The following is a 102479-nucleotide window of genomic DNA, read 5'->3' as shown; positions in this document are numbered from 1 at the left end:
TGGGTTTCACCGAAGTGGTAAACGTCTGAGACCTGTATCACTTCGGGCTTTCCTCCCACATTAAGCTGACACGGCGCGATATAACTGGAATACTGTTAAAAGCGGCGTTAAAACCAACTCACTCACTCAATCTGCTATACACAAGTATTATATACAAAGTCAAGTTCAAGATAAAAAATACAAAATAGGTGGTGTTTTCAAGCGATGGTAATATCAGTTCCAGCGTAGTATGGAAAAATTAACTATGTTTTTGAGTTTGAACACAGATAGAAACGTAAAGTTCATGTAAAACAAGCGCCAAAACACCTAACACGATACATAGCTTTATATGCCGTGCTGCGTCTTTATTCAAATGCCCCCTCTATTTATGCTGACACGGATCGTGCAGAAAGGAATAATTATGAGCAATTAAAGTTAGGAATGACGGCAATATTAGTACGCTGGTGAATAATCCCGGGGTGTATCCGTCACGTGTCAGCGTCTGTGCAGGTGCCTCTTGTTAACGATGTATCATTGACATATTGACATATATTAAATATCTTTTTCGCCTCTATGTTTCATTGCGTAATCGATGTAGGGTTTATATCGTTTCTTACTGAAAGTTATTTTAGTGTGAAATATGATGATGATATGCAGTTCATTGAACCTGATTACACAAAAAATCCGGTATAAAAATTGGATATATGTTATTGGAAAATGTTGCTGGCCTGATATTCGACAAACGGTGTCAAAACTCAGCCATTGTCGATTTGCAATGTCTAAAACGGCATTGTTTTCACACTTGTTAAAAAATGTCATGGAGGAAAACAGTAAAGCAAAATGCACGTGCAAGTTATTGCATTCGTAACTCGAGGTAGTGGCTATAAAAAGGCAAGCATAAGCCAATAATTTGTCATTCAATTGTCAACATTTTTAAGTTCGAAAATGCCGAGACTCAACGCAGCCGATCGGAACATCGCCATAGGACGTATCGCAGAGGGAATTGCAGTCTTCTGTTGCACGCCACTTCAACTTCCACCACAGCACCATTTGCCGCCTTTGTGACCGATACACACAGTTCAATTCCACTGCCCACCGTCCGAGAACCGGCCCGCCAAGAGTTACCACCCTTGCACAGGATCGCTACATTCGACTGTTCCACCTACGTCATCGCAAAGCGACAGCTACGGATACTGTGGGACGCATCCCTGGTTTGAGGAGGATATCGCACCAGACTGTCAGGAACCATCTTCGCGAGGCTAGAATCCTTTTAAGAAGACCAATTTTGGTCCCAGTTTTACAACAGATCCATCGACAGCGATGCTTGCGTTGGTGCCCAATCTCATTAAAGTCAGATCTAAGTTCTCGCCGCCGCTAAACAAAGATCTGAGGACATCCCATTACGGGTCACGTCAGGCCGACCTTTCGCGAACTCTGACCGACCAATGGAATTACTGACAAGAAGTCGACATTAGCCAATCAGAAGGCAGCTTTCTCGTGCTTTACGGCACTAATTTCAAATTGGCGACTACGCTTCGAAACATATTTTGACAAATTCTCGCTTAGAAAATTGAAACCTGAACAAAAGAACATTCTCGAATGGCTAATATATGGTCTCGATTGTATAGATTCAGTCATTAAGCCCGTTAATATCTTTCGGAATACCCCGTTTTAAATTTTTCGAGGTCGTTCGGACGTGACCCCTAATGGGATGTCTTCAGATCTTTGTTTAGCGGTAGCGAGAACTATGATCTGATTTTAATGAGATTGGTTGGTGCCATACCTTACAGCCTTTAAATTTGAGGTGAGGTTTAGCGATGAATCACGATTTCTTCTTCACCATCGAGTTGGAAGACAACGTTATATTTCGGTTGGGGTAGTGTCATGGTGTGTGTGGTGGGGGGAAGGGGGGGGGGGGGGGGGGGTAGTCTACCTTCATAATGCAAACATCAACGTCTTGCCCTGGCCTTCGAGATCCCTAGATCTCAGCCCAATCGATCACCTCTGGGATAAACTCGATCGACGTGTACGTCAACCACAGACACTCCCACAACTGGCCAACGCGTTGCCAACAGAATGGCGCAGAATTCCGCAAGACAGAATTCGTACACTTATCCAGTCAGTGCCGAGGAGATGCAGAGCCGTGATCGCGGTCACACGAGATACTCAGTTCAGCGCTACCTTGTGGCCTTATGTGACATGACAATGAAAAGTTTTCAATGCCTTTGTACAACGACATCATGTGACTATCGAGCTCCAAAATGTCTTATTTGTATCTATGATATCAAATGAAATATATCGACTTTATTAGGTACAATAAATTTACTGAATAAATACCTGAGCGTTTCTTTTTTTTAAGCGTGTAATAGACCACAGATAGCATGTGCAGTCATTGATGCCCATATGTAGTCATTGATGTCCATGTAGTCATTGATGCCCATATGTAGTCATTGATGTCCATGTGTAGTCATCGATGTCCATATGTAGTCATTGATGTCCATATGTAGTTATTGATGTCCATATGTAGTCATTGATGTCCATATGTAGTCATTGATGTCCATATGCAGTCATTGATGTCCATGTGTAGTCATTGATGTCCATGTGTAGTCATTGATGCATGTAGTCATTGATGCCCATGTGTAGTCATTGATGCTCATATGTAGTCATTGATGCTCATATGTAGTCATTGATGCCCATATGTAGTCATCGATGCCCATATGTAGTCATTGATGCCCATATGTAGTCATTGATGCTCATATGTAGTCATTGATGCCCATGTATAGTCATTGATGTCCATATGTAGTCATTGATGTCCATGTGTAGTCATTGATGTCCATGTATAGTCATTGATGTTCATGTGTAGTCATTGATGCCCATATGTAGTCATTGATGTCCATGTAGTCATTGATGCCCATATGTAGTCATTGATGTCTATGTGTAGTCATCGATGTCCATATGTAGTCATTGATGTTCATATGTAGTCATTGATGCCCATATGTAGTCAGTGATGTCCATATGTAGTCATTGATGCCCATGTGTAGTCATTGATGTCCATGTATAGTCATTGATGTGCATATGTAGTCATTGATGCCCATATGTAGTCATTGATGCCCATATGTAGTCATTGATGTCCATGTGTAGTCATTGATGCCCATGTGTAGTCATTGATGCCCATGTGTAGTCATTGATGCCCATGTGTAGTCATTGATGCCCATATGTAGCCATTGATGCCCATATGTAGTCATTGACCTCCATGTGTAGTCATTGACCTCCATGTGTAGTCACTGATGTCCATGTGTAGTCATAATATATAATTGATAAAACTTAAGACCCCTATGAAGACATTTTCAGGGCCTGGGTCAGTGGATTGGTCCCGTACCCCCTTGCCCCCTACTGAAGATAGTGTAGGTGATCAGTCTTAATACACTTGTAACGGATTCTCTGTGTTAATTCTATAGTCTAAAACAATGTTATCAAGCAAGTAATAAAAAAATACATGTATAAGTGCAACCATGTGACCAATTGTACAATTCTCATATTATTTGATTTATTTGCGACATTAATGTACACATAAAACCATCTATATCCCACTTATGCCCAACAAATTGTTATACGTCATCGTGTGACTGTCACTGCTGTCACACAATATGCAATTGACACGTGCGTGTGAAATTAACACACTGCGTACCGTTCCCCGCAGCCCGACATCTCAAACAACGTGACAGTTAATTAATGATCACTCCAGGATTATCGGCGCCAAGGAAAGGTCCGGAGTAACGAAATTAGACAATACGTTATCTTCCTAATCCCGTCGGCTATTTGAAATGATTCCCAGATAGGCTCTTCAGGCTATATTCGTCTTTATCAAAGGGCTCGCAAAACCTTCACGCCATAAGCAACAACCTTGACACTTCCCGTGTCTGTTGTCAGCAGAAAGTGTTTTAAGATAAAGGGAAAGACGCCGTCGTCGTGTTAAAACAGATTGAATGACATCGTAACATAACTGTCACATCGATGTTTTATACATATAAAACTTGTAACCTTTTTCTTGATTTAATTTGTAATTCCTATGTTTGATTTGGGCATAAAAAACTTAAAAGACTACAGTGTCTGTCGGTTGGAGCCGAGCTGTTATGGCCCATAGCGTTGTTGTGTGGCTGTTAACTCCATATTTTTTTTGGAAATAAGCACTGAAGTTGGTTTCAAGAGAATGTGAATTTCACTGGCTGAATATGGGTCATCTCTCTCTCTCTCTCTCTCTCTCTCTCTCTCTCTCTCTCTCTCTCTCTCTCTCTCTCTCTCTCTCTCTCTCAAGTCAGTAGAATTTTTATTAGTTCTAGATAATCAAAGAAATTCACTGATTGTGTTTATCTTACTGGTTAGTTGTAAAACAATCTTTAAAAAACATATATTTTAGTTTACTTGACATATTTATTTCAATCTGCACCCAGACAAAAATAATTCCACATTGTATCAATCCGTTATTACCAACACATCGACCTATACACCACGTACTGAAAATTCGATCAAATATTGCGTGTTTTTGTGTCAACCGCTTAATCACACAACCACCGAAGGGTTCTCACTCGACATTCTCAAGTCAGTTCGCAATAAGGCAATGTCCAGCTAAGCAACTCCACCAGACTGTAGGCGGTGTCAAACCACCCGATCCAGGAAATATTACCTACTACTAGCACAGAGTTGTTAGCAAATATGACCTGTTACTAGTAGGTACAAAGACGGTCTCTACGTCTCTGGAGACTAACATTTACTGCTAGTACTAGCTAAAAGTAACAGTTAAATAGCATAACCATATTAGGATGTATGTTCACAGGGGCGCATTTCACGCCATATTGGAACATGCAGTGTCGAACACAGCATTCAGCAGATGGTAGGATGTCATCATTTTGTTGTTGTTTTTATCTCCGGTCTAGACAGGCTAGACTTAGATTTAGTATCTTCATACGGTATATATATTTTATACATCACCTAATTACAATTTTAACAACCAATAGATAGATCTATAGATATATCGTTACGGTTTTCATTCATACATGCCATTGTATGTGTATTTGTTTGATAGAACTACACATATTTATAAGAACTGATCGTTACAAAATATATTGGCAAACAAGGTTAAAGTTTGTCTTTGGAAAATTCGTCCCGACGTGGTCAGAAAGAGTTATCCCCCTTGGCCGGCATAGCGATCGGTTTTCGATCAAACATTTATCGGTTAGATCTTGCTTTTTGTTTATCTGTTCTTACTTGTTCGTTGGTCATAATGTTATCTAGTCTTTGTGCAAACATAATTTACAGTCTACAACCATTCACTATGATACTTTTTATTTTCAGATACTGAGATGGAGAACGTCAACGTGCCTGCTGACCCTGCACATGACGCATGTTTGTATCCTATGTCTGTAGGCCCAGAATGAGTGTAGGACTAACATAGATATATCAACGGGGAAGCATCAAATCTCATCTAGATTATTAGTGTTAATTAACTTGTTTTGCTGAAAGGTCTGTGTTCTGTCGCTCCATTGTGAGATAAGGCCCACGCTCTAATTCACTAGTCTACATGCCCTCTTTTTTGTTTGTTGTTGTTGTTATTGTTGTTATGATGAACACTGAGGGAATATGTAGACATATGAGGTTAATAAAGGATCATAAAGATTATTGTGCATCCGGCAAATTTATAGTAAACTATACATGTATCATTGATTACCTCCCTTTGCAACCAATATGTCAAGATATCAGTACCAATTTACTCATTTTTTTATTCCCAGGGTATCCAAGTGGGCTGTGTCCTGCCACATTCAGGACATTTGAGGTGCAACCCTTGTAGGAAATCAGGTATGTTGTATTCTACCCCTATACATGTTGGGAATTTATATTATTATACTAAGGCTAATTTACTGTTGTATAGATTTAGCACAAGCTAAGCACAGGTGCTGTGAACATTTATATTTATGCACCCCCATGATAAAGTCAGGGATAACAATAGAGGAATCATCATACATCAAATTAAATCATGGATGTCATGATATGAAAAACCACATTTGTAGTATTATCGGTACCTCATTATATCAGTCTTTCCTCACTGGATCATCAGCTGACACACTGTGATATTACTGAAACTCTGTTCTAAGTTGCATTAAGCCAACTCAACCATTCACTATGCAAACTCGCTCACCTGATTATGGCAATTGTGAAAGTATAACTTTCCCTCAGACCTTAGGCCATTTATTAAGTTATGAGGTGTGAGTTGGTATACTGTAATCAAACTACAGGCTATCATGAATACAGGAATATCCAATTTGAAGTCAAATGAGCTTATGTCATGGTGCATTATCTGTCATCTGTCCATAACTAACTTGTACACTTTCAAAACCTCCTCTGAATCTACAAGGCCTATGAAACTGAAATCTCAGCAATGATATTCTAAAACATGAGGCCATTTACAAAATATCACTTTTGCATATTACACAGCAAATTCAGATGTGGCATTATGAAACTTGATATGTGTTATGGGGTTTACATTGGTGTATTTTTTGCTTGATCTGGGAGGAACATCTTAGATATTTACCACTTGATGAGACCCACCTGCGTGGAAATGGTGCTCACAAACCAAGGAAAATAATCATGGTAATTATGGGATTTGAACCCATTGTCATAGATTTCTGGCATATGAAAGGGATGCAGCTTAGTCTCTGAAAATGTAAAATATTGATAGAAACATTTTATTTTCATTTTTGTTTAAAAGTAGACCCAGTGAGATGGGCTGGGCGGAAGGGAAAATAATATGGTTCAAGGACTGTGAGACAGACAGGGATGCAACTCTGCCCAGCAAATTGAGGTGGCTTCTTGGATGACTGTATTACCTGTGCCTTCTATGGCCTTAAACTTTCACATACCTTATGAAGTTTGTTTGTGTTTTCAATATCTTCTCTGAAAATCATATTTTCAATAAGCTGAGATTTTGTGTATTTGATCCCACTAACATGATGCCAGTACAACTTCAAGCTGTCTAGACATGGCAACCATATTGAACATATACTTTTCACCCTTTAGAAAGCCACTTCTGCATTTACCTTATGAAATTTGATATACAGTAATTATTTGGTAAACCCAACAACAGGGTCATATTTTGCAAGTTATTCTTATATTTGGAACTGCAACATTTTGTCTTCATGGGCTGCTGCAGCCATGATGAATTGTGTTCTTTGACTCATTTCATTACCAATTATTATCCCCCACAACATGTTTTGCGGGGGTATTAAAATGGACATGGTCAGTCCTTGCATTCATACTTCTGTGTAAGATTTTGAAAAAAACGTTTACTATTTTCTTCACCAATCATGGTACATGGATAGGCCTAGTGGTGACCTAGTGCCTGTTGATAGTTTTGGATTTTTGTAAAATGTATCTTTTTAGTTTCCATGGCAACAACTTTGACTGAAATATGAGGGTAGTGATCGTTCTTGGAACATACCTTAAAAATCTACAATATTTCTTCACCAAACTTGACACACAGATCGGTCTAGTGGTGAACTGGTGCCTTTTGATAGTTTAGGATTTTTAAAAAATTAATATTTTGAGATGCCACAACTTTGACTCATACTGAAAATGAGGGTAGTGCTCCTTTCTATGCAGATTAATTTTTTTTAACAATATTTCCTTAACAAGCATGGAACATAGATAGGTCTAGTGTTGAACTGGTGCCTTTTGGTAGTTTAGGACATTTTAAAAATTGATATTTTGAGATGCCACAACTTTGACTCATACTGAAAATGAGGGTAGTGCTTCTTTCTGGGCAGATTAAAAAAAACTTACAATATTTCCTTAACAAGGATGGCACATAGATAGGTCTATTGTTGAACTGGTGCCTTTTGATAATTTGGGATATTTAGTTTCCATAGCAAGTATTTAGTATTTAGGGGATAATGGTGAATTTGTCTTCTTGCATATACTGTCATCCTTTTAATTGGTCAAGATGCTGTGAGAAAGTCTGTTCTGTAGATAAATAGTTTTGTTTCTTTTGCTTATTTTCTATACCCTTGTATTGCCTTTTTGTTGTAATAATATATTCCGTGAAAAAGTACAGGGAAGCTACAGATGCAATTTTAACACCTATACCCAGGGTAGTTTGTTCAAACAGTATTTCTGTCAGTCATGTGAGGAGACAGCCAAAAGGTAATGAAGGGAAATTTATTACATCAGAGCTACAGATAAGCAGCGTATTTGTGTAAAATACCCCCCAAAATTATTTAAACCCAATTACTTTCCATTAACTTGTGTACAGAAATGCATGCATTTAATGAAAAACTCAAGTTATTAAAACAGCTCGCGTAAATACCCAACGAAGCTTTTTCAGCATGCATACAAAGGAGCTAATTGCTGAAACACAATTACAAGCTAATTTACTTTCTGAGTCAAACCTATGTATTTAGAACATTATTTCATTTTTTGAAATCTTAAAATGTTCACTAATTTTGGGAAAGACCCAAGAGAGTGATGAATACATGAGTGAAAAAATATTGGTTACCCAATGAAAAATGTAATAACCCAATTAAAATAGAAACCCTAAAGTAAAAACTGAATTGCTCAAAAAGTTATCTGGAGCTCCGTTACATGAGTCAGTTTAATGGCACCAATACAATGGGCACATCTGGCCTCCATTAGGTTGAATCTGGTAAACTGTGTCTGTGATTTTTTGGGGGTGACGACATTGCAGCCATATTGAATGTTATTTTGACCAGGTACTCATGTATCATAGTGTTATTCATTTAACAGGCTGTAATACTATATTGCAATCTCCAATGTGCTATGTTTCAGTGATCATATGTTCCATTTGGTCATGCCATCATCTTTCACCTTTTTGTGTCCTAATAATGGAATGTACCAGTCAGTGTAATAACCTTGTACTTGCAATGTTTCCTATGAATCTTTTGGGAAGTGAAGCTATGATTGGTTATATATGTATGTTATTATGCACTCCAACAATGGTATAAAATAGATCTACTGTTCTTTTCAGATTTCAGATTCAGATTATCATGCCATGGTCATACCCTTTGCATGCACCCTTGTAGCTAGATTACAGGTATACTAACACTGTTTGGATTGTTACGGACATGATCCAAGTAATTCAGTCTCAAAAACGTAGTCACAGAATTTGATTCTTAACATTCCCAAAGGGCAACTATATGGAATGTCAGTTTTGTGTGACCTGGCTGATTTGGTGACATTACACCCCAATTACATGGATAGTTGTTAGTGCTATCAACCTCTTGCCTGCCTGGACCAAGCACCATTAATTTAAGTGGTCATAAACAATTCACTCGTTTTTCCTCATTTGTCAATCATTATTAAATATTCATATCATTTGGTGTATCTGAACATTTGTTACTTATTTCTGCATAATCTTGTTAATCTATTTATGATGACCTTTACCAGTATTTAATTCCCTAAAAATAAATTCTGATCAGTTTCAGGCCCATTTAAACGGTTCGTAGTGAGGCATATTTTTGTTTATCCTAGATAACCTTAGCAATGTTGTCATGAAGAGGTTGATGGATGTTTATTACACTTTTTTAACCTTCATTTGCAAAGGTATTTTTGTAGCTTCCAATTCTGATTTGTTCAACTTTAAGAACTTTCTTCTCAGAAACCAAGGAAACTAAAACTTAATGACACCTGGCATGTGTAGCACCAAAATGGGACTCGGATTAAGTTATATGGTTGTCCCAGTGTTTTATTTTACAATTTGTTCATTCAGTTCTGTGGTGTCATGTGTTGTGTTTATTCTTATGAAGATTTTAATTCTTCGCATACCATGTTCACAGGTTTCACTGTCCAGTTACGAGAAGCCTGGTGTAAATAGCTTGTTTGGTCCAGTTGCACCCAACAAAGGTAACATTGATCGCCTCGAAACGTTAAAGAAACTGGTTGTAATATAGCATAGACTATTTTTCCAGATAAGACAAATATACAAAATAAAACAAAATACTTTTTGAATACAAACAACATGGCCTGCTTGTCTGATGTTTGTCATCCTGACACAACTATTAGCTCACCAAGGTGAGCTTATGCCATACTGTGGGGTCCGTCGTCCGTATGTCAACGATTTTTTCTAAAACCTTCTTCTTTTGACCACAAATTGACAATTAACGAAATTTGACTGGAAGCATCCCTAGGTGGTGAGGATTCAAAATTGTACAAATGGTGGGGCTGACCTCCCAAAGGGCTTGGTGGCAAGGCGGAATAGGAGTAATTTGGCTATATTGCTTTAAACGACTTCTTTATTGGAACTATTTGGTTGGAAGCATTCTCCAATGCTGGGGATTAAAAATTGTACAAATGGAGAGGGCTGACCCCCCAAAGGGCTGGGTGGCGGGGCCAAATATGAGTAATTTGGCTATATTGCTTTAAACGACTTCCTCTCTGGAACTAAGAGATAGATATCAACCATATTTGGTTGGAATCAATTCTCCAATGGTGGGGATTCAAATTGGAAAATTGGAGGGGCTGAAATTGCTTCTTGAAAAACAATTAAGAATGAAAATAAAAAAAGAGAAACTACACTCTCCAAGAAGCTGAAACTTAACTTTGTATAAATGATGATGATCACTTGTAGCTTACCGGTACACAAAGCGAAGGTTCAAATAAACTTATGTCATGGCTGTGTTCATCTATACTAATGGAAAAAAGTAACTGCTGTGTATTAAGTAGTGTAAATGTTATGTTATTGTAAATTACAACATAATATTTGGTCTTTTGTCTCATCAATGTTTTATCATAACAAATTCATTGACAAAATCCATTCCTGGTAATTGGAGATGGAGAGACATGCCCTAAAGAGGGGTGCAACTTGTAGGCGGGCACTATCCTGCTGCAACATGACATTACATCCCTGCATGTGCACAAAGGCAAGAACATGATCTCAAACGATGTCCTCATAACAATGATGAGTCGTGTTTTCCCATGAGTTGTGATGCCACCCCATACCATTTCAGTTCCACCCCAAAACTGATTATGATAAGTAATGCAGGAGTTGCTAAAACATTCTCCAGTATGCATGTAGACCTTTGCACGACCATCAGAGCTGTTCAGATGAAACCCTCACTCATTTGTGAACAGTGTACTGTCCCTGTTTTTCTTCTGAACCTCAGATGCTGTCTACACCAAGTGTGACTGATAGTCCTGTGTAAGCAAAATTAGGCATATTGCTGAATGTTGGGACCGGATGTTGTGCTCTCTCAACCGGTAATGTACAGTTCTGCCACTAATTCGTCTTAACCCAAGAATTGTCCGATTATTAATGTGGCAGATGATAGTTTTGATTCGATGAACATTAAAAATGTTTGGCAACTTCGTTTTGCGCATTTTGTGTTTGCAACATGTCATCAAGCCGTGACAGCATTTTTAATTACAGTTGAACAAAAAGAAAAAAGATTTTATAAGACCCAGAGAGCTAAACAATCATTGTTTGCTGTTTACATTATGAAATCGTGTGTAAATACCTTGCTCCCAACTAACATGCAAACACACAAATTATGTGCAGTCCATAAACATTTGCATGCAAATTGTGAATCACGACCTTAAAACTGAGGAGATGTCTTCATCAATATGCATATTGAAAGATGCATTATTTAATTTCAGATTAAACTTAGTTTTGTCCAATCTCATTAAAATCTGATCTTAGTTTTCGCTACCGCTAACCAAAGATCTGAGGACATCCCATTACGGGTCACGTAGGAACGACCTTTCGCGATCATGGACCGACCAATGAAATGACTGAAATTGACATTTGCCAATCAGAAGGTAGCTATCTCGAGCTTTACTGCACTAGTTTCAAACTGGCGACTACGCCTCAAAACATATTTTGACGTATTCTCGATTAAATAAATTTAAAACTGACCAAAACAACATTCTGGAATGACTTATAGGTGGCCTAAATTCTATGGATATAATCATAAAACCTGTAACTGTCGTTCGGAATACCCTCTGTTAAATATTTCGAGGATTCATGATTAGAAAACACATTTTGACTGTCACTTTCAGGATCTGGTAAGTGACGCTCTGATTGGTTCGATGAAAGGTCATGCTGACGTGACCCATAATGGGATGTCCTCAGATCATTTTTTAGCGGTAGCGAGAACTAAGATCTGATTTTAATGAGATTGAGTTTTGTTGGACTTTTTATTAAGAAAAGTTACCTTTTTCTGCTAGTATGTATGTCGTTAACGATTACACTTTCAACATCTCCTCTAGAGCGACAAAGCCTATGAAGCTGAAACTTGGCATGAATCATCCCAGCAATGATGTCAGAATTGTGATTTGATGTTAAGCGTGTCGCTATGTAACAGCAGCGTATAAAATTCCCGCAAGGGCAACTTTGCAAATATTCCTGTCCAGATAAAATGCTTCCCGTCCAGAATTTTCTACACTAATGAACATAAGTAACAAAATGGTGAACATAAGAAAAGTACTGTTGATTGTTAGTTCTCAGAAAATAACAATAAACTGATGGATTGTCAACTTAGTTACTTTAACTCATTGAAATTCATCAAATTCCAAGTCTGATTGACTGCCTCTATGGTGTACTGGTAGAGTGTCTGCTCGGAGAGCGGAAGGTCAGAAATTTGATCCCTTGAAGCATCATTCCAAAAGACGTTAAAAGATGGTACTTGTTGTTACCCTGTCTTGCTCTCGGTAGTAAGGGCTAAAAGAAGGAATGGTCCACTCGGAGTCAGTATACTGTGTATAAAATTTGTTTTGCAGGTTTTTGTTGAAGTATATATTTTTTCGAAATTCATGTCTAACTGTATCAGTTATTTCCCTCACAAAATGTTGGTTGTATTTTAAGAACCTTACACTTACATACTTTGAAAATAACAAAATCAGATCAAATTATCATCTGTTATCACATTTTCCTTCACACGAATATCCAGATACAAATTATGAGTCCGTGTCCAGAAGCCAGAAATCTTTTACCAAAAATAAATGCATATCAGTTTCTGGATGTGAATTACAAAAAGTACACAAATTATCATCAGATATTTTCATTTTTCTTCAAGAAAATATTTGTGGTAAAAACACCATCTTAATTTTGTATCCTGGACACATTTAACTGGCTTGAGAAAAATTCCTTGCCAGTTGAGATAACTGCAAATTATAACTTCCCATTAAGTTTTGAATTTAAGTGAGACAACATGATATTAAACTATAATATCTTTACAGGCATTTTAAATGGAACTTAACTTGATGTTGCCATGAACCTAAAATAAATGTATGCTATACCCACAAACGGTCAACTGTTTCCTGATTGGCTGATAATAGAATGGGAGGGGCTTGTTTTTCATTATATTGGGTTTAACAATGTCACTGATTTATGTAAATGTAAAAATAAGGTGTACTATGTGGATTTATTTATATTGAAGTTAAATCATAAGTTATTTTTCCATGAAAAATGTTCATTCAATGGTGATGACATCACTTATGTGAATATTTTCAACCTTTTCAGGGCAACTACCATGCTGTAATGAAACTTGATGGTATCAGTTTACACCAACGCTAAACTACATATACAGCTCCCAATACAGTGTGCTTTGAGAAGGGAGAGCATTTGTGCCCTGTACGTTTCTGGAAAGAAGAAGTGTTGAGAAGAAGAGTTCTGTGTTGAAGTCAGCATTGACATCTGGAGTAGTGAAAAGATCAGCAGGGAGTAGCATCAGTTCGCTACTGTGGGGAGGGACAGTGTTTCTCCCTATACTCGTGGACAGTACTGTACATCTAAACATATGATTCATATTATATATTGTTTCATAATGTGAGGTGTGTTTTTTTCATTCATAATATCAATTATCATATATGGTGATTTTAGCATCTTACAAATATACTGTGCATGGAATTTCTTCACTTAACCTGTTTTCAGCATTTTGAGGCAAAACTCTTTTCATGTGTTACATTTATGTTTATTGTTTCCTCAACAATAAAGAACTAGCAAAATGATGAATTTTGTTTGTAGTTGATTGATTATGACAAGGATAAACAGTATTATGTAGGCATGAATGTGGTCATGTATTCATCACCGAACGACATGTCAAATGGCTGATTGTGTTAATGTGCCCAATGGCATGGGTTTTGCTGATCTTGTCAGCCACTGATTTGCCTTGTCCACAATACATTTACCAGCGGCCTTGATACAGCTTACATTACAATCCTGGCAATCAATGCTACAGATTATGATGGTAAGTTAGACAGTCCCAAATTATGATGTCACCATATTATCTCAACAGAAACATGAATCGCGAGGTGCTTTGGTAATGGTTACTACCCAATATATATCCAACAGTGACATAAAGCTGCGTTATTCTTGAATCAGACGCTAATGTCGCTAAATATAAACAGAAACATGAATCACATGGTTCTAGGGTTAGGGTTTCTGCCCAATATATGTCCGACGGTGATGTTAAACTGGGTTATTCCTGATACAGACGCTGATGTTCTCGTATCTCATCAGAAACATGAATGATAAGGTTCTAGGGTTAGGGTTTCTACCTAATATATGTCCGGCACTGATGTAAAACTGGATTATTCCTGATACAGACGCTGATGTTCTCGTATCTCAACAGAAACACGAATGATAAGGTGCTAGGGTTGGAGTTTCCACCCAATATGTGTCCAACAGTGATGTAAAACTGGATTATTCTTGAATCAGCCGCAGATATCACGAAATCTCTACAGAAACAAGAATCATGAGGTTCAAGGGTTAGGGTTTCCACTCAATACATGTCCGACAGTGATGTAAAACTGGGTTATTCTTGATACAGACGCTGATGTTATGAAATCTCAACAAATATGAATCATGAGGTTCTAGGGTTAAGGTTTCTACCCAATATATGTCCGACAGTGATGTAAAACTGGATTATTCCTGATACAGACGCTGATGTTCTCGTATCTCAACAGAAACATGAGTGATAAGGTGCCAGGGTTAGGGTTTCTACTCAATATATGTCCGGCACTGATGTAAAACTGGATTATTCCTGATACAGACGCTGATGTTCTCGTATCTCAACAGAAACATGAATGATAAGGTGCTAGGGTTAGGGTTTTTACCTAATATATGTCCGACAGTGATGTAAAACTGGATTATTCCTGATACAGACGCTGATGTTCTCGTATCTCAACATAAACATGAATGATAAGGTGCTAGGGTTAGGGTTTCTACCCAATATATATGTCCGACAGTGATGTAAAACTGGGTTATTCTTGAATCAGATGCTGATGTTCTCGTATCTCATCAGAAACATGAATGATAAGGTGCTAGGGTTAGGGTTTCTACCTAATATATGTCTAATTGTGATGTAAAACTGGGTTATTCCCGATACAGACGCTGATGTTCTCGTATCTCAACAGAAACACGAATGATAAGGTGCTAGGGTTAGGGTTTCTACCCAATATATGTCCGACAGTGATGTAAAACTGGGTTATTCTTGAATCAGATGCTGATGTTCTCGTATCTCATCAGAAACATGAATGATAAGGTTCTAGGGTTAGGGTTTCTACTCAATATATGTCCGGCACTGATGTAAAACTGGATTATTCCTGATACAGACGCTGATGTTCTCGTATCTCAACAGAAACACGAATGATAAGGTGCTAGGGTTAGGATTTCTACCCAATATATGTCCGACAGTGATGTAAAACTGGGTTATTTCTGATACAGACGCTGATGTTCTCGTATCTCAACAGAAACACGAATGATAAGGTGCTAGGGTTAGGGTTTCTACCTAATATATGTCTAATTGTGATGTAAAACTGGGTTATTCCCGATACGGACGCTGATGTTCTCGTATCTTAACAGAAACATGAATGATAAGGTGCTAGGGTTAGGTTTTCTACTCAATATATGTCCGACAGTGATGTAAAACTGGGTTATTCCCGATACAGACGCTGATGTTATCGTATCTTAACAGAAACATGAATGATAAGGTGCTAGGGTTAGGGTTTCTACTCAATATATGTCTAATTGTGATGTTAAACTGGGTTATTTCTGATACAGACGCTGATGTTCTCGTATCTCAAAAGAAACATGAATGATAAGGTGCTAGGGTTAAGGTTTCTACTCAATATATGTCTAATTGTGATGTTAAATTGGGTTATTTCTGATACAGACGCTGATGTTCTCGTATCTCAACAGAAACATGAATGATAAGGTGCTAGGGTTAGGGTTTCTACCTAATATATGTCTAATTGTGATGTAAAACTGGGTTATTTCTGATACAGACGCTGATGTTCTCGTATCTCAAAAGAAACATGAATGATAAGGTGCTAGGGTTAAGGTTTCTACTCAATATATGTCTAATTGTGATGTTAAATTGGGTTATTTCTGATACAGACGCTGATGTTCTCGTATCTCAACAGAAACATGAATGATAAGGTGCTAGGGTTAGGATTTCTACTCAATATATGTCTAATTGTGATGTAAAACTGGATTATTCCTGATACAGACGCTGATGTTCTCGTATGTTAACAGAAACATGAATGATAAGGTGCTAGGGTTAGGGTTTCTACCTAATATATGTCTAATTGTGATGTAAAACTGGGTTATTTCTGATACAGACGCTGATGTTCTCGTATCTCAACAGAAACACGAATGATAAGGTGCTAGGGTTAGGGTTTCTACCCAATATATGTCCGACAGTGATGTAAAACTGGGTTATTTCTGATACAGACGCTGATGTTCTCGTATCTCAACAGAAACATGAATCACGAGGTGCTAGGGTTAGGGTTTCTACTCAATATATGTCCGAAAGTGATGTAAAACTGCGTTTTTCTGGAATCAGACGCAGATGTCACAAACTTTCAACAGAAACATGAATGATAAGGTGCTAGGGTTAAGGTTTCTACTCAATATATGTCCAACAGTGATGTAAAACTGCGTTATTCTTGAATCAGACGCAGATGTCACGAAATCTCAACAGAAACATGAATGATAAGGTGCTAGGGTTAGGGTTTCTACCTAATATATGTCTAATTTTGATGTAAAACTGGGTTATTCCTGATACAGACGCTGATGTTCTCGTATCTCAACAGAAACATGAATGATAAGGTGCTAGGGTTAGGGTTTCTACTCAATATATGTCCGACAGTGATGTAAAACTGGATTATTCCTGATACAGACGCTGATGTTCTCGTATCTCAACAGAAACACGAATGATAAGGTGCTAGGGTTAAGGTTTCTACCCAATATATGTCCGACAGTGATGTAAAACTGGGTTATTTCTGATACAGACGCTGATGTTCTCGTATCTCAACAGAAACACGAATGATAAGGTGCTAGGGTTAGGATTTCTACCTAATATATGTCTAATTGTGATGTAAAACTGGGTTATTCCTGATACAGACGCTGATGTTATCGTATCTCAACAGAAACATGAATAATAAGGTGCTAGGGTTAGGGTTTCTACCTAATATATGTCTAATTGTGATGTAAAACTGGGTTATTTCTGATACAGACGCTGATGTTCTCGTATCTCAACAGAAACATGAATGATAAGGTGCTAGGGTTAGGGTTTCTACCTAATATATGTCTAATTGTGATGTAAAACTGGGTTATTCCTGATACAGACGCTGATGTTCTCGTATCTTAACAGAAACATGAATGATAAGGTGCTAGAGTTAGGGTTTCTACTCAGTATATGTCCGACAGTGACATGAATGATAAGGTGCTAGGGTTAAGGTTTCTACTTAATATATGTCCGACAGTGATGTAAAACTGGGTTATTTCTGATACAGACGCTGATGTTATCGTATCTCAACAGAAACATGAATCGTGAGGTGCTTGGGTTTGGGCTTCTTCCCAATGTATGTCCGACAGTGATGTAAAACTGGATTATTCTTGAATCAGACGCAGCTGTTACGGAATCTCAAAAGAACAAGAATCGTAAGGTTGTAGGGTTAGTGTTCCTACCCAATATATATCTAATTGTGATATAAAACTGGGCCGAAAAGTGACAAGAAACTGCTTTATTAGTCACACAGACCCTACTTATTAATTTCTGCCTTTATGGTACTGCAATTTTGCTGAAGTAGAGTGAGAGAAACTTGGGTGCACAGGTGTCCCAATTGTCATGGTTGATGGAACTTGATGTACTGGTCATGGGTTCAAATCCAGAATATGATCCTTCGATTCAGCACCACAATACCTCATGTGGTTGCATAAATTTGTGTCTCACTTTCAAATCACACTGCCACATGTCCATCTGTTCAGCTTAAGGTCACTATTCTCCAAACCAGTGATCAGAATGGATCCTCACATAACCAATTGACACAACTCTGCAGTGTTGAAGCATTTTAGACCATTAGGCCATCTTTTCTCTCAAACAGCATAAAACATCCACACTATGGTGACAACAATCTCATTAAAATCAGACCTTAGTTCTTGCTACTGCCAAACAAAGATCTGAGGACATCCCAGTACGGGTCACGTCAGACCGACTTTGTGCGAACTTTGACCGACCAATAGAATGACCAATCAGAGGGCAGCTTTCTCGTGCTTTACGGCACTAATTTCAAATTGGCGACTACGCTTCGAAACATATTTGGACAAATTCTTGATAACAAATTTGAAAACTAAACAAAAGAACATTCTGGAATGGCTATTAGATGGTCTACATTGTATGGATTCAGTCGTTAAACCTGTAACTATCTTTCGGAATAGCCCGTGTTAAAGTTTTCGAGGTTGTATGATTAGAAATCACATTCTGACTGTCACTTTCATGATCTGGTAAGCGACGCTCTGATTGGTCGAATGAAAGGTCGTTCTGACGTGACTCCTAATGGGATTTCTTCAGGTCTTTGTTTAGTGGTAGCGAGAACTAAGGTCTGATTTTAGTGAGATTGTGGTGACGGAAACACAACTAGTATCACATGTATTCCAATACTTTATTCTATTCTATACAGAAATCCATTTTTTATACTATATATACATCAGTAGTGAAAACAAAAAACTTCTGAATATCATATTTGTGAAACTTATACTTAAAGATGGTGTCAGTTATCTTCAACTTGCTGAATATGAACTTTAACATTTGGTCATGACAATATTAGTGTTGGAATCAAGAGTGCAGCATCCAGTTCATGACATCACTTTAAAGCAGATATCTGAAACCACAAAAAACTGAATCAAAAATCTTATCTGGAGCTCTGTTAAAATACTGTAAAATTTGCATTTTATCTCAAATCTTAAATAAAATATTTCAAATATTTCAAATTCACACATTTCTCAGCCCATTTATACACTTTATTAACAACAATTAGTGAAAGCACACTTTCAAGATTTATTTTCTGGCATATTTCTCAACAATGGTGCCCCAAAACTGCTACCCTTTTGATAATTCCAACCCAATAAGTACATAGAAAGTTGCATGATCAAAAACATAAGAACAAATAGTTGAAGGCAAGTGTTTTAAGAAGCACATAGTGTTTCAAATAAAAAATATGACTAAACTTAATCAAATAGATTGCAAACATATGTCCTAAGTCTAGATGTATACAATGAACACTTCTCAAGAACATCTGTGCATCCTTACAACAGGACTAACTTGCATAATTTCAGAGCAGATTTGTTGATATGCTATTTCCGATGACCTAAAAATGCGTTTGTGGGGGAAGTATTTAAATGTATGGGACCCATGTATTTTACCTGAAGTTTAACCCAATCTGTGGTATTTCATGAAGGGTGTTTTAGCAAGGGATGACTGTATTTATGTTTATGTTGCAACATTACAAAAAGAACCAACATCAGATATTTCAAATCCTTATCTTGAACAAATATACAGTTTGGAATCCCAATACAATTCACATTTCTAGAACTGATCTGCCACTCTGATAAAGGGTACTTATATATTTTATTATGTGGCTGTTTTCTCAATATCATTTTCATTTTAACACTTAGATCAATTCATTACATTTAATACACTCCTGTGTCACCATTTACAGTGTTGATATTTTCCATTCATCACTCCAATTTACCGGTATATGCATAAAACCAAAAGGACTAAACGAAAATGCAGTAAATGTAGATAAGGGGGCACATGTGAAGTATGTGCAGTTAAAGAAACAGCAGTTAAAAAAATAATACTATGCCCCAAAGTACAATGTAATATAATTTAGCATGGACGACAAATTCAGTATGGTTGACATGGTGGCCATATTTAGAATCTAGATATTATCACTGTCATCTTGTTACAATAACAAGCAACTAACCAACATATATCAACATTGGTCTATGTTTTGTGTCGTTATATCCGCAGCCATGTTATTTTCGACCACCTTAAAAGGAAGATAAATTTGAAAGTGACCACTGAACATGATATGTCTTTACACACATGACCATTCTATTTTATGTTGTAATTTAAATTTCATGTCCATTATTCATGTGTTCAATCATTTTCAGATGACTTTTGGACCCCACAACCCCTCAATACCTGAAAAGTTCATGGTGAATCTCAAACCTGAACTGTGTTCAGATAACAGCAGTTACGTGGGTGATTTTTGACCTGCTGACAGATTATTGTTCAGATCAATATTTGCTTCAACTCAGACACCCACCTCAATGCAGTTATGTTTGCGATTTCAGACCTTCTTGATTTTGACTGATTTTGCTGACTTTTTGCCTAGTTTTACATTTAATGTATATTTTATAAAAATAAAAGTCCAAAAAAAGGAAACAGTGGATAAATAACACATAACAAGCCATGAGGAATTTATCATCCTTTAATTTTCAAACCCCTGATGAAATTTGGAAGTTTAATCTTACCCAAAATGTAAAAGAACAACTTACTTTTCCACATAAATTTTTTAACCAGATGTTATTCTTCCACCTTATTTGATTTGCAGATTTCCATGTCAGACAAAGATCAAGCGGTGTCATAGGATTCCTTTTCACTTGATCAGGAGGGATGCTGTTGTGTGCCAACTGAAATAAAAAATATGACGATGATAATCAATGCTACTCCATAGTCATAGTCATCGGGGCCTTGGTCTATAATTCAGGGTACGATTTCATTTTTTCTGTCTTACCACCTGCACCAGGTGCAACAAAGTGAACTAAGCAGGTTGCACCACCAAAATTTTCTGTTATTTTGAATTTTAAATAAATTCAAAGAAAAAAACCCTTGAGAATGTGCTCTAGAATTTATTTTGAGGTGAATCTGTACATGCCTTTTCATATCATGATATCGAGTAAACAACCTTAAACAGAAGTCTCAAAGTGTCTGTTGTGATTGTAACCTCATGAGTGACTGTTCTAGTGGTAATTGTGAAGAGTCCAGCATGTTCAATGCATTCAGACCACCTGTGTATTTCACTATTTTCATGAACTTTTGTTTCCTGGATTCGAAAAGACTTGCAGCCAGTTCTAAAAGAATTCAGTTTTCCACTTATGGTTGGAACTGTTACCTGCACTGGGTGCGACCTAACCTCACCTAATAGTTACCGACACCTGGGCCTACTTGCACAGAACAATGTTAGTTACAATCGATCTTAGGCGGCTACAATCAATTTTACAATCACCATACAATTGTCCTATTCCACTTGCACAAACCCATCTTAGTGTGATTGTAAGACGTCTCATCTAAGATTGAAATCTTCAACGGTGGAGGTACAAATATCTTAAACTTGACTCCTGTCTACAGTTGCCTGCGTATACAAGAAGTGGAACTGTTCACGACACAACACGTACCTCCCTCCATGGCACCTTGCACAGTTTCAAGAAAGGTGCCAATTATTTGAAGGAAACGATTACTAGAATGATGGCATATATTTTTGTTGGCATTAATAGTGTCATGATTTAGGAATTGTTATCTGTTTCAACTTGAGAAATACGAATAAATATATTATTTAGTGACACAATCATTATGAAAATTAAAATAAATAATACTAAAAATATTTCCTAATAACATAACATGGGGGAGCTTTTCGTAAAATCCTAAATATATCCTTCATGCTTTCATTTCGTTGCTGTGACAAAGGATGTTATGAGTACCTTTTCAAAACACAGGAAGACGCAGGATTTCAAGAATGCATGGGAAATAATAATAATGAATAATGTTTCGAGAAAGCAGTTGTTTAATATACATTCACTTGGTATTAATTATATTGATAATTATTTTAAGAAGGTGTAAATTTTACTTTTGCTATTTATGGGAAATTTTACACAAATTTCAAATGTCTCATCATGTGTATTTGCTTGTTTAATAAATACTTTTCTTTTCTTTTTAATTCAGATTTTAAAATCCCTCGTCCCCTGCCAACTCGATTTTAGATTTAAACATGTTTGACTTCATCTAATATTTATTTGTAGATTAATTTAATGATGAACTAAAGACAAAATAACTGACACCAATGGGACCGAAAAGAATAACACGGGGAGCTCAGCGATTCTACAACATTAATACACTGGGCAAGGTAGATTCTACGCTACATGCTTACACAAAGGGAAACCACTCTCATCTAGAGTATAAACTATGATTATCTGCCCTTGAGTTATCGAAAAGGTCACGGACGTTACTAATCGCTTACATAGAACTTCTTATCCTTCCCTTGATTAGTGAAAAGGTATGTTGTTTCCCACTTCTTTCAGCATTGAGTCGGATGGGTAGAGTACTTTTACTTTTAGCTATCGATTCGATAGTTAAGTGGTTCACCATTGCAATTAACGATATTTCTGACGTTAAATCTTAAATTAAAGTGTTGATTTGAATCATAAAGTTAACAAAATAACGAGGCAATATTTGAACATAAGGCAGAATATTTATGTGAATTACCGGTAGATGAGGTCCTGCACGCCATTTTGTCAAGTTTATTCAGGGACCACAACGATCTTAGCTACTTAAGACTGGTTTGGACCAATTGTAAGTTTCGCTTGTAGCTTACAATGATCATAGCCTACAATCCCTTTGATCAGTTGGACAGTGATTGTAGCCGAAGTCTAAGATCGTGATCTTAAGGATTTACAATAATTGAAGTGCTAAGATTGTTCTGTGCAAGTGGACCCAGCAATGTGTTTACCTGCACTGGTGGGGCTTGTATGTAGAGAAATCGATCCCTGTAATTGAATGTGATTATGGCTATTAATGTAGTGTTTAAGTAATAGTATAGACAAATACTACAATGACAATGACAGAATTTGCTGTGTATATTTCTTATTTATCAATAAGTCATTAAAGCCTTAATCATGTTAATGATATTCAACATAACCCTAAGATAATGACTGTTCTCTTCCTGTCAACATTAACAGATTTCTACATTCAACTGTTTATTACTCAAAATTGTGTATCTTGTGTAAGTTAATAGGCAATATAATCAGAAACCTATTATCAGGATGAGTTGGTTTTCAAACACAGAGATCCATGAAAAACGTTTGACAATGACCATCATACATAAGGGCAATGTGTTGAATTGGAACCCCTTTGATCACATGTGTCTAATGGTATGCTCTCTGATTGGGTGCTGCCTAACTTCCTTCTTTCTTACATGTCATTCACTGGATACGATAGATCATATTTGAAGATATTGATGAATTTCAAAACAATTGTCATACACACTGGTATACCATAATGACATTATAGATGGAAATAAATTCCTTCTACAGCAATTTAATATCATCTAACAGTTCTGGAATAGCTAAATATGCAAACAAATGAATCAACATGTTTTTACACTATAGATGACTTACGGTTCAATAACTTATATGTCTGAGAAGTGGAAGAAAACAACATTTTAAACATATCGGCCATGTTGGTCATACTCAAACTCAGATAAAAATTTTGAATACATTTCTGGTGACTTTATTCCTGGAACCACACAAAAAATGACAGCTTCATAACAATTGTAGGTTATTAAAGAAATGTAAAAATAAAGCATCAATGGATTCAAGGATTACATTAAGGTTAAAGTTCATAAATGTGCAAGTTATTGAAATACACACAACAGAACCTCGTGCAACATTGTCACCATATATTGAATTACATGAGCAGTCTGTGCCCCAAAATGATGGGTCAACTAGCCCACACAGGATTTTAGTGTTGTCATATTGACTATTATTAATTGGACTTACTACATCGAGCACAATATTACTAGACTTGCGTTTCAAATTTAGGGTCTTTTCAGGAAGAATTGCTCAAGCAAAACATGTTATGTGTTTACAGTATAAAGAATTAGTACATGCATTATAGTATACTTTAAAGTACCAGACAACAGGCTACCGCTTGCTACTTGAATTCCGAAATGAAAAGACGTTGATACTTCATTGTGTTCTGTAGTATACAGTGCAGAGTCTGGTGAGTCCAGTAAAGAGTCAGAATATAATATAGCAGTTGCCTTATTAGTCTATAGCAATTTGTTATCTGCAAATATATTAAAAAATATTGGACATTACTATCTAATTGGATTAGGAATTCCAGAGAGATTAGATAAGTACGTAAAACATAATTTTAACAGTATGATTAGAGAATCAAGATGATAATTTTAAGATTAGAAATTGAATTTGGCCCCAGTTTTAAGAGGCTTGGGTAAACCCTGTAGTGCATGGTCTAGTGCAAACATTTACAATGTAGGTCTAAACTAAACAGGGGGCCCTAGCACTTGACCTTACATCTTCCACAAACAGCCTGTCAGCTGAAAAGGAACATAGCAGTTTTCTTATAATGTTCAATTCTTCCAATTCAGGTGCAAAGAGTTTTAATATTTATGATATTAATAAAAAAACATATACTTTATGCTGACATCCCTAGCACCGGTTAAAATGATGGTGACTCGCTTGTATTACTTTTCCCATTTCTATTAGATTGGAGACACGTATTTCAGAATATGATGAGCAAACTTGACTCTCGTCAGGTAATATTATCAATACACCAGGTAGGCACCTTGCACAAACATAACTTGAGAAAGACAGAGACGAGTTCAACAGAAAATACCACAACAAGGTAGTGCACATTAGCTCTGTTGTGAGGAAGATACTGATTTTACAACTAAAGTGGACACTTTCTAGCACATTTTAGAAACATACATAACCTGAAGATACCGTATTAATTGTGTTACGACAAAGCATGTGCAGATAGTTGTGGGAACCTTGGTTTGTGTCTCTTACAAACTGATACAAACAGTCTGTATTCATAATAATCAATAAAAATAGCACATTATAATACTAGAGTATAAGATTATTTAAAAAATTGAACTGTATAACTTTGTTTGTTTGTTGTTTAATGCTGTACTAAGCAATATTCGTGCTTTGACAGCTGCCTGTAAATAATCAAATCTGGACCTGACAATCCAGTAATTGACATCGTGGGCATCAATCCATGCCAATGGGATACGATGACATGCATCAACATGGTCTCTGAGCCTGACCCCTCAATCACGTTAGTCGCCTCTTATGACAAGGATAGTCGCCTCTTAAAGCAAGCATGGTTTGCTGAAGACCAATTCTGACCCTGATCTTCACTGGTAAATGTGTATAACTAAACATGCTGAAGTAGTGCCCAAGATCATGTGGCACTTGCCACCAAGACAATAACAAGAACTACAGTAACAATATTCTCTCTATTTGGGTACAACACAAATTGTCTAAAACACTGAGAAATAGGCTTGTTTGCTCTTAGTCCTTATTAAAGTGTGCTGGTACTGTACAGACAAATCTTATTTTGGAATGTATCAGAAATAACAGGAAAATGACAAGGACAAATGCAGGCCAGTAGACAAAGTGAAATGAAAAATATACAATATATAATACACTGCCAAACAGATCACTATTTAAAAACAACACTATGTCATTTTTTGTATGTACAATGACATTATAATTGGGGATTCAATTATACTTACTAAAACAGGATGTTGCCAGCAGTGTTCACTACGGTTCATGATATGGTATTCTCAGTTCTGTCCATTGTTCATAGGCAGATGTAGTGTCTGCTACTGTCAACAAAAACATTCCAACATTACACCCTACACTAAATTGTATGAGTTAAATGGAGGTATATACATCAATAAAATGGTATTTTGTCTTCAGACATTCAGTTAGCAGAGGATTACAGTTAGTTAGATGCTGTAGGCCTAGTCATAATCTTAAAATATGACAACACAATTATTCAGGTATAAATGGATAAATTTGAGTTCGTTGACAGAAGTTGCAAAGAAACAATACAGATGTAGACTGACCAGTGTAATTAACTAACAGTTGGGGAATGTTGATCATGACTTGTTATAAAGTCTATCAATCAGCCTCTCTTCTATCAACAAACATTTAGGCCTACAAAACAAACACTTTCATCAGCACTTTGAGAATACCAGGGTCACGTGATGGTGTTTTGGAGCATTTTCAGTTGTTTGGGACTTCAGAGCTTGAATAAATTTCCTGCCTCCGATGCATACTGCTGAAATGTAAACAAAATACGACATATAATAGTATATATATGTAAGTACTAATTACTAGTAATTACTACCAGTTGGACTAGAAGAAACGAGCGATTCTGAAAAGGAACGTGACCCAATCGTCTTTGGATGCAAGTGATTCGCGTCAAAACATGGGCGCTTGATTACTAGGCAACAACTCCAATACAATATACGATAGGTGGTACTGTAGGACATACTGTTTCGGTAAAGCACTCTTTCTTTTAGAATAAACGGCATTTATGATGCGTGACCTTGCTTGTGCACGTCGACGTTGTTTCTAGGGACGCAAAGAATGCAAGGCTACCTGTAGAAAACACGCACGACATTACGTTCCCATTTGTGGCAATGGTAGGAATATTGAAGAGTATTTATTGTTATGAAAACACCCACGTTTGTTGTGCTCTATTTAGAGAAAAGACACAATTAACTAGTCTAAACTTGGCCTAGGTTGAGTGGAACAAATGACGTGACCTTACACAAAATGGCGGCGGATGATGATGCATGACGAGGTCATGTGAAAAGCTGGTGATGTAATTGTCAATGGTTACTGTATAATTTTCTTCATGATAATGTAGATTCTATTTGTAATTCCAGGTGACTGGGAACATACTGGAATGGTGGTTGAAAGGTTTGCATGGCGCATTTCACCATTACGAAGCTACTTCTACATCTAGAAAGCTAGCTGGTTACAGGCTGAAGTTGCTCTGCGGTAATCTATTTATTTTTCTGTTGAGACAGAGCCTGGCCTGCATACCGTCGACGTAGACTCGTTGACCAATGAAAATCATTTTAGACATGCTCCTTTGCCGTTAGCTAGTACTAGCAGTAAATGTTAGTCTCCAGAGACGTAGAGACCGTCTTTGTACCTACTAGTAGCAGGTCATAGTTGCTAACAACTCTGTGCTAGTAGTAGGTAATATTTCCTGGATCGGGTGGTCAAACACACCCCGCGCCCTTGCGTCTGGTCAGCCGGTCTCGCTGAAGGCGATGCATAGGTCAGACAAAACGAATATCGTTTGACGGGCGTGGCCTTTAAGTCAAGTAAACCGCAGTGTGTCGATGGAGACCGGCAATGACGGGCAAAGAGATGCTATATACGTATAAATGCGCTCTCTTAATAGCGTGCCAATGCTGAAAGGTACGATATCCAGTGAAAGGGTGCGTATGCGAATACATGTAGAAAGGCTAGAATCGAATTTGTTGGAAATACTTATTTTAAAACTTTTAAAGTAAAAACATACGTTTATTGAAGATATTTCTATATAGCTGATAATATAGGAATCTAAAATAACCGAAAGGGTCAAGTCATTTAAAGTATGTTATGTTATTTTCAATGTTATTTATAATTTTAAAAAAAACAATCTGCTCTTTCATATATAATAAATATATGATAAATATATAAAATAATTGTTTATACATTAGAAAACTGTTAGATAAAATGTGTTTCATAATTTGTTTGTGTAGTCATAGCATTACAGGTAAAGCCATTTTGGAATATCAATCAATCTTTATTCAAGCACTTAGAGGCCACGGGTCTAGAATACATATGACAGAGGTGTTGCACACAGTTTAAACTATTATTTACGAACTAGGTTCTATATAACAGTGCGTGGATTTGTGCATGACAAAGTTTTGCAGTATTAATTTAACTAGACTGTTTAACAAATGTCGGAATTTCACAATATTTGGATCATTAAACTAGTATACAGGATTATGTATATTTTTTTTTTTTGGTCACAGTGGAGTACAATGGACATACAAGTAAAAAATAATATTCATCATCTATATCTTGGCTATTACACATTTTGACCTTGGAGTTTTTGTTTCTCCTCCCTCCCCCCCCCCCCCCCCCCCCCCCCCCCCTCTCTCTCTCTCTCTCCCGATGCATAAATCATTGGATGAACATCGAAATCTTGCCAATGAATTACAGTATTTTGGAATTTGGAATATGAATATATGAAATCCTGATAATTTTTCGAATTGAAAGTATATAATATGTATTCCGATACATTGGCGTACATTGCTTCAGTCTTTTGCCTCTCGAATCTGTACCATTTATAAAGTTGTACTCTTAATTCGCGTGTTTGGCAGTACAATCGTCCGGTCAATGTGTATCTTTGTACGTTTCATGCAACTTGACACAATACACACACGATCTCCACTTAGCTGCTTTTTACTTCTGTCATTTGACGAAATAACAAATCCCACATAAATCCCAAGTATATATTTACTTACACACATAATATATAAATACCACGAATATGTGCGCTAGGTGTTTGAAAGTGCACTTACAAATATACTAATTGATTATGAGAATTGATCCGAGCGCTCGACTCTGCATGGAAGTTGAAATTATGGAGGGTACTGCATTCTGCTTAATGCTGTTGGCGTTTAATAATTCCGTTCTTTCTTATTTGAGGGAGCTTTCCGTTTGGTGTCGCAAATAACCTACATCGCTGGTTCTTTCTGCACCAACCGCCGAGAAGGCACTCCACAAGATTTTGTCAGCGGGCGGGCAGTCAATTTGTCGGAACAGCCTTGTGACGTCACGAACTTAGGGGTCAATCTTCTTCACAAAAAGATGGCGGACGTACGGTTGTGGGGTTATAAGATATACAGGATATGTGGAGCGTTAATATTGGTGCTACAGTTGTCATATGTTGGTAAGTAAAGGACTGGACAGTTGTTTTGATGTCTCTGTGCGTATTTTGTACTCGAATATCCCTGTAATCGCGAGAAAACACTGACTAAATGCGTGACCTGTATTCCTTCTCCGAATGTTTACGAAGTGGACGAGTGTGCCATGTCCATTTGATTCGAGACGTGGCCAACAGATTGCAAAGTATTTCCCCCCATTTTCTACAAACAGAATTTTCAATGATGTGTTGAAATGTGTGAGATCGGGTGTTGTCTAACCAGCCCGGGATATCCGACATGGTTTGTTTTGAGAAACACATGCGGCAAGGAAAGCAGTGACAAAATTGATCAATGAAAAGCATCAGCGCTCACAATTAAAAATCTAGGTTCTATTTGTTTTGATTTCGCAGAAGTTGTATAATTGGTTTGATTTATGGATTTGTATTCCGATAAACCGATGTTTTCGAGATATGAGCGACAATGCCCTTGTTTGTGACTAAATTGTGAGTCTTACAAAAACTTTTCGTCTTGGTGTAAACTTGGCCATTGTTGTAAACGAATCTAGGAAACCCAAGTTTGTTTTGCTGTATTTTTATGTCTAAAGAGAGAGAGAGCCTAAAACACGGGCCTTATATGATATGTTGTCTGGATTTTCCACTACTTTTTTATGGCATATGTTTGAGGATTTCAATAACATGACTAGAACTGTTTCTGGTCCCACTGAAGTCATATATACACTTTTGGAACACATTATTGAACAATATTGAAAAACGCTTGTTCTTATTGATACTATTTTTATAGCCCACAATTAATGGATGGCAATTTTGTTACAATTAATATAACAATGATGATTTCTTTGAATGGTTTTAGAAACAATAATGTATGATGAGTTATCAAAGTAGATACCGTGATTTTAATACTATTTATGTATGCTATTTGATAATCTTATTAGTTTATGTCCAGCATCTATCAATGTATGTGGCACCTCATGAGGGAAGTTTTAAAGTCATGAAAGTTATTCATAGGTTTAACTATTTGATGTAGAAAACTTGTGTGATTATTACATACATTTATGTTCATTATTTGTGTGATTACTACGGATTATGTCAAGTGAGTGTATTCTTCCCTGAAAAATGATCCTATTGTTAACTTGTTATTAACTGTTTTTACAGTTTTTTATTGTGCATCCACTCCTGTGTCAGTGATTGCCATTTTGTTATGTCATGGCGCAGTGTGTCAGTTTGCATATTGTGATAATGTGATATTTACACCTTGCAAATTACATGTCATAATCAAATTATTCTACTTGTTATTTGAACCTGTGCCAATTTCAACTGTTCCAGATCATGTTAATTGTGATTGTTAACCAACTGTGATCATTACATTTCATGACAGATTGACTTAGCTAATTTCACATCTGCGTCGTCAATTGCTCATATCCCATAGAGCATGTAAGTGGATCAGTAGATATCTATTGCAGTGACAGGTGCTTGTTATTGACGCTGATGTGACACATGTCATGTGTTGATAGACCTTATCTGTGATTTATTGGAATTCAGTCCGTTGAAAGAATTTGATCACATATTTTATGATTGTTAAGATATCGTATGTACATCTTGTAATATGGAAATACTTTTTTTATAAAAAGATAACATGATTGGGTATAATTATATTTTAAATTGTAAGCATAGTCCCATTCCAACATTATGTTTATATGCAAATGATGTGCAAATGTCATTGATGCATGACAATGTTAAGATCTACCAAATACTTGGAGTTGGAGTATCACATTCTATTCAGCATCATGCAAAATAGACTACATAAGATTCTATACTACTCAAAAGAAGTTAAGAACCACTTGATTCTTTCATGTTACAGAAATATGAAATCATAACATGACAGATTAACTACAGTAATATGAAATCATGACATGACAGATAAACTACAGTAATATGAAATCATGACATGACAGATTAACTACAGTAATATGAAATCATGACATGACAGATTAACTACAGTAATATGAAATCATGACATGACAAATTAATTACAGTAATATGAAATCATGACATGACAGATAAACTACAGTAACATGAAATCATGACATGACAGATTAACTACAGTAATACAAAATCATGACATGACAGATTAACTATAGTAATATGAAATCATGACATGACAGATAAACTACAGTAGTATGAAATCATGACATGTAGGACTGGGACGATACACCAACTGGGCGATCTGATAAGTATCACGATACCTTGCTCAAGATCCGATATGTATCATGATACTTGCATGTGCTCCTATCTGTGGTGCCTAAGACATCTTTTTCATAGACCAAATGGCCAAATACTCACAATTTACAGTTGGCAGTGTCACATATGGCACAATGGATGAAAATATTTACATTTTCACTACTCATTTTCACTAGTATTTAGTATTTGGTGTAACATTCATTAAATGGTACATTTAAGGTAAGAATCAATACTTTTTACATAGTATTGTAAATTGATCGATGCTTGTTTTGAGAAGTAAAAAATGCATCGGTGTATCATTCCACTACTAATAACATGACGGATTAACCACAGTATTACAAAATCATGACATGACAGATAAACTATAGTAATATAACAGAATTAGGTGGTTGGCACGACAGATTAACTATAGTAATATGAATGAATTGGATGGCCCTGAACTTGTTTTGAGTGGTATATATCACATGATTGTATTCCTGTCTCTTGATTGTTCTAAATGTACAGCACATGACGTTGGTTGTTTTTCTGTCTGTGAAACAGCTTAGACTTTGAGACAATTCCATTTGATGTCGTTCTTTTGATTTAGAGTTGTCAAAATTAGCACAGCCACCTGTTTTCTCTGCCAATTTAATGCCCCAATAGGTGTCAAGTCTAGGAAATCTTCTCCTTCAATTTGACATATGTCCTTAAAATGTTAAGGAAGTGTTAGAATTCATTGCCATTTTGAACATGTTGTATGTTGTGAGAGGTTTCCCTTATGAATCTAAGAGGGTTTTATTGACATGTATGAATCGTAGTGTGTGGTTTAAATAGAGAATCTGTCCGGACTGTCAGATACTGATACCTAGTGGTAAATTACAGATTATCTTACATGTCAATTTCCTATCACACCTGAGTGGTTTTATCTTACGATGTCACCAGCTGGTCACTGTTCTGTTTTCACGAACACCTGCTATCGCTTTGACTTACCTGCACGGTAAAACATGTTCTCAAGTGCACTGCAATAAGGTATAGATACTGTGTATATAAGACTGTGTATTCTTTGATAATCTTCCTGAGTAACATCCAGTGTGGCCCGTTATTGAATAAGTTTGTTTCATGTCTTGAGTTACCTGCAGTGTTAAAAATGCTCTCTTTTGCATTGCATTAATAGTTTTTAATTGAAGGAAATACTGAAAAAAGAGTTGCCATTCACACATAGTGTTGCACTATGATAGGGGTATGATATTCTTTCATTTCGTATTCATGATACACTTGATACTGAGATAATGTACCATGTGTACTGTGTGTGAAAGAGGCTATGGCGGCATATGTTTCCCATGATTTCGACACTATTACACACTTTCTCAAGTGACAAAATTTATAAGTAACTGAGATATTTTTCAAGAAAATGAATAACCTACTATTTTCAGGTCGACATGCAGGGTCTTCATTTTGAGCTAAACAGGAGCAAATATAACCCTCAGAGCAAGTTAACTTGGTGCCAAAGCTGGACTAACATATGGTCCCTGAAATTAAGTTGTATAAAACATGTATAAGGGAACCCTCAAGTATTAAGGTACCCTGAAGCCTATATTTCAGCCTAGACCTGAGAATGGGTCAAGTACAGGCAGATAAAGTTGAGAAGGGAATGGGGAGTGGACTGGAAAGGGGGTGTGACGCCATTCATTTGTATAGATGGTTTATAGGGCTGGGATGGGTGACTCGGGTACTTGTGTCAGATGGGTACTGATAAGGACCCAGGTACCCACAGGACTACCCGGACCCGTGGTAAGTCATGTGATATAGTTTTTTATGACAAAAATGATCTAGAATTATATGGTCACAGTACAAGTGACTAATGCTCGCATTTCTCTCTGACTGTGCACCCATTCCTTCTGACTTTACTATGTTGAATAAAGATAAAACTTTAGTCAACTTCAGTGTATGCATGACTAGATCATATTAGACGTGTATCTTAATACATTTTGTCCAGGGCTACGGTCAAACTATTCCCAGTCAGACATTTTGTACCTATCTCTTGAGACCTACAGTGGGTTCCTTGGTAGGGTCGGGTAATTGGGGGTGGGTGCCCGAGTAGTAAACATGGACTCGTCCCAGCCCAAATGGCTTACATATTTGACTTACAAAAACACTTTTGAAATTAGAAATAAATAGAATGACTTTTAATAATTTTTGTTTTTGCCAACTCCATGTATCAACTGGGTGCAGTTATAAAAGAACAAGAGATTTTATCACGGCTGTTTGTAAGAAATGGTACATACCGATATACAATAATATTTGTTCTAACCAAAAACATCAGTTATGTATTTGAATCGTGCCATGTTAAAGTGTTGTTTTTGTTTACATTAGTAGCAGTACTAATAATCTGGAATATTTTTTGGACCACCTACATTGAATTTTAGGCCTTAAATATACTTCCTAGGAACTGAAACTATCTAAAACCAAATGTGATGTTATGACATGAAAGTATTCATTCACAGGTAGATTCTTCTGGAGTTGGTATTGTAATGGTGTTACACATTTTTGCAGGGATTTTTCTGGAATTCCAAACTAAATCCCCTTGTTAGTCAATTTGGGAAAAAATAACCATTTGGTTCAAAATTTGTTTTTTTTTGCAAAATCATATTTTCTACAGTACAGAGATATTTTAACATTGGATTCATTGCAACAATAAAAGACTTCCTCGTTATGGTCAGTGAAATACATGTCATCTCTACCATGCCTACAAAGCCATAACATCAGTTATTGTAACTATTACATGAATAGAGGAAGTTTTAATCCAATTTGGGACTTTTTACTGACATTTGCTGTAGACTTAGGCCCAAATATCAGCCTTCAAACAGGTCTAGATAATCCATGAGTTGTTGCTTGAAGTTCAGTAATTTTCATCTGGCTGAGATTATGTTGGAATAGAGCTTGATGGCCTCACATGTCGAGGTAGATGGGTTTTTGTCTGACGTTGTATCAGGCCCTCAGCTTTAACTTCAGTTACACTAATCGTATCATGACAGGGGACTGGATACAGTTACACTAATCGTATCATGACAGGGGACTGGATACAGTTACACTAATCGTATCATGACGGGACGGGATACAGTTACACTAATCGTATCATGACGGGACGGGATACAGTTACACTAATCGTATCATGACAGGACTGGATACAGTTACACTAATCGTATCATGACAGGACTGGATACAGTTACACTAATCGTATCATGACAGGACTGGATACAGTTACACTAATCGTATCATGACAGGCGACTGGATACAGTTACACTAATCGTATCATGACAGGACTGGATACAGTTACACTAATCGTATCATGACGGGACGGGATACAGTTACACTAATCGTATCATGACGGGACGGGATACAGTTACACTAATCGTATCATGACGGGACGGGATACAGTTACACTAATCGTATCATGACAGGCGACTGGATACAGTTACACTAATCGTATCATGACAGGACTGGATACAGTTACACTAATCGTATCATGACGGGACGGGATACAGTTACACTAATCGTATCATGACAGGGGACTGGATACAGTTACACTAATCGTATCATGACAGGGGACTGGATACAGTTACACTAATCGTATCATGACGGGACTGGATACAGTTACACTAATCGTATCATGACAGGACTGGATACAGTTACACTAATCGTATCATGACAGGCGACTGGATACAGTTACACTAATCGTATCATGACAGGACTGGATACAGTTACACTAATCGTATCATGACGGGACGGGATACAGTTACACTAATCGTATCATGACGGGACGGGATACAGTTACACTAATCGTATCATGACGGGACGGGATACAGTTACACTAATCGTATCATGACAGGCGACTGGATACAGTTACACTAATCGTATCATGACAGGACTGGATACAGTTACACTAATCGTATCGTGACGGGACGGGATACAGTTACACTAATCGTATCATGACGGGACGGGATACAGTTACACTAATCGTATCATGACGGGACGGGATACAGTTACACTAATCGTATCATGACAGGCGACTGGATACAGTTACACTAATCGTATCATGACAGGCGACTGGATACAGTTACACTAATCGTATCATGACAGGCGACTGGATACAGTTACACTAATCGTATCATGACAGGCGACTGGATACAGTTACACTAATCGTATCATGACAGGGGACTGGATACAGTTACACTAATCGTATCATGACGGGACGGGATACAGTTACACTAATCGTATCATGACAGGGGACTGGATACAGTTACACTAATCGTATCATGACAGGCGACTGGATACAGTTACACTAATCGTATCATGACAGGCGACTGGATACAGTTACACTAATCGTATCATGACAGGCGACTGGATACAGTTACACTAATCGTATCATGACAGGCGACTGGATACAGTTACACTAATCGTATCATGACAGGGGACGGGATACAGTTACACTAATCGTATCATGACAGGGGACTGGATACAGTTACACTAATCGTATCATGACAGGCGACTGGATACAGTTACACTAATCGTATCATGACAGGGGACTGGATACAGTTACACTAATCGTATCATGACAGGGGACTGGATACAGTTACACTAATCGTATCATGACAGGCGACTGGATACAGTTACACTAATCGTATCATGACAGGCGACTGGATACAGTTACACTAATCGTATCATGACAGGGGACGGGATACAGTTACACTAATCGTATCATGACAGGGGACTGGATACAGTTACACTAATCGTATCATGACAGGCGACTGGATACAGTTACACTAATCGTATCATGACAGGGGACTGGATACAGTTACACTAATCGTATCATGACAGGGGACTGGATACAGTTACACTAATCGTATCATGACAGGCGACTGGATACAGTTACACTAATCGTATCATGACAGGCGACTGGATACAGTTACACTAATCGTATCATGACAGGGGACTGGATACAGTTACACTAATCGTATCATGACAGGGGACTGGATACAGTTACACTAATCGTATCATGACAGGCGACTGGATACAGTTACACTAATCGTATCATGACAGGCGACTGGATACAGTTACACTAATCGTATCATGACAGGGGACGGGATACAGTTACACTAATCGTATCATGACAGGGGACTGGATACAGTTACACTAATCGTATCATGACAGGCGACTGGATACAGTTACACTAATCGTATCATGACAGGGGACTGGATACAGTTACACTAATCGTATCATGACAGGGGACTGGATACAGTTACACTAATCGTATCATGACAGGCGACTGGATACAGTTACACTAATCGTATCATGACAGGGGACTGGATACAGTTACACTAATCGTATCATGACAGGCGACTGGATACAGTTACACTAATCGTATCATGACGGGACGGGATACAGTTACACTAATCGTATCATGACAGGGGACTGGATACAGTTACACTAATCGTATCATGACAGGCGACTGGATACAGTTACACTAATCGTATCATGACAGGGGACTGGATACAGTTACACTAATCGTATCATGACAGGGGACTGGATACAGTTACACTAATCGTATCATGACAGGGGACTGGATACAGTTACACTAATCGTATCATGACAGGGGACTGGATACAGTTACACTAATCGTATCATGACAGGCGACTGGATACAGTTACACTAATCGTATCATGACAGGGGACTGGATACAGTTACACTTATTGTATCATGACAGGCGACTGGATACAGTTACACTAATCGTATCAGGGGCGGTCGGGTAGCCTAGTGGTTAAAGCGTTCGCTTGTCACGCCGAAAACCCGGGTTCGATTCCCGACATGGGTACAATGTGTGAAGCCTATTTCTGGTGTCCCCCGCCGTGATATTGCTGGAATATTGCTAAAAGCGGCGTAAAACCAAACTCACTCACTCACTCACTAATCGTATCATGACAGGGGACTGGATACAGTTACACTAATCGTATCATGACAGGGGACAGGATACAGTTACACTAATCGTATCATGACAGGGGACAGGATACAGTTACACTAATCGTATCATGACAGACGACTGGATACAGTTACACTAATCGTATCATGACAGGGGACGGGATACAGTTACACTAATCGTATCATGACAGGGGACGGGATACAGTTACACTAATCATATCATGACAGACGACTGGATACAGTTACACTAATCGTATCATGACAGGCGACTGGATACAGTTACACTAATCGTATCATGACAGGGGACTGGATACAGTTACACTAATCGTATCATGACAGGGTACGGGATACAGTTACACTAATCGTATCATGACGGGACGGGATACAGTTACACTAATCGTATCATGACAGACGACTGGATACAGTTACACTAATCGTATCATGACGGGACTGGATACAGTTACACTAATCGTATCATGACAGGGGACGGGATACAGTTACACTAATCGTATCATGACAGGGGACGGGATACAGTTACACTAATCGTATCATGACAGGGGACGGGATACAGTTACACTAATCGTATCATGACAGGCGACTGGATACAGTTACACTAATCGTATCATGACAGGGGACGGGATACAGTTACACTAATCGTATCATGACAGGGGACTGGATACAGTAACACTAATCGTATCATGACAGGCGACTGGATATTGTCACAAGTCTGTTGATGTCAAGTTGAATATTACCTTTACCTTGTACCTGATAGGTTGTCATCATGGCTTCCTGTTATAATGTGGGGATTCCGGTTTAGAACAGGTATGACTGAATGAAGGAAAAGAATTAGTTTATTGAAGTGGCATACTTTGACTTTACAAGCATTGTTGTTGTGCAGAGGTAGAAACTCACATTTTTGGTTTACTAGTCCTGTTAATGGTAACATATATATAGCAAAACCCTTAAAAATGGCAAATTTCTACTAGTCCTTATGGTACCTTAACTATTGGGCAGTTTGGCATGGACTACAGTTCAGTGCCAATTTCTAACGCTGTTGTGAATACAGAGAAAAAAAATACACTAAGTTCACACACACCCCTTTAGTATGAGAAATACAATAACAGTAAAACAGGCAAAAGGACACTTAAAATAATTGTGTGTTCATTAAAACGAGTCAATATCATTAAAGAATTGAGATATCTGATCATTAGCATCTAAATGAATTGGGTGGTAAACTCAGTGACTTTGTTGATTGTATGACCTCGTTCCAGTGTGGTTCTTGAGAGCGTGAGTCATTGCTCATAATATCAATCATTGGATTGTCTGGTCCTGACATGGATATTTACAGACTGCTCTCATATGGCTGGAATATTGCTGTGCAAGGTTTATAAGACAAGGAAATGACAATGTTTGATATCACATGAAATTAAAGAATTTGGAATTTTATTATATTTATTGATACATTGATAAAAAATACAGATTGAAAACATGGCATATGAACTAACACGACTAACGCATGGAGTTAGAGAACAAGAGATTAAATTAAGGGAATGAGAGATGTTGTAATCCACGTGGTGTGTATTCATGGCCATTTCAGGAGGATGAAAATATATGTGACATTTGGTCTGCTATTGTTGGGGATGACAGTGATGGCCTCATTGAATCAGTGTCACGGTTTGAGTCATGTCACACTGATGGTGATGCAGGTTACACATCTCTGTCTGTGTGCTGTGAGTTGGGGAGACACATCTCTCGCCTGGTCAAAAGGTCAGCACCAGAATTTGAATTTTATCGGTGGATTTGGTGGCGTTATCTGAGGTCATGACATCACCAATTACGTGGGCAAATCGGAGGATGGTTTCAGTTTCTGTGCCGTGGTACATTTTTAATGCTTGGATGACTTTGATCAATGGTTTCAGTCCCATTTGGCAAACACTGAGGTGTTGAAATTAGATGTTAATTAAGGGTAGTCTTTAATGCATGTGATGAGTAAGAGAATGTGATCATGAGTGATAGAAGAAAGAATTAGTGGACTTGCATTGCCAACTATTCTTAGACTTGAAAGCTTTGATTGAGTCACCATGACAGCTGAACTATTTTTGGAATATTTTCAGATTTTTAGACACTGGTTTTACGTTTGAGTGAAGTTAAAGTATTTGTCTTCAGCATCAGTGGTATTTATTGTGAAAGATGTTTTTTTTATCGCTTTAAATGCAGCATAAGGTGGTGTTTCAGTGGCCCAGTGGTTAATGTGCTTGTTCATCAGATACAAGGGTTTTATGCTGTAGTCTGGTATAAATAAATGTTTTGTTGATATTTGATATTGGCTGCCATGTGATGCCAAGACAAAGTTAATGAAAACAGCAGAACTCCTATTTGTCCTTCCTTCCCTCTCTCTATCCCTCCTTGGGGGCAAGGGTAGCCTGTGCAGAGTTGCATCCCTTGGGCATGCTAGAAACTTAGAATTGTGGGTTCGAAACTCAGATTATCATTATGTTTCTTACTTTTGTCAGCAGAGTTAACTGACTTTTTAAGTCCAGTTTCAACCCTTGCTGAACTAGGCTGGAATTCCCCGGCTCGATCGTAGCGCCACCAGTGGTATTACTTACATTTGTTTCAAATGAAATGGCGGCGCCCAGTGAAGACGATCTGATCAATAATCAAGATATATATTGTGATAAAATGGGTCGTACATCGTGAAATGCATCAAATCACATGAGCACCTTGAAAAAAAAAAATGAACAGATTTGGAAAATATGTGTTGGCAACGAGTTGGCGGTGCACATGCTTTGCAAATCCTACAATCGACCGAAATCTGCACGAAAGTTTACGAACCGGTTTTCGATTTCGTTGCACAATCTTGATTGGACTATGCATAGACTTGTTAGTACAGCCAAAATGTATCTCCATAATACCAGCCTAGTTCGGCAAAGGTAGAAACTGGACTGTTAAAGTCAGTTAACTCTCTTGCTTTGGGAAGATGGCTGAATCATGAACCTGAAGCTGTAGAAGTACTGTATGCACTCAGATTTGATTGATATTTTGAGGGGGGAATTTAGAGTGTGATGATACTTTCTTCTCAAACCATGAGTTCCAGAAAGCAGTATATTTGGTTTCTGGCTTTGTCCTTTCCCTCCCATGCTCATGGGTTACACCAAAGTGGCCCAGTGGTTAAGACGCCGCAATTCACTGTGAATAGTTGCATCCCTTGGGTACACCAGACACCTTTGATCGTGGGTTGAAATGCTGGTTCGCTCGATCATGTTTTCTAAGTTGTCAGCATCATACCTGCACTCGTGGGTTTAATGTGTGATGATTCTCAGAAACCATGACTTTCAGAAAGCGGAATATTTGATGTGATGTGCAAAAACAATAAGAGAAAGAGAACCCTATTGTGACTTGTTCATGGCATGGAAATGGAATTATTATGTTTCAAATAATAAATCTTTTACCATGTTTACATCAGTTTGTGAAAAAAGATTTATCTTGTTTGAGCTTCATATTCTCAGAGACCACAAGCTAGTATCGATGTAGCATGTTTAATCAAGATAATGGGACTAAACAACAACAAAAAAATTGTCTTTCAAAGATACCAGTAAGATCAGGATGTGATTTTTAGTCATTTAAACTTCAAATTTTAAGTATGGTAAGTACCGCAATAAAAACCTGATAGTTTTTTGGTTTTGCTTTGATTTATTTGGGACACTGTTACTGCCAGTTTCTATGCTGCACTTAATATATTTCAGAAACCATTATCCTACATAGTGTGTGAGGTGTTTTTTTAGAAAGATATGATAAATGTGTGTACAGAGGTGCTGAATCAGCATATTGCTTACCTTCTGGCACTGTATTGTTAAAACGAATTGAAAATTGTGTACATTATGTATGTTTAATGCCACACTCTGGAAACCATCTTCGACCTGTATGACGGTGGTCTGAAAAGTTTGAGTCTGGACCGGGCAAACCATTAATTGACTTCACAATTGGGATACAATGACATGCATCAGCAGATTCAGTGAGACTGACAACCAAATCCTGTTAGTCTCTTACGAGAAACATGGGTTGCTGAAGCCCATCTCTAACCGGATCTAATTATGTAAGTAACAGGGATGCAAATAAGATATGGTTTACCAAATTTTGGCCTAAAATTAAATGTTGGTGCATAGAAAGATAATAATTTTCAACTTCCAGATTAGTACTGCTACTAACGAATGAAAAACATGTAAGTCACACCAGCACAGAAGTACGAGTGTGAAATGTTATTGAAAGATAATTGATTGTCTGGTTTTTTGTTCTAATAAAAAAGATTATTCCTATTATTCACTATTTCTGACAAACAGCTGTGGTAAAATCTGATGGGTTTTTGCATTTCACCTCATTATGAAACAGTGTGGGCACACAAAAATTGTTGTTCTAATTTACAAGTTTTTGGGGGGTTGGTCCTATAAACAAAGTAAAAAACAGTTTGAGGGGGTCCATAAATTCAAATACTACTGGAACAGACCTAAGTACCCCCTTGGTTTGAATGTTGTATGGTCTTTGAAGCTGAAACTTTGCATGGAGAATCTCATTATGATATTTCTAATAAGTGCTGACTGAATTTTTAACATGGCCTCTACGGCAGCCATATTGGAAATATGTTTGTTTTTTAATATCATGGTTATAAAACCAAAGGTTACATTTGCAAATACGAAATTTGATATGCAGGAGGTAGGTTGTATTCCAGATAAGATGTTACGATGTTGAGTGCTTTAATCATTTGTCATCATGGTCATACAACATGTACAATGTTCGCCATGACATTTCGCCATCTCTGAAACTACAGAGGCTATATATCTTCTGCAACTGCAGCAGTGTTGTAAGCATCGAAAATAAGAACTGCCCACAGAATTCCAATCTGAATTTAAACCTTTCAAACATGCAGGATAAGTATACAAATGTAAAAAATATTGAGATTTTACTAATTTTCATCAACTTCTTGGCCACTTATGACTGTATCATCATAAATGCTGTTATCAATCCCATATTATCTGATGTGTGCAATTATGTAAGTCCTATGTTGAGTTATGTAAAATATGGTATACCGTATTCAACGTAATAAGCGCCCAGGGCACTTTCAAAATTAGAAATAGGGGGCTCTTATAAGAATATTATTATGTTGAAAAAAAAAGAGTTGAAAGAAAAAATTTGTGGTTTATGATGACAGCCTGAAATGTTTATAGATGACAGATATATTTTTCCAGAATTTACTTGCCCATAATCAAGGGTGCATATAACACTCGAGTGCTTATTATACAGAAATAAATAAGTCTTGTGTACATTGATCAATTTGGTGCTTATTGAGATTGTTCACTTGCCAATATATTAGCAAATATCGCCATGTGCGCTTATTAGAGCAGGGTGCTTATTACGTAGAATATGGTATTTGTAATGTAGATTTCGTACCCTGCCATTTGCATGCTTTGGTGATGTTTTGTACAATGAAATATCTTGAATCTTGTATGATGTTATTCAATATGCAATAAAATAGATCTTTGTAAGGCAACGTAACATTAAGTTTGCATACATTTTACTTTGGTGCCCCTTATTGATTTAATTATATATTTTGAAACATAAAATAATCAGGTTAGTGCCTCGGCCCTATATTTATTCATTATCTGGCAACAAACAAGGTTTTGCCAGGCCTTATTTATACCTGCATGATTGACAAGCCAGGAGGAACACGTTTTGTCATTAGCAGGATGAAAACTTTACCATATTGTGTTGATGGCGGAAGATTTCTACTGTGCCCTGTGTATTTTCCCAGATTTTAACACCATGTGTATGCGAGATAATGGAAAGAAAACCTGTAAAGCTGTTGTACAAGATGGTGGGGAAATGTGGGGGATTGAAATGAACAACTGCAATAACAAACTGGTGAATGATGAGTTAGGCAGAGTGGTGAAATTGACAAGCAAATTAGAGGGGACATTATTCCCACACGGCCTTAATGATCAATTGCATTTTAATGAGCTTGTCAATACCTGACAGCCAAAAGTTGCTTGGTTTCTTGCTGATTATTTTGCATGTGAAATCAGGAGAAGTGAGGAGATATTATGCATGACGCAAGAAAGGTGAAATATTCAATGAGTTCCAGAAGATGCGCCGTAATTGGGAAGAAGTGCATTTGCCCAACGTCCATTACATCCTTTTGTCAAACTTGAGCTGAAATTTGTACGGTTTTATGGGCATAGAGAGCAAATTTAATATCTTGTATGATTTTGTATACAAAATAGAAAAAAATGACAGCTTGTTAAATAATTTTTGTTTTTATTAATTTACTGTTTACCATATTTTCTTTCGCAAATCCCTCAGGCATCAGAAGTAAAAACTAAATCTTCCCACTGTTTCCTCCAAACATTGAATTATTATGGAAATTACGACCTCGGCTATGTAGACAGCCTGGGAAGACAGTGTTTTGTGATGTTAGGTGACATGCAAAAGGAATTAATGTACTTGGGGAATTTAAGAAAGAAAGTCTGCATGCTTGATCAGAATATAAATTGGTCAGAGTGTCTTAAACAAGACTTAAATACTCACACTAAGTCAATTTAAAGGACCATGCTGTGTTTTATGAATTTGTATTGTGTTTTGCTATTTTAATCAGGCCAGGCTAGTTACAGATTCATGTCAGAGGATTGCCTAAGCCTGTTTAAATGCAAGCCATGCAAAGTGTCTTTGACAACTGTTTAGCCGGCTGATGCAATGCCTACTGCTATCAGTACAGTTGATTCTGGCCCAGGGGCTCCCAGCTTGGTATAGTGTCAGCTTGAGTTGCTGATCTGTATGACTGACAGGTTATTGTGAGTATGAGTGTGGTGGAATCAAGTCAATAAACACACCGAATTAAGCTGCGCGTCTTGCAGTCTGCACTGCCTACCGCTCAGCTGGTCCTAGCAGTGGACGCTATGAGGTGCTCAGAGCACGACTAGACGTGCTAGATTAACACCAGTGATTGTAGCATTATGGCTTGATACACATATACCATCTTGCGTGATTTCTTGAAGTATTGGGAGATATCGGGCTTGCTTCACTCTCAGCTTGCTAGACACTGCTTCTGGGATAGCTGAGAGATGGAGTGAGGCTTAAAGTAGCACACCCACTGGTGTGAGAAAGAAGGGCTTTATTGTATGGAGGTATTGGGCTGATTTTTATGGAGAATTTGCAAGCAGTTAGTGAGTTCAGTTTCTCTTATCATGCTTATTGTGATCTACATCAATGTTGCTGCATTACCTGCGAAGATCCGTGTATGAAGACAACAAAAGACGACTATGCTTGTCATAAAATTCTACTAACGGCATCGCGTGGTCAGGCTCTCTGACGTGGTAGATGCATGTCATGGTATCACTGGATTGTCTGGTCCAGACTCGATTATTTAAAGACCGCCATCATATAGCTGAAATATTGCCGAGTGAGGCGTTAAACAACAAACAAACAAACAATGTGACCTGCAATACTGTTCACTCATAAGCTCCCTCTTGCAGGGATAATCAGGTTTAAGGTTTAAGTGGCACTGTGGGCAAAGGTGCAGTAAGCTGACACTTTTTTTCAGTTTTTGATTTATGGATCCAAGTGTTTGGAGCCCAAAATAATGAACACAGCAATCATCAATAACATAAAATAAATAATTTGTATTTATTTTGTATTTCTCAGACCGCTCTATCTTTCAAGAATTGGAAAAGAGGATAATACTCCAAAAATTAATAAAAAACAGTAATTTAAATTACATTAGATCAAGTGCGTTGTATGTGGTCTCGGGCCACTTCAAACACCTTCGAAGAACATCGCTTCATAGTAAATATTTTGCACTTTATCCTGAATTGGTGTATAATTTTTCATGTTAACCGGATTGAGCCAAAACAAAATTATGCCAAAGAAAATATTAGCCACAAAAACAGAACCTAAAATCTCAAATGTTTGGCCGATTTGTTGGGAGATGTCTATGGTAATTTTTTGATACTGGTATTCCTTAGTCAGTCATAACATACATGTTCCAGGGAGGTGGTTGAAGTAAGCCCACCCTGAGACCAGCATGTGATTACAGTGGGGGTCGAGGAAGAAAGGGAGATGGGTGCTTTGGAAGGAAGAGGAAGATTTGAGGTGCATGGGTGTTTTAGAGTGGCTCCACTGTGATTACAGTGGGGATGGAGGAAGAGGGAGATTGGTGGTTTAGAAGGAAGAGGTGGATGTGAGATGCATGAGGGTTTTAGAGTGGCTCCACTGTGATTACAGTGGGGATGGAGGGAGATGGGTGGTTTAGAAGGAAGAGGTGGATGTGAGGTGCATGAGGGTTTTAGAGTGGCTCCACTGTGATTACAGTGGGGATGGAGGAAGAGGGAGATTGGTGGTTTAGAAGGAAGAGGTGGATGTGAGGTGCATGAGGGTTTTAGAGTGGCTCCACTGTGATTACAGTAGGGATTGAAGAAGAGGGAGATGGGTGGTTTAGAAGGAAGAGGTGGATGTGAGGTGCATGAGGGTTTTAGAATGGCTCCACTGATTACAGTGGGGATGGAAGAAGAGGGAGATGGGTGGTTTAGAAGGAAGAGGGAGATGGGTGGTTCAGGAGGAAGAGGGAGATTTGAGGTGCATGAGGGTTTTAGAGTCGCTCCACTTTGATTACAGTGGGAATGGAGGAAGAGGTAGATGGGTGGTTCAGAAGGAAGAGGGAGATTGGTGGTTAAGAAGGAAGAGGTGGATGTGAGGTGCATGGGGGTTTTAGAATGGCTCCTCTTGGGCTAGCATGTGATTACAGTGGGGAGGATGTTGATTGATCAGCTGGCTGGCTGTGGAAGGGACAATCATCAATCGTCATGGCTTCTTGATTAACAAGTCAAATAGGAAATGAATGTGAACAATTCGAAGATCTTTGACTTTGTCTTGTTTGGTTTGACATGCACAAAAATTTTGTAAAAATTTCTATGGCTTTGACCTTCGGTCATGATTGGATATGATGACCATGATAACTTACTGAAGGAGTTGTAGTCTGTGTTTCAAATTGGATGTAACTAGACAGAACCTCATCCTTGTGATCACTTTATACCAAAGTACCAAACCTGAATTCACCATGACATTCAACACATGTTCTCTGTAAACGTCATCTCTGAAAGGCTGAAAGTGGCTTAGGGTCAGGTGTCAGTTCACAAGTAAGTTCCTGGTGTGATCACCATTACGGTGCCGTAAACCTGTCATCAAGGATCACTAAAGGGGTCTTGTCATGTGCAGTCATGCCTCCCCTCACCATTACACTCCCACCACTGAATGGAGAACATTGAACTCACGTGGCAGCCTAACGTTATATCCGACGTCGATAAACACGCTGATGGCAACCACTGTTTTCAAGATGAACTATGACTCACCTGTGAAGAGGACTAACCTCCGGTCCTGTAAACTTAACTTAAGATGTAACCCATGTTGTCTTGACCATGCCAGGAGTGCAGTTCTTGTGATGTGACGTTATTCATGAATATCCTGAGGTCGTCAGTCCCTGAAGTTGCCAGTCTGTTGGTACCGAATGGTGTTACGATAACCCCAAACGCCTAGCACAAGCAGCAACGTTCAGCTTTCGGCATTTCAGTTTCACAAACCTGTTATTTTCAGATAGGCGTGCCATAAAGTTTACGAGGTTTGGCCATCAGCAAAGTTGCTTTTCACAGTTAAAACACTTCTACAATTCAACTTAAATTGACTCAGTCCCACGTGTATTGTGAATGTGTGCCGAATCAGTTTCTTACACATGGGATTTTATGCATGCAATGACCGGTTACACATGTAACTTCAGGGTCATCATGGGTAATCATGACAAAGTGTTTGTACATGTCATAATCATGCATGATTCTGAAAAAGCCACAGCGATTTTATTTTAGTGTGATATGTTATGGTGCACATGAATTTTTTCACCAATATATATTCGTATAATCGTACCCTGCCATGCCAAACACTTCTTTACACTGCTGTCAACATAAGGTCTGCACATGCTTTTGCATTCTTGTGTGATAAGACCTCCAGTACTTTTGCTCAGACTCTGGAAAATTCTTGTGTCCAGTTCCTATCAGTGTTCGGTGACAAGAACACCCTCCAATATCTGTGTATGTGCATTAAGTTTGAGATATGTATGGTCCTCAAACTAATCGTGACTTTTTGGGCTGTATCCTACATGTATAGTCATCGGAATATTGCAGGATCAGTATTTATGTATTGTTTTTTAAATCCTTTTTATTATTAATGACCAATTGACATAGTTCAGAATATAATTATTTGTGTTTAGTTTCTCATTTCTAAACTTGATTCTTTTTAAGATGTTTTAGTTTTCAATTCTTAACAGAAATTAAAAAACCTTCTACATACAATGTTGATTTGCTGCCTTTCCCCACTTTCTTTTGGTAGTATTTTTAACATGTATCATATGTATAGTGTGCTCACTGATTTCCCAGATGTCAGCAGAGTGAAGAAATTGATGAACGCTTTTGTAGTTGTCAACAACAAGGTTAAGTCACAAGGCTTGATGTAGATAATAGGAGCATGATAAATCGTGACCTTTATGTTTCCTCCCTAATATGTGATGTATAGCTCAGTGAAGGATTTCTGAGGATTTTCTTCATATACTGAGAGTGTTGGAATATAAGACCTTCAGCGAGGAACTTTAACATTTCTTCCTTTCCTGAGAGATAGATAATCCATTTTTTTCTGAAGGAGTTGTCATTATGAGGAGGAAACTTATAAACCATATGTTACCTGATCGCCTAAAAGGGAATTCAGCAAAGCCAAGGTACAATGATCATGGATTGCCAATGACATCAACAACTGTCAATGTACAAGGAAAAGCAATTATGAAACCCTGCCACCAAACATTTCAAGAAATCACAAACGACTTGAATTTCCCATCCGTGAACAGTAGAGGCTATGGGATTGCTCAGACCATATGTTCAACTCTTGACCAGACCTTCATCATGTCCATCAGCTCTTGACCAGACCTTCTTGTCCATTGGCTCTTGACCAGACCTTCATGTCCATCGGCTCTTGACCAGGACCTTCTTGTCCATTGATTCTTGACCAGACCTTCATGTCCATCAGCTCTTGACCAGGACCTTCTTGTCCATTGATTCTTGACCAGACCTTCATGTCCATTGGCTCTTGACCAGACCTTCATGTCCCTTGGCTCTTGACCAGACCTTCTTGTCCATTGATTCTTGACCAGGACCTTCATCATGTCCATTGGCTCTTGACCAGACCATCATTATGTCCCTTGGCTCTTGACCAGACCTTCATGTCCATTGGCTCTTGACCAGACCATCATCATGTCCATCAGCTCTTGACCAGTGGGTGTATAGCATTTCTTGTCCTTGTTGCCTGACTGTGAATTCAGGCAGTGTTCAAAAGCACTATGACTGTCATAGGTAGGTAGGTAGGTAGGTAGGTAGGTAGGTAGGTAGGTGGGTGTAACGTACAGGAATTATGATCATCTACACGCTACAGGGATTTACCTGGGTCTTTCTATGTGTGAGTCTTTGGGATGGCATGGATTGTCGCTCATCACATTAGTCACTGGATATGTCTTGTCCAGGATGCATGAGGCATGTATGAGGTTAGCCAGTTCTTGCAGGATTTATCAGAATCTTTACTTTATCTTATTCTGAATTTTAGCAGAGAGAAGTGTTGTAAAGTCAGTTTCAGTTTGAACAGACACTGCCTAATAGCTATAGTGTGAAATCCAGTTGGCAAGCTTACGAGAATTGAAATGTTCCTCTTGTGTAAAATAAATTGTATAATTGATCATCATGATCATTCTTTTATAATTAGGTGAATTCATGTTGAAAATTGACGTCCGCTAAATTGCCGATGTAAGTAGGTTATGACGTATTGATTCCTCCAGTGAGTTGTTGACACATTCAAGTGTTTAATCATGCGTTAGCTCAGGTCCATTGACTCCAGGTCAATCCTCTGACTGTTGTTCAACTCCAACTGCTTCCACAGATATCTCAGCAAGCCCCAGCTGGTTTGACATTCGACCCACAGTGACATTTATTTACGCCATTAGTCAATCAGTTGTGTGGGAATTGGGTTTGTCTAATGATTGTTGGGCTAATTTAAATGGGATCCTTCTTAAGTTAGTCCTGACAAATATGAGTTGTATGACTAAATCGTTACGCTCAACAAAGTCTCTATTGTTGCAATTTTCCTCAGTTTTTTCCAGAAGCAAAAAGTTTCAGACAGTTCGTGGTCTGTGAAATAATTTCAAAACCTCTTAGTGTCTTGAGTGCAGGGCGACCTGAAGCTGTTATCTCCAAAAATGGAATTTGTCATCTAAAACTGGCTTCACAGGCCATATTGCTTGGGACAAAATTGCACGACAATGCTTTGCAGACCATTGTGACATCAACGATTACCATGATGTCACAATCAAATGGCATCACTTATCTCTCTGCCACTGAAGCTGGTTAGCTGTTCTATTTGAACTCAATACACTGATTATTTAAGAATTGACTTCAATATATTTTGCGGTTGTGCGGGTATAAAAGTTTAAATCAATGTGGTCACTTCTGGAAATTTATTGAAAGTGTACACATTGTTCTGTTACCTTTATACTTCCATAAACTATAAAATAGACTGAAGTCAATACTTATGAATTAATAAGTCAACAATAATAACTTCACAGACTGCTCTTTAAGTATTAACACAAAAAATTATCGACGACACAAAATCAGTGACATCATTCAGTGCAATAATGCGACGCAAGCCCCACCCATTCCATTATCAGCCAATCAAGAAACAGTAGTCTGGTAGTGGGCATGGTGTAATTGTTGGGAGTTGGTTGGGGATGTTATGGAAATAATAACCAAAAAGTGTTGCTTGGTTAGTTAGCCTATCAAATAAATGCCTTGGAACACTTGAAATTCATTATCACTGTTTACAAACCAAAAACGTTGAAAGAATGATTTGAGATGATAATAGAGTCTCACCCTCATGTCTTCTAAGCTCAAATATGTCAAGACACATTGACGAAGGAAAAATATTCTGGGCAAGCCTTAGATATTTATAACTTTATCAACAAATCTTCATAAACTTGATCTTGGAAGACATAAGTGTGAGATTCTTTATACAAGACGCATCAGCAACAGGTTGATATGTGGGTGTTCATCAAAGATACATCATTGTTTCTGGATAACTGAAACAGTGTCGTAGGTTCATGAATATAAACAAATGGCACACAGACTCATAAATAAATATGATTGGTCCCAGGCAATGAAGCAAGCTGGTATGGGTGGTCTTTGTTCTTGGGACGTGAAAAACTACGTAAACTGTGTGAAGGATTCCACTTTTTGTTGGATGCAGATTTAATATTTTGTATGAGAATGTTTTACTGATGCAGTTGGTGCGAGATACATGCATCAATGATTCTTATGGGGATGGCATATATACTACCAAAATACAAATCCTAGTTCGAATAGGTCTTCAGCAAACCATGCTTGTCTCAAGAGATGACTTAAACAGGATCAGGTGCTCAGGCTTGCTGACTTGGTTGATGCATGTCATCGTATCCCAATTGTGTGGATCGATGCTTATGATGTCAATCACAGGATTGTCCAGACTCGATTATTAACAGACCGCCATCATATTATATATATGGCTGGAATATTGCTGAATATTCATCAAACAACAAACAAACAAACAAAAACTTCAGGCATGACAGATTAACTGTAGTAATGTGAAAGAATCGAGTTGTATATTTTTTTGCTTGTTTTGTTTCTCTGGAAAACATTCAGTTAGGGAGGAAACATTTAATTTTCTTTCTGATCGGGCTGTTTGGAATAATAAATAATAATAGCCCATTTATTAAACACACAACTCCACATCACACAGGATATACTTAAAGTGCATGACATTATTACCCAAGTCAACATATCAGTGTGCATTCCAGTTGCATTCTCAGCTCCATGGGGAATATGCAGCTGAATAAGTTTAACCTTTCTCAAGAAACTTCAAAGTAATTCTGATGAATATAATAACAGAAGTTGGTCATGTGTCCCTACTGACTTATTTTATCATGTAACTAAGTGCCGGTACACTCTTCAAACCTGTCTTGTGTCGGTTCGCTCATCACGCCGAAGACCCGGGTTCTATTCCCGACATGGGTACATTGTGTGAAGCCCATTACTGGTGTCCCCCGCCATGATATTGCTGGAATATTGCTAAAAACGGTGTAAAACCATACTCACTCACTCACTCAAACATGTCTTAGCCAATATTTTTCTGGTGCGATAGACGTTGGTTACACTTTTGACTACTGCAATATCATGATATTGTAGTTTTAATTAATATAAGAGAAAGGTTTTGGCAGTGCTCACTTGATCCTAATTATTCTAACAATTGGCAGGTTGCTGAACTATTTGTTTTGAATTGTTGAATATATCAATAATTGGATTGCATTTAGGAACGGGGAAGTATGAAAAGTGAACTAACATTTGTGGCAATGTTAAAAAATAGGAAGGCAAGCATTGGGTGTTGATCAACAAGGTAAGTGTTAGAGCGCTGAATCTAGGTTGTATATATGAGTGGAAGCGTAATGACAGCTGAGAAGTCCGAGTCAGACAACATTGTCCCTGTCTGCTTGCTGTAGTTGCTAGTTTACCTCAATAAACAAGTCAGCATTTGTATGCTACTTATCTCTGTTTACTCAGAAGTGAAAAGCTGGGCTATCACTGATGTCTCTAGTATGCATTGCGCTAAGCAGATGCACACCACGTGAATTTGGGTTTGTTTTGACACTCACATGTCAGGTTTCAATTGGGACTGAAGTTTCAAATCAAATTCCTAATTGGTATGATACAGAAGGAAAAATGGAATGTGTAGCAGAGGTTGGACTTTGGAGATTAAGGGAATTCTTTTGTTTGGGTGATTTGCTATTTACACAGGTTGTGGTGAAATGTACGCTGGTTTTAGTGTACTGTGATTGATAACATCAGGGATCAGGGAAGTCATGTACATGATTTCAGTCAGGAGCAACAAGCAATCTGTCTGCCTCGTCAAGGGGCCAGCCAGTTATCACGTAGATCACCCAAGGGAAGAAGCTTTATTTGTTCAGCATCTCGTATTGAGAGTAAACTCGTAAAACACACATCACAAGAAGGGGACATAGATGTCCATGGTTTAGTTTTAGTTAAAATATAAAGCACTACATGGTTAAACTCCTTTCATGGACAGTTCATGAATGAGGAATTTCTTAAGTAATGTTTTAAGTCAATTAATTACATTCAAGTTTATATGCATATTTGATAAATGTCAAATTCCGATATAGCCACAGCAGTTTTATAAAATTCCTAAACACAGCATGCACATATTTTATAAGCAAATTCTGTTGTGCTGTTGTTTCATATTCCTTCAAACCGATACGTGTATTTGTTGCTTGAAAGTTTGGATATATCCAAATGATGGTCAACTATCCAAAGATAATTTCAAAAGACACTTGAATGAGGAACCAGACGTAATTCAACAGTCCTTCAACCAACTTTTGGTCCAACAAAAAAGCTTCAAAGGGGAACACCGGTCGTGTAATTTTTCCTGTCCAATTTTGTCGAACATCGCCCCATGTTTGCAGCCAGTAATCCCACCAGCCAAAGGTGGGCCGCCAGTCACTGGCATGGTTGCCGTTACAAGCCTGGTGACAATCGAGCATTGTGTTTTGACAGTGTTGTCACATGTAAACTGTCGCCCAACTGATCGCCAAGTTGCATGGTGGTGCAATATTATCCGACTTGTGTGTTTTCGGAATGTCAACCCCCATCCCAGATGGTTCAGGTCAAAAGAAATCCGTTCTCAATGTTGATGTTTGAAGGGGCCCAGGTTTGCTTGCAGTGCTATCATTTTCTCATGCTTGAAATATTTTAAATATTTTGTATACGCCTGTAGCTGACTTTTTTGGCTGTAAATGTATTAATGTTTGGTATTATTTTATGTTGGGGATATGTTTTCCACATGTGAAATCTATTTTTATACATACGACTGTATATTTCTTTCACCCTCAATGTTGTTGTGTTTTGTTTTTATGACTGACAGTTTAAAGATTGGGAAACATTGCCAAACATTTGGTTGTCGGAAAAAATAACAAACAGAGGACCAGAAACTGAAAGCTTTTTAAACACATTGAAGTGGGGTAAGAAAAACGTCTTGGTGAGATGTGGGCACAGCATTCATTCAAGCAAGAATCGAGGCGACATGACGGATTGTTAGGAATATTATTCATGGTTATAAATTTGTTTTTGACGTTTATGGTATTAAACTATTTCACACTTTTGATTAATGTTGTTGACATTAGAAGGATGATTTATTAAGTTGCCTATTTTTTAGGCTGACCGTGGATCAATGTTTTAGTTGTTATAGCAAAGGCTATATTTTGTTCCTATATATATCAGATTTTCATATATACAGGGCTCACTCTAAAAAATTTCTAACATGGGTCTTTTATCAGAAAATTTTAAACATTCCAGAGGTACACCCACCCTTTCCCATATATAGCACAATGGTAGAGTGCCCCACATTGAAAATGTGTCCCTTTTTCAAATTTGGCGGTTTAATGCTGCCTCAGCAGTATTCCAGCTGTATGACGGCAGTCTTTTAATAATCGAGTCTAGACCAGACATTCCTATGATTGACATCAGGAGCATCCATCTACACAATTGGGATACAATGACATGTATCAACCCAGTCAGCAAGCCTGACCACCCGATCCCATTAGTCATATGATGAAGTTAGTAGGGAGCACAAAGGTGAGGGGAATAAGCTTTCAATATATATATATATTGATTTCATGGTGAATATTGGATGAATACAGAGATGACTATGTGAAAGTGTATGGTGAATTATGGGGAAATATATGAATATATGAAAATATTCACCAGTGTGATGGAAGTTACATGAAATCCATCTGACAGACGTGCTTACTGTATACCAAGCCACGCTTAGTTGTTTAGGCAAACAAGGAGATCACTCGCTGTGTTAACAGTTTTGTATACAGGAATCATTGTTAGTATTCAGTGTTTAAGATTGGGTCATTTTCAAGGACGGGCTAATTGTTATTCAAAATGTCAACAACAAAATTAAAAATTCAGATTTGGTTAGTTATCGAATTGTGAGTAAGTATGTTTTTATGCCGCTTTTGGCAATATTCCAGCAATATCATGGCAGGGGAGACCAGAAATGGGCTTCACACATTGTACCCAAGTCGGGAATCGATGTAGAATAGACTTCACTCACTCCCTGATGATACATTGGCCATAGTGTTATTGTTTTTTATGTTAATTGTTTAATGATGCACTCAGCAATATTCCAGCCATTTGCTGACAGTCTGTAAATAATCGAGTGTAGACCAGGCAATCTAGTGATTGATAGCATAAGCATTGATCCACGCCATTGGGATACGATGACATGTATTCACCAAGTCAACAATTCTGACCATTCCATCCCGTTTGTCACCTTTTACAACAAGCACGGATTGCAGAAGACCACTTCTACCCATCTTTACCGGCCCCATCGTGTTGTACTTTCGTTTAGCCACTTGTGATGAAAATCCTTTGAAAAGTTTGTTGAACAAAACAAGTTTCCATTTATTATTGATACATTGTTCCCATGATTCTTTGATGTCAATTTTTACGGCTATTGATTCTGATTTTAGCATAATTTTTCATATTTCTTTCATGCAAATAAAAAGTATGGACATGATGGAATTTGATTATTTAGCAGAATATTTTTAGTTAGCACTTGAAGTAGATATTCATTAATATCAGCGACACATTTAGAATGTTCAGGAAATATTTTAGGAGGAATGTCATGACACTTTGTTTGAAAAGTAGTTGGTTCTTTGTACAATTGTTGTAGAATGTGGTAATCAAAATAAGAACTTGAAATGGGAAATTGCTTCCCACACAGCTGATTTTGAAAGAGATATTATAACTGTTTGTAATTGGGACCGTTATTAGCAAGAAGTTGTTAAATTGATTATTGTAGTGCTAATAGATGACCTATCACTCAGTGTGGAGGTGTCGGGTTAATGATAGGTATTTTGTTGTTTTTTCTGTCAACTGATATTTTTTAAGAATGTGTCTCTTTTATGACAGGAAAGTCCTTTGTTGAAATTATTTTAACAGTTTCATCCTTTGATTTTACCCCTGAAGATCCGGGTTAGAATAGGTCTTAAGCAACCCATGCTTGCCGTGAAAGGTGACTATTCTTGTCATAAGAGGTGACTAATTGGTCAAGCTTGCTGACTTGGTTGATGATGCATGTCATCGTATCCCAACTGCTTGGATCGATGCTCATGATGTCAATCACTGGATTGTCAGACTCGATTATTTACAGACCGCCGTCATATAGCTGGAATATTGCTGAGTGCGGCGTTAAACTACAAACACTGGCTGTTCTGAACTGCCAAAGAAAGGTCACTTCATGAAAATAATTCACGAAAGTCCCCCGTTGTTATATCAATGCATTTTTGGGAGGTATCCCAAAAAGTGACTCAAATTTGGATATAGTGGGTCGCAGAAACGTAGCTTAACAAACATCCATGGTACAAACTTACAAATGCTTTCCATAGAAAAAGAAAATTCACTTGCTTTTTTCTTGTGCCTTTTCTGATAAATGGCACCCCAAAATGTGGATGCAAGATTCTTTTATCGATACTAGTGCCATGCCAAGACTTACGAAGAATCAGAGAAACCAGGCTTTATGACGACTGCATGCTGGCCAGACTACATGAATGGTTGCCAATGCTACAAGTGTAGATGTGAAGCATCTGCAAACTACAGCACCGATACCAGATCAGCATGCAGTCATCATAAAGCCTGGTTCTTTCTTTTGGGGTTCAGTATATATTGCCTATATGTTGACAGAAAGTGTGGTTAGTTTTCTTTAAACATGACATGATGTAATATAACTGAAATACTGTTCAGGCAGTGTTACACACAACCTCCGTCGTCTAGTAGTAGAGCGTCTGCCAGGGGTTGATCCCAGGGTGCGTCATACCAACATATGTTAAAATATGGTACTTGTTGTTACCCTGCTGGTGCTCGATTAAGGGGCTAAAACAAGGACTGGTAGGCCCTGAGTCAGTAAATTGTATCTGAGTGGGGTATTTATGTTAAGCTGCTGCATGGTATCTCATGGGGAAGCACTATAAAATAGGAATTAGTCTGGACTAGTACAAGCAGCCACACACACACACACACGTGCACGTCGCTATTATAAGTGCATTAATCTTGGGCTCGATGGGCACAATGTTATACCCGATTTCACCTCACCGCAAAGCAGTGTTAAACCAAACAGTGTATTTTCAAGATATGTGTTGAGACCCAGCTGACTGACTGTATGTTTTTGTTCCAGGTTTAGGTCTGCGCTGCTACTGTAACCAATGTCCACCAACGAGTGACTTGCCAAGCAACTCGTGCATGGCCCGACCCAACAGCAAGTGTTTCACAGCAGTCACCATTAACTATATGGAGGATGAGACCACCGAGTCTTGGGACTACGGCTGTCTAGGGGATGATGAGAGCACCCTGTTGCAGGTACGTGAAGTCAGAGCTCTTCTACGGGTGGGTGGAGGTGGAGAGTGGGCGTGGGTGGATGTGTAGGAGTCAGGGGTCAGGCTACATCCTCCCTGGGTGGGTGGAGATGTAGAGTGGGCGTGGGTGGATGAGTAGGAGTCAGGGGTCAGGCTACCATCCTCCCTGGTTGTGTGGAGATGTAGAGGGGGCGTGGGTGGATGAGTAGGAGTCAGGGGTCAGGCTACATCCTCCCTGGTTGTGTGGAGGTGTAGAGTGGGCGAGGGTGGATGTGTAGGAGTCAGGGGTCAGGCTACATCCTCCCTGGGTGGGTGGAGGTGTAGAGTGGGCGTGGGTGGATGTGTAGGAGTCAGGGGTCAGGCTACATCCTCCCTGGTTGTGTGGAGGTGTAGAGTGGGCGTGGGTGGATGTGTAGGAGTCAGGAGTCAGGCTACCATCCTCCCTGGTTGTGTGGAGATGTAGAGGGGGCGTGGGTGGATGTGTAGGAGTCAGGAGTCAGGCTACCATCCTCCCTGGTTGTGTGGAGGTGTAGAGTGGGCGTGGGTGGATGTGTAGGAGTCAGGAGTCAGGCTACCATCCTCCCTGGTTGTGTGGAGATGTAGAGGGGGCGTGGGTGGATGTGTAGGAGTCAGGGGTCAGGCTACATCCTCCCTGGGTGGGTGGAGGTGTAGAGTGGGCGTGGGTGGATGTGTAGGAGTCAGGGGTCAGGCTACATCCTCCCTGGTTGTGTGGAGGTGTAGAGTGGGTGTGGGTGGATGTGTAGGAGTCAGGGGTCAGGCTACATCCTCCCTGGGTGGGTGGAGGTGTAGAGTGGGCGTGGGTGGATGTGTAGGAGTCAGGAGTCAGGCTACCATCTTCCCTGGTTGTGTGGAGATGTAGAGTGGGTGTGGGTGGATGTGTAGGAGTCAGGGGTCAGGCTACATCCTCCCTGGGTGGGTGGAGGTGTATAGTGGGCGTGGGTGGATGTGTAGGAGTCAAGGGTCAGGCTACATCCTCCCTGGGTGGGTGGAGAGTGGGTGTGGGTGGATGTGTAGGAGTCAGGGGTCAGGCTACATCCTCCCTGGGTGGTTAGAGGTGTAGAGTAGGTGTGGATCGCTGAGAAGGAGTCAGGGGTCAGGCTAGTATCCTCCCTGGGTTGGTGGAGGTGCAGAGTGGGGCATTGGTGGCCAAGCAAATTTAGGGTTAGACATAGGTCATAAGGGTTTGTCTCGACCAAGGATTGTGAATGTCATACCTTGAAATTGTACAGGATATGTCAGACCAAGGCTTAAACCATACATAGGTATGTGAAGATCCTAAATGTGCCATTAAAAACTCTGTATTCTATACCGTTGGGAACTGTACATAGGCAACTATGACAAGACCTTTGCAACAAATGACAATCCCAATAGATCAATATGCTGCAGCAGTCTAAGCCTGAGGATGTGTTGTCTGAAAACCAATATGCCTATCCACCTCAACACTATGCGTTCCTGTGAACCACTACTGGTGATCCCTATATTAATCGGCTGTCCAGCCAGTGATCGCCCATTAATCGGTGTATGAGACACCAGTATTACCAGCAACAATAACCCAGATTACTCTCAGTAATAATCAACTTGCCAGAAGCACATCTGCTAGCAAATGTTGTGCCCTCAGCTTTGATATTAAGTGAATGAAAGTCACATGTAAGAAAAAGGGGGGGATTAGAAGTGTTAATTGTGACAGTAATATGGCGAGCAATTGAGCTGGGGAGTCTGCCTCAGGGAGGGTCAACTCTTGTGACAGATCATTACAGATAATGTATGCCGTTATTACTCTCATTAACTCGGCATCAAAGATACCATATTCAGAGCTGTTTTTTGGCGATGTTCTTTTGTGAATGATCAATGATTATTTTGTGGCTGTATCAGACATTGTCAAGTACTACATCTTATGCTTTTGGACTAGGCTCCTTGTTCAGCAATTTTAGTTTAGGACTGGACAAGTTGATGTTCTTCATGGTGGTAGATGCTTTTCTGGAATGAAATAAGGGTCCTGGTCGATTAATTTGAGAATCTTAATGAGGTTTTATGACAAAGACAGTAACAGGTAACCAGATCTCTCACTGATTGTTTGAATAGCATTTCAAATTTTTTTTGTGTTTTTGAACGCCTCAGGAGTATTCCATGTCTAACTTGTATAAGGAATTAATATATGGAATATGATATAGTAACTTCTTTTTGAATTGTAGTGAATATTCAGTGTCTGATCTCACACCTTAATGGCTCCATTATGGAGAATATTGTTTATGGTTGCATGATAGCATCCTTGTGGGGTGTGACTGAACTAAAATCTATAAATCAGAATCAAGATACAGTAAATTCTCCAAAACAAGAGTCCTGAGAAGTCAGCTGATCAGAATCAGGATATCAGGTTGACTGAACAACCCCTTGAAATTCCAAAGCAGAATAGAGCCCTAGTCTGTCTCACAGTCCCTGAACCATACTGCTTGCCCTTCTGCCCTGCCTTAATGCTATAGCCCGAAATGAAGCAAGTCTAGAGTTCCCACAGGTTCACTGGGGATTCTTTTCACTTTTAATTTAGTTGCAGATTTCATTAAAAATAATATATTTTCAGAGACTAAGCTTATATGGTCACAATTCCCGACATTGTTGTTAGGTAATCGTGCTGTAAACCACTGAACTTTTATGGTCAATTCGTATTATTCCAGCACAAGCCGAATAGCGACTTGTGGCTGTTTTCAGACTGGGTTCCGACTAAGTACAAACGGGCGTAGCTAAACGAATTGTCAAATCGTTGCATAATGATTCACATAGCTTTCCCCCATATATCATATTCCAAATGCTTTTTAAAACACATCGGGACCGATGGTGTTATACAATATGACTGAATACATTTAACAGCATCTTGGGTATATTTTTAGATGCAAGACATATGTAAAACGAAACTTTATTCCTGAGGGATTCTTTGAGCGAAGTACCTGAAGTCATACGCGCATTCTGATTGGTTTGTCATATTTAAACACATAACATTCATCAGTAGGGGGACGAGTCTTCTTACACGCTACGGAAAGGGGCAGGTGGTGACGAATGAACCACTGAATTGCCTGGCTCAGACTATTCACAGGTTGTCATGTAGCTGGAATATTGCTGATTTGCCACAAACAGCAGCATTCATTCATTCACTGTGAAGAGGATAGACACGAAACAGAAAATCCCTTCATGCTTCTCAACCCCACTCTAATGTTATCTGTGTAGATATATTTCACATTCCTGTTTCATGCCCTTATGAAATTCCAAACAATCATCCCGCTTAAAGATGTTTCCCCTTGAACGAGTAAACATCATAAAGCCCTAATATTTTCTATAGAATCTAAATTCATTATCCAAGTGCCTGCCTCTCGTTAGGAACAAATTATAAGGAAACAATGCAGTCTTTATCTCCTGGAAGCATCAGGCCAACAGCATAACCAAGGTTGAAGAAGCTTGTATGGGAAAACAAAAGCACCACCCCTCTTGTGTTCAAAACAGGTGGAGCATGTTGTTTTGAGGATCACATTACAGGTCCTTTGGGCCCGACATAAAATGCTTGAGAGCACGCACCTATAGGCAGATGTTACCAAAGATAGGAGACAGGAGAGGAGGGCTTTCTTCACCCCCTAGATCCTCTTACAGTGGTGTGTTGATTTTACCTCACATCTGCTTGTAAGGTTTCATGGCGTGCCTGATGCAATGGCCGGCTTCGTGAGATACTGTTTTGCTAGTTTCTAACTAGGATTTTCTTTGTATTATCTGCACCGTTTGCGAGGACGGATTTGGATGTTTTCAAATACTTGACGATGTTTCAGTCAAAGGTTTAGGGGAGTTGGAAATCTGGATGTCACAAAGAGAGATAACTCTGAAACCTGATTAGGGTATCATTGTGTGAGTGTTTGGGTTATGTCCCTTTATATGACTTTAATGAGAAGATTAGGAATATCACGTTTTCAAAGAAACTGTAATTGGTTGTCTTTTTTTATAAGTTTCGCGGTGCATGGGGTAACATATGTATTTTCTTGCCATATTTTTTTAATCACTGTCGACATGGTAAATAAGATGACTTATAAATCCTAAACCTATAAGCACATAGTCATGCTTTTAGTTCCCCATTCGCCACTCTACAAAGGGGTAAATCATGCTGTGGAATTTATCACCTGGTATGTCCTGATAAGACAGGTCTCTTGTCATGCTTGTAGTTGTACTTGTAGGGAGGGACATGTGAAGTATCAGATACAAGTAGCATGGCTAAAACACCGGGGCAAGACTCCTAGACTGATATGTCAATGGCTGATACAGTGTGAAGGCGCGGTTACAAAGTCCATGCTCCTTGAAGTATTATTGATGGCTGCACTGAAATCTCAAAATATTTCTACCAGGGTGTGGTAATAAGGTGGGGTCATGGTGGGGCACTCATACAAGATTAACATCGACAGAAGGACAATTTTCTGAATATGAAAACCTCCCCAATTAATTTACCAGTTCCATTTTTGATAAAGCATGTTTTTAGTTCATCCTTTGACAACATAACACAGCATTGTAGATTGAGACTTGCCAACTATGCTGAAAAATTGATCTGGCCTGTTTCTGACTAATAATGTTCTCAAAATGTTTGAAATGACATGCATTCACGGCAATCTATTTTTCTGAATACATGAAATATTGTCATTGACAGAATATGAACATAAATGCAGGGTTTCAGATCGGTTCATTTTGTAGGAGATTGTCATTCAAATATTTCCTAAAGATTTTTTTTCAAATTTAGTAATGATCTAGAAGAAAAGTCTTATCAGAAAGTGATGAAATCATGAAAATATCCTAATGCCCATGAATATCCCTTGTACCAAGAAAAATTTGTGAAGTGCCCTCAAGTGCACTTGAGTCCCAACTATTAACTGTTACTGTCATGATGGACCTCCACATCAAAGAGCCTGTTGGCATAGTAAACAATGCTAGTGACATTAAACCATGGCTACCAAGTGCCTTTTGGCATGTTTGGCACAATACTTGTTAAACCTAATCTAGGACCACTGAAGCATTCAGTTTGGATAGAAAACATTTCAGTGAAAAACAAGTAAAATATTGACAAAATATGTGAAAGAAAAATATGAGCTGCAAATTATGAAAGAAGCCATTGGACTGGAAATTTCAACATGGAGTAAAATCGATCTTTTATTGATATGCATCTCTTGCTAATTAAGACTGTATTGTATGGTTTTGTAAGAAAGTGTTTTCTTCTGTGAATGGTGCTGCTGTCAGCCTGATACACACTGAATGTAAGTGATGCCAGTGTAATTTCTCCCCATGCTGTGAGCACAGGCTTAAAACATGTTACAACACTTTGATGAGCAGTTAATGATGGCTGGTTCCAGTAATCAGAAGGCAGGCATGAGATGGCGGGGATTCTGAGATGGTATTGATGACTTCACAGTCTGCAGGGTCTACCCACACACAGGAAACAGAATACCATTCTTCGGGGTGGGAAAGTTTAACATGTCAGCACCAACGTGTCAGTCATTCCTTTTGGGGTTGTACTTTATGAGAATTTCCTTGTTACAGTGAAATGTATGTTCTCAGTGTCAGTGTTAAAACTGATGTGAAGACATTCCAGTCTTAAGTTTGAGCTGGATGTATGTAGGGTTGTTAATGCCTGATGTTACAGAAGAGATTAAGTAGGTTTTTGTTTGACTGTGGTGTGGAATTATTATTGTTTCACATTTTGAATATTTGTTGTCTATCCTCATTCATCTTTCCAGTGAGTGAAATTAGGGTCTTATTTTCTTGGCTTTTTGTTCAAGAAAGATTCAAGGTATATTTTGTACAAAACACCCTCAACGGGCTGGGTACATAATCTGTACCACAAATATGACATATTTAACATAACACAACATGGTAGGACTTACATAATTGCACATAGTAGATAAAAGGGATGAATAACAGCATTTATAGAAGGTAGGTAGCAACAGATAATGAACTAATGAAGGCAGATCTTCTGGAGAACATGGGGCGGTCAGGTAGCCTAGTGGTTAAAGCGTTCGCTCGTCACGCCGATGACCCGGGTTCGATTCCCGACATGGGTACAATGTGTGAAGCCACTTTCTGGTGTCTCCCGCTGTGATATTGCTGGAATATTGCTAAAAGCGGCGTAAAACCATTCTCACTCACTCACTCACTCACTCCCTCTGGAGAACATATCAAAAACACCTTTGGTCAGTGACATGCTAAGATTTAGTATCCTTGCCAGAGACAAAGTTGTTTACGTTGTTAAGATCAATTTTCTCCAGCAGTAATTTTCCTTCAGAAAGGTGTAGGGGACAAACAGAAGTGACAGCAAAATATTTTACATGGTGTTTGGAACATTTAATAAACAAGCAATCCTTGACTGTTCATATTATATCAACTTTGCTTGAGCACATGGTCTTGTTGCATACCTACCAGGTTGGACAGTGAATGTGAAATGCTTCACTGGTCCCCATCTCCACAATTGAAAGTAGTGTAACCGCTTTTCTTGGTCATCCAGTACATTCATCTGATTAGTTCATCTTCATTAGCAATTGTCATTCACAGTAGATTCATATCTCACACCCCATGGGACTCACTGTGGTATTTCTCTCTTGTTTTCAAGTTTGTGTGTACAACCCCAGTATTTGGTGTTCTTTAGACACGGATTCAGGAAAAAAGAAGCATGTTTTATCCTCACAGTTTGACCTGAAACAAATTAAATAGAAAATGTTGCCAAGGTGTTTCTTCAGCCATTAGTGCTCATGTTTCAAGCAGTAATTAGTAGTTTGAGAAGAAATGGCGAAAATGCAAGGTTGAACCGGTTCAGCCAATGGAATGATGCTCTAGCGAGAGGAAAAAAGGATATTCCATAGAAAAACACACACTTTTCGTCATTTGAAATTTGTAGCTGTGTATAAAACTGTGGAGAAGAGTGACGTTCCATTTGGCAGGCAATCAGTCAGTGTCACTGGTTTTTCAGCAGGGACCTCCAGCATTATGTTTATTATGCCAAGCAGTACCGCTGTGACCTTTACCACAATAAAATGGTTGTTATTGAAAAAAAATCATCCATTATTTTTTTTTATCAATAATGTCCAGGAACATGCTTCTAAGAAAACATTTATAATGGTATTAATATTCCTGATGGCAGATCATTGCTGGTTGCCAACTACTGTTTCATATTCTAAATCCTTAAAATTCACAATTGAGACAACACTGTGTGGACAAACTATAAGATTGTGGAATCATTTCAGCATATTGAGGAGGGATTAAAAATATTTTAGAATCAAATTCATTTTCGAACCTGCTGTTACATGACATTGAATTTGAAATGCTTGTTTTAATGAGGCAATGGAATCAGATTAGGGGTGTTTGCACAATCATAATCAAACAGCATTTGAAATATCTTTTACAAAATACATAAGACTAACAGCCGCACCTGGCTGTCTGGCGTTGTACAGTGAGCGGGGAATGGCAGTAAGTAGGAGAGCCTACGCCACAGCATGGGCGGAAACTCAACACTGTTAGCCATCATGGAGAGCAATCCGAAACCGATCCTGCATGTGTATGTGCCAAGCAGAGCATGGTTAGGTGTTAGGTGTGGAATTTGAATATGGAAGAAATGTTTGTATGTGATGGAAGTCACACTTGAGTCAGTTGTGTAATTGCCTCCAGAATGGCTTTGCAATAGGGGACACCATGTATGTTCCTCATTGTGAAGAGAGGCAGAGCAACCATTTTGACACTGAAATATCTGCTGTTTACTTCAAATTGTTTTGTAGCCTACATGAACAGGGTTATGAGGGGTTACAGGTGGCACATTCGTCTAAAGCACTGTAATTCTCTGTGCACACAGTTTTGTCCTTTAGGTATCCCAGGATCCAACAACCTAGGGTTTGAATTCTAGATTTCCTCTAATTATGTCATTTCATGATTTGGTTTGTCAGCACGTCCAAGATCTACATCACTCTTCTCCCACATCAAGCTGACATGCCGTGATATGACTGAAGCACTCTTCAGGCAGGAATAAACTCACTCACTCACTCACTCACTCACTCACTCACTCACTCACTCACTCACTCACTCACTCACTCACTCACTCACTCACTCACTCACTCACCCATCCAGCACCCACCCAGCACCCACTCTCATGACCACAATTGCATGATACACGTCTGATAAGAGATGAGGGATTATGACACTTATTCCTGAGACTTTAGCCAATGTGTCAGAGAGAAACTATAAGCCTGCCCCATTTATGGTTGGTTAATGCTAAAAGGTGTTAACATGGTGGATACAAATGAGCTGTAAAAACCTTGCAAATTTAGCATTGAAGGCTTTGAGGATGTAGTTTTCTGGTTCTGAGTCCATGGATGTCTCTGAGCCTTCCCCTCCATGTGTAGTTAATTGCTGGTAACGCAAGACTTTGAGCAATTTCTTTTTCAGGCATGTAATTATTTTCTCTGGACCTTGACTATGCTGTAGTATTTTCAGTTGGTAGATCCATGAAGTCAGCTCCTCTAAGCCCCAAAGTGGGTGAGATTTCAATGAAGTCTTTGTTTACTCTCAGTAGGAGGCGGTAGTGGCCCAGTTACGAACCGTCTCAGATTTTAATGAAAGGGAGTGACCTAACGCCTCACTCTCAGCCTCAGCAAATTAGTTTGATAGTTATCTGAACTGTGTATGTGGAGTTCTGTGCTTAAACACTTCAATTGGGATGTGTGGTCTTGGTATGGAAGAAGGTGCATGGAATAATTTTCTTGCTTCATTTCTACATGGGTTATAAAAGGTTATCAAGTCGAAAACATATTTTGATCAAAGATTATTTCTGTTCACAAATCGAAAAAGCCTAGATATCAGGTAACAAGGTTGTTTATCTGGACATTTTGAAAGATGTCCACTTGGTAGGGGTTTTTTTAGCTCTAAGATGTCTAAATATGTTACTTTTTTTTATCTCTTTCCCTCCTTCGACTTATCCTGAAAATTAGTTGCAGAACACCAAAACCGTTGGGATATTGCAAAATACTAAACAGCATTATTTTTTTCTTTGCGGAACTGACAGTATCCAATGGCAATGAAGTAAAAGTGGGGTATAAGTAGCCAAACTCCATTTTACCAGACCAGGGGGATATGTCATCTCCTGATGACTCTTGTTTTCATCCAGATACTGGTTATGAAAGATAATCTATAGGATAATGGTTTTTTGAAGGTAACTATGAATTAAGGTTTGAAAATATTTTAATTATGGACAGCATCATATGCGATGATGAAGCAGCATGCCATGAAATATTCATAAAATATCTGTTCTTAGCTCTAAGGCAAATGTTTTCAAATTATTCAGAGTATCTAAAATTCCTTGTTTTATTTTGCCTTTCAAATAAGAATTGAAACAGGAATATATTGCTACAAAATTGGAAATTAAGAAAATGCTGAGAAATAAGTTCTTTTCTGTAATGAAGAAGTGTAATCAATTCCTGCAACATTACAAACTATGAACAGAATTATCGGATGAAACGCTGACGAGAAGTGTGAAAATTTAATAATGAAATTTTTGCAAATTTCATTACCCATTTTATGAATCTTTTTGACAATTTCCATGTATCTACATAAAATGAAGAGGGATCGGAGCTTCAGTGAATTATCATCTGACAACTTAGAGGGTGTTTTCTGTGAACAATAACATTCTTATGGGCTGCCTTACAGTTTAATGTATGCATTGTCATGCAGCTAATGGAAAGTGAAGCATTTTTTGTGAGCATTGGCGCCAGTAGTTCAAGCCCATGGTCACATCTGTCGACTTGTGCCGTTTCTCTGTTCTCACTTGTGTCCTAAGAACAATAAAATGCCATATATCATGGAGATCGATCATGCAACCAAAGGGGCGCGTAATAGTCGCAATATGCCATCAACATCAGGACTGAGAGCCTTTGTCTTATTAAACTGACAAGTGCTTTATGAGAAACTGACAATGGGCTTCATGAAACATGGATTATATGTGACAGGATTTGTTTAGCTTCTGTATTGTGCTATATTAACCCGTCTTTGTTATGTTTTTGCTATGCAAGTCAGAATTGGTAGATATCAATTAGGGTGGGTAAATATGATGGGTCCCAGTGCTGGGGTCGCCGATTTTCCAGGATTACTGTGTTGACATTTGCTTCTGAAATAGATGGTCACCTTGGATGTGTGTTTGAGTAGTGAAATGATTTGAGCAAATACTTGTATGCTTTGTCAGGGAGTTGACAATGGTATGTGAAATAGATATGCGCCATGGCCATGTCGAGAACTGCACATGATGTGGAGGGTTGTTTCTCACTATGCGAGCTGACACTTGTATACCCTTGTGCATAGTGCAGGTGGCAGAATAGCTGTTGATATTTACAACGCTGGCGGCACGATAGACGTGTTTCTATTGACATGTTCGATAGCGATATGTACAGCAACATTAAGTACTTAGGACAACTCGCATGGTTCTTTATCAGGTTTCAGTAATAGATCAGCACTATCGCGGGAAGGAGTTGATTGTGCTTGCAATCCATTGGGCGATTAACAATAGAAATACTGAATAGAATAAGGGTATTACTATTAGGCATGTTTATTGCTTGCTGTAGGACCGAAAGATGGTAGGCTGTAGGACAATGAGATGATTAGCTTTAGGACCATGAGATGCTTAGCTGTAGGACCATAAGATGGTAGGCTGTTGGACCATAAGATGGTAGGCTGTAGTCCCATGAGATTGTTAGCTTTAGGACTATACGATTGTAGGCTGTAGGACCATGAGATTGTTAGCTTTAGGACCATGTGATGGTAGGCTGTTGGACCATAAGACGGTAGGCTGTAGGACCATAAGATGGTAGGCTGTAGACCATAAGATGGTAGGCTGTTGGACCATAAGATGGTAGGCTGTAGGACCATAAGATGGTAGGCTGTAAGACCATGAGATGGTAGGCTGTTGGACCATAAGATGGTAGGCTGTTGGACCATAAGAGGGTAGGCTGTTGGACCATGAGATGGCAGGCTGTAGGACCATGAGATGTAGGCTGTAGGACCCTGAGATGTAGGCTGTTGGACCATAAGATGGTTGGCTGTAGTACCATGAGATGGTTGGCTGTAGGACCATGAGATGGTAGGCTGTAGGCTGTTGGACCATAAGATGGTTGGCTGTAGTACCATGAGATGGTTGCCATGGCTGTAGGGCCATGAGATGGTAGGCTGTATGGCTGTGTAGAAGAACAGTGATTGATATATGATGGTCAGTACACTATAGGGTTTCTAATATATAATACTCATTCAATATGTCCCTAGCACCTACTGTGTTTAATCAACTTATGAAGGTAGAGTGGTTACAATATGTAACTTGAAGATAGTTTACAGTGAAGCCATGTAGATATCTTAAGTTACCACATTTACTGGAATACTGAGACATTTGGAGTGTAATAAAAATGTCAAATTGATGTATTATAAGTTTTGTTTTAATAAACATTTCTTGTGGTGTTGCCAGCTGTACAGTTTCCATGGAGTACTAGGTGCGGTGATTGAGATCACAGCCCCATGATAAAGTAAATGGGGTGTTCCTGAAGATGACAACCTCGATAGTAATACATGGTGTGGTTAAGTATAACTTCGCATGAGAGAAGATGTTTCCTGTTAGATAGCGATTTCCTCAAGTATAATCGTTGATATCACGATGACTATCATTCATTCGAAACAGGTGTCCCATGCTCTCAGCGACCCCTCATATAATAACTGCTCCCAATACAACCCTCAAGTGCTCATGTGCACGTAACAAAGCCAAGTATTGCTCCCTTTACAAATGTAGTGGATGTAAAAAGTAATCCTGGTAAATGTTGGCGAAATGGGACGCTGGCTCTGTGTTGTGCTGCAGTGGTGCAGAAAACTCTGAATGGAAAGTGTAGATGTAATATAGCGTGTCTTGTTACTCCCCTTGACCTGCTTGGCCCTCTTCTACTGCAGGCTGACTTTCTTGCCAGCTTTGTTCTCCTCAAGTAGGCGTAAGAACAGTGGCTTCCTTTTCAACATTTTCCTGTTTTGGATGTGACATATGAATGTAATGTGAAATTAAATTTATCTTCATTTTAAAAATTTCTTTCCTGTATGTAGTGACTTTGTGAGCAGATTTGTAGATTGCATTTCAGTATAAACACATGAAAAGTTGTAGGGTTTGGTGGTGCAATATTCATGATATTGCAGCCCTTAGGTGATGAATTAGGCTGAGTTGGACTTAAAGCCACTGAGCAGTATTTTAGTTATGTCACGGTGTGTCAGTTTAATGTGGGAGGAAAGACTGAAAAGTGCAGGTGTTAGACATTAACCTCAGTGGTGAATCCCATGAACACGGATATGGTGTCATGAATTAGGACATCACCAGTAATAAACATGTGAAGATTAGAACCTGGGACCCCATCCTGCTAAGCTGACACAAAAGCTACTGACAAGGCAGCCCTTTGTCCACATCAACATGTGTCAAAATATTCTCTTAGACCATGGTGTTATAAGAAGATTGACACTATTGATATCTTAGTTTATAGTTTAGTGTATCATCAATCATTAAATCAATTGTTGCCAACCTAGTAAAGACGTTGTTGAAGAGTTCTTGAGATAATACTGACAGGTCAATATGTAAGTTGTTCCAATCTTCAACCAAATGTTTTGCACATGAAGCATTGGACTGTATGTATATGGCTTCATTGACGATGGAGATTTGTGTTATGTCTAATAACTGTACTGAAGTATCTGCCAAGGAAGATGAAGATCGGTGGTTTGATCCTGGCTACATCATACCAAAAGACTGTAAAAAATGGCACTTGTTGTTACCCTGCCTGGCGTTTGGCATCAAGGAGATAAAACAAAGACTGGCTTGGAGTCATTTTTCTGTGTCTTAGTGGGGTATCCTTGTTACAACTGTGGCATGGTGTTTCAGTAGGCAAGCACTGTAAAACCAGTATTAGTCCAGACTAGTATAAGCATAAAGACACACATACATACACAGAGACAGACACACATATACCATGTACACACACACACACACACACACACACACACACACACACACACACACACACACACACACACACACACACACACACACATTCACGTACACACACAAGCATGTGCACGGACACACGCAGACAGCTAAGAAACACACACACGTCACTATATAAGTGCTGTAATCCTGAATGCAACATTAACCCCATTTCACCTCCCCACCTAACTGTACTGTAAACTGATTCCTGATCATTATCTGAAGTATCTTGCAAGTCAAGGCTGTTTTTCCCCTTTCTCAGCTTGAAGTGTATAAAAATTTATGATCGCTTCTATATTCATTTTATTGCCTATTGGTGATGTGAATGGTGAATTATTTGTTGCGCTAGGCAATGATAAAGCGTTGAAGCCCTCTGCCAGTGTAACCTCTATTCTTCAGAAGGGTGATATTTCTATGGGGATACTTAAGCACATCAACTTAGTGCTTACCCTTTGTGGGGAGCTTTCATGTCGTAATAAATGTGCCTTTCTTCCCCCGAAAAACAGGACAAAAAGCCGTGAGAGACTTCTTTGTTGATGTCCTAAGGGACCGTGTCGCAAATTTTGGAGGCAATTTCTGTAAAAATTGTCATGTTGAAAAGAAAAAAATTGTCTGTGGAAGTCTCCAGTGACTTCCCTTTGAAGTAGGTGAACCGAGCATAGGGGAAATTGTCTGTGATTTCTTGCCTTTTTTGCAGTCTTTAGACTAAATATTCTGAGGCTAGTTGACACTCCTTGAAGACTACCAGCCAACTGTTTTGAAAAGCTGGGTTTTTAGACAGATCTGAGATTTGTCATATCATCATACAAACTTCATACTTCAAAAAAAAAAAAAGTTGTATGTTAAAGTTTGTTAAGATTTCTGTTTGAATCTCTAAGGCAACAGTTAAATTACATGTAAAACTATTGTATTAGAATTTAATGAATATCTCCAGTGCTATTATATTTGCTTTTGAACCATATCCGGTATATTGAGGGTATTCTACTCAATTAAAATGTAATGTGACAACCAATGTCAGAGGGCACATTTTGTATTTGAAAACAAACTTGCTCTTCTTTTCTAAGGGTGCATGTGACTAGGCTGTGTATTCACGCCACAGCCACTCATCAGGACAAAGCCAGGAGTATTTCAACACTACAGGCAGGCTCAACCAGGGTGTCTTAGCTTTAAAAATAAAGTTAGAAAAATAATTGGGGCTCGTCACCGTGTTGCCTCTATCTAACACTTGATGTTTAGAGACTGGTGTGTTTGCCGGCTGTGTCGTCAAGATAAGAAGTTGGAAGCAAAGTAAATACAGGACTTGGTTGCCAACTTGGGCTGGGTTTGGATAGTTTGTATAGTGAATACTCTCAGCCTCAATAGATCCCTTTCCTCTCTTCTCGCACAAATCCCCACACTTTTTGCTGTTCTAACGAGGTGTAATTTCTGCCCAGCCTGCTTTCTTCATTGTTTGAATAGCTTCCTTTTTGAAAAGGTCATGTGTGGTTTGTCTTGTACTGTTATTACCTGCACAAAAGTTGGATACAGCTTCTCTTAACCAACCAACCCCCCCCCTTTCCTCCTCCTGTCTTCCCCCTCCCACAGCCACTGCTTCTGATCTCAGACAAGCTCAGTCAGCCTTCATTTCTTTGGGGGGCTACAGGTGGCCCAGTCCTCTAAGCCACGCAAGTTGTGTCTCTTGGGCTCGCCAGAAACCTGCGATCCTGGGTTTGAATCCAGGTTCTCCCTGATTATGCTTCTAGGTTTGTCAGCACCATACGCGTGTGCTTCCTTCCCACATTAAGCTGACACACCGTGATATAACTGGAATATATTGTTCACAAAGTGGTTAAACCCAAGGCCCTCACTCACTTGATTTCTCAGTGGTGTTGTTGGATTGGTCATTGGGATACCTTGAAAATATTGATGCAGTACGTAGTGTATGTTATCTGTATGTTTCTTACTGTTAAATGTTAACATGTTTATGTTTTACTGGTTAGAAGTTTATTTACTTTTTCTTCCAAGAAGATCGAAAATTTCTTTTTGCATACAAATACAATAGTGCAAATTTTTTTAAATATTCAAAACTGAATTGATTAAGTGTTTAGAGAAATACAGTAGCTGGTTTTGGTTTTTTTTCTTAAAAAAATTAGAAATCATAACTGCTGTTTTATATTAGAGACTGAAGTTGGATAAAAAGTGGGATTCCTTGGGGCAAACTTACTAACCAAAACATACACCAAAACATCTTTTGTTTGAGTCTCTTATCATTCCTTTTCATGGTGGAATACAACTGTTTCATGATGTGACTTTGCAATCTTATATGTCTGTCAGCTACATTGTCCCTCTCTGACAATGTCATATGACAATGTGATAGTTGTGAGGAATTTGACCACCTGTTTGTTTTGCAGTGTAAGGGAGACCTGGTGCCGCACCATGTGCCGAAGACGATAGCATGCTGTGACAGCGGTGATGACTGCAACTGGGAACTGACACCTAAAGTGGTGGAGCGAAGCACAACACCTGTACCAGGTAGGGCGTTAGTTACTTTCCTAGCACAACACCTGTACCAGGTAGGGTGTTAGTTACTCTCCCAGCACAACACCTGTATCAGGTAGGGTGTTAGTTACTCTCCCAGCACAACACCTGTATCAGGTAGGGTGTTAGTTACTCTCCCAGCACAACACCTGTACCAGGTAAGGTGTTAGTTACTCTCCCAGCACAACACCTGTACCCCAATGGGGTGGATCATTGCTCATGCTGTCAGTCCCTGGTTTAATTGGTTTGCAGTCATTGACTAATGTGTCTGAAGTATTTACAGACTGGCAAACAGCTATGCATACATCTTCCTTTGTGTGTCCATTCATTTTACCAGTGCCTGTATTGCTTTCAGCCAGAGTGTATGAGTTAACCTTTATCTTGCTGTAAAACCTTAGTGAACCAGGTTGCATGGTCTCTGTAGGGGGACTTTGAATCATGGCCAAGTCTCTTAATGCAGTGTTTAGTGAAATGACGGGGACATGAATAAATGGGATTTATGGTGGTAGCGGCGAGGTCACAAGTACAGGTGTAGAATGTGCGCGTGACCCTTGTGCTATCAGTGACAACTGAATGAAGTAGAGTACACTAGGGTCGGACAGGAGACCTTCAACTATTTGGGACCGCCTCCGTGGTCTAGTGGTAGAGCCTCCGCTCGGAGAGCGGAAGGTCCGGGTTCAATCCTCAACCGCGTCATACCAAAAGACGTTAAAAGATGGTACTTTTTGTTACCCTATCTGGCGCTCGGCATTAAGGGTCTAAAAGAAGGACTGGTCGGCTCGGAGTCAGTATACTGTGTCTGAGTAGGGTATTCATGTTAAACTGCGGCATGGTATCTCAGTGAGCTAGCACTATAAATCGGCATCAGTCCGGACTAGTACAAGCAGCCACACACATACATACACGTGCATGCATGTCGCTATATAAGTGCAATAATCTTGGACGCGACGTTTAACCCCATTTCACCTCACCTTCAACTACTGGGGTGATACCTGTTCCCTCTCTGTTCCCATCCTCCCCCAGCTTCCATTACTAGGGTGCTACCTGTCCCTCTGCCCCCAAAGCTTCCCTTACTGGGGTGCTACCCTATCCTCTCTGTCCCCCAGGCTTCAATTACTGGGGTGCTACCTTATCCTCTCTGTCCCCCAGGCTTCCCTTACTGGGGTGCTACCTTATCCTCTTTGTCCCCCAGGCTTTCATTACTGGGGTGCTACCTGTCCCTCTGTCCCCCAGGCTTCCATTACTGGGGTGCTACCTTATCCTCTCTGTCTCCCAGCTTCCCTTACTGGGGTGCTACCTTATCCTCTCTGTCCCCCAGCTTCCCTTACTGGGGTGCTACCATATCCTCTCTGTCTCCCAGCTTCCCTTACTGGGGTGCTACCTTATCCTCTCTGTCTCCCAGCTTCCCTTACTGGGGTGCTACCATATCCTCTCTGTCTCCCAGCTTCCCTTACTGGGGTGCTACCTTATCCTCTCTGTCTCCCAGCTTCCCTTACTGGGGTGCTACCTTATCCTCTCTGTCTCCCAGCTTCCCTTACTGGGGTGCTACCTTATCCTCTCTGTCCCCCAGCTTCCCTTACTGGGGTGCTACCATATCCTCTCTGTCTCCCAGCTTCCCTTACTGGGGTGCTACCTTATCCTCTCTGTCTCCCAGCTTCCCTTACTGGGGTGCTACCATATCCTCTCTGTCTCCCAGCTTCCCTTACTGGGGTGCTACCTTACCCTCTCTGTCTCCCAGGCTTCCATTATTTTGGGTATTACCTGTCCCTCTGTCACCCAGGCTTCCATTACTAGGGTGCTACCTGTCCCTCTGTCCCCCAAGCTTCCATTACTGGGGTGCTACCTGTCCCATTTCGGTTCCCCAGGCTTCCATTACTGGGGTGCTACCTGTCCCTCTGCCCACCAGGGTTCCATTACTGTTATGCCACCAGTCCCTCTCTGTCCCCCAGGCTTCCATTACTGTTATGCCACCAGTCCCTCCCTGCCCCCCAGGCTTCCATTACTGTTATGCCACCTGTCCCTCCCTGCCCCCCAGGCTTCCATTACTGTTATGCCACCTGTCCCTCCTTGCCCCCCAGGCTTCCATTACTGTTATGCTACCTTTCCCTCCCTGCCCCCCAGGCTTCCATTACTGTTATGCCACCAGTCCCTCTCTGTCCCCCAGGCTTCCATTACTGTTATGCCACCAGTCCCTCCCTGCCCCCCAGGCTTCCATTACTGTTATGCCACCTGTCCCTCCCTGTCCCCCAGGCTTCCATTACTGTTATGCCACCTGTCCCTCCCTGCCCCCCAGGCTTCCATTACTGTTATGCCACCTGTCCCTCCCTGTCCCCCAGGCTTCCATTACTGTTATGCCACCTGTCCCTCCCTGCCCCCCAGGCTTCCATTACTGTTATGCCACCTGTCCCTCCCTGCCCCCCAGGCTTCCATTACTGTTATGCCACCTGTCCCTCCCTGCCCCCCAGGCTTCCATTACTGTTATGCCACCTGTCCCTCCCTGCCCCCCAGGCTTCCATTACTGTTATGCCACCTGTCCCTCCCTGCCCCCCAGGCTTCCATTACTGCTATGCTACCTTTCCCTCCTTGCCCCCCAGGCTTCCATTACTGTTATGCCACCTGTCCCTCCCTGCCCCAGGCTTCCATTACTGGGGTGCTACCTGTCCCTCAGCCCCCCATGCTTCCATGACTGGGTTACTACCAATGTAATCATCTGGTTTGTGTGTTGCAGAGTACGAGGTGCCCAAGAAGTACGAAAACATCACCCACATTGCGCTGCTGATATCAGTGACTGTGTGTTTTGTGATTCTCATCATCACTGTCACCTTTGTGTACCTCAGGTAGGTGGCCAACATATCTGACAACTGTCAGTCTCTTCCTGTGTCATGTATCCATTGAATAACTGTTACTACTTATGTGGCTTGTGATTTCTGGTTGTGCTGATGATGTTATCCAGTGTTCCATGTGGCTGAGTGGTACTTCGTGCTTGAAAGAAGCAGTAACATGGAAATCAGGTGTTCATGATTGCTCCTGTGTATGTAGCGGGGGGGTCTCCCAGAAATTGTGTGATGTAGTTACAACTGCGGATGCGGAGCTTGATGGCACAGATTGTTGCCTTCACTATCAACCACTATATATACTACTCATAAGAAGTTAACAAGATCCCTTGATTTCATGTTATTAGGTAATCTGTCTCGACATAACAGCATGCTTGCTGTGAGAAGTGACTGCTTGTTGTAAGAGGCGACTAACGGAATTGGGTGGCCAGGCTCGCTGACTTGGTTGACCAATGCTCATTATGTCAATCACTGGTTTGTGGGGTTCAGGCTCGATTATTTAAATTTTGCTGTTATATAGCCTGAATATTGCTGAGTGTGGCATTTAACAACAAACAAACAAACATGACATGACAGATTTACTATATTGATATGAAAGAATCAGTGTTCATGAACTTCTTTTGAGCAGCTGGTATATTTTATGTTCAAAATTAAGAATGACAGTCAAAGAGTCCTTTTTATTATTCGGATGTTAAAAGTTGCATATTTAGGAGGTCCATAGATTTACATGCTGCAGAGGGACCCCAAGATCCACCTTAATGTTGCACTTTGGTATTGATGTACCCAGATACCTTGTATCATAATACAAGCCTCAAGTCAGGTATTTTTTCAAAACAGTTCATGTATGTATACGTCTCAAAAGAAGTTAAAGAACACCCAATTCTTTCATATTGCAATCGTTAATCTGTTATGGCAGGACAGATAATCTATTGGAATGTGAAATAATCAGGCGTTCTTTAACTTCTTTTGAGTTGTATATATTGATGTATTAAAAAGTAGAAAATTGGATTTTAAAGTATTATCATCTGATGGAATGTACAAAAAGTCTTACACCATTATGGTTATTTTACAAAAACATTCTATGTATATCATATGCTTTGAAGTCTCTCTTGATTTCTCTTAAACAAGATTCTTGATATGGCAACCTTGTCAAGATTATTAAGCAGAATAGCTCCAATGTATCAACATTCTTGCCGTAATCAAATGACAATCGGGGGTCGCAGTATGGGGTTTGTCTGATTGTGCAACAAAAATTATTCACAGGCTGAAATATTGCTGACTGGTTAATTAAACAACCTTTTAGTCAGATGATTAGAATATTGGAATATTTCAAGTGGCATGTTTTTCATATAGCAACTTTACAGTGAAGACATGTAGGCAAGTACATGCTCTCACCATTGACAACATATATTTCTTGTGTGTGGGGGCACAGGTGGCCCAGTCATCTAAGGCGCCACAATACGCTGTGCAGAGAGTCCCTTGGGCAAACCAGAAACCTATGAACCTGGGTTTAAATCCAGATTCCCCTGATTGTGTTACTAGGTCTGTCCACATCATATCCGTGCTTGTGGGTTTCACCAAAGTGGTAAACGTCTGAGACCTGCATCACTTGCGCTTTTCTCCCACGTTAAGCTGACACGCCATAGTATGACTGGTATACTGTTCAAAGCGGTGTTAAACCCTACTGACTCGTTGACTCTGTCTATGTTGATGTTGATGTTGTTGCATGATGACGAAGATGATGATGACTGATGACACTCTGTAGGTATCGTAAGCGTGAGCTGGAGAGGGAGCAGATCCTGGAAGAAGCAGAGAACGAGACGTTCATTGGGACAGGGGAGACGCTACATGACCTCATAGAACAGTCCCAGTCTTCTGGCAGTGGCTCAGGGCTTCCATTACTGGTGAGAGACAATCTTTTGTTGCAATGAGCATTAGGCTTGAAGCTGTATGGGCCATCAGTAATATTTTTTTACCTGCACAGACTGACAGTAAGCATTATCTTTTTACAGTTACATTCTGTCTGCACTGCATTGACAATCATGTAGATGTATTCAGCAGCACTTAACTGTTGCTTCCTTGATTTGTTAAACAGTACTGAACTGTTGGATTGTTGATGTGATCAACAGTCATCAACATTGCCTGCTGAAATCTGTGTCCTGCCTCTGTGGTCTAGTGGTAGAGCATCTGTCTGGAGAGTGAAAGGTCAGGGGTTCAATTCCCGACCCTGCCATATCAAAAGAAAGTAAAAGCTGCTACTTGTTGTTACCCTGCCTGGCACGCAGCATTAGGGGGCTAAAACAAGGACTGGTTGGCTCGGAGTCGGTATACTGTGTCTGAGTGGGGTATTCATGTTAAACTGCGGCATGGTATCTCAGTGGCCTAGCACTATAAAATCGGCATTAGTCCGGACTGGTTAAAGCAGCCACACACACATACATACACGCACACGTGCATGCACATTGCTACATAAGTGCAATAATCTTAAACGCAATGTTAAACCCCATTTCACCTCCCCTCTGAGATCTATGAGGATCTACCTCTGTTGATCGCTCATAGTTCAAGATAGTAATATTATTGTAATATGTATAGTAATGATTAGGATAAGCTCAATATGTTTCACATCCGAATAGTGCCATTAAGTTTTTCGGATCACATAAGTTGCATGGAATTGAGGTAGGCTTGGTCTGAGGAGCACATCCTGGAAGAAGTGTGAGTTCGTTGACTTCAAAGTTTTTCTGTACTTTTTTTTAGCAACAATAACAATGTGGAAGTAGAGTTGTGAAACCTTAAATTCTATTTTCAATTCAGTTTTGAACCAGCGGAAGATTGGCTTCCCCTAAAAGCTCATTCCTCAAGCAGAAGTAACATATCACCTTACCTCTCGACTCATTAAGGAAACACTTAGCCGGTTGTAGTTTTTACCAGCAATGTCATTATTCATAGCATTGTAAGACGGTAAATATCAGCTAACTGCAAAAACACCACTCCCCGAACAAATGAGGATATAGATAGGCTCTGGTATTGACAACTTCTCGCTCATGTCGTTAGCGCCTGACCCAAGTTAGTTTTATCAATAAAACCATGTCATCAGTTTCATAATTGGCACTGATGAATATTCAAAGGTTATGATAAGGTTTGTTTTCTGGTGATCTCAAGTCTGGCTTTGTCTGCAAATAGGTGTTAGTTTTTTTCTTTATTGTGGAAGTGAATACATCTCCAATGGTGTGGATGTGTTTTGTGGCCTGCGAGTGCATCTGACTTCTTCATGCACAATGACAAGATAGAGGACATGTCAGTCTGTCACAGTGACTGACACCAGGGATTATAATCCTGTAATGCTCTGTTGTCAAAGGAACAGATCACTTCTCAGAATGTGCTGGAAATACTCGTTTGTGACATTTATGTGTCTTTATAATCCTATTCTTCATAAAAAAAAAATATGCACTTGCCAAACCAGAAGAGTTTGGGTTTGTGTTATTTTTGAATGATAACGTGTAAATCTTATGTAATAATTTTTGTCTAGCACAAAATAGGTATCTGATGGTTATTGCAAGTGATGACTGAATTGGGGATCAAAAGCTAGTCAATCAAATGTCAAATAGCATAGGATATAATAGCATTGGGTATAATAGTTAACAAGCTATTGGAGTGCAGGTACATGAACAGCGTCCCTTTCTGCTTGGAATACATGAGGTGAAGATGAACACCACAGCCAACTTGACTGCAGCTGATTGAGGACTAGTTTATGGAATATTAACAGAAGTCAAGTATATCTTCCAGATTTGCCCTTGTCTCATGATTAGTGGTCATTTCTAACCCAGTTAGTCAATTTTCATTGCATTTTCAAATGTGATGGATCCAAAGTATGCAAGCATGGTGTCATGAATGATTAGTTGATGTCAACTTAGAAAGTGTTATGTCCTGTAAGAATAGGTGCAGATTACTATATAATTAAACTGATTTTCAGGTTCAACGAACAATTGCCAAGCAGATTCACCTCATCAAGAGTATAGGCAAGGGGCGTTATGGTGAAGTTTGGAAGGGCAAGTGGAGAGGGGAGAATGTTGCTGTCAAGATATTCTTCACAACAGAAGAGCAAAGCTGGTTCCGTGAAACCGAGCTCTACCAAACTGTCCTCCTAAGACATGACAATATACTCGGTAAGTCCTTCCCAGCGTCCTTTAGATACTGTTGCATTCGTTTATTCAACATTGTTGTTTCATTCTGTTATTTGATGCTGTTTTATGATAGTGTGCTTTCTCCCAATGGTGATTCTGGGGCAGAGAAGGTCCCCATGACCCCATGGCACCAATTTTCCAGAATTTGCCAGAGACTCCATTTGTTAAAAGGATTTTAAAAATGACAACTTCCTCTAAGAACTCCCTGTTGGGAATTCTTGGGCAGATGTTGGCCTCAGTTTCTCATGATGGTCACAAGAGCCAGCTGATGAGGATTAATGGGTACAATGTGTAAATAGTGTTTTGCATCTTGCTGCAATGGCATGGATTGTTTCTCATGCTTTCAACAACTCACTTAATTAGAACCTGTTTACAGTCTGCCATGATATAGCTAGATTGCTTCAGTTGGCGTAAAACAACATGCACTCTGTCACTCATCACAAGTTTGTTGGGGGCGGTCAGGTAGCCTAGTGGTTAAAGCTTGTCAGGCCGAAGACCCGGGTTCTATTCCGTCATGGGTACAATGTGTGAAGCCCATTTTGGTGTCCCCTGCCGTGATATCGCTGGAATATTGCTAAAAGCGGCGTAAAACCATACTCACTCACTCACTCACTCACTCACTCACTCACTCACAAGTTTGTTGACACACCTAGTTTCAAATTTGATGTTAGTTTAGGTCAGTGGTGAATGTGTTCACTCTTCAGACAGCTTTCATTTCCCTTCTGTGTGGATGGTTCTTGTTCTGAATGTTGGTGGCTGAAACACTTCTGGTTCCATGCATACAATTCTGTCAGACGGATGAAGCTGTAGTTCCACTTTTGTCTTTGTGAAGAAAATATTGTCAGATCAACAGGTGTTTCTTGCACTCAGTGCAATCTACGCAGCATCTTTATTCCCCTTCAGAAACAAAACCATGACAGATTGTGTCAAAGGCCATGAGGTGTTGTCTAAGACATAGAAAAAACCCTCTTTGTTCCTTTTTTTGAAAAATGGCTTTATCTGCTGTTATTTGAATCTGTTTACTCTGTCGTGATTACTGCAGACACTCTGATGATAACGCAGGTTACACAGAATCATCTGGTGATATTATATCATACACTGTCAGACTGATAGGGACTTAAGAACACTTGTGAAAATGAGTATAAACAAAGGTCCCCTCCCGGCTGTGATAGGATCGATGTGAAAAGACCAGTAACCTTACAGTCTTCGTTGTTATCACATTGCCCTGGATCACATTTCGGAATGGAGAAATCACTTGATGGGCGGCTTGATTGTACTTCCGGAATCAACAGATTTGACTGATTTCTCAGACTTAAACCTTGTTAAGGTTGATGTATAGTTTCCCTATAATTTGGCATAATGACCTATTGTTGCGTCTTGTTACTTGTTAAAATGCATGTTCTGAATGGTCAATGAATTCCTGGTTCAGAAGCAACTGCAACAATAATAGTGTTATGTCATCATTACAGTTTTAATCATGAGATTGGATTCGAACATTTTTTCAACTATTCATGATCATGAAAAATGAATTTCATTAAATTGAAATTGAAAAATTTCAATTGAATCTCATTGAAAACATCAGGGACATAAGGATAAATTTGTTTTTGTTTGGGGTAGTGTCATCTTCAAACTTTTGACCCATTATTAGACAATTAGAATCTCTTGTTTGAAATATATTTTTCTTAATGTTTTGATGAAAAAATCAATGCCCTGGACATTTATGAATGATGAAACTATATAATTCCTTTGAATACATTATCTCTATTAATTCACAGCCATAAATTCCATTTTTTTCTGTAATCAAACTAACCATTATATAATTATATTTTGATATAGTATGTGTCGTGTAGTAACATTTTTTTATAAAAAATTCTGAATTAAAATGGAACTAAGGTAATAAAGGTTTTTTTAACAATGTAATGCTGCCTTATTGTTTCTGTTTCAAAATTTGAAGCATAACTTGAGTTATTATGCTGTATCAAGGATAGATTAAGAAAAAACTGTGTTTGTCATGGAGAAGCCTAATATGTTATTCCCTTCCTTTGCACTGACTGTCAGCTGTGACTTATATACATCATAGAGATGGGAGGTGGACATTGATTCCAATCACAGTCGCTACAAGTGCCCCACATCAAATTACCAGAACTGACACCATAGATGTACAATCTGATTAGCAGGCTATTTTGTCCTTTGTTTTTGTCACATGTTTAGCTTCCGAGTCTCACAAAAAGTAATAGAAGTCGCGAGCTCTCTAAGTAGATTTGGAGAAAAAAGATGCAAGCGCCTTTGACACTAGCTGTAGCTGCGTGCAGGAAGGAAGATACCCTGATCTGATCTTTTCACAGCTGTGTTGTACAGTGAAACCAGCAAAGGCTTCCCTCAACACCCTCGCCGAATATATTTGCGTTAATTTGATTGGATTTGAGGACTATGGAAAAGAAATTTTGACCTCTGAATACTGAAGAGTAACATGTATTGACGAAGTTGAGCTATTCTATGAGTGACAGGCACTATTTGTGCTACGCGAACAAAACGCGATTTCCTGCTGAGTCCGTCACGTTCTGTGACAGCTGTCAAAGATGCAGCGCTTTTGCCTTAATAAGGCTGTTTGTTCTGGCATGCAATCTGTTTTGCATTGTGCATTGTCTCAAAAACCTGCATGATTGCTTCCCAAGATCTTAAGTATGTTGCAAGTTTTCCTGATTTTACTTTGTAAGTCGACGTTTCTGATGCATGCATGTAACATACATAGCAGAGTTGGTCGGGGAACCATTGGAATACATACAGTTCAAAAGAAGTTAAATAACACTGATTCTTTCAAATAACTACAGTTAATCTTTTATGCCACGACATATGGTAATATGAATGAATTGGGTGTTCTTCAACTTCTTTTGAGTAGTATAATATGGGTGTATTTTTACTTGTTTTATTTGGTGGCTAGTTGTTACAGGGACTTCTATGATCAAGGTGTGTTTACTTCATTCATAAGTATATATACATTGTACCGTATTCGACATAAGCGCCCAGGGTGCTCTCAAAATTAGAAATAGGGGGCTCTTATTTGAATATAATTTTGGTGAAATAGTTGAAAGATTGTAAATTTCATGGTTTATGCTAACAGCCTGAAATGATGCAAAAGAAAAGTCTGTGTGTATTATACACGACAGATATATTTTTCCCAGAATTTAATTGCTCTTAATTAAGGGTGCATAAAACACACGAGTGCGTATTATACACAAATAAATAAGTTTTGTGTACATTGATCAATCGGAAGGGTGCTAATTGGAATTGTTCACTAGCCAATATATTAGCAAATATTGCCATGGGCGCTTATTACGTCTCATTTTGAGTGTTTGTTACTTAAAATAACAAGTGCTAGCAAGTGTAAATTCCTTGAGATCTCATTTGAATTGAACAAGGTTGTTTGGAGACTCGTAAATGTGTATCACTTGTTCATTGCCACATTTAGTACTTCTCTGTGATCTGTGACATGTGAACCCTCAATAATGAGGTATCGAATCATCACAGACAGCCTCTGGAAAATGTATTATGCTCTAACAATGGAAGCAGCTGTATTCAAGATTATAAGAACAAGTTCTTTTCAATCTGGTGCTCAGATCACATGTGCAGCCGTCTAACTTGGAGAGGGCCCAAAGTAATACACACATTGAAATAGTTCTCTTCCGAGATTGTGCTAAAAGGGGTCAAACCAATATAGTAATGAACTACGACTCTTCTGAGATTGTTGGAGCGGATGCACAAAGGGATCCAAATACAGTTGTGTTGAGAGAGGACGACATTCCTTTGAGAAATATGTTCACTCCATGTGTTGAACACTTAATGATGAGAATCCATGTTTTGGATTGTGATTTGAAGGTGTCATTTTTCATTTATGCAGGGGGGCGGTCGGGTAGCCTAGTGGTTAAATGTTCGCTCGACACGCCGAAGATCCGGGTTCGATTCCCGACATGGGTTTAACATGGCACATGTGAATAGAGCAGTGTTTCTCTATCGATGTGTATTGGGCATTGTTTAACATGGCACATGTGAATAGAGCAGTGTTTCTCTATCGATGTGTATTGGGCATTGTTTAACATGGCACATGTGAATAGAGCAGTGTTTCTCTATCGATGTGTATTGGGCATTGTTTAACATGGCACATGTGAATAGAGCAGTGTTTCTCTATCGATGTGTATTGGGCATTGTTTAACATGTCACATGTGAATAGAGCAGTGTTTCTCTATCGATGTGTATTGGGCATTGTTTAACATGTCACATGTGAATAGAGCAGTGTTTCTCTATCGATGTGTATTGGGCATTGTTTAACATGGCACATGTGAATAGAGCAGTGTTCTCCATCGATGCGTATTGGGCATTGTTTAACATGGAACATGTGAATAGAGCAGTGTTTCTCCATCGATGTGTATTGGGCATTGTTTAACATGGCACATGTGAATAGAGCAGTGTTTCTCCATCGATGTGTATTGGGCATTGTTTAACATGGCACATGTGAATAGAGCAGTGTTCTCCATCGATGTGTATTGGGCATTGTTTAACATGGCACATGTGAATAGAGCAGTGTTTCTCTATCAATGTGTATTGGGCATTGTTTAACATGGCACATGTGAATATAGACCTGCATAACGTGAACTGAGCTTTGCTAAACATTACATATGTCTGTTAAGCAATGCTTCAACAAGGCACATGTGAATAGAGCCTTGCCTTAGTGAGAATATCGCAGTCCTGTGGTTAAAATGTTCACTCGTCATGCCAAAGGTTTGATCTATCTACACATGGCGGATGGAACATGTGAAGCACATTTCTGGCAGCCTTCTGGCCACCCCCACCATGAGATTGCCTGAATATTGCTAAGGCCTGTGTAACGCCACAACACTCACTCACTCACTCACTCACTCGCTCACTCGAAAGACATTGGGAATGATGAAATTGGTACAGGTACAATTCAAAAAGATTTCCATGCTTGCCGTAAAAGGCGACCATGCTTGTCGTAAAAGGCGACTAACAGGATCGGGTGGTCAGGTTCGCTTACTTGGTTAATACATGTCAACGTATCCTATTTGCGTGAATCGATGCTCATGATGTCAATCACTGGATTGTCTGGTCCAGGCTCGATTATTTACAAACCGCCGTCATATAGCTGGAATATTGTTGAGTGCGGCGTTAAACAACAAACACTCACTCACTCATAGCATAGGATATATTCTTGTATTGTATCAGGTAGCCACTAATATTTCCATGAAGTACAGTTGTGTCAAGGTCTCCGTGAGATTATGTCTGAGAGTAACAGGAAGGACGTGTTAACTTCAGCTTGATAACGGTTTAAGAATCTACTTCGAAACGTGTATTCATTAAACCAGAAGTTCTTATCCATAAAGTTGAACATTTTCTAATTTACTCACTGACTTCCAAAAGGCCAATCAAAGAGAGTATTGGGTGGATATATCAGTGGATGTGGTACTGTTGTCTGGCATACAGACCCTAAACTCACTCACTAACTCTGAAAAAAGGGCAGTGTGTGCACCCCACTCAGGATCCGCCAGTGGACAGGTCCATGTGTTCCAGCACAGAAAGACTATATGGAGAGTGTTTGTCCCGCCCTGAGCAGGTCTCATCCACTGTTTACACACAGTCTACCATGCATGCAATACACTTGCATTATCCCACCAGATTATTGTTGCGCTGTGATTTTCCTAGGCAGCTGTAACCTGATCGTCCACCAGGGAACACAAGTACTTGTAGTGGTCAGGACTAACCCTGGCCATTCAGGCACAGTCGGAATAATTTCACGAAATTGGCCCAGGAGGTAATGGTATCCGTGGAGACGTACGCAGGACAACAAATGGAGCCATTTGATTTTTCATGTCGGCTCGCGTCGGCATGAAATTGCAAAATTGCTTGGTGCCATATCGGGCGGAGGGTACTGCCAAAATAACAAAAGCTATGTTTGTAGTCTTTACATTGATTTGGGAATTTTTTGAGTGCGTGAACAAAGGCTGCTGCCACAGCCCATCTGAGAGGGTGGTCCACTTGGAGATGGACTTCATTGGTATTGATCTTTCAAGGGTATAATAAAAGTTGTGGCAGGCATGCGAGTGATTCTGAGAACCAGCGTTGCATAATGGAGCTCATTGGAGGGAAACTCATGGGAGAGAGGTTTCCGGAGTTTCTGCTACATGCCTCGGAGTCTTTGATTGGCTACTTTCCCAGCTCTGTCCTGTGATACTCTCCGTAATGGTGTCACTTAGTTGAAGGATTTTCTGCCATTTCAAATTGTAGCCAATATTTAAGAGGAAAATTTGAATGTGTTTTTACCTGGTGGGAAATGTCGTCCATTTCTCCATGATATCTTGGTGTAAGCTGTAATGCAATTTTAAGGCGAGATATAGGCAAAGATCAAGTTATTGTGAATTTACATTTGAGATGGAGACAGGTTTTTAATAGGCTAATCCATGAAAGAATTTATGTGATGAACTTTAATCGTTAAGTTAGGATTAGGAAAACTCATGAAAATATCTTTCAAATGCATGAAACACTTATGGTACTTAATAATATGCTTTTTTATGCTTTTTGATATGCAGGAGAAATGACTTTTTATAGTCTGAGAATATGTAACTATATTTTGATGAAGCAAATACAACTTATAATGAAAGATTCTTGAACTGATACATATAAATATAATTGCAATCTGCAGACAGTTTTAATGACTTCTTCAACAGTTTTTGTCAATTTCCATTGACAAGGTCACTTGCAAGAAAGGCTTATTTACAAGCTAATTCATGAAGATTTAGACATGTTTTTTATGTTTTGTCTCCAATGTTCATTATAAATTGATGTCCAGGCACTATGTTATTGCAATTTATTAAGAACGTTTTATTTAGAGATTATCTAGTCAGTTTGATAACCTTCTATTAAAGGTCAAGGTCAATATTTTATTTGCCCAAAAGCTTACCGGAATGAATCTGTCCTGTATGCCATGATGAAGATAATTACATGACCTTCATTATCTTACAAAACACATAAGTATAACGATGCCCTGTGCACATCAGTAAGATGTTTCCACTGGAACTGTTGATACTTCGGTTACACTTGATCATATCGGAAGTTTTCTCAATTACACAAAATAAAATCAATATCAAGCCTTAAATTTCCAAATGGCATAATTTCTACATGTGTGCTTCTTGCTTAACCTGGGGAAAATCAATGCACTAATTATGTGCCTTCCTCCCCCTTAGGGCACGCCGCACTTGCCTGTCACACGTTAACCTTTCTGGTGGCGAGAAGGCTCCTTCGTCACTCAATCTGCAAAATGCTGGCCATAAGAGCCTTTGTCTCGGTTTCCACAGGGTGAATGTTTCTGATTTGCCACTAAATCTGTGTTCGAAATATCATATTTGAGATAGCTCACCTGGAGTTTGTTGCTGTTCCTGAACTTGTTAACATAATCATATTTGTAAAGCTTACAAATAAGTATATTTCTACGACCTATGTCAGTTGTTTTTCCTTCCTGATGAAGCTGACTGCTTAATGGTTAAGAATGTCACTATTGAAAGATATCTGTCGACCTTTTCTTATGAATGAAGCATCAGTTTTGTGAGTGGATTGGTTCTGTGGTAGGTGGTTTGTTTCAGATTACAAAGGTAAAAAAAAGGCCCCTTTAAACACAAGTGGCATGGATGGATAAGTGATCAGAGGTACCACAATTTGCATGCTGAGTTGCGCCCCTTTGCTATGCTAGGATCTACTGATCTTGGGTTGTATCCCATATTCACACTGAGTATGATACTTGGTTTGTCAAGACCATACCTGTGCTCATAGGTTGCATCAAAGTGGTAAATATGATCTGGGTCCCTTTGGGATTTCAATCCACATTGGCCAATTTGTGGTGTCCATGAAAGCGGCGTAAAACCAAACTCCCCCACCCACCCAAGTCGTGATATACCTGGAATTTTTTTTATTAAAAGTGGCATGAGACCCAACTCACACACTCACTCCTCCCACATTCCACTGACACCCTCATGTGTATCTGCAGTATTATGCCAAGCAGTATAAATCCAAACACATTCATTTGTAAACACCTTGTCAGAATTATTTCAGGTGAGCTACAGAGCGCCTTGACACGACTTTTTTCAGGTTAAGTTTTAAAGAACAGATTCACCTAAAAAGGTTTACAGGCTGAATGTCATGTCTCATTATATTCTACAGTTATCATCTTTTTAACTGAAGTATTATTCAAATAGCCTGACAAAAAGTTTTAATGAGAATGAGAATTTCAATATTGCAAAACCTATCATCATCCATCAGATGCATTGTGACGTCAGTTTTTAGTCCGTTTTGAGCAGTTTCATTTGAATACCCACTCTCTAATATATCTATTCTGAATTTCAAAATTCTCCAAAGTAAAAAGGTGAAATTGTCAGCTGATCTGAGGTTAACAAGATGATTATAAACTCTGATCACACACCTGTGGCTGCTTCCTTTTAATTTTCTTCACTTCCGTACCCAGTGTCTGTCTGTCTCGCTTACGTTTCCTGATTACACTGTAGGCTAGCTGGAATGGGGTTGTCAATTAAGTTACAGAAAATTGATTTTGTTGATACGTCTATGTTTGTGCTTGCCATTTCCTGAAAACATATTACTGAGTCCACTGAGTGTTCGAAGATTCTTTCACATTGCAATATGGAACATTGGGACACCAGCGTGTGAGATTTGCCCCATAACCAAATAATGTCATAATCTGAGTACGTCCAGGATGGAACTACTATTATAGATATGTCTGCAGGTTACGTTTCGCAATTTGATGACTTTCATAGACTGCATGGTGGAAAATAAAACATAGCTTTCAATTGGTAGAGATTTTGTTACATAGCAGTGGGATAGCCCAGTGGTGATAGTGTCCACTCATCCTGCTACAGCCCCGGGTTCAGTTCCCTATATGGGTACTGTATGTGAAGATTCCGGGGTAGAATAGGCGACTAACGGGATCGGGTGGTCAGGCTCGCTGACTTGGTTGATGCATGTCATCGATCCCAATTGCATGGATCGATGCTCATGATGTCAATCACTGGATTGTCTGGTCCAGACTTGATTATTTACAGACCGCCATCATATAGCTGGAATATTGCTGAGTGCGGCGTTAAACAACAAATCAAACCAAACCAAAACAATATGTGAATCCCCTTTCTGGTATCCCCTGCCATGATATTGCTGGAATATTGCTGAAAGCGGCGTAAATCCGTACGCACTCACTAAAATGTTGAGTAAGTACAAGTACGATTTTTATGTTCTGTGTTGAAGACGAGACAAAACACTGTTCGGTTGTTTGATTTGTGTTGGCAGTTAACAACCTCGACTTTTTGTGAGGGCAACTTGGCCCAGGAAGCATTTGGAATGTTGAGTTAGTGGTGGATGCTACTGGTACTACAGGACATGCTTACCCTTACCCAAACACCTGGTGTCATCACTGCATTTCAGTTTTCCCTACAGTGTGGTGTGGTTAAAGTGTTTGCTCAGAACACCTAAAACCCAGGTTCGATTCCCGACATAGGTGAAGCCCATTTCTGGTGTCCTGCACCATGATATTGCTGGAATATTGCTAAAAGCTGCGTAAAACATAATCACTCAGTTTTCCCTACATTTTTTTTACAGCTTTTTATCCTTTTTATCCTTTTAAGGAATCTGTTTCGTTGGATAATCAAGACTGATTATTCTTTCTTTAACAATTTATGTTAACAGCTGTCCTGGATTTAACACATGAATGTGTGTGGATAATGTTGCCCCAACTGTCCATGATAAAACTTCTTCAGTGTTTGCTGAGAAGAAAGACTCTTCTGACGACTTTTGTTTTGTAAATACAGCATATGGATGCACAATTTTGATGATTCCCTCAGCAATCTACACATCTCATCTCAGGGTTAATGTGTGATCCATGCCACTTCTTATGGAAGAAAATGAAATGAAATTCTATTAAATTGAAATTTCAGTTTCAAGAATGATACTTATGTTTCATTCAGGTTATAATGTTTGCTGGAGAAATTGTATTCAAACGATAATGTGATACCAATAACCCAATACTGTATGTTTTAACTACCTAAATCCAATTCTAGAAATCTCATGTGGGCCAAAATCACATCATACAGCTATGAAATGAGTTATAAACCAAATTACTCAGACCATTGGGAGTCTTCATGGTGGTTGTGTCATTTTTGACAAGGATTGCTGGGAAGGCCCCTCCGCAGATGTCCAATTTATCTTGGATTAGGGTGTCACGTTTCTGTAATTGTATCTTGAAAAGAACATCAGTTTGATAACACAGTATTTTGAAAACTATTATGGGTCGTATTTGTGAACTTAAATGGGAAGAAAAATGGAAATTAATGGCTTAGGGGTGAGAGCTGGGCTATAAATACAAAACGGGTTTCACCATTGGAGGCTTCTCTGATAGCTGTTTGTCAGGGTTCCTGTTAACAAATTACATGACAAGAATTAGGTTTCTATCCTGTTTCTTTTGCCGTTTCTATTAGCGTATTCCTTCTCATGTGCTAATGCACCATTTAAGTATTTCTGGAGAGAGAATCAGGACTTGCGGGCAAACAATTTCCTGAAAAAATGCATCGCACCAAGATAAAAGTTGCAGGAAGAGAATATTTGTTATGACATTAAGCTAATTGGTGTCACATATTATCGTGGAGGCCGATGCATGCAGCGATTGTTATGCTGTGGATTGCAGTGGGGCATCTATGTTCTTAGGACTTAATAGCATCAGAATCAGAGTGTGGTGTGGTGTTGGCCACAGGGGATTTCGTACAAAGTTATTCTATATTGTATTACTTAACAGGGTCTGTAAAAGCTGCAACGTTTCCATCTTTATGGTCTGTGTGTTGTGTTGAAATTGTGCTGTAGCTCTGTGAGCGAAGGGTTCTGTGTGAATGAAAGAAACAACTGCCGATCGCTACGGGGTGGTATAAGAAACGAGGCGTTTGTATTCTTGGGACTTGTGTGGAACTAATGGTAATATTTGATCACTGTACATGGACCAATCTGAAAGTAAATCATCGTTGCTGGTGTTCATCCTTTCCATAACTTGATGGTTTGGTACAGGTCCTTTTTTGATGATGTTTTTTGTTGTATACATAATAGATTATGCAGTTATGTAGAACCTGGTATCTTAGTGTCTGAAATGACAAATATCCTTTCTTCAATATCGTATGTTTTCCTGGGGGATTCCAGTTTAGAATAGATCCTCTGCAATCTCTGTCGTATGAAGTAGCTTAAAGGATCAGATGTCAGACTTTCTCATAATATCAATCACTTGCTTGTCTGGTCAGTTATTTACAGGCCACCATCACAGAGCTAGAGGATTGCTGACTGCAGTGTTAATCAACCAACAGGCTTTAAAATAACATGCATGACATGAATATACATTGCCTTTTATTAAGTGGTCAAATGTAACCAATGTTATACTTCTTCTGAGTAAAGTGCAAATTGTAGAACAATTTTTTTGGTACTTTTTATTTTTATGAGATAATAATACCTATGTGGAAGCCTCGGTGGCGGAGAGGGTTAGATCACTAACCTTTAGTGCTGGGTACCTATTTTGACCCGGATCTTCTCAGGTGCCATAGGGGCGGTCGGGTAGCCTAGTGGTTAAAGCGTTCGCTCGTCACGCTGAAGACCTGGGTTCGATTCCCGACATGGGTACAATGTGTGAAGCCCATTTCTGGTGTCTCCCGCCGTGATATTGCTGGAATATTGCTAAAAGTGGCATAAAACCACACTCACTCACTCACTCACTCACTCACTCACTCACAGGTGCCATAACACAGGTACACTGATCAGAGGGCATATAACTGAGGCTGTATGTACATCACAAGATGGTAGTATACATGGTGCAGTCACAATCTAACCCTGTGGTAGCTGTCACAAGATAACACATTTAGCATGGGAAGTGGGTGAAGGACACGCACGTCAGCAAAGCAAAGCAAAGAGTTATGTGGTAAAACCTTTATAATATTGTGATGATAAAGATCCTCTTTAATCATGCCTGTATAAGATTGACTCTGAAACACCCCCATATTGACAGGTATAAGGACTCAATTTACCATGTCGTTCCTGGAATAGTGTTATGTGTAAGGATATATAAAAATAGTTCAAGTATTAATGAACCCTCAAGTATCTTCGTTTCTTGAGCTGAAAAGGGGAAGAGTATAGGCTGCTGGAGCTGATAAGAGTTGAATGGTGGTGAATGCTATATTAAATATTTCCTCTGGGATCTGAAGAGATTAGAACTCAACTCTAAAGTGCTAATGCTGGCATTTTATGCTGTTCTTATTAAGAGTGTAACGGTATGTCAAACTATCGATGTATTGCAATTGTTTGCTCTATGATTGTACAATATATTGATATGATTTATGAACGCCAATAGTATTGTCCTTAGTATGCAAAATGATTGATAGTTTCAATAGTCACTATTAGTTATAAGTAAAACAAATTATGCATCTGAAAACCCAGTTTTTGCAGTTGAATTTCAAACCTTTCATGTGCTGTTTTGCAAGGATTAAAACAAAGTTATATTGAGTTGCTTCCCTTGGTCGACTTTGGCATTGTTGGCAATACATTATTCAGTATTCACATTGATCAATTTATTTATCAAGCCTTAAAGTTGGTTTAACATTGTCTCACTACTATTGCAGTAGTGTTGGGTACTATTGTAATACAATCACAGTTGTGAAAATATCCCCATTAGATATGAATTAGTATGATGCTGATCCTAACACATTTTGGGACAATGGGATCAGTGATTAAAAGCCTTTGCTCGTCCCACAGAAAGTCTGGGTTCGTGTTTACACATGGGTAGAGTGTGTGAAGATCAGTTCTTGTGTCCTCTGTCAATATATTGCTGGAATATTACTTAAAGTAGTGTAAATCTATACTTATAAACATTTTGGAGAGAGTATATGACACCAGCAGCTCCATGCACATATTTGCTGTCCTATTTCATTGTCCGAGGTTGTACTGAGAACACATGTTAAATGAGTTGATATCAGTGTGTAATAACTCCTGCGAATATCCTGCCTCTATTACATCAATGCCATAAATCCTGTATTTGGGCGGGCATCACACTATAAAAAAGTCAGATTTTCAGCATAAGTCCTCTTCAGATTCAACTATCCATAAGCAGTTGTACAGGCAATAGTATTCTCCGCTAATCAATGCCATTGGTTGCAGGTTTCATTGCTGCTGACATCAAGGGGACAGGGTCTTGGACTCAGTTGTTTCTGATCACGGACTACCATGAGAATGGATCCCTATATGATTACCTCAAGCTTCATACACTGGACACCCACGAGATGCTGCTTCTATGTCACAGTGCTTCCTGTGGCATCTCTCATCTCCATACAGAGATATTTGGCACCAGAGGTCAGTAGGGGGAATAACTCATTTCTACCTTTCTAAGGGGAGATAACTAATGACCTTTTTATGACCTTTTATGTTTGTTGTTTTGCACTTTGTTAATGGATGTAACGTTGCAAAGAATATTTTCAGTATGTGGTTTGATTCACATGTTGCTTGAGATTATGAAACAAATTATTCTATATTTTTCTAGTTTCATAAGGGTTTGGTTATGTATTAATATTGGGTGCTTGGTCAGAGGGAATCGGGTGGGTCACAAAAAATAATACATATTTGATTAGGGTCATGAAAAAATGGACACTTTATAGGAAAATATAATGTTCTTTTGCATTTTGGGGTTTTTTTCAGGGAGGGTCTTGAACAAAAATCATGAGGACATGGGAGGGTCATCCAAAAATATGACAATCTGATAATTGTTTTCTGTACATTTGGGCATCAAAAACCTCTGATCCGCCCCTCACTGTAATAATTGACAGGTTACTTTGAAAGTTGAATATAACCGTAATTTTATGATGAATAAATTGAAGATTGTCACAGTCGTAATCACAGAACATACACCTCTGACTTTCAGGAAAGCCAGCAATTGCTCACCGAGACATCAAGACAAAGAACATCCTGGTAAAGAAGAATGGTACATGCTGTATCGCTGATCTGGGCCTGGCTGTCAGATACATCAGGTACGTGTTGATGGAGTGGCTGGAAGAAAATGCTGTTGGGGGGTATAGGTGGAATTTTCAACATTATCAGGGCTTGGAGAAAGTCACTTGTATAAACATGCATTGTTTCTGAAAGAACAACTGTTTTTATTGTCTTGAATGACATGAGGAAACCTGTTGTATCACTGCAGAAAAGTTACACTCTAGATAAAGTGGAACCAGATTTCTGATATTTAGGCGAGCCTCTTACAGCCTGACATGAGATATCACTCTTCCAGAAACTAAAGGTTCACAGATAGAAGTTTTTGCTTGAATTCATGTGTGGCCAAGGAAGAAACAAAGTTTTGGACGGTACCTAGATTAATGTACCATACATATAGGCCAAAGACCCTTGAAGACCAACTTAACCTGTTCATGCAACAAAACAGTTTCTTGTGTAATCTTACTTGTAGATAATGGTAGTTTTTTCCTGAATTAATGCCAGTGATTGACACCAGCTGTGCAGCCCTTGTTCCTGTTAGAGTGGGATGTGTTATAAGTCTCAAATGTATCATCAGAGTGATATAATGCATGCTGTTTTGGGATGTGTTTGCAGTGAAAGCAGTGAGGTAGATATTGCTCCCAACACTCGATCTGGTACAAAACGGTACATGGCGCCAGAGGTGCTGGAGGACAGAGTCAACAAGAACCACTTCGATGCCTACAAACAGGCTGACATGTACGCCTTCGGGCTGGTGGTGTGGGAGGTGGCAAGAAGGTGTATAATCGGAGGTAGGTGGATGGCCATGATGGCATGATTTGCGTGTGGAAGTTTGACCTCACCGGACTTAAAGTCAAATGACCTTGTGTCATGGTGCGTTGCCAACCGTCTGTCTAGTCAATTGTCAGGATGTCCATCCATTAACTTTTGCATTTTGGAATCTTCTCTGATACTACAAGGCCAATATGAAGCTGAAACTTTTTATGGGCAATCCCATCTCTCAAAAAAGTGCTCATAGAATTCTGTTAAAATTTTAAACATGGCCTCCATCATGCAGATCAGCTTCAGAGCCTTGCTGCTGTATATTTTTCATGTTTTCGTTGATTGCTGTAAATCTGGAAAGATTTGTTAGTTGGAAAGTCTTGAGAAAACTACAAGTGACACACACTCGCAATCGTTTAACGTCGCAATTACTTTTGCAGACCAACAAGAACATAATCTAACAGGACATGTTCATTTTCACTTCCACACATTTTCAAACCAGCTAGTATATGATTAAACATATTTAGATCCCTCATGCCTTGTTTCCTTAGAATAGGTCTTCAGCAACCCATTCTTGTCGTAAAAGGCGACTATGCGTGTCGAAAAGGTGACTAACGGGATCGGGTGGTCAGGCTCGCTGACTTGATTGATACATGTCATCGATCCCAATTGCGTGGATCGATGCTCATGATGTCAATCACTGGATTGTCTGGTCCAGACTCGATTATTTTACAGACTGCCATCATATAGCTGGAATATTGCTGAGTGTAGCGTTAAACAACAAACAAACAAATAAATGTTTCCTTAATTACACCTGGTCACGTTGTGTCACTTACCTGCCACATCTTGTGAAGTTGCTGACACAACACTAAGTAGTCCAGACATACGCCAGCCATGTGAATTGTTGTACAAATTTCAACTTTCCTTGTCAACTACAACACTTGCATCTGTAGTTGAAAACAGACACGAGTAACCTTTTCATCACGCTGCTTCCTACTCCTTTAGAAAATGGTCAAATGTATGAAATATCACATATGGGATAACATTTTCTTAGTAAAGTACAGATTCTAGTACTTTTGGGGGGTTGAGTCCCTTCTGGGATTTGAACCCACACTGCCAGAGCTATCGGCCATGGGAGCCTGTCAGAGGGGTACACAAAGTACAGGATCTAGACTACCAGTTGTCAGGGCTTTCATTTTTGTGGAAGCCTTGGTGGCTGAGTGGGTTAGATTGCTGACTTTGTGTGCTGGCAATTAAGTGCCTCACTCTGGCAGTGTGGGTTCAAATCCCAGACGGGACTCAACCAAAAAAAGTACTAGAATCTGTATTTTACTAAGAAAGTGTTTTCCCAAACATAACATTTGTTACATGTACAAAAGCAGCTTTGATCTTTGGTAGGGTGTCGCAAAACTTTCCAGGCACAGTTAAGGATTTTGTTTAGCCACTTGCTATTATTTCAATTGGCAAAACGTCCCTAAGTTACAGTATGCATTTTTATAGTTTGGGAATTGTTCTCTGTAAACATAGGCAGAATAGGTTCAAAGTACACTTGATCATTATGAGAGCTAACTGAAGTGGTTAGGTGTCTATATTATGTGATCAGGGAGAGATCAGACAGTGTTTTGTCCGAGTGTGATTAGTTAGAGTTATTTGTTGTGTTGATGCAGGGATTGCAGAGGACCATGCGCTGCCCTACTTCGACTGTCTTCACAGCGATCCCAGCTTTGAGGATGTCAGGAAGATAGTTTGTGTTGAACAGATCCGACCAGCCATACCCAATCGATGGATCTCGGATCCCGTAAGTAGTCGCCAGCATTTAGTACTTATAAAATGTCAATTTGGCAGTCTCAGTGTTCATGGTACAGCTGATTCTTGCCAACAGTTAAACATGTGTTAATTCAGTTGCGAGGCAAGTTGCAGCCTCTTTGTTGTAAGACAGTGCTATATTTTGTGACCTTTCAAAGTCAGCATAACCCAAAGACTGTTTCTTGTTCTTACTTGGTTCAGATATCAGATAGCCATGAACTGGTGCCTTTTGCTAAGTAAGAATTTTGAAAATTGTATTTATTTCCGGATTTCATGACGAACAAACTCCAATCAATCGACCATTGATGAACAGTTTGTATTTCCTTACCAATCAAGTTAAAAACTTTACTTTTTTTTGTTTTGAAATTTTCTCGTCGTCTGTTTTATTTTTCGAAATTCCATCAAAACATGAAGTACATTCCAATGATAACCATTGCTCCCAGTGATCTTCTCATAGTAACACCTTCCTACTGAGATGATTAAGGGCACCAGGCAGCTTGCAGTGTATTATTCTGTCAGGAAGTGGAATGGGGTTATAGGAATGGGTGCTGTCTGTCCATCCTTCCGTCCGTCACATTTTTTTGCAGAACAGAACTCATAAACCATGCGAGATATTTTAATCAAACTTGGCACATAGATAGGTCTAGTAGTGAACTGGTGTTTTTTTATAGTTTGGGATTTTTTAAACATTTATTTTTCTAGTTTCCATGGCAGCAACTTTGACTTGAAAATGGTGGTATTCGTGAGGGATATGATTTTTTCATGCTTGTTTGAAGCAGAATTTTTTTGCAATTTCTTGTCTCTTAAGTAACTACTTTGTTTCCTGTGTGTCTGACCTTGTCTCTGCCTTGCCTCCACAGTACATGAAGATCCTGACAAAGGTGATGATCGAGTGCTGGAGCCCTAACCCAGCAGCCAGACTCACATCATTGCGTGTTAAAAAGACACTGGGAAAGATGCTGGAGAGCATTGAACTCCACACAAAGCTGTCGTCTCAGTCATGATGACATCGGGCAGACAGGAGCTAAACTTAATCAGGGAATGCTGAATATATAGTGCTGTGTACAGATGCTTGTTCTCATGGAAGAGGAGACCACTTGTCCCACCGACCCAGCGTGCAACTGAACGCGGAGTGCGGAGTCAGCCACGTCCATGCCTCTTGTCCCAGACGAATGTGGCAGCACGTGCAGCGTGGAGTGCACCCTGCTTTGTGCAGGCTGCACAGTCATGCATGTCTGGTTTCATGCATTTTGTAAACTGATTGCTCAACCACAGGAATATATGAAGTCAGGATATGGTGTATTCAGATAAGGGTAGATCAGGCAGACTTCAGTGAAGGAATCATTAGATCTACACCAAAGCTAATCATTGATTCAATTGTTTTCATGGAACGTTTGGTTTAATTTGCTGATTTCATAGGTCCATTCATCGCATATTGTGTGAAATACACTTGAAACTGTTTTGTTTTTTTCTCTACTGATTTGAGACCTTCGTGGATGGACCCAGGCTTTGTTGGTCTAAGGGAGATAACTCTATTTGCTACAAATGAATAACTTCTATTTAAGATACATGCCCATCAGTACGGAGAAAATTATTCTTTCATGCTATCCATTGCTTCCTTCCTTTTTACGTCTCTGGAATTATTCTCATTTTTTTCTTATGCTATTTTTAAAGCATAAATCCTTTCACCCTTGTGATTAGAAACTTGGATGTGCTTAACCATCTTTGGGAAATTGAGTTTATGGGTGTACTGCCAAATGTTTATCACAAGTTCGAAAGACATTGAGAATGATGAAATTGGTACAGGTACAAGTCAAAAAGATTTCCATACTTGCTGTTAAAGGCGACTTTGCTTGTCGTAAAAGGCGACTATGAGATCGGGTGGTCAGGCTCGCTGACATGTCATCAATCCCAATTGCGTGGATCGATGCTCATGATGTCAATCACTGGGTTGTCTGGTCCAGACTCGATTATTTACAGACAGCCATCATATAGCTGGAATATTGCTGAATACTGCGTTAAACAACAAACAAACAACCAACCAACCAACAACAAAAAGATTTACTGAAGTCTTCGTCTTACTGGATTATCTCCCTTTGACCACAGTCTACCATTGAATGAGCTTGATCAAACTTATAGGATAGACTTGCTCTAGCGAACTAGTGACCTAATCTCTCCCACCAAGGACAGTCTTTAAATGGCATTTTATAATTTATTTACAAAATTGTTTCATTGACCCATATATGAATCAGCTTTACTCTATTCATCAGCAAGAACAAACCTACCACATCCATCTTTTTATACCCAATCACATAATGGCAATATGTTGTTTTAATTCTAAGCATTATTTGAATGACTGCAAATATCATTTGAATTGTTTTATTTCCATGCTCAATAATTGTTTGTGATAAATTATAATTTATGTGCAGACCTGTTTGAAAAGAGAATGGCATGGATGCCATTTCGGGTACATATGATATGTATAAGTCTTGTTAAATGATACGAAATAGTGGATATTGAATCTATCTTAAATATAAGGCAGAAATTGTCAGTTCAGTGTTGAAAATCTTCAATTTGTATTTATGAGAAATGTTTTTCGTTGGCACCAATGTTTCAATGCTTATCACATATAGGTCAGTTAGACGTCATCTTTGTACATAGGAACCTAGAACATTATTCAAAGTGTACAGTTTTCATAGCATAAAGCATCATGAAGTCCATTTCCATGGTAACATACCACTCTTGTACATAGGTCATTCTGACGTCATAGATAACCCAAATTGTATTTATTTTTATGTAGTTTACTGTACCATATCAAGTCACAATAGCGGTTCTTTTATGAAGAAACCTCTGTTTGTATATATGTACATATATATATGTGTTTTTCCCCCCGACAGCCCAACTGTGAAATAACATGCCAAACATTGCTGTACTTGAAGTCTGTTGTCCCAGTTTTACATAGTTTTAGCATACTCATTTTAATCAAAAATTGATTGTGCAAATATGAATGAAATCAAACTGTTTTAAGTGTTACTGAGAAGTGATTATGGCTGTAGCAATATTTGTACTTAACCAGACGATGCCAATTTTGTGAGTTAGTTAGTAATATGTTTCTTAAACATGCCTCATCTTGTTGAGTTTTAGATATCTCATAGTTATGTCTTATGCAGTAAATGAATGTACAAGTTTGAAAAACGTTCCAGAAAATGTTATGTCTGTTGTACTTAGAGCTGCTGGGTAATCAAGTGATACTGCAACCTTTGCATTTATTTACGATGGTGCAAGAATATCTTGCCCCGCAGAACCATATAGCAACCATAGTGGTTGTTTCAACTTCCGTATGACACTGACACGTCACCCATGTCACTCAATTTACTCTGTGAGGAACATGTGCACATTAAGCTTCCAATTAAAATAAGCTTGGAATTTTGATCAATTTGCACACTTTGTGCAGAAACAGTTTGAGTCTGCTAGTGCAAACTTGTTTGGGGCATGTTTTGGGGTAAATTTCTCATCCTATGGGCATTTTACTGACATTACGTGATGGAAAGAAATTTAGCATGGGATTCAGAATAGAGGCTGAAATTAAACATTACTAAAACAGAGCTTCTACAAAACCTGATATTTGGACAGGCATCAAGTTTGCCTTGATCTTGAATTAACATTTCACCAAATCTCAAAGATAAACATAACTACAATTTGGGAATAGAGTTCTGATGACTAAAATTCATTTGAAAGACAAGTTGTAGCCTTGAAATATGCCTTGTCCCCATGTGCAGTGGGTGGCCTGTGAGTGTCGAGTACTCTTACCTCAGTCAGGTAGATTGTAAGCAATCTCGTAGAGGCTTCCATTTCTGTTGTCAGAGGCTGTCGTCCGTCGCTGTCGTCCGTCGCTGTCGTCCAGCTTCTTCATGTTATTCTCCTAGTCTTCCAGTCTTATAGATGCAACTGTTTATGTCAATTTCTGTCAACCAGGCCAGTTGGAATGTCAGTTTCCTTGTATAATTTGCCAGGTCGGAGGAAGATCACAGGTGATGTCGTGTTCATTAACTTGAGTGTTAAAGTCAATAGCTTAATGAGTTATTAAACAAAATACATTTTGTACCTCATCTGATCTTTTCAACATATTTAACAGTTTTTCCAACTTAATTCAGTGATAATGTAACTATGAATTTTTTAATGAAGTTATACAACACTTATGTGTAATTCATGATGTTTCTATCATAGCTTGTAAATGGCTCTTTAAGACATTTTGTAAGTCTTTTCAATGGATAAATTAATTTTGAAAAGTTATCTAACATTTTACATGTTAGGCAGGAATTCCTCCAGTGTTTTTTTAAACTGAATGTTGTCAATTGTTTCCTGCTTATTGTATGACAGTTATTCCTTCAATGAAATATATATATACATATATATTTGATAACAATCAGAACCCATACAGCAATACAATAGATAGATTTTGATTTGGCATTACCGTTAAATTATTTCATTTGACCCTTTTCTGTTATTGAGGATAACAGGTGTCATGTATTGACGTAAACAAGACCTACTTCCGTGAAACTATGTTTAACCATCAGATTCAGTTCTACTTCTTTAAACAAATGTCAATGGTGTGATACCGTGAAGGGTATGTTTTATGTAGCAATGGAGTTTGTTTCTCTGTTTAAAGGTTCATGACTTTCACAAATCTCTTTCATTGCTTTGCTGTGTAAGCCTTGCAATAATTCTAGCATTTGTTGGCTATATTTGTAATATAATTGTGCTTCGACAAAAACATACTCCATGACTTTGTGTAGACCATGAGACAATGAAAATTCTGACAATTAAATTGTTTCACAATAGAAAATAAAATAAAAATCTGCCATTCTAACAACATTTTTCAGGTGGGGAACTGTCTTCTGTTTCAAATCAATCCTGTAGGTTTCAGAAGGTTAAATAGTTTCATGGAAGGAAAAATACTTGTTCTATATACATATAGCTCCAAATGTAATAATCATTAGTGATCTCAAGAAATGATTGACAGCTTTAGGAACCGCTGCGTTAGACTACATGTATTTTGAATGACTAACTCGTCAGGGAGAAAAGGTCTCCTACCCCCAACCCACCACCAGGTTTGCTACTTAATTATACAGTGTGTAATCATCTTGAGTAATACAGTAGATACTCATGTGATCATCTTTGTAGCCTATTAATAATATTTTGTTGAGAAAAAATCAAAATGCTTACATTTTTATGGATAATTTACATGATTTGAATGTATGGATTTTTAACCAGTTGTACATTGTCTTTGGCTGTAATATGGCTCAAAGAGCTTTTGAATGTATATTTTGTAAATATTTCTATAACCACTGGGCGAACCTTGATTTCTGTTAGCTTATGAAGTGAGATCATGTTGAAGCTAGAAACAGGTCTTGTATCATTAGGAGGAGAGGGGCATTTGGTTCAGTAATTAATGTGGTCATGAAACGGTGAGTGGACAGTTTCTTCAGTGAGTGAGTTTGGCTTAATGACGCTTTGAAAGGTTTCACAGTTATGTCACGGTTTATCAGCTCAATGTGGGATGGAAGTGATGTAAGGCTTGGACTTTCGCCACTTTACCTCAGGACAAACCTGGGATTTAAACCCACGATCATAGGTTTCTGGCAGGTCTGAGGGACGCAACTCTGCACTAAGAATTGTGGTGTCTGAGACACTTGGGCCACTCAAACCATCACCAATTTCTTCAGATAGGAAACGGTGACTGAACATTTACAGTCACAAGCCGATTTCTTTGTCCCACTTTTGAGCACTAACTTATAGAATAAGGGCAAGCCTGCAAGCTATCAGAATCCCTCTCGGGCTTTGAGCTTTGTTACGCTCATGGGTAGAGAATACTGTGGGGGGGGGGGGGGGGGGGACAGAAACCACGTTGTGGTGGTGTCAATCATTATGTATCAATACTGTGGTGGTAGTATGATTTGTTTTTATTCCCAAAAATTAAGAGATCGTGTGTCATATATTCTGGTGTCAGATCAATCCTGTCCCGAATTGACAACATCCAGACCACAGGTGGGCCTCATGGTCTAAGGTACCACATCTCACTGTGAAGAGTTGCATACCTTTGCGATGCCAGTATCTGCTGATTACAGTCCAGCGTCTTACCTGTGTCTTTGGATTTCACCGAAGTGATCAGGTCTACAGCGTGCATCATGTTGAGCTTTTACTCTGATGTTAAGCTTTTCGAGTCATAATGTAACTGAAAAACTGTGTAAAGCATCATGGAAGCCACACGCTTACCGATTATTTCACTGTATTGGATGTTGTAGCTCCAATAAGCAACTTCTAAACCAGTCTATAAGTAATCTCTTTATGTGCCACATACTAAGCCCAAAAATGTAC

At 39.0% G+C, this 102479-nt stretch overlaps 1 protein-coding gene and 1 pseudogene across 1 annotated transcript; both read left to right on the top strand.

The window, feature by feature from the left end:
• The first annotated feature begins 4803 nt into the window (after positions 1–4803).
• Positions 4804–13880, top strand: LOC139468962 (uncharacterized; annotated as a pseudogene).
• Positions 13881–29008: 15128 nt separating this feature from the next.
• Positions 29009–101987, top strand: LOC139469813 (bone morphogenetic protein receptor type-1B-like). The gene is made up of 11 exons (XM_071252112.1): positions 29009–29099; positions 56694–56875; positions 72325–72445; positions 75180–75288; positions 77051–77189; positions 79256–79448; positions 92712–92903; positions 93469–93574; positions 94149–94324; positions 95963–96093; positions 96962–101987. The coding sequence occupies exons 1-11, from the start codon at positions 29018–29020 to the stop codon at positions 97103–97105; spliced, it is 1575 nt and encodes a 524-aa protein (XP_071108213.1). The 5' UTR covers positions 29009–29017; the 3' UTR covers positions 97106–101987.
• The last annotated feature ends 492 nt before the right edge of the window (positions 101988–102479 follow it).

The sequence above is a fragment of the Haliotis cracherodii genome, unplaced genomic scaffold (assembly GCF_022045235.1).
Source record: "Haliotis cracherodii isolate W230 unplaced genomic scaffold, xgHalCrac1.p SCAF_2, whole genome shotgun sequence".
Lineage (NCBI taxonomy): Eukaryota > Metazoa > Mollusca > Gastropoda > Lepetellida > Haliotidae > Haliotis > Haliotis cracherodii.
This window is presented reverse-complemented; position numbering and strand designations above follow the sequence as displayed.

Bases quoted from the DNA above. Each gene is read 5' to 3' on its own strand.
- LOC139469813 (XM_071252112.1), top strand. From the start codon at position 29,018: ATGGCGGACGTACGGTTGTGGGGTTATAAGATATACAGGATATGTGGA. The intron at 75,289-77,050 runs GTAGGTGGCCAA...GACACTCTGTAG, and splicing joins GTCACCTTTGTGTACCTCAG to GTATCGTAAGCGTGAGCTGG. The intron at 94,325-95,962 runs GTAGGTGGATGG...GTGTTGATGCAG, and splicing joins AAGAAGGTGTATAATCGGAG to GGATTGCAGAGGACCATGCG.